Source organism: Sphaerodactylus townsendi, linkage group LG02 (genome assembly GCF_021028975.2).
Source record: "Sphaerodactylus townsendi isolate TG3544 linkage group LG02, MPM_Stown_v2.3, whole genome shotgun sequence".
In the NCBI taxonomy this organism is placed as follows: Eukaryota; Metazoa; Chordata; class Lepidosauria; order Squamata; family Sphaerodactylidae; genus Sphaerodactylus; species Sphaerodactylus townsendi.
In genome coordinates this window covers 155,563,201-155,685,096 of record NC_059426.1, presented here as the reverse complement: position 1 = coordinate 155,685,096, position 121,896 = coordinate 155,563,201, and the positions used below count along the sequence as shown (strand labels likewise).

The following is a 121,896-nucleotide window of genomic DNA, read 5'->3' as shown; positions in this document are numbered from 1 at the left end:
CAGGTTCAAGTCTGAGTGGATCAAGGTCACCCACCAATAGGGCTGCAGCAAAACAGAATTGATCAGAATGACATTAAAAAAAAAGGGTTGTCATAAAACGGAACTTTTTCACGTTAGGCCTTTTTATAAAGCATCTAAGGTTATTACTTTAGTGGCTGAAAGGTTTATGCAGTTCTTTACAAAATCTGCATGTACTCTCCTATTGTATGTATCATGTATTGTATACATTATGCTATTTATAGTGTAATTTGGGGCTGTGGGGCTGTATTGCTTGTACAATGTACTAAACTGTTTATATTGCTTTTATTGTATTGCTTGTCCTTCTGTAAGCCCCTTGAGTCTCAGTGAGAAAGGTTGCCATTTCTCACTAGATTGCCATTTCTCACTAGGGCTATGGTGTAAATACATTTCCAAAGAAAACTGGAAGTGACATCATGGCTCTCTAGGAACTGCCCCAAACACTATGGCTCATTCCGCACACGCAGAATAATGCACTTTCAAGCTGCTTTCAGGGCTCTTTGAAGCTGTGCGGAATGGCAAAAACAGTTGTGAAAGCAGCTTGAAAGTGCATTATTTTGCGTGTGCGGAATGAGCCTATGATTTAGAGTTTCTGGGGATTCCTAGAGGCATGACCACTTTTGGGTTTTCTCCAGAAGTGATGTCATACCGTTGCTGACAGCCACTATTCCAGGCCCTTTCCCTCCTGGTCTCCCACTAATTTCCAGGTTGGAACTGGCAATCCTATTCCTAATAAGCTCAAGGGTGGTCTAAAATCATTAGACATGACAGCCTTTCACAGTGTAATAAAAAGCTTTCTGTCCTGAACCAATGTGTCATTCTTGCTGCTGAATAGTTACAGTTAGATGTATATTGTACATAAGCATGCTTCTTAGCAGAGATGTATATAATGATGGATAAAATATTGCATTTGTTGGTGACCTGCTTGTGACATTAAGTTTTCAATGAAGTTCCATGTCATTTAAGATTTAATTGGATGAGATCCTGAAATTTTAGAGGCTGCAGAACAGCTGAAGAGAGGAAGCTCACGGTCAATTCATAAAGTAAAGAAAGAGTATTCTAAATACTCTGTATAGTATGGTAGCTGGAAGCAGCTGTTAAATCGTTTCTAGCTCCCACGAATAAATATATTTAGCTGACACATCTTTCACGTTGCCAGTGGCTGAAAAAGCACTCTTACAAATCAAAGGATTTATTCTGCACATTTGCCTGCAATCCTTTCATCACTAAATTCAGAATTTTTAAGATTTTTGTTTATTTGTTGTTTTCTGTCTCTGCCATGACAATAGTTTAATTCATTTCAACTTACTTGCTTCTGACTGAATGTCGAGATTACTCCTCAGTATGATTGCTTAATGGAACTTGTTTTCATAGAGAAACAGGTACCTTCTACCATCAGCGGTGGAACTGCGCAAAGGCAAAATAATTTTGGAAAGGGATTAATGACGACGTTTCTAAAATTTTGAAAAGAAATTTCAAATTTAAGCCTGGAGCACAATTAGAAGGTATTTTGGATCAATCAGTAGACAAAGAAGTGGGAACATTCTTTAGATACCTATCAATTGCAGCAAGAATCAAATGGGCTAAGATGTCTGAAGAAATTCCTACAATGTTAATGTTAATCTACCACATTTCTACTAAGATAATACTCCCTTTTTTACACTGTCAAGTCACACTGTCAAGTCAAGTTTACACTGTCAAGTCAAGTCACCCTGTAGGGTTTTCAAGATGTTTAGAGGTGGTTTGCCATTGCCTTCCTCCATGCCACAACCCTGGTGTCACTTGGAGGTTGTCCATCCAAATACTAACCAACAATACTAACCGACCCTGCTTAGGTTCTGAGATCTGAGGAGATCAGACTAGCCTAGAGCTATCCAAGTCAGGGGCCTACACTGGCTGTCTTCATTTTATCTTCACAAGAAATCTATGGCTGATTCCGCATGGGCCAAAAACAGCAGTGTGAAAACAGTGTGAAAATGGTGTAAAAGGGTTTAAAATGGTGTAAAAGGGTTTATACTGCTTTCACACCATTTTCACACCACCACACAGCCTATGTGATAGGTAAGGGTGAGAGGTGAAGATCAATTGTTTAGACATTTATACTCCACCTCTTTTTCTCCTCAGTGGGGACTCAAAGCAGCTTACATTACTCTCCCCTTGTTCATTTTATCCTCACAACACTCTGGCTGATTCCGCATGGGCCAAAAACAGCGGTGTGAAAATGGTGTGAACCCTTTTACACCATTTTAAACCCTTTTACACCATTTTAAACCCTTTTACACCATTTTCACACCATTTTCACACTGCTGTTTTTGGCCCATGCGGAATCAGCCTCTGTGAAGTTAATCTGAGAGATAATGGCTGGTCCAAGGTTGACCAGCAAGCTTCCACAGCAGAGTGAGGACTTTCCAGTTTGACTCCCTATTCTGACACTGTACCTTACAAAGGATGAATGTATTAGGATTTCTTTAAAATCTGTCTGATACATCAGTGGCACTTTTAATAAGTTAAGGAAATTGATTCATGACTGGAATCCTGAATACCCTTTACAGCCCAGTCTTTAAAAGGCAGGCTGAAGCCCATGGATTGCTTTGATGTTAAGAGTATTGTGGTACTTGCACAATTTTATTCGGGTGTAAAATCTTGTGCCTGGACCTCATTTCTTCAAATGCAAAGAGTGGATCCTCAATATGCTGCCATTCTGCTACAGACCTAAAAATCACTATAATCTGGTGGAAGACTGGCTCATGAAACTGCTAAATTGGAACTCATTAGGATGCCATTTTTCATTGCTGGACCCCACCTTGAAATTTTTGTCCTCACAAGTTAACCGACAGCAAAACCTGGGATTCTCCACCAAGCAGATGATAACTAATTTAGCATAGTGGTCTCTGTACCTGTCTTGATTTTACAGAACGACAGTATTTCAGAGGACAGTGGGGTCATGGTGGTGCCATGAAATGCTGGAATTCCATTCTACACCATGGTGAGAGGTGGGGTTGCTAATTCTAAATTGGGAAACTCCTGGAGATTTGGGAGTGAACCCAGGGATGACAGGGTTTGGGGAAGGGACATCAATCAGGAACACCATACAACCCCACCCTTCCAAATAGCCCTGTTTTCTAGGGGAACTGATATGGGCATCAGTTGGAATTCCAGATCTCCAGGCCTCACCTGGTGGCTGGCAATCCTAGCTGAGACTTCACTGAGTGCACGGATGAAGCAGGCTGTAGTCCATAAAGCTCCATAAAGTGTTTAAAGAGTGCCACAACACTCCCATTTATTTTCATTGCACTGAATAATACAGCGACCTTCCCAGGAGCCTTAATGTTGAAACAGCCTAATAACACATGAAAGTCTTGTTTGCACAGGGCTCCCTTAGCACGCCATAAGAATAATTCATAAAACAAGTCCCCCCGCCCACTTTCTTTCTGTATCTGTATGGGAAGGGAGGCTGCAAAATCTTATCACTGAAAACTCTGCTCTTTATGCTCTTATGTAAGTCTTATGCCATCTTGTTGGTAATTGGTTTCAATGTTTATATCTTTTATACTGCTTTTATATTGTTGTATTGTTTTACTGTATGTTCATACATAAGCCGCCTCCAGTCCCCTTGGGAGACTGGCGGGTAGAAATGAACGATATAAATAAATAAATAAATAACCCAGCGCACGAGACTCTCTTAGCAATGCAGCCCCACCTCCTCTACAGCGCTGCACTGTCTCCTGCCATCCGATTGGCTTGTACCTCCACCTTTAACCTCTCACCCGGTCCTCTCTCCAATCGGGCCAGCTCTTTCATTCAACAGAGCTGGGCGAAGGGAAAGAGACGCTGCGCCGAGCAGGCGAGTCTACAGCGCGCGCTCTTCGCCCCGGATTCTCAGAGTGCCGGTGCGCCAACGACGCTCAGCCGGGCAGTGTCGTCGCAAGCTGAGGGTGGAGCGCCCTTTGCGTAGGCCCGGGGCGGGGAGGAGGCGAGCCCAGGTGGATGGAGGAACCTGACAGTTGAGAGGCGCAATGGCGGCGGCGGCGGCGGCACAATGAGGCGACGCCTGTAGCCGGGGCAGCTCCAGGCTTCGGGCCGCCTGGCAGGTAGGAGGCGCCGCCAGCTTCCTTCTTCGCCTTGTTCTCTCTTCCTACCGCCCTTTTGTCTTCCCCTCGCTCCTCTGCCCGCAGGCTGCGCGGTCTGGGCCTCCCCTCGAGTTACCCGCCTTCTCCCAACGTGGCTGGAGGGAGCCTTCGCTGGCTCTTCTGCACGCTGGCTTGGGATCAGTTGCCGTGGTGAGGGTTACTTCTGAGTAAAACATGCTTGCACGTGCTCACGTCTTCCTGCGTCCGTGGTATTTCAAACTCCCCATGGGGGTCTCATTCATACTTTTTTGTGTGTGCCGTACTGAATACAAGGGAGATGCGGGAGGTTTACTTCTGAGGAAGCATGCGGGGAGGCGGATTAGAGGCTCCCCTTCCCACCAAGTCGCTCCCACGCTTTGTACCAATGTTGGTGGGATTTTCCCAGTTGGGTTGCATCCGCATATCTTTGAATATGAGGCTTTGGTTGTTTTCAAGTGGAAGGAAAAAGGTTTGGATTTATACCCTGCTTTTCTCTGGCCCCTTTTGCTCATGTAGAATAATGCACTTTCAGTCCACTTTCACAATTGTTTGCATGTGGATTTTGCTATACCGGCCTGTAAAATCCAGCTGCAAAGTGGATTGAAAGTGCATTATTCTGCATGTGCGGAAGGGGCCCCAGCGGTAAGGAGACTCAAAACGGTTTACAATCACCTTTCCCTTCTCACAACAGACACCTTGTGGGGTTCAGAAAACTGTGACTGGCCCAAAGTCACTCAGCAGGCTTCATGTGGAGGAGTGAGGAATCAAACCTGGTTCTCTAGATTAGAGTCCATTCCTTTTGACCACCACAACACGCTGGCTTTCAGTTGTGGATTTTTTCCTATGTGGGCAAGACAGTTCAGTTGTTCAGACCAAAGGTCTGGGTTGTAATGCTGGGAGAAAAAGGTTGCCACTGGTGTATGTATCTTACTTCATTTTCCTTCCCTTTTCTCTTTCTGCCTATCCGAGTCCCCTAGGTACAGTTTTGATGAATTGTGGGGTCTTGGCATAATGTCATGGATTCAGGGGAGTCTGAAATAGAGCAGCATCAATTGATCCATTCCCATGGGGCTAATAAAAGACTGTCTGGCAGCCTCAGTCTTGCTCATGCTGCCCCAGGTCGATTCCTTCTTTTCAGTTCTGACTCTTGTCGGGCTTGTAGTTAATGCTTTTCTCTCTATAGGGACACATCTGATTCAGCGATCGGGGGAATGCTCTCTAGTTGCTTATTCCTTGAGAGGTTGTTGCCCTGGTCATGGGAGCAAACGTGGCCCTTAACTATTCAGCAATATGAAGGAATAAGAATAATAGACAGTTATATCTTGTATAATGCTAGTCATCTGGTGCCCTCTTTCTTTTGGGTTAAGCTCTTGGGACAGTCCTGCGGAACATTCAAGCCAGGATGGGTGGTATGGGGGATGTGTTTTGCTGTATTGCCCAAGCCATGTAAGGCTAAGTAACATATGCTGAGGTTGTTATATTGGCAAATATATATTCCATTGTGGTAATTTAGTCTTTTAAGCCATAATGTTTGTATCATAGCAACACATTATGTTTTCGAAGAAAAAAATCTATCATCTCTTATATAATGGAGAATACTCCATCTCAGGAATGCCAACCAAAAATGCAGAGGTTGTAGGCTGTTCTGAACATAAGAACATAAGAACATAAGAACTAGCCTGCTGGATCAGACCAGAGTCCATCTAGTCCAGCACTCTGCTACTCGCAGTGGCCCACCAGGTGCCTTTGGGAGCTCACATGCAGGAGGTGAAAGCAATGGCCTTCTGCTGCTGCTGCTGCTCCCGAGCACCTGGTCTGCTAAGGCATTTGCAATCTCAGATCAAGGCGAATCAAGATTGGTAGCCATAGATCGACTTCTCCTCCATAAATCTGTCCAAGCCCTTTTTAAAGCTATCCAGGTTAGTGGCCATCACCACCTCCTGTGGCAGCATATTCCAAACACCAATCACACGTTGCGTGAAGAAGTGTTTCCTTTTATTAGTCCTAATTCTTCCCCCCAGCATTTTCAATGAATGCCCTCTGGTTCTAGTATTGTGAGAAAGAGAGAAAAATTTCTCTCTGTCAACATTTTCTACCCCATGCATAATTTTATAGACTTCAATCATATCCCCCCTCAGACGTCTTCTCTCCAAACTAAAGAGTCCCAAACGCTGAAGCCTCTCCTCATAAGGAAGGTGCTCCAGCCCCTCAATCATCCTCGTTGCCCTTCTCTGTACTTTTTTCTATCTCTTCAATATCCTTTTTGAGATGTGGCGACCAGAACTGAACACAGTACTCCAAGTGCGGTCGCACCACGGCTTTATATAAGGGCATGACAATCCTTGCAGTTTTATTATCAACTCCTTTCCTAATTATCCCCAGCATAGAGTTTGCCTTTTTCACAGCTGCCATGCATTGAGTTGACATTCCCATGGAACTATCAACTAAGGCGTAAATCCCTTTCCTGGTCTGTGACTGATAGCACTGACCCCTGTAGCATGTATGTGAAGTTTGGATTTTTTGCCCCTATGTGCATCACTTTACATTTTGCTACATTGAACTGCATTTGCCATTTCTGAGCCCACTCACCTAATTTATCAAGGTCCGCTTGGAGCTCTTCGCAATCCTTTGTGGTTCTCACCATCCTACATAATTTGGTATCATCTGCAAACTTGGCCACCACGCTACCCACCCCTACTTCCAGGTCATTTATGAATAGGTTAAAGAGCACTGGTCCCAATACAGATCCTTGGGGGACACCACTCCCTACATCTCTCCATTGTGAGAACTTCCCATTTATACCCACCCTTTGTTTCCTGTTCCTCAACCAGTTTTTTAATCCATAGGAGGACTTCCCCTCTTATTCCTTCATTGCTGAGTTTTCTCAACAGTCTCTGGTGAGGAACTTTGTCAAAAGCCTTTTGGAAATCCAAGTAGACAATGTCCACTGGTTCCCCCTTATCCACATGCCTGTTTACACCCTCAAAGAACTCTAGTAAGTTTGTAAGACAGGATTTGCCTCTGCAAAAGCCATGCTGACTCTTCCTCAGCAGGTCTTGCTTTTCTACATGTTTAATAATTTTATCTTTAATGATAGAAGTCACCTTTGACCAGTTTGAGTCCTGTTAAGCAGTAGGAGGCTAGTTGATCTCATGCTGTATGTGTGAGTCCACCTTCTGCCCTTCCATATGGAGCATTTGCAATACTTTATGAGTAGGTTGCTTTGGGTTTTCTGGGTTGTGTGGCCGTGTTTCAGTAGTATTTTCTCCTGATGTTTCATGCCAGCCACAGATGCAAACGGAACGTCAGGAAAAAATACTCCTGGAACATGACCATACAATCCGGAAAACCCACAACATCCTAGTGATTCCGGCTGTGAGAGCCTTCGACAATACTTTATGAGTTGAGTGCTTGCAGGAGAAAATGGCCTTTTTGCTATACACTTTGCAGTCTCATATAGGATGCACAATATGAAGCCCCCTGTATTGATCACCTTTTTCAGAAAGTATAGCTAAACCTTTCTGTCCATAGCTGAATTTTATAGTGCTTTTTTCCTTTCCTTAAAAGGACCAGTTGCTGGCCCCATGCTTGCTCCAGAGAGGTGAAAAGTCATTGTCCCAACCTCAGTTTCTGCCAGACACTTATAGAAATGGGTTCTTACCTTTTTCCTCCAGTGAGAAGTTCTCCCCTTGCTCTTCTGGCCACTATTTCAATAAAGTAAGTTCAAGAGATTGCCATGTCAAAAACAGCAATTCAGGATGGGTTTCTGGACCTTATCTTGGAGCTGTAGTTGCCCTGGTTTGAGAGTTAAGAAATCACTTAATTTCTTTTTGATTAAATTGCCTTGCTACCTTGTTTTTCATATGGATTCAGTGCTTTGGATCTAGAGCTGGCTTATCAGATATGTCTGAGGCTGTGGCTCAGTGGTCAAGAATTTGCCTGGCATGCAAGAAGTCTGAGGTTCAGTTGTCAGAATCTCTAGTTAAAAGGATCAGGTGATTCAAAAAACTTCTTTTGGACAACCTTCAGATCTGTGTATGTAATATTGACGTTGATGAATCAGTGGTCTGGTTCATATTGCGCAGCTTCATGTCTAAAGAGTGACCTGTAGGTGAGTGAATGTGAATGACAGTGTTGGGGAATTTGAAAGTGGAACTGGCAAAATCCTAGGCATTCTTTTTGCTGACATCTATCAATCTGAGAGAATCACCCATAGAAAAATATGTTTTTTAAAAACCAGATAAAAGATTTAAGCATGCTGTAGAAATGTGTTAAATGAGAACAGATCCTTCAACTTCCATAGACTCAAAAAGCCCTGGAGATCAGTTATGATACTACTTTGATGTTATATTGCAAAATGCATAATAGGTAAGTTGATGTGAGAAATAATTAGCGTTTTTGGTAACTTCCATTGGCAGTGGAGTTGAAGGGGATAGACCAGGGGTAGGGAACCTGCGGCTCGAGAGCCGCATGCGGCTCTTCTGCCCTTGCACTGTGGCTCTACGAGCCGAGCCGCTGGCCCCATCCTTGCCCGCCCTGCAGGCAGCAGGGCAGGCGCACCAACTGTCCACGGTCGGCTGGGCCGCGCTGCGCTGCAGGCTTTCCCTCTCGCCCACCCCATTGGAGCAGGGCGGGTGCTTTCCAGGCGGCCGGTGAGGCCGAGCCGCCGGCTTCATCCTTGCCCGTCCTGCAGGTAGCAGGGCGGGTGCATCCATGCGCTTCTCAAAATGAGCAGAGTAAAAGGTAAAAAAAAAACCCTATATATATAGTGTTATCTTTATTTTAAATGTCAAAAATTATTTGCGGCTCCAAGTGTTTCCTTTTCCCGTGGAAAATGGGTCCAAATGGCTCTTTGAGTGTTAAAGGTTCCCTACCCTTGGGATAGACGCTTGGCTGTTTTGGTATTCAGTTCTTAAGGCACTTCATACCAAAACACATCATTGTATGGATAGGGATAAGACCTGAAGAATAAAAACAGCATTTGTTGCATTTTTATCCTGCCCTTCTTCCAAGGAGATTAGGGCAGTTTGCATGGTTCTTCTGTTATTCATTCCTCATGACAAGCTTGTGAATTAAGGTAGTCTGAGTATGTGTGTAGCTGGCCCAAAGTCACCCAGTGAACTTCAGGATTAAATTGGGATTAGAATCCAGGTTTCCCTAGTCCCATTCTGGCACTGTACTGTACTATTTTGACTCTCATTAAAAGTAGAAAGATTATAAAGAACATATGCATTAATCAAATGTCCGGGGAAATGGTTGTGGCCTGGTACCTGAAACTTAACTCGGCAGGTGCCAGGCAAACAGCTGTGAGAGAGGATTGCTGCAATCAAGGCATCACTACAGAGAAGGCCCTATGAGGTTGCTGTTTGCCAAAGTGTATGCTGATCTTAGCCAATATGGGGAGTAGACTGACCTTCAGTTACTCTGATCCCAGGCTGTTTAACTCCTTGAAATGTGCCCAGAAACAATTTAGCAGTCCCGCTTTAGGACTGTCACAGTCTGCTGTCTGTAACCTTTTTTGAACCAGCTGTAGAGGTAATAACATTGCTAGAAATAAAGTTATATTTTAAGAGCTGCCTAATGAGATACAGACCCATCAGTTGGCATCAAAAAGGCAGGTGATATTATAATTATATCCCTTTCTTAACTGGGCATGTTGGAGCTTATTTTTGACCCTTCCCGCTCAAGGCACATATTGTTACCTCTGTTTCAGTTTTGGGACAGTATGTCTTTGTTGGGAATAAACTTGCATTTTAAAGCAAGAGATATGAAACAAGCTTTCATATTGCTATGCAGCTGGAGATTGCATTATGGTTTGAGGTTTTAGACTGTCTGCCTGTACAATCTCTTGTGGGTATATTGGCCTTGGTTAGATTGGGGTGCAGGATTTTGCTTAGGTTTTGTGCAGCTTTTCCATCCTTGCTGACATTTTTTTGTTGAAAAGGACACCTTTAAGGCACCCTACCTTAAAGACTACCGTAACAGTATTAGGATGTTGTGGGTTTTCCCGGTTGTGTGGCTGTGTCCCAGTGAGATACAGACCCATCTAACTGTGTCCAGTGGTATTTTCTCCTGAAGTTTTACCTTAATCTGTGGCTGGCATCTTCAGAGGGTCCTCTGATTTTCCAACCTGGCCATCAGAGTCATCATTCTAGGCCAAGGCGCTGTCGTTTCCTGCTGGCTTGGCGCTGGTCTCACTCTCAGATGTCTCCTTGGGGGAAGCGTCATCCAACTGCAGGGTTGCGCTCCAGCCTTTTCTTTCCCGGGACGGTTTTGCGTGGGAAAACACAATAGTGGGGTTGATTCCAGTCCAGTTGGCTTCTTCGGGCACGCCGGAGTCAGGTGGTCACTCTCTCTCCAAAAGAGAGAGTTTATGCTTATGCTTAGAAAAAAGAGAGACACAAACTCATGCGACTTAGCCACTCAAACACCGTCTCTTCCCGTTCTCTTGAGACTCGACCGGGGTTACCTTTCTTGGGCACTGGCTTTGGAGCTGTTGACAGAACATCAGCATGGCTTTAGCAAAGAAAGTCTTGGGGAATTATTTGAACAGTCTAGCAAGCAGTCTTTCTCCTGCAGAGTTTCAGGTGAAATTGACATTCCCTCTTAAACTTGATTAGTACTGGCTATTACTTCTCCTCTTGGAACTCTGTCTCCATGGGGCAGCATTAAACGGAGAGAGGAACAGCTATGTGATTAAGGTGGGGTTAAACACTACTGCTGAGCATAAACATACTTCTTACCCAGACTGATGGTGGATCTCATGGAGCTTTTCTGCTGGCTGAAGGTCTTCTGTCAACAGAGTGCTACTTATTCTCCTCCTGTTTTTCTACTGCAGTCCAAAATGGATTTTAGTGCTATTTTGGTCCCGTAGTTTGAATGCAGTTATTTGGGAGAAACATTCTTTGGATTCTACAAAATTACTATCTGGCCAAGAATCATCGATACTAAAGAACAAGTCTAGTTTGTTGGTATCCTTTGGTACAGTTTCTTGTGATAAGGTTTTTTATATATATATAAGAGCAGTGTTTGAAGTGTATTACCTGGCTACATTTTAAGAACGAACAAAGGACATAATGCCAATCTGATCAGGAGTCTTGTATCAATTTGCCGATCTTAAAACATTCTGTGTACAATTTAACACTTTCCTGGCTGCTGGGGCAAGAAGTGGATCTTCTACCAGCCTATATTGGCTCTCTTCTGATGTTTGCCCCAGGCAAGCATGTTGATAGCCTTTATGTATAATGTTTATATCATGAATTTCTAGCTGAAAAGCTTTTGAGCTGAAACACTACCCAAAACATACGAATATTTTAAAAAGAACAATAAATTCTTCATCATTAATTCAGCAGCACTGAGATGAAAACAGTTGTTTTTAAGTTCTAATGACTTTGAAAAAGGGTTGGTCTTATTTTAAGTACGATCCTTAATCCTACTTTATCATGAGAGCTCCTTTATCATCTCTGTTGGTACTGTTATCGATATGATATTGCTATACTTATACTAAGTGTTTTGAAAAAAGATTCTGGTCAAAACAGATGACAGAAAGGCCACCTCAGAAGCACAGTCGCACAAAGCTTCTTTTGAACTCACAAATTCTCCTTTCACATCAGGAGGAATTTGGATTTATACCCCGCTTTTCTCTCCTGTACAAACTCCTTTCCTTTACTTTTCCCACCACAGACACCTTGTGAGATAGGTGGGGCTGAAAGAGTTCCGGAAAACTAACTAATCCAAGATCACCCAGCTGGAATGTAGGAGTGGGGAAAGAAATCTGGTTCACCAGATAACAGTCCGCTGCTCATGTGGAGGAGTGGGGAATCAAACCTGGTTTTCTAGATTAGAGTCTACCTGCTGTTAACTACTACACTATTCTGACTAAGAGTTAGATGCCATCTTACTATAACACAGCTGAATATTCTGGTAAATCTGCCTTGGCTTTCTAAATCAGGCTTTCTAAATCAGGACCCAGGATATCTGAATGTCTCTGCATCAGCATCACTTTTTGCTTGCTTCAGAACAGCAGAGTTCAAATCATGTGTTGAACAGCAGAGTTCAAATCATGTGTTGAACAGCAGAGTTCAAATCATGTCCAAAACCTGTCCATGGGCTAGATTTCATTTTAGGTCTCTAAAGTAGTTTATGTTCTTCATATAGAAGAGGATGGTAACAATTTACATTGGTTGCCTTTGCTCCCAATGCAACCTGTTACCCACTTAAGCTAGCCAAGGAATTGCACCGAGGAGAGCTGTTCAAATATATGTTGGGAGAAACATAAACCTCTCTTGGTAGTCTGCTTGACAAAGAAATCACCAACTGTGGCAGTCACCATGAAGTCCGGGCAGTTCATGATGGAAGCTTTCCAATTGCAAATAGGGGGGTGGGGGGGTAAAGAAGAGAAGTATATCTTGAGAACATTTTTAAGAAGTCTTTGATGAGACAACTTGCGTTAACCACCCCTGTAAGTTGAAAGGATACGCTAGAAATATTATTGGTTGTAATATGGAGCAGCTTGTCTTGAGTAAAAGGAGTATACCGGTACATTTCAAAGTGAAGGGGCCTTTTAGGGAGAGCACACAAAACCCCTCACTGCTCCTTTGTATATGTAGGCAATTTGCCATTCTGTCTTAGCTGTGTAGGAAGGAGGAGCATGCGATTTACATTTATGCAAATCTTGTATTTGGAACCCCCCACACAAGCCCTTCAGTAGCAGCTGCTAAGGCATACCAAGGCAGGGGGAAAAAATGCAGAGGCTGTGAAAATGCCATCTTCTGACCACTTGCCTGGGGCTTTGTTTGAAAAAAACAACAACACAGCAAACACTTGGAAGGCTTATTTTGTGCTGATGGATTGACTGCACTCATCTGATTGCAAAATAGGTCTACTTTTTATGACTTATTCTTTTCCTTATGTGAATTATTTTAAAGGTGGGGAGTAATTGTGTGGAATATATTTCCCGGCTGCCACACCCAGCCGGCAGCCCTGACTATTTTGCACTGTAAAGCACAGCCATGGGCAATTTTAACTTTTCTTAAAAGTTTGTCTTACTGCATACTAAACGGGCATTTGATTTGCATCAACTTTGTGGTGTTTGCATTTTTAAGATGTAATTGGGATGGGTTTCATAACGCTTTACAGAAATCATCGCTTTTAAGGGGAGGAAATATTTGTACAAATGATGATATTTTATAGAATCAATCCCCCCCAAGTGTGGTGGAAGGAATAAAATGTAGTAATTTATATAATATTTTAAGGATATTGTTGTTATTGGGTAAGATGGCGATGATCAAGATAAAACTGACAAAATTAAAGTTACATCAAGATCATATTTCACTGCTGTCCCTTTGTCATATAGTGCAAACTTTCCTTCCCTTGTCATGTACAAGAACTACCGTGTTTCTCCTAAAATAAGACAGTGTCTTATATTAATTTTTGCTCCCAAAGATGCGCTATGTCTTATTTTCAGGGGATGTCTTATTTTTCCACTCCACAGCTGCATGCTCTGGTGTTCTGTTCGACGGGCATGCTTCCAAACAAAAACTTTGCTACATCTTACTTTCGGGGGGTGTTTTATATTTAGCACTTCAGCAAAACCTCTGCTACGTCTTATTCTCAAGGGATGTCTTATTTTTGGAGAAACAGGGTATACACTATAGAAGAAGCCAAATGATATGCAGTCCTCTCTTGATGCTAACTGTTCCTCCATATACTGTATAACAGTTCCAGGTATGCTGCATAAAGGGAATGCGCTGGTGACCGATTCTGTGAGAAAGCGATAGCTTATTTATTGCAGTTACTGGTGCCACTACTATATGGTGTCATTCTGGCAGGTTGTGTGTTCCTTTGGCTATTAGACAGGAAGGGATGGGTGAGTTCTGCAGCAGGCCTATTGTCCAGAGGAGAGCACTAAGACTGTTTACATGCTAATGTGCTGTAAGCTTGCTTTTTTGTACTAGAACTTGGCCCAGTCTTTGGCATGAAGTCTGACCAGCAATATGTTAGGGCCTGCTGTACAAATTAAACTTCTACTCCTTTGTGGTTAGGGGTATCATACAGTAGGTTGTAAATGGATTGGGGGGAGACAGATGGACTAGCGGTCTCTGTTTTAATGGTCTCCATTGTAATATTAAACGTTTTTGGTAGTTTTAGTAAGTAGAAAGGCATCAGCGGAGGTGGATCAGATTTTAAAACTTCCGTTCAGTGAAACTTTACTCAGTGGTGGTAGCATCTTCTACATGGCAAGAGTGCAGTTTGCTGAGGGCACACCTGTGCAAACTGATAAGAGAACTTCACACTACAAGTAGGAACGGAAATCTGGGAAGGAGAAGAATGAGCGGTATCAAAACCATCTTTCACTAACTTGGAACCTAGTGACAACCTGTAGCAGGAAATGGTATATTTAATCATATGATCATCATCATATATGTAATGGCTGGCTACACGGTGATCTGCAGATAAATTAAATCTCCAGGTCAAGGCCAGAGAGTGGAAGGGTTTGCAGAAAAATCTAAAAGCCTTGGATTTTTTACAAAGAGGAGATAACTTCCGTTTGATGGAGGATTTTGTTTCTCTGATCTTAGTTTATATTATCAGGCATGCTTGTTAATTGGTACTAATTATTGGGATGGTTCCTTGCAGTTAGACTATCCATCTTGGATTCTTTTGGAGGCCTCTTGTCTGACGCCCTCTTTAAGTGGAGTGCCTTAGGGTCTGTTTATGCCAGAGTAGATCCCATTTCTCTGGCTGGTTTTTGCAGCTAGAGAACAATGTTGCATAATGTCACAATGATATCACTTTGATCCATTTTAATTTGCTAAATTAACATTATGGCCAAGCCAGACCTAAAAATGGGGTGGGGCGGGGGAAGAAATTTTTTCTATAGATGGCTTGGACCAATAAGGGGATTTTTACATTGGACCAGGTGACAAACTGTGATTATGAGCTTTTGTGATTTTCTCAGTAGAGGTCTAGATGTGACTTTTCAACTTACGTTGAATGGAAGCGTTTAAAGTTGCAACATCTGTTGGTATCTAAAAATGACCCTATAGCATTAAATTTCTCAGAGCCCACTTTGTACCTGGAAACGCTAATTGAATCAGTGCAGAAAATGAAACTTACAATATTTGTCGATAATTATTTGATGTCATTTTTCACAGTCTCAGGAATGAGTGGAATAAGGAGCTAGAGAGCCCTATTTTTGTCAAAGCAATGGGATATAGCCTTAAAATTTATATTCTTTCCTCATGGATCTTAAGTTGCAATTTATTCAGCAAAAAAAAAATGTTTAGGATATATTGGACACCTGTGGAACTCTGTAGCAAAAGATTGAATAAGTGTCATTGCTGGCATTGTAACTCACAGAATGTATCCCTTAAACATATAATATGGTGGTGTCCAGTTATTTGGTTTTGCTGGGAAGAAGTTATTACTCATTAATTTTGTATTACTATGTTCATGGATTTTTGAGGATGTATATGTTAAACTATCTGCCTGTTGCTTGAAGTCTAACCAGTGGTCAATGAAAATTGACCCTTTATGTCGTCACTACAGCCAAAGGCTGGTATTACAAAGATAAATGTCCACCTCCAGTGAATCAGTGCAGCGAGAATCTTATAACTGTATCAGTATTTGAATGCATGGCATATAGATGAAAATTGCATATGGACTTATTTTTAGATATTTGGAAAGCTTACGTGCAGATCTGCCACCACTTCTTTCTTTCTTTCTTTCTTTCTTTCTTTCTTTCTTTCTTTCTTTCTTTCTTTCTTTCTTTCTTTCTTTCTTTCTTTCTTTCTTTCTTTCTTTCTTCCTTCCTTCCTTCCTTCCTTCCTTCCTTCCTTCCTTCCTTCCTTCCTTCCTTCCTTCCTTCCTTCCTTCCTTCCTTCCTTCCTTCCTTCCTTCCTTCCTTCCTTCCTTCCTTCCTTCCTTCCTTCCTTTCTTTCTTTCTTTCTTTCTTTCTTTCTTTCTTTCTTTCTTTCTTTCTTTCTTTCTTTCTTTCTTTCTTTCTTTCTTTCTTTCTTGCCTTTTAAAAATTCTATTTAGTTGTGGGATTTTAAATCCCAATATAGCTGTCACCACCACTGCAATGACTGGGAGCCAGCCTGCAGTTTAAAGCTAAACCCAGTCAGCTGAGGCCAGCAGCAAACAGGCTGTATTGTTCTGAACTGCATGTGGAGATCGAGGTGGGGTGCTGGCCCTGATGGCAGGCTGTGCCTGGCTGTAGGGGGAGGCCTGCAGCACCCAGGGTGCACCCTAGGTGCTGTTTTAGTAAGCTACTCCCCTGCACCCACAGACTTGAAACAAGTGGGGACCCCTGATACATTCCATAAAATGGATGCATGTCTCTGTCCTAAAGCAGCAAGTATTACTTTTACTCAAGGGTTTTTTTTACAGCAAAATAGAACCAATTGCAAATGGATCTCAGTTAACTACCAGATAAAATAGAAAATATGCAAAGACGTTTAGTCCTTAAAGCAGATCTTTCATACACTCACTGTGTCTATCCTTGGCCGAAAAGGAAATTTGATTAGATTTTGAGAGCCATGTGCTGTTGCTTTGGAGCTAAATATTAAAATTTAAAATACAGGAAAGCAGACTGGTATGTGACATGTTTGGGTTTTATTAGAATTTGTTAAAGTGTGCTTCCTTTGTTTTGCCTTCTAGGTTACCTAGGGTGAAACAAAATCATAGGCTTGGAATTTCTGGAAAACCTCTCTATCAAGATTCAAGGAAGAAAAATGCTCTGAAATAATTCTAAGGTACGTTCCTCAGTTTTGAGTGTTATTTGAGAAGCAGTTCTCATTTTAGACTCAGTTTGCTTTAAGTCATTTTAACCTTTTTTAAATGATTATCAAAATGGTTTGGAAGGTATTACTCAGAGATAGATACATTCATTTAGAAACCTATTTCCTTTTTTGAGCCCAGGGTAATTGTCTGTCTGTTCATTCTTATTTTTAAGGTTAGTGGAAGGATCATTTTACTGACTTGATAAAGATAATCTTTTAAAATATTGTTCTGTACATCATTTTGGTTTTAGGACAAAGATTCTATCTGTCTTGCAGAGTGACTGAAAGCTTTGTAATTTAGTAATCTTGATATGTCTTGATGTGAATGCTCTTATTTACCATGATGTCTTAATGAACCCTGTGTAAGTCACAGTTTGTAAGTTAAAGTTTGATCAGACTTTGGTTTTTTAGAGTGTCTGAACACAAACTGAACACGAAAGAATATATAAACTGCCAGATAAACTGTGCCTTACTGAGTGCTTAGTGGGGATTCTGAACCCTTGTTTGTACCGGCTCACTGTGCTTTGATGCGATGAGTGAATGTGAAAATCCAGATTTATTCTGTAGTCCATGCATGTTCAACTTCCTAACATATTTTGCCTCTCCGGCAGCTTTTGGCTTTCTCAGGGCACTCCTTTCCATCCCCTGCCCCACCGCCACCACATGGTGACTTGCCAAGCAGGACTGTATTTCACAAGATTCATCATCTTCCAATGGGATTTTTTTTTAAGAGTGGGACAAAAATTTCACGTTATTTGTTCAGTTTTATTTGTGTGTGTGTGTGTGTGTTGCCATCTAGTCACAGCTGACTTATGGTGCCCCCATAGGATTTTTAAGGCAAGAGATCTTCAGAGGTGGTTTGCCATTGCCTGTTTTTGCACCCTGACCCTGGTATTCCTTGGAGGTCTCCCATCCAGACTCCAACCAGGGCTGACCCTGCTTAGCTTCTGAGTTTTGTTTAGCTGATTGGATTTATATCTCACCCTTTCCTATCCAAGGATGGGCTCAGGAAATCTTAGTGTAATATAATATAAATACAAAAATATACCTTTCCATATAACTAAAGGCCATCAAATACTCAGCAGTTAAGTGATCCCTGATGCCTTGTTACATAGAATCATAGAGTTGAAAGAGACCCCAAGGGCCATAAAGTCCAACCCAGTACAATGCAGGAACACACAATCAAAGCAGTCTAATAAAACATTCCTGGCTGAATAACCAAGGAGGAGGGACGTGCACAGTAGCATGAACCAATCCAATGCAGCAATCCCATAAAGTAAAGTAAAGTTTCCCCTTCAGTCGTGTCCGACCGTGGGGTACCACTGCAAGCAGTGATTTTATAGGCAAGCCGTTTTTGTGGGGTAGTTTGCCATTGCTTTCCCCAGCTATTCTTTACCCCCCAGCTATGTGCTAGGTACTCATTTACCGACCAAGGAATGGATGGGTGGCTGAGTTGACCATGAGCCAGCTACCAGGATATCTGACTCACAGAGGGCTCGAACTCCTGACCGTGTGAGTGGCAGTGCAAGCACTTAACCACTATGCCACGCGGCTCCTAGCAATCCCATACTAATTGATAAAAACATATAATAGGAAAGGGTAGGGAGGGCAGCATTGATGGTTATGTTTGCTGCCTCAACCATAGACCTGGTGCAACATCTCCATCTTACAGGCCCTGTGGAACTGAGCTAGGTCCCACAGGGCTGGGTCTCAGTTGGCAGGGAGTCCCACCATACTGAATCTGAGAGTATAGACAAAAGAAATTGCCTCCTATAAAACTGCAACAGTGTTGAAAGGTGTTCACAGCTTGCTGTTCACAGTTTGCCTATCCTACTGCCATACCTTTCTACCCAGACCTTTCATACCTTTGTGTCGCAGGAGTGATGAAGCAGATGTGAAAGGGACCTGCCTGGGAGCATGTATTTATTCCGCAATTTCCTTTGACTTCTGATTATAAGCTAGGTTCGGAAAAGTGGGGAAACGACAAAAGACAAGGAGAGAGTGGAAAGGTTTTTTACACATTCTTTTGTTCTAGAGTACTATTTAGGAAATGCAGTAAAATAGCTGAACAGGAAGGGGAAGATGTCTGACCATTGGCAAGGGAGTGGTAATAGCTATAAACGGTCCATTTCATTTGAATAAAAAACATTCGGAATTCCGTGAACCAGCTAGACGGAAGGGGTGGGAGGCGGATGACCCTGCTTTTGCTATACTCTCTCACCACCTGAAAATGTTTGTCTCCTTTAAATCGGCCACTGTCCCACCACTTCCAAGGAGTCCATCCGCAGTGTTATCCCTCCCTCTGGCTTTTGGAAGTGCTTCACAGGGCAATCCAGAATAGAGTTTCTCCAGTCTGAGCCCACTGAAATCAGTGGACTTAGACTGGAGTAACTCTGTCCTAAATTTCACTGTTAGTCCGCGAGAGTGAAGTATCATGGTGCAGGATGCGCCATCAATTGCCTTCTTTAGTTAAAGTGACTGCAGTAGCAGCTTGAAAGGAGATTGTCTACAGTTTCAGCACGATCCCTTCCAAGCTCTTTGACATGCATTTTCCCCATGGACTGTGCAGTGAAGAATAATTGTGGGGGTAAAGAGTTGGCACTGGGGAAATGCTTCTCTTTGAAAGAACTTTGTATTCCTCAAAAGGGTACCTTCTGCATAATTAGTGTTGTTTAATTATTGTATATATAATTTTATAATATCATATCCACTTTTGTGTTTTGACTTCTTGAGTAAGAATGGAAAAGGTGTGTGTGTGTGTGTAGTCAGATTCCCCATTCAGACAATAAATCACTTGATTGGTTCAAGGCTTTTATTGAAGACACATCAGGAACATAGAAAGAGAGTTCTGGCGAAAACCGCGCCAAACTCTTGATAATTTGAGTGTAAGATCCCCACCCCCACATGAGAAGCAGATAGTTTGCATTGTCTGGCCTGGAGTCTCTTCCCAGCCGCAGAACTCCCAAGGCCACAGCTAGAAGGGATAAAACTGCACCTGCAAAAGCAGTCCCCCCCCCCCCCCACGGCACTATCATTACTTATATCCATTCTTACTCAAGAAGTCAAAGCACAAAAGTAGATATATATTTTAAATTTTCTAATGTTAAAATTCCATTTTTGTGAGGAGAAAAATCTTCATTCTTCCTATTTTAAGCTTGTGGCTCTAAGGATTCGTTGTTCTCTGTAATCACTAACTAATTAGTTTCCTTAAAAATTGAGGGGTCAGCACAGTCATATGATGTGTCCTTATCACTCCCGTGTTTACATTGACTATGTACCTTTGCCTTTACATACTATGGCCAGAGCTCTTTTCAAAGAATGGAACTTTCCCGTCTTCCCCCACTTAATGTAGCAAACTGTCCCATTTAAATTATGCACCTGAGCTTCGTGGGGCCTCCAGGAGCAGTGCTGGACACATTGTGGGGATTTGCAGCGGGGGAGGGGGGAGGGCTGCTAGGAGAAGTGATCTGCTATCAGCAAACCAATGTTTCATATAGCCTGTTGTAAATGAGTATCTTTAACAAAGTTTTCTTTATTTTTGCAGGAGTTCAGCGGAGATGTGATTAACTTACAAGCAGATATAATGGTGTCAAAATGCAGTTCAGAGAACATACACACAGAGGTCGCAGAAATTAATACAGTAAGTCTGTGGTTCTTAATGGGGCCCATAATGCATATCTTTATTCATCAGCACTCAACACAAGGGACGGAGGGAGAGGAAACTGTGCCTAAGCCACGACCTCCCCCACACACTCCCCCGCCCCGCCCGTGCCTCACCCACGCCCCTGGGAGAGGGACCTGGGGGTGATTTTCCACCCCCACGTGACAACAATGGCACACGCCTGGGGTTCGCCCCCTCCATCCCGTTGCAGCTTCACCCACTGCTTAACACTGGCCGTTTCCGCATGGGCCAAAAACGGCGGCCTGGGGGCGGTAATAAGCGCCGCCTCTACGACGCCGCCCGTTCGCACAGGCGGTGGGCGCTTTGCTGAAAGCAGCAGCAGCGCCGAGCTGGCCTGCCCTTCCCCTCCCCTCAGGGCGGCGTCAGGCCGCCCTAAAAAACAACCCTTTAGTTGGGTTGTTTTGAGGAACAGCACGCTCTTCCCGCGCAGTGCGCTTAACAGCTACCTCCCGGGGAAGACGCTGTGTTCCCTTCCCTTTCCCACTCCACCTTTAAGAGTCCCGTTGGCCGGCCCTACTGGCCTCCGAAGCTTCCCTCCCTCACTGTCCTCCGACCCCTGGAGGCCTGGAGGGCAGGCTGTGGGCGAGAGGCTTCCGAGGCGCCAGCAGGTCAACGACGGGGACAAGGTGAGCGGGAAATGAGAGAGGCAGAGGCGGCGTTTCCATCGCGGAGCCGCCTGTCGTCCGCCGGCCTCTCCTGAGGCCGCCCGCACGCTTGCGTGCAAACAGCCTCCGCCCCCACGCCGGCAGAATTCTTGCCGGCGTGGGGGCGCCTGGGGGCCGTGCGGAAATGGCCACTGCTATTTCTTTAAAACCAATACTTTAAAGAGAATTTTGGATCACATTCTGGGTCAAAGAATTTTCTTTTCTTGTGACTAAAAACATGATATTCTCTTGTGACTAAAAATTGGATGAGTTTTTTTAGTGCATCCATCTACTGGATTTATACCCTTACTAGAATGGCTAAGATTTGCCAGTTATACACAAAGAATATTGTTTTAAAAAGCTTTATTGTGTGACCTGAGCACTATAATTTTGCATCTTTACGTACCATAATGTGCTTATTAAAAAGATCATAACATTTTGTAGTGATATTCCATAATTTAAAAATCAAGTGCATTTTCAAATACATTTCTGCCTAAAATAATAAGACTTTTTCCACCGTAAGGAGTTTCAAGGCAACTTACAATCGTATTCCCCGCAACAGGCAACTTGTGAAGAAGGAGGGGCTGAGAGAGTTCTGAAAGAATTGTGACTGCGCATGTTTCCCAAGACATAGCACACTGTCCAATATTTTTTGTAACCCTTCCAAATTTCTCTGCTTGATCCCTTTTATCCCCAAATAAATACAAAATCAGTTTATTCTGCATGTCTCTAGTCTGATATATTTTTGAAGCTGGCAAGGTAGGCTCTTATTTCCCTCTTCCTCGCCAGCAGATAGGATCAGATGGTTTCACCTGGGGACAATGCATATTTTCAAGTTCCTTCATCAACTGAGCTGGGAAATAAAATTTCAGAATTTTGTGTTTTCTATTTCTTTTTCTTCATTACTGGTTGTCCGGACTGAGTAACGGCCCCAGCCCCGGACTGCTTGAGGCCTAACCAGCCTCCACCACCCACCTACCTTCCGACCGCCCTGACTCACCAGGGATGGGGCCTGGGAAGACTTGGGTGCGGGGCCGGGTGCAGGGGACAAGCCCTGGGGGTGGTGACAGCCCGGGGCGAGCGGCAATGGAGCCGGATGCCGCTGGACACCAGGGGGGCCAGGACGGGCCAGGGAGCTGTGGCGACAGCCTTCAGCTGGCACAGACTCCCAACGGAGCAACAGCCAAGGGTCTCTGCCCCTGCGTGGATGATGCGGCTGCCCTTAAGAGTCAGGGGATGGGCCAGGGTGGGCGCGGGATAAGACCCAGCTGGCTTGGCTGAGACAGGGGCAGGGGGAGGGGAAAAAGAGATATAAGGAAGAGGAAGATGAGGGGGGAGGTGGAAAGGAAACCAAAGGAGGGAAGAGGGGGAGGGACTGGAGGAGAGGGAGGACAGAGGAGGGAGAGGAGAGTGAAGATGGAGAAGAAGAGGAAGAGGGGAGACAGGAGGAGAGGAGAGAGTGGCTGAAAGAAGCCAGTGTAGCACGGCCAAAACGAGCAGGGCAACCCCCACCCCAGGAGAACAAAGGGCCAGGCTAGGCATAGTGGCTTGCGGAAGAGGAGGTGAGGAGTGGCCTGGTGGTAGGGACAGTTAGGGACCCTGCTATCCTGTGGCTTCAGCGTTTGGTAAAATTAAGCCAGCTCCCGGGCACCAGGGCTGACGACATGGTTAGGTGGGACGGACCTGGGGCCCCCACGGGACCCCGGTGAGGTGGAGCGCCGACACTGGTGATGCTGTTTTGATCTTCTAAAATCCTTAGGGACATCAGGACTTTAGAATACGTTTCAGATTGCTTAATGTTGCACTTAGGAGAGTTTTCCAAATTTGCAATTCTGTGTTATTAATAATGGGTTCGTTGAATAATGGATGGATCAAAATGGATATGTTGCTGGAAAAAGAATTATATCTCATTAACCCTAATGGTCGTGAATAGTATTGTGATGGGTCAGTTTCATAACGCAACTTGCTCTCAAAACGTGGTTATTTTGGAGATGGGGTCTGCTTGATCCCATGGTCCCTTTTCCTGTTTTTTTCCTCAACCATGAATTTTCCCCACTGGACTTAATTGTAGCGAAAGATCACGCTGCTCATTTGGGAAGGAGGAAGTTGGGGGAGGAGAGCTTGTGACCTCACACCCCTAACCAGTTTAAATATTTTTGATTCGCTCTACAGCTGTGAATGACCAACTTTTCAGTTTGTATATTATGCTAATTCTCTTTCCCCTTTCTTACAGTAAGCTGTGCTGGAACAAAAATGCAATGACAGAAACACTGGATGAATGAATGAATGAAAAGCCCTGCTTTGCAGTCCCTCAGCATGGCTGGACTACAGCTCATGACCCCTGCTTCCTCGTCAATGGGTCCTTTTTTTGGACTGCCGTGGCAACAAGAAGCAATTCATGATAACATATACACGCCAAGAAAATATCAGGTACTAGAGACAGTCCTAATTATGACACCAACAAATCAAAATTAATCCTAGCTGTTTATGGGAGACTGGCCACGGGATTAGCCTGCATATTTTAACCATGCATTTCTTTTGGAATATCTCTTGTCATGCCCTTATATCAAGCAGTGGTGCGACCGCACTTGGAGTACTGTGTTCAGTTCTGGTCACCACATCTCAAAAAGGATATCGAAGAGATAGAAAAAGTGCAGAGAAGGACAACGAGGATGATTGAAGGATTGGAGCACCTTCCTTATGAGGAGAGGCTGCAGTGTTTGGGACTCTTTAGTTTGGAGAGGAGACGTCTGAGGGGGGATATGATTGAAGTCTATAAAATTATGCATGGGGTAGAAAATGTTGACAGAGAAATTTTTCTTCTCTTTCTCACAGTACTAAAACCAGGGGTCAAACATTGAAAATGCTGGGTGGAAGAATTAGGATTAATAAAAGGAAACATTTCTTCACGCAACACGTGACTGGTGTTTGGAATATGTTGCCACAGGAGGTGGTGATGGCCACTAACCTGGATAGCCTTAAAAAGAGTTTGGATAGATTTATGGAGGAGAAGTCAATCTTTGGCTACCAATCTTGATCCTCCTTGATCTGAGATTGCAAATGCCTTAGCAGACCAGGTGCTCAGGAGCAACAGCAGCAGAAGGCCATTGCTTTCACATCCTGCATGTGAGCTCCCAAAAGCATCTGGTGGACCACTACAAGTAGCAGCGTGCTGGACTAGATGGACTCTGGTCTGATCCAGCAGTTCTTATGTTCTCTTCTAATTCCAGAGGCATTTATCACCAGCTGCTGCTGAAGTTAACCAAGTTGGTTTAGATTAGTAAAAATCTTACCAGAGCTGTGATGATTATTAACATTGCAAATATATCAGAAGGTTTTGACTGTCGTGCTCATAATCATAATGCTTGACCCCGTAGAGTGGTACTCCAAGCAAATACATTCAGTGGTTTGGGCAGATGAGAATGTAATTTAGGAAAACTGAAATTGCACAGTTTCTACATCCACAAACCTCTGATTAATAACTCTTGTAGGGATGATTGTGGCAGAGCAATTGCTGCTTCAAAACATAGATCTTGTGAGCTAATGAATGCAAAAAAGTTGTTTTGGAATAGTTTTTCTGGGGCCAGATATCCTGCTTGCTAAGTCGTCCCTTAGAAACTTCATGATAATCCACTGTAATAGTAGAACTGCATCAATGCTCAGAGAAATTATTCCAGTAAGTTGCTTTATGAGTTGATTGTGTTTCAAAACAAAAGAAGGCACTTTTGGGGGACCTTATTGGCCCAAGTGACATCTGTGGCTTTGACAGCATTTTATTGATTAATTTAAAGACTCTCTAGGTACATTTTTTAGGGTTTTTTTTAAAAAATAACCATTAGTTTTAACATACATTATTTGCCAATACAGGTTGAACTGCTGGAAGCAGCTCTGGATCATAACACAATAGTCTGTTTAAACACTGGCTCAGGGAAGACTTTTATTGCAGTACTACTCATTAAAGAACTGTCCTATCAGATCAGGGGAGACTTCAACAAAAATGGAAAGAGAACAGTATTTTTGGTCAACTCTGGTAAGCAAGTTACATAACCTTTTGTAAGGGGCATAACAAGTGCATGTCTCAGAAAATGTTCAGTTCTTTTTTAAAAGTTAGGGGAAATATTACCTTTCCCCGGAAAATTATAACTAAAGAGAAGAGAGAGTCCCCCGTGAAGATGACTTCAAGTTATGTATGGGGCTGTATCGTTTTTAAATTTAAGGGAAGCAAATGGTTGCCATTTGCCGTTATACCTGCTTAATGATGTACAAACTCAAGAAGCCAATCAAAACTGAAAAATTGCGTTATTGTTTTAGTTAAGATTATTATGTTCAGTATGTCAACCTGACAATACAAAAGTTGTTTTATTGCTGAAACTCCGTCTCTTCTTTAAAGCAAATCAAGTTGCTCAGCAAGTGTCAACTGTTAGAACTCATTCCGATCTCAAGGTGGGAGAGTATTCGAATTGGGAAATTACTGAATTGTGGTCAAAAGAGAAATGGAACCAAGAATTTGCTAAATACCAAGTAAGAAAAAACATGTCTCTTCATTATTGTTACCATAAATGTCTGTAAAAATAAACCAGTGCCAAAGTTGCTCTGACTTCCAGGAAATTGGTAATTCTGCAAATCCAGAAAAACACGTGGAACAACCAGTGTGCGCAAAAGAGCTTTTTATTTTGCTACGCATAGCAGCTTTCCTGTACTTAATGGTGCAGTAAGGCTAATGTATCCCCAACATTACGTCACATGCTGCTTCTAATTTCCCCGACTGTTTGATTGAAAATTAGCTGTTGTCAAGTTACACAGTTTTATTGCTCCTAAAGTAGTCTTTTCCCTGGGTTCCAGAACTAAAATCACTATGAAATATGTCTCCACCCCCAACCCCCGGTGGAATTGTTCAGTTACTTTGTTCTGTTTGCTGTTACCTTTTGCTAATTAGTAGTTCACGCTTCTTCAAGATCTTTTTTACTGGAGTGCATTTTTCTGGAGAAGGTTGAGAGTTGCTTGGTTAAGCTATTGATTTGTTCTGCAACTGAAAAACCTTGAAGCAACCATAACAGTCCCATTGAAATCTTGTTGCTTACTGCGGTGGAAATCCTGAGCGATATTGATCATTCATTGACGCATCAACAATGACGAATGAAACCTTGAGAAGGCACAGCAGTGATGTTTTTAGAAACAGCTCACGAGGTGTATTCTTTCAAAATTCTCCCCAGCAGCATGTTTGCTGCATTCTTCAGTACTTTTTCCTTGTGATTTAGATAATTATTTGATTTACTTTCACTTAGAGTTATAGGTGGCCACTAACCTAGGTAGCTTTAAAAGGGGCTTGGGCAGATTTATGGAGGAGAAGTCTATCTATGGCTACCAATCTTGATCCTCTTTGATCTGAGATTGCAAATGCCTTAGCAGACCAGGTGCTTGGGAGCAGCAGCAGCAGCAGCAGCAGCAGCAGGCCATTGCTTTCACATCCTGCATGTGAGCTCCCAAAGGCATCTGGTGGGCCACTGCGAGTAGCAGAGTGCTGGACTAGATGGACTCTGGTCTGATCCAGCAGGCTCTTATGTTCTTATATTTGTTTTAATTCACTTGTTTAGTGTTTGGGCAGGTCAACTCTGTAAACTGAATTGCTACGTCTTCCCTCAGATTCCTCAAAATTGTAATTTGATGAAGGTACTGAAAATTCTTAGTAGTTACTGGAAAGGAGTTACTGGAAAATCTCTGTACTGGGTAGAATAGACACTTCCTCTGTCAGTTCATTGTCAGAGATGTACAGCACATTAGACCAGGGGTAGGGAACCTGCGGCTCTCCAGATGTTCAGGAACTACAATTCCCATCAGCCCCTACCAGCATGGCCAATTGGCCATGCTGACAGAGGCTGATGGGAATTGTAGTTCCTGAACATCTGGAGAGCCGCAGGTTCCCTACCCCTGACATAGACCTTTTTATTTTTAATGAATTATTTTGTATGGATCAGAAAATGTTAAGCTACTACTTTGTACCCTCAGACATTTTCCCAATCTTATAAAATGTCTGGCTTCCATAACCATCACTGTTTAGACAGGTTTGTATGACAATAGGCTGTTTTGGAGGATATTGATTCATAGGGTCACCATCAGTCAAAAATGGCTCAACAGCACTTAACACAGCACTTAATTACTGTGCATTCCAGTGGCAAAAAAAGTACCATTTGTACAGTACAGTGTGAAAACCAGGCTCAAGGAATGCTGCATTATGGCAGCTTTGTGGTGTGTTACAGGAACAGATTGCTTGTGAAAAGCACTACAGAAATCAAAGCTGAGCAGAGAAGGGTTATGTCTGGGGATAGCATCAGATGCAGTCCTTCCCACATTAACTGAAGTGCAGCCCCAGCTTTGTTCTTCACCGTTGGATGCATTTCTGACTGCAACATTGCTGCCAAAACTGAGACATTTACTACGAAGTGCACTGTACATTCAAATTGGCAATACCTGGATGGGGGCAAGATAGCATGAAAATTTACGTGTGACTAAAAACAACCCCAGTATACATGGGAGGCAGTGGCTGGTGATTGGCAGGAGGCAAGGGGCAGGGACATGGAAGGCTACATTACTTCTTTCTGGGGGAAACTCAGAGATAATGTCACTCTTCTCTGGGAATCTCCAAAAACTCCACCTCCTTGGCTGGTAGGATCAGGGAATGCAAAATGGATGAAGTAACTTTTACTAGCCATTATTTGAAAAGTGGGCGGGTTAGGGAGCTAAGCAAACACTGCTGTTATTCTAATGACATCAGTTCGGCCCTTAGATTAGGGGAAATTGATGTAAGATTCTAATTTTATTAGAGGGGCCTATTGGCATATTGAGGTGTAATGTTCAAGGGAGATATCTTATATCATGAATTTGCATATGGGAGGGAAAATTAGACTTATTATTAATGCTGTTTTGCCATACAAATAACCTTTCTAAATGCTTCTGTTCATATTTCAGGTTCTGGTGATGACCTGTCATGTAGCTTTGAATGTTTTAAAAAATGAACATTTATCCCTGTCAAACATTAATCTTCTTATTTTTGATGAGTGCCATCTTGCAATCCAGAATCACCCTTACCGAGAAATTATGAAGGTAGGTTGTGTGACCCATCTGTGTCTCCTTTTTTTACTTTTGACATAAAAATCATAACATGTCAAAGTGAATGACTTGGATAATATGTAATAACACTCCAGTTACCCTGACATTTGTTGTTTCCATTCCGTTTGGGGGGGGGGGGTTGGCCCACAATGGTGGGCCTGCATATCCTCGAGCCCCCTTCTTCCCTTGTCACTGAGAGAAAAGGCAACACGCTAAAAGTCACTGCAGGGAGCCAGAACTGGACAGCAGGCTTTTATTATTATTTATTAATTTTATATACCGCCCACCCCTGGAGGGTTCTGGGTGGTGTACAACATAAAATGATATGATATAACAGGAAGAGCACAATTGTAATTAGACAATTGTAATCTCAAATATAAATATAAATATGGTTCTATAACATTAAAACAACTAAACCCATTTAAAATACAGCATACAATATACAGCGTCCCAACAGTTAAAAAAACCCCTTTCTTACACTATTGCCGTGCTCTCCCAGGCTAGTGCTAAAATTGTAGTTCGCTCATCTGGCGCAATGTTCACTTCTCTGAATTTCCTCCGAGGAAAGAGAGTCAGTCTTCCTTCTACTAAGGATTTGGTGTAAGATGGGAAATCTGCTCTGAGGGAAAACAAACACTGTTGGAACCAATGCCAAAAAAGGAATAGAGCCTGCACAAACATGAGTGGGCGGTGGTGGCATTAGTGGCTGGGAAACTCTTTTTATGATGAGTGCACGAAGCTTCTTGTAGAGAAGCACTTATGTCTGGAAATACTGTTCCATTGCCACTGCTTGTAGTGGCTGCTGGAAGCAGAATCTGCTAATGCTCTTTCCATTACGAGGGTCTGGCGTTAGGTGCTGCACTAAGTGTTGGCAGCTTCGTATGAAACTGTCAAATGGGTGAGTTGGCAGAGAAGTTATTGTGTCTCTGTTGCTGGCACCGTGTGTTAAAAAAATTAGGGAGCGATCGTTGCATGATTTCGCACAGTAAGACTAGGACTTCAGTTGAAACTGTGCTACCCTTTTATACAGCATTAAGTTACTTGCTTGGAAGTATACAGTGGGTGGATGAAGTCACCTTAAGCTATCCAGGTTGCCTGGCCTGACCTTCTACAAGGCAGCAAAATAACTGCATAAGACTTTTTACAAGACCAGGATCCCTTTTTATTGCTGAAAACAAAAATGCTCATTACTTTTATGTAGTATTACCAAAGCCTCAATACTTCCTATAAATCCAGCCCGTTCTCCTAATAACTTAACTTAGCAATCTCTATATCCAGTTCTCTGCACTCTGCCCAACCAATTTCCCCTCATTTTTTTGAAAAGAAACACCTCCATGTGGACTGTCTCCCCTTACCTGGTAACCTCGCCTTTGTATTTTGTTTCTGTGTCCCCCATCTCCTCAAACTGGGCTATCTGGCCAGTCTTGGAGGTGGGCAGCAGCAGTGGTGTAGTGGTTAAGAGCAGATGTACTCTAATCTGGAGGAACCGGGTTTGATCCCCCACTCTGCCGCCTGAGCTGTGGAGGCTTATCTGGGGATCTCAGATTAGCCTGTACTCTCCAACACACGCCAGCTGGGTGACCTTGGGCTACTCACAGCTCTTCTGGTCTCTCTCAGCCCCACTTACCTCACAGGGTGTTTGTTGTGAGGGGGAAGAGAAAGGAGTTTGTAAGCCCCTTTGAGTCTCCTATAGGACAGAAAGGGGACATATAAATCCAACTCTTCTTCTTCTTCAATGGGGTGGGGGAGCAGTCCCTCTCTGGAGTTGATACACTCTTGCACTGGTGTGCAAGGGGCAAATGCACCTGTAGAGGAGTTACTTTCCTTGGTGGCCAGACCCAATATAGCTTTGCAGTGCTCCATCCGGAAGTCGCCGCCATTGCCCAGGCCTGCCATCGCAAAACACGGCGCCGGAGAGTGAGGCCAACCTGAATCAACCTTCACTACCCAACCAGGTCCCATGCACTGGCAGAGCTGCCAGCAGAGATATGCCGCAATTTTCGTTTTGGGGCTTGTTTGTTCTTTTAGCTTTTGTGGAGGGGTGGGGCAGCATCGACGCAAAGGGCAAATGTGCTGGCAGAGGGGGTACTTACCCCAGTGACTAGACCAAATATGGCTCTGCGGCGTCCAATCTAAAAGTCATCGCCATTGCCCGGGTCTGATGTGCTGCACTGGTGGGGCGCAAAATACTGCATTGGTGGGGCGGCACCGAAGCAGATCTCCACTGTTAACTTATTTTCTTCACAGCATTGGATGGTGTCCTAATAGTGGAGCAAAATTAACATCCTTAAGAGTCATTTTGGTTTTATTTTTTTAGATCTGTGAGAGTTGTCCATCATGCCCTCGAATCTTGGGATTAACAGCCTCCATTTTGAATGGGAAATGTGATCCATCAGAGTTAGAAGAAAAGATTCAAAAACTGGAGAAAATTCTAAAGAGCAGTGCTGAAACAGCAACTGATCTAGTGGTCTTGGACAGGTATGTTTTTGGAAAGGAAATTTGTATTTGCTGAATGTCATTTATTTAAAAAATGGGCTATCTGGGCTGTCTGATCCAGAAGGGTTCAACTCGTTTGCAAAAAAATATGTGTCATCTTTCCATGCAGACCATGTTGCCAACCATTCAGCCTAATTCTGCTACTTTCTTATGCTTTAATGTAAGCATCAGCTGTTAAACTGATGCTGGAGAGCCAGTGTGGTGTAGTGGTTAAGAGCAGGTGGATTCTAATCTGGAGAACTGGGTTTGATTCCCACCTGAGTGACAGAGGCTTATCTGGTGAACCAGATGTGTTTCCTGCTGGGTGACCTTGGGCTAGTCACAGTTCTTTGGAACTCTCTCAGCCCCACCTACCTCTCAAGGTGTCTATTGTGGGGGGAGGAAGGGAAAGGAGCTTGTAAGCCACGTTGAGTTACCTTACAGGAGGGTAAGGTGGGGTATAAATATGAAACTCTTCTTCTAAACATGCAGTTGACAAATACATTTGTTTTTCCTGCTAAAGGTATACTTCTCAGCCATGTGAGATTGTGGTAGATTGTGGACCATACACTGACAAAAGTGGTCTTTACGAAAGGCTGTTAACTGAGCTGGACGATGCACTCAGCTTTTTGAATGATTGCAACATAGCTATTCATTGTAGAGAGAGAGATTCTACTTTAATTTCTAAACAGGTAAGGATACACATTGATCATTTTGCTTAATTGTAATTTACTTCTCCTTAAAAAGGTTAGATCCACCCCCCTTCTCTGTCAAGCCTATAGAAAGCCTGACTCCTTCCACTTAGAAATACCATAAGTTTTCCTTTCATACCACATGGTGGCTTGTGCCCATTAGTAGCTAGTCAGTTTGAAAAATCAAAGTAAAGTCTCCGACTTCGGTAGATGAGACTTGAAATAATTAAAAAATGTGGAAGTTGGGACTTGTTTGTCAGATCATGGAAGCTCCTGAGGCATTTCTAGAGTCAGTACAGCCAGACGTCTGTTTCCTCAGTTACACCCTCTGGACGAAGACTTTGTGCACCATGCAATCTGTTCTTTAGCTTGCTCAGTCTGAAATTTATTTTACAGTATCTAAGAGGTATTCTAAGACATGAGCAACAGTTTGCAGCCAAGACTGTAATACAGACATTATCAGCACTTTTCCTAGCCTAGCAAGCAAACTAGGAAAATGGTGATTAATTTAGCCCTCAAGCCCATGGAAGGGTATTCCTTCTGCATGTAATATTTATATTCTTTGGAATGAATATATGAATAATATTCTTACATTATTCTCTGAGCGTATTAATACTTTTGGCTGGTTCACTCAGTGATATTCTAACAAGATTACTACTTATTAAACTAAAAGGAATGGAAGTTCGTTAAAAGTCACAAGAAGAAGAAACAGGCTTTAAAGGGACAGATGTTGAACTAGATCAGCACTATCTAACGTGTGTGGTGTTTTCATGGGACTGCTATATTCTTATAAAAGGGTTGTATTTGGTGTGTCTGTGCCAAACGCATATCAAGCTTTGCCTTGTTTCAAGACTAGAATTTCAGCATTCAGAACTTTCCACATGCTCGGTTGTATGGCCATTTGGATTTCTTTAGCAATAATAAAAGTGTCGATGCAATTCCACTTGAAATTATCCCTTTATAACTGGGGAATGTCAGAGGAGACCTGTGGCTCAGTGGCACAGCATCTGCTTGGCATAGAGAAGGTTCCATGTTCCATCCCTTGCATTTCCAGTTTAATATGCAAAGGACCAGGAAATAGATGATGTGAAAGACCTCCAACTGGAACCCTGGAGAGCTGCTGCCAGTCTGAGAAGACAAAAAGGTTGTGGTGGGGTTTCAGGCTGTGTGTCCGTGTTCCAGTAGCATTTTCTCCTGACGTTTTGCCTGCATCTGTGGTGAAGTGTCAGGAGAAAATGCTACTGGAATCTGACTTCTTCCTGGAAGCTCCTAACTCAGATGATTCAACCCGTGAAGCCTTTGACAAAACTGACTTCGATGGACCCCAGGTCTGATTCAGTATAAGGCAGCTTCGTGTATTCACGTTGTTTATGATTGCTTCTAAAATGAAATGTGTGGAGAACAGTAAATGCTGTCTTAATCCTTAATTTTGTCTACAAATAAAGTCAGTACTTTGTGCTTTCAGAACCATTGTTTTCCTTATATACTGCTTAAGGGACCCTGTAGAACAGTGGTTCTCAACCTTCCTAATGCTGCAACCCTTTAATACAGTTCCTCATGTTGTGATGACCCACAACCCTAACATTTATCCATTTTACAGATGGAGAACACTGATGCAGAGTCTTAGGCGACCCCTCTGAAAAGGTCGTTTGACCCCCAAAGAGGTCCCGACCCACACATTGAGAACCTCTGCTGTAGAAGTTGTGTGCATTACCGTGCTGAGCTAAACTGACAAAACTGCCTTTCGTTTGCAGATACTGTCTGACTGCCGAGCAGTGTTGCTTGTTCTGGGACCTTGGTGTGCGGATAAAGTAGCTGGCATGATGGTGAGAGAGCTGCAGAAGTACATTAAACATGAGCAAGAGGAGCTGCACCGGAAATTTTTATTGTTTACAGACACTTTCCTAAGGAAAATCCATGCACTCTGCGAAGAGCACTTCTCGCCTGCCTCACTTGACCTGAAATTTGTAACCCCGAAGGTCATAAAACTGCTTGAAATCCTGTGTAAATATAAACCCTATGAACGGCAGCAGTTTGAAAGCGTTGAATGGTATAATAATAGGAATCAGGATAATTACGTGTCTTGGAGTGATTCTGAGGATGAGGATGAGGATGAAGAAATTGAGGAGAAAGAGAAAACAGAGACAAACTTCCCTTCTCCCTTTACCAATATCTTATGTGGAATAATTTTTGTGGAAAGAAGATACACAGCGGTTGTTCTGAACAGGTATAATTAAATTGGAATATTAATAAAAGAAATGTTGGTTGCAGAAAATGCTCATCTGAAGTTGAAGGATTATATCTGAATAGTCAGTGTCCTCTCTTTTTCTTTTGCGGATGTATATTAACATATTTGGGACAAGAAAAAAAATATCCATAATATAGGGAATAGGCATTATAGAATCAGTATCTGTTAATACAGTGGGGTGGATCCTACACCTACCCACCACTCTTCTGAGCAGAGTTTATTTATTAAAATAGTTATACTCTGTCTTTTCTTTTGGCTCAAGTGTGACGTTTTGCTCTATTGAATCCAAATGTTACTTTAATATATATCCTAAGGCAGGGGTAGGGAACCTGCGGCTCTCCAGATGTTCAGGAACTACAATTCCCATCAGCCCCTTTCAGCATGGCCAATTGGCCATGCTGAAAGGGGCTGATGGGAATTGTAGTTCCTGAACATCTGGAGAGCCGCAGGTTCCCTACCCCTGTCCTAAGGTAAAGCATACCTCTGTAAAGCATTGTATGATCAAGATTGAATGGTTCTAGTAGGAGCAGTATGAATGGTTTTGACTGCAAGAGAAAGGTACAGGACGAATAGGAAGGAAAAGTTAATAGATATTTATATGATTAATATGGTGGCACATAAATAAAAGCAATTTGCTACTGTGTTTTTAAAATTCCCCCGGGATGGAGGTGTTCAGGAAGTCGATGCCATCTTGCTTCGTACACTGAGAAACCCAAGCCTCATCCTGATATGAATTTCAGGAACAAAAATGAATTGAAATAATGAATGTGTTATAATTATGATTATTGTTTGTTATTGTTGTCATTGTTGGATAATTATTATTGGATAATATTGAATTGTTATTATTGGATAATTGCATTTCTATGAAAATGAACTCAGGTACTGAAGTAATTAGTTTCTACGTGATTATTCACTATAAAAACTTCATAAAATTTAGGGAGGAAAGGAGGCTATAGGATTATGTTCCTTATTCTGGAAGGGGAGTTACACCTCACTTTTTCTTGGATGGAGCTTTACCCTAGAAGTGGAGAATTCGATAGCAGATGAGGGGAAATCTTGCTGTTTAATATTTTCAATTCCAGTAAGTGTCTCTTGTAAAACAGAACGTGTGAATTAGCCATCTCATTGGCTATCCAGCAGCAAACCATGTGAGAATACATATTTTGGCAATGGCAGTTGAAATGGAAAATCAGCTGCCTGCAAAGAGTGGAAGGAAAGAAAACCATCAGTCCTGCAGTTTATGTGCTTTCACTGGCAAGTCAAAGAGGCTCATCAGGTGAACAGACAGTGGCTCTTTCCTTGCCAATAATGGGAGGCTGCTTGTAATGGCTGCTGGAACCATAGGGCACTAAGATGGACAAGAATGCCAGTATGCTTGATTTCTGGTCTGAGAAAAATAACTAGGCTGTCAGGATCAGGATCTTGTTTCAGTGCATGGTGGGTTATATAACCCCTACAGGTCTGTTAAGACCATTATTGTGTCAGTCCTTGTTGAAAACAAAACTTGCTATCGATTTGGTACTCAGTGTTTAAAACAGTGCCTTCTGTAGTGAAAAAAAATGTAAAGCTTTCATTGCCAGTATCAGTTATAGTACTACTATAGTGTGTGTGTGCATGAACATGCATATGTGTATGTATACCTTATCAGTTTTTTAAAAAGAGTGACAAGGCTGCATGTGTCTCTGTAAAAACATACATAAATATACACACAAAATGAGTCGCCATGCCTCCGTAGCCAAATGAACTATTAGCATTTAATGTTTTCTCCACTGCATGTGACTTCTCAAATGCCTCCACTGTGTTTAGATTGATAAAAGAAGCTGGCAAGCAAGACCCGGAGCTGGCTTACATCAGCAGCAATTTTATAACTGGACATGGCATTGGAAAGAATCAGCCACGCAGCAAGCAGATGGAAGTAGAGTTTCGAAAGCAGGAAGAGGTAACTTTAATGAAAATAATTGTCCAAAAACACTGTGTTCCTCTTGCATTTGAAACCTCTGCCAAGTCTACAAAATTTCCTGGTTTGAGGGTTTTGCATAGTTGGTGAAACATTTATGTATTGATCAGCCTTCACGGAAGGCATGTGTTTAACTTTCTAAATCTAAGTATGCTTGCATTTTAAAAAATAACCAATAAAGCATTGTTTCGGCCAGTTGTTTCATTTGTATTGTTTGTGAAGTTGGCTAAATCTTACATACTTTCTGTGATAATTGTAGCTTTACTGATTATTTACTTAGGTTTATATTGAACATACTTCAGGGTAAAAATCTGTCCCTTTACCTTTAAACTTCAGCCATTTGTCAAATTGCTGCTTAATAGCCTGCTTCCAGTCTCTGATAGTTCACTGTAAATTTCCTTTTTCTATTTTTTAAAGTTTGGTGTTTGTGGTATCTCATTAGTAAATTTGTGGTGTCTTATTAGTAAATAATGAAAAATACCAAAATGTCACCACATTATAAAAATATCATTCAAATTTATCTGTACATTATTAGCATTAGTGCATACTTGGGTAGGGGTGCCACTCTGCTTTCATAGTGGGAGCATACTTCCTTTTGTGGAGGGATGGGACAGTGAGAGTACAGTGTGGAATATTTGGGCTAGAAAATAGCATTTGATATGTAATCATAGCTATTCATTGGTCAAATTTCAGGCATTCATTACCTATGTCACACAAGGAGGTTGTAGCAGTGTTTTGTACATTTTTTTATTGCTTCAACATGTCATGTTAGGAAAGATTGCAAAAATCTTACAACTCTTTAGTTTGGCTACATCGGAATGCTGGCTTGGTTTCTATATTATAATCAGTAAAGGAATCCCCCTGTGTAACTATTGTGTAATTAACTGACCCGTGAACAAGCAAAAGATGGAAATAAGATGAAAGCTTTTAGAGTCCTTTGTTAGTCCTTTGTGATTATAATTTGGTTTTTTATTGAGCATTGGTTTTTTTACTGGTTTATTTCTCAAATTGTGGGTTGTTTTCTTGACTTTTGAAACTACTTTTTATACTGTTTCTGTCAAGCTGATGATTTTGTAACTGCACTTAGAAAAAACTTCTCGATTACTTTTTGTAGGTACTTAGAAAATTTCGAGCCCACGAGACCAACTTGCTAATTGCAACTAGTATTGTAGAAGAGGGCGTTGACATCCCAAAATGCAATTTGGTGGTTCGTTTTGATTTGCCCACAGAATACCGTTCGTATGTGCAGTCCAAAGGAAGAGCCAGGGCACCTATCTCAAACTACATCATGTTAGCAGACTCAGACAAAATTAAAGGTTTTGAAGAAGATCTTAAAACCTACAAAGCAATTGAGAAGGTACGTAGGGGGAAAAAATATGCTGGGCCATTCATGAAATGCTCTTGTAGGTCTGTTAAATGACGAGAGTAACAAGGAAGGAAGGAGGGGATTCACCTGCTTTGCCCCAAACAAGAAAATGTCTTTTTAAAAGAAGCATGATGGACTCAGGAAAGAGTAGGACTGTGTGCCAGAGAGCTGGTAAGAACCCAGACTTAATACAGAAGGAGGTTTTGACAAGCGATGGAAGAAAGAGGCTGAGTCCAAAGGCTGGGGAATCGGTTCATGAGACCTGGAGTGAGGAAGACAGGCCAAAGTTGGAGGAGGTACAGGCCTGTCCACTGTACTACCTGGCTTGTTATACAGATGAAGAGCTACCGTGTTTCCCCGAAAATAAGACAGGGTCTTATATTAATTTTTGCTCCAAAAGATGCGTTAGGGCTTATTTTCAGGGGATGTCTTATTTTTCTCCATGATTTTGCGCCCCCCACGTGGCCAGATCTGCTGTGCTGGGGAATCTGTAACTAGGGCTTATTTTTGGAGTAGGGCTTATATTTCAAGCATCCTCCAAAAATCCAAAACATCATGCTAGGGCTTATTTTCAGGATAGGTCTTATTTTTGGGAGAAACAGGGTAGTTGGTAGCCCAGAAAAAAAGGTGGCCACTCCAATCTTTGCAGTTCAGTCAGTATTTTTTTTAAGTGAATGTGGAAGGTGGTTCCTAGGAGGCCTGAGTGTGGCCAAAGCATGCCAGGTAGATTGGCCTCAGGTCTGCATGTTATAAATATTACCTTAACTCCTTGTTATATTTTTATAATCGTGCTGGCCGCCATAGTGGTCTCATCATTTTGTCTTCCCCCAAGATTTTAAGGAACAAATGCTCAAAGTCCGTAGATACCAGTGAAACAGAAAGTGAACCAATTGTAGATGATGATGATGTCTTTCCACCATATGTTTTGAGACCAGAAGATGGCGGTCCAAAAGTTACAATAAACACTGCTATTGGACACATTAATAGGTATGCTTTTGATATCTTCCCTGAATTTCCTTTAAAATCTATACATCATAAACCAGATTATTTCCCATTTCAGCACTGTTTAGCAGCAAAAGTTAACTGCTCTCTATTAATGTATTGATGCATAAATCATGTAATGTTAGCAGTGGCTGCTAGCAGTGAGTAGTGGTCCACACACATGCTTGGAGGAGGAAAAATTGGTACAGGGACATTGTAGCAGAAGTAAGACCTATTTCTTACTCTGCTCTTCCACCTTCCTTTCAAAGTGGCCTGATAGTATTAAGCATGCACTGAACAGTGTGCCTCTGATTCAGAGTGGGTTGCTTGCTTTTCTGTATCACTTCATAGTGCACAACTGTTTTTATCATTTTCTCAATTGCTAATGAAATGTGCTAAAGAATACTGCCTATTGCAGCAAAACCAGAAAGTAACATCTAGTCCAGAAATGCTTCTTCCCCAGTAACAGTATTGTTCTAAGAAGGTGTGTACCTGTTATTACCAATCCCTGTGGGGGCTGCATTGATTTAAAAACATTGCATAAATATTGAAAGAGAGAATCTTATTGATGGATCAACCTCTACCTAGTCTAATCATGTAAATCAGCTGTACGACACTATTCTTAGATTAATTTATTCCCTCCCCAAATTTTGCATCTAACAGGTACTGTGCTAGATTGCCCAGTGACCCATTCACTCACCTGGCTCCTAAGTGCAAGACTAGAGAACTGCCTGATAACACTTTTTACTCCACACTTTATCTGCCTATCAATTCTCCTCTTCGAGCATCAATTGTTGTAAGTACTTTGCATTGTAAGTGTTTTTCGTTTGCACGGTTGTATTTATAATCTGAAGATGAATTTTCCATTTGTGCTCACTTTTTACAGTATTAGACTTTGCTGTAGCACTGGGCCTTCTGGTCTTCTTTGAGGAAACCTGATCCCATGGATCTCCAGAGGCTTCCATGTCCTAGTAGTGATATGCCAGGGGTGTCCAACTCTGGCGCTTCAGATGTTCATGGACTACAATTCCCATCAGCCCCTGGTGGCATGGCCAATTGATGGGAATTGTAGTCCATGAACAACTGAAGCGCCAGAGTTGGACATGCTTGTGATATGCGTTGCCATAGCCAGAGTTTGATTTGTCAAGAGGAACACAGGCAACAGTGCTCCAAACACTGAAATCCCTAGGGCACCAGAGAAGTCACGCGAGACTTCTTCTTCTCCATCCCTGCCAGGCAGGCAGGAAGACTCTGCAGTATGCTTCATTCTAAGCATCGTTCGATTTATTTCTAGGGTCCTCCAATGAGTTGCACGAGATTAGCGGAAAGAGTCGTGGCTCTTATTTGCTGTGAAAAATTGCATAAAATTGGTAAGTATCTTCAAAAGTAAAAAAATTATTAATTTAACTGTGAAAATATGAAGGAACGGTTCCAGTAGTGTAAAATTATGCCAAATCATTTATCAGTCATTTAAAAATAATTTAGTAATTATTTCACATGTACTCTAATCTGTATGGTTTAACAGTCCTTGTTACAAATAGTTAAATATCAGCTCCCTGGAATATTTCAAGTGGTCATGGATATCACAGTGGGAATGCTGGTGCAGTTTAGAGGGTTTTTTAAATCCTCAGTATTTGAAATTTGCCTGGTAATGTAACTTCTTTGTCCAAGGGGGATTGTTGGATTTGTCAAAGGCTGAACTCCTGTGTGCACTTACTTGTGAGTAAGTTTCAGTGAACTCAGGGACGCTTGCCTCGTAGTAAACATACATAGGATTGTCAAAGGCTTTCACTTCCAGAATCACTGGGGTGTTGCAGGGTTTCCGGGCTGTATGGCCATGTTCCAGTAGCATTTTCTCCTGACGTTTTGCCTGCATCTGTGGCTGGCATTTTCGGGTATTGTTTTCAGATACTTAGGATTACAGTCTGATGTCTAAACAATAACTTTTCAGCAAAACGATGGAAAGTGTGGTGGCTGATAGCCATACTAAAGAAACCGAGATTTATAAGCTTATTGCTTGATACATTTTAGGTGAACTGGATGACCATTTGATGCCTGTCGGAAAAGAGACAGTAAAATATGAGGAGGAACTGGATTTGCACGATGAAGAAGAAACCAATGTTCCAGGAAGGCCAGGCTCCACAAAACGAAGGCAATGCTACCCTAAAGCTGTTAGTATAGTTCTGTGGTCTCACTGCATTTGATTGTTACTATGGTAGTATAACCGTGTGTGTGTGAAGAGAGAGAGAGAGAGAGAGAAAATTCTGACTTTTATGGCAAAGGATGACATTAACAAACATGTTACTTGCCGCATTGAAACACTGTTGTTCCACATTTACCAATGAATGCGAGCCATTTTTAAATGCAGTTGTGTGGAAGAGAGAGAAATAGAATCCAGTGCTGGCACCCCTGCAATTCAGAAGATGTACATTCAAAGCAGGGAACATGCAGCAGTCATTTTTTTTATTGAAAGGGTTCTGTTGCAGACTAATAGTAAATGAAAGCTACATGGAAAAACCACATGGGAGTGGGAGCTGTAGTTAAAGAGGGGAACTGGGTGAAATTGAATGGGAAAGCCAGTTGAATCCAACCCTGCAAGAACAATCTGCTAAGTTCGCCACTGTGTCTCTTTCACTTGGCCTTCCTTCAATGGAGAAAGGCTTCCTTTGTTGGAGGAAAATGTGGAAGGGAGTTATGGGTTCCAATCCAAAATATTCCTTATTTGAACGTTTGTATGGGGTGTTTTATTGCCAGTCAGGCAAGGGCATGATAAAAATCTAAACTAAGCTAAACCTATTCTGATTTTTCCTTTTTAATGATAATTTCATAGTAAATCTTTTCAAATTGGAGCCAAAATATATTTACAATTAAAACAAACTTGTTAAATAGTTCTGTGCTGTCTTTGTAGATTCCAGAATGTTTGAGGAATAGCTATCCCAAACCAGATCAACCATGTTACCTTTATGTAATCGGAATGGTATTAACGACACCTCTACCTGATGAGCTCAACTTCAGGCGGCGAAAGCTTTATCCTCCTGAGGATACAACAAGATGCTTTGGAATACTGACAGCCAAACCTATACCTCAGGTAGCAAAATACATGTTTGCATACTGTATTATACATCAGATGTCCTACAGTCCCATCCAAAGGGGGAAACAAATCTGCTCATGGGAGCAGCACGAGGCCTCACCAGCGGATTTGCCCTCCGTGGGGCACTTGCCTTGGCAGAGGGGCAGTTCCCAGTGTGCAGCCACTGTGGTCCTCCCTGGCACTGGGACATGGCTCTGGATGCCACACCAATGTCCCAGAGCCCCTGCTGCCGCTGGTGTAGCAGGGGCAGGGGGGTGGCCAGGGGAGGAGCTGACATTAGCATTTCGCTGACGGCCTGGACTTATGCCACCAAAAAGGCGGTGTAAGTTCATTCAGCCCAATGGGGGCTTCTCAGCGGCAGGGAAGCTTTTTTACTGTTCAGGCTTCCCCACACTGCTGGGAAGCCTCCATTGGATCAGGGGGGCGGCACCACATCGGCACCGCAGCCCACCACCACTGGATGGAGCTGCCAGATTTATAAATGGGTGGGAGTGTCACAGAAATTAACCGTACCGCCATAAGCTGAGTTGTTACATTTTTAAATCCACTGAAGTCAAGGTCTTGCAAGGATATAACTTTGTATAGGATTTCCCTGTAATTCATGTACATGGAACAACCTTGACTGTTCTGTGTTTTTATTTCACTTTTCTATTGCAGTCAAGACAATAAGTATATTTTTTAAGATGAGTGTATTTTTTAAAAAGATCTTGTGGAAATTAGTCTAGAGAAATTTCCTGGCCTTTTGTGACTGCCTTATCTCTGTGTCACAATGTAGATTATTGGAACTTTAAAAAACGGTTTATGATATACTGTGGATTTTTATGTCTTCTTTGGTATAATTGACATTGTATCATTCACCTATAGTAAGCTTTTTGGGTCATAGCCATGGTTTTCCATTTGGCATGCTGTGATTTTCCTCAAAGGAAATGAACTGTCATCTGTTGCAGTGACAAAACTAAATATTGTCGTTGAGTGTTTGCTTTCAAGGCAAGTCCTGGTTTCACTAACTGACCATAGTTAACATCAACTATGATCAGAAACTTACATCTGAACAGAACCATTGTATAACTTGTTTTCAGCTAGCTTTCAGCCTGAACTAACTCTTGACCCATTGTTCCTTTGAGTTTCTAATTAATTGGAATAAATGACAGTAAATTTTGGCTGTTTGTGAAAGCGCGTGCCATTTCTCTACACCTTTCAATAATTGTTTTGAATTACAGTTTAACCATAGTCTATACTTGTGTCAGTGCTTTGCTGAAAACACATCAACTTCCTTTGGTTTGCTTTCTGCACTTAGATTCCTCACTTTCCTGTATACACTCGCTCGGGAGAGGTGACCATATCTATTGAGCTAAAGAAATCAGGTTTTACTTTATCTTTACAACTGCTCGAGTTGATCACGCGGCTTCACCAGTACATTTTCTCTCACATTCTTCGGCTTGAGAAACCTGCACTAGAATTTAGACCTACAGATGCTGATTCAGCCTACTGTGTTCTACCTCTTAATGTTGGTAAGGAGAAACTTTTTCTTTTCACGTGTATGGTTCTATTTATATGGGGGTTAAAGTTTGAGGGAAGGATGTCACAGTGTATACAATCTGTACCAGAAATAAGTACCTTGGAAGGTATGGTTGGCTTTATGGCAACATACTTACATAGCAACCGTTGCGTTAAGAATCTTAAAGCGCATTAGGGAAAGAGCATTCAGTTTTGAAACGTAATCAAATAAGTAAGAAGATCTTTCTTTGTTTAAGTTGATGGTTCCAGCACTTTGGATATTGATTTTAAATTTATGGAAGATATTGAAAAATCTGAAGCTCGTACAGGCATTCCCAGCACACAGTATACAAAAGAAACACCTTTTATTTTCAAATTAGAAGATTACCAGGATGCAGTTATCATTCCAAGGTGAGTACTTTGGGATCTGCATGTGTGTGTTTCTAACAAATATTGTTTGTGCATTGTCAAAGGCTTTCATGGCCAGAATCAACTGGCTGCTGTGGATTTTCTGGATTGTGTGGCCCTGGTCTGGTAGTTTAATTCCTAATATTTCTCCTGCATCTGTGGCTGACATTTTCAAGGCACGTCATGGTAAGATGTGCTTCTCTGCATAGCACAGTGTGGACTCCACAATATATCATTGAGAGAAACACATCTTACTGTGACATGCCTCTGAAGATGCAAGCCACAGATCCGGGCAAAATGTTAAGAGCTAAAACCACCAGACCAAGGCCACACAGCCTGGAAAAATCACAAAAGCCAAATATTGTTTGCTTGCTAACATGTCACAGATGCAAACATCAGAGTATGTGATCATCTGGTTTAGAGCTTTCTGGCTGTCTGATAGGGTGTTGTTGTTTTTTTTGACAAACTAAAAAAGAACAGTTCTTTTTGTAACAAGATACGCTCCTTCCTAGTAATTGCTCAGAATGAAATTATCACTACTCAGTGGGATTTTGTAGTGCAGTTTCCTTGCCTTTAAAATAGGTAACAAGAAGGCATGGAAGTTATAAGCAGTATTGTTTGCACAGATGTCAAAAACTAAGGAATCAATACGTAAACCTTGAATGTTTAAGCAACTTCAGGCATATATTGAAAGAAAGAAACGTGATAGATTCTGCGTTGATGTCGGACAAAAGCCTAAAATCTGATGCATTCTACTCGTGTTCTTAAAACATATGGTTGGATCCCACCTGGAGGAAGGAGTCCCTTTGATCACCTCAAAGCCTATGATATGGCCCATGGACCTTGCATGGATAAAGGTGCTGTGAGTTAGGGGTTGTAATAAAGTGGAAGGTTAGGCAAGATAGAGCAAAAAAGCTGGCTCGATCCAACCCGTACGGTAAATCCTTTTTTTTCTTTTAAATGGTCTTGACTTCCCTATTGAAACACAGGGCTCAGGATCCCAAGCAACCAATCGTGTGTCCCTCTAATACTTAATATAAGTATTTTGAACCCTTCATTAGTACCCCATGGACAGATTTTGACAAAAGGATGAGTTTCAGCACTAGAAGAATTTCAAACTCAAAATGTGTTAGGAAACTTCCCGGTTTAGCACTTGACATTATAATCTCAGACATTTACTTCTTTCCAGGTATCGAAATTTTGATCAGCCTCATCGATTCTATGTTGCTGATGTCTACACAGATCTTACTCCACTGAGCAAATTTCCTTCCCCAGAATATGAAACTTTCGCTGAGTATTATAAAACCAAGTATAATCTTGACTTGACCAATCTCAACCAGCCATTGCTGGATGTGGACCATACATCTTCAAGGTAACAAGCATGCTCAGATCTTTTAAAAAAATGTTTATTTGAATGTGGGGCTGCTTATTAATTGTGTAGTAGTTTACAGTCATTTTTGTGTAGGTGATCAGCAGTGCAATATTGAGCAGAGTTAAAAGGGAGTAGCTCTGCTTGGGATTGCAGTATTATAATATATACCATACTTTCCCCCGCTATTTGGGTACCCATTTTTGGAAAACAGTATTAACTAGAATTGCCACTGGGGTTTCTTCAAAGTGAAAATTCAAGGTGAATTTGGTGGTTTTGTTTGGATGAAGCTTCCACATAATTTCATGGAAGAGAGAAAAGGTTTCTGTAAGGCTCACCAGATGTCTCTTAATATACCCTCAACATCTTCCTGTAAATCAAGCCCTTTTTTGTGGGGTTACTTTCTCTCCCCCCTCCCGCCACTTACCTAAGTGAGTACTGTTCTGTCTCTAATATCAACTGTTGCAAACTGTGTCAATCTATTGTAGCAAAATAACACAGAGGTCCAGGGGCACCTTCAAGATTAGAAATATTTATTTCTGAATAAGCTTTCGTGAGGCCCCTTCCACACACGCAGAATAATTCTGAAAGTGGATTGACAGTACATTATTCTGCATGTGCGGAAGGGGCCTGAATCATGCTGACTTCTAACTTCGAATGCAACCCTAAGTAGAGCTGCCATTTTTCAAATTTCAGTGGACTTAGAAGGGTGTGTGACTACATAGGACTGCCCTGTAAGTCATTTAAACCTAAAAATGTCATAATATCACTTTTTAGGCTTAATCTTCTGACTCCTCGTCATTTGAACCAGAAAGGAAAAGCTCTTCCGTTAAGCAGTGCTGAGAAGAGAAAGGCTAAATGGGAAAGTTTGCAGAATAAGCAGGTAATGGTGTATTTTCCTTGTTTAAAAAATGATAGATTTTAAACTTTTATACAAAAAGACACAGTATACAAGAAAAATGAATTTAAAAAAATAAGATAACATGGCAAGATAACATGACCTAGCTAAAACTGGACTCCAGAGCAACTCTGTCTGTGGAACATTCTTCCCATTCCTCCATATAATGTGATCAGCTGATATTTCTCTAAACCTTTTTATGTCCATCTGTGAGTAACTGGCACTATAGTTTGTTTTCAATGCCTTGTAAGTATAATTCTAGCAGCTGTAATGTAACAAAATAGAATCCAGGTTACTAGACACCTGTGGAATATAATTAAGCCCAAATCCCTCAGTTGTTAGAGATAATTTAGAAGCAAACCCAGCTTACATTATATCGACAAGATTGCTAATAATTTTTAGTTCAAATACACGTCCACCGCATCTGATAAAAATCAACTCTAGAAAGATTATGGTACTAACTTTTATCAGGTAAATTCTTATAGATTTTCACTGATTTATACAGCAATAGATATTATTGATGTAAAATTTTCAAAAAAATTTCTTTGAATTTCAAAGACACCATAAACTTAGAGTCTGGCCATTAGTATTTTCCATTTTATGATGGTTAGTTGATCAATATCATGACAGGGTAATTGTGGACTTCGAAAGAGTAATTTTCCCCCCTTTATTATAGATTCTTGTTCCAGAACTTTGTGCTATACATCCTATTCCAGCATCACTGTGGAGAAAAGCTGTTTGTCTCCCAAGCATTCTTTATCGTCTACACTGCCTTTTGACAGCTGAGGAACTCAGATCCCAAACCGCCATTGATGCTGGTGTAGGAGTCAAGTCACTTCCTGCAGACTTCAGGTATTGTACTTGCTATGTTTTAACTCCCTTATAGTAATGTTGAACATTAGCTTGTGCTGAATTCTCGCCTTTTCAGTGGGCAATATACAATTGGATCCAAAGGTGCTCTTCTGCGATGTAGCAAGTGATTTACACTTGCGGAAACCATTTAAGGCACTAGGTCTGGGGTCTGCAACCTGTGGCTCTCCAGATGTTCATGGACTACATGTCCCATCAGTCCCTGTCAGCATGCCCAATGGCTGATGGGATTTGTAGTCCATGAACATCCGGAGAGCCACAGGTTGCAGACCCCTGCACTAGGTTGTTGACCAGGAACAGTGAAACAAGCAACCCCATCCAAACCTGGAGGAGGCGGGCTGCAGCGCTGATGTGGTGCCGCCCTGCCACCACCAAAAGGGGTTTTCGGAGGTGTGGGGAGTAGGGAAAAGCCCAGTAACTTCCCGCTGCTGAAAAACCCCATAGGGCTGACAGGACATGTGCCACCAAAAGGCAGGCATAAATCCAAGGGCCAGTGCACCATGCTACCGACCCTCAATCCCTGGAGGAAGCTGACTAAAGTCGGCTCCACCCCCAGGAATACCTCACCTGCCCTCTGTCACGCTGGCATCTGGGATACCAATGTAGCCCAACCACAGCCTGGACTTCTGGGTACTGCAGCAGCGGAGTGTGACGAGCGGCTGCTGGCACATCTCCCCCTCCGCTAGGGTAATTTTGCTCTGGAGAGAGCAAGCATGCTGACGTAAGGGCGTGCCACTCCCTCAAGCCCTTTTGCCTACCTCTCCCCCCCCTTTGGATGGGGCTCTAAATTTAGAGATGATTTTCTGTTTATGCAAGAAGGAGAAGAGCTATAAAATTTACCTATTGCAGCACTGTGCAGGCCGTTCTTCTGGCACTTTCAAAAACATATGTAAAATTGTACAAGTGTGCATTAATATGCATTTATCTATTTCCCACTTTTCTCCCTTGTCAGCACTTAAAGTTGCTTCTAAAACATTCTTCCGTTCGTTCTCTCAGAACAACAACCATGTGAAATAGGCCACCTTAAGATTTCGTGACAGTCCTGAGGTCTCCCAACAAGCTTCCATGATAAGAGGTGGGAAATCAAACCCAGGTTGCCTAGAGTCCTAGTCCTCTACCCTAAACTTCTACAACACAATGACTCTTAGCAGTTCTTACAAGCAGTTACTATTTTGTTCAGCTTGTGGTGTTTGGATCCAACCCATTGAGTGATAAATCTCTCAGGTGCTAAAGTAAGTTGATAGCTTCAACCGAACTGTAGGACCACAACGACTGTCGTATTAGCTGCACGTGGACATCCAGACTTCATCTTTTAAAAATATTGTTAGCAGTTCCTCCGTCCCCATTCACCAACTGATCCACATAATTTATTTTGCTTCAAAAGCAATTTTAATGCATTGCAGTAGGATCACTGTGAGTGGAAAGAGTAAACACTTCAAAAATGCTACATATTTAATAGCAAACAGCAACACTACATCTTGCCCTACTTAAATCCTCGCTTATCCAGAGCAAACACAAAATCTGGCAATAGGTTGCAGACAGGTGTTTCCAGAATTGGTCTCACCTGTTTTGCAAATCTTTGTCAAAGCATTCTTCCAAACAGACAAGTGTGCCAGAGTTTCAGATTCTGGTAAAGTGCAGGTTCTTTGGTTTAAACACTGTGTGTTCCAATCTTTGTCAGTACTCCAAACCAAAGCACTTAATTATTTAGCAGCCGAAGTTGTCCCAAAGTTTCCAAATATTGGCTGTAAGCTCTGACTTTTGCTGCTAGCGTTTCCTTTTTGAATCGTGGACTTTTTCAAGGCTGTACATGATGTGTATGTGGTGCTTTGCTAATATGGTATTTCCAATTCTGTGAATGCTTACTTTAGTGGTATTATGATTTTTTTATATTGATGTTTAATTTGAGTGGCATAGTTTTAAAAGAGAATTTGACATGATAATATAATATGATGTCTTATTGTTTAGGTGCACTTCACAAATTTTAGCCTTATTGTGGGATGTTTTGGTTTGTTTTTGACGTGGTTTATACTCTGCAGCGTTTTGGTGGATTCCGCATGGGCCAAAAACAGTGGTGTGAAACCTGTGTAAAATGGTTTAAAACGGTGTAAAAGGGTTTACACCGTTTTCACAATGCTGTTTTTGGCCCATGTGGAATCTGCCTTTGTTTGTGGTAGAAACCAGCAGCATGGATATATACATGATTTCTTGGCTAACTGGGTAATTTTCTCTCCCAGATACCCTAATCTGGATTTTGGATGGAAGAAATCTATTGACAGCAAATCCTTCATCTCTGCCGCCTGCTCCTCTTTGGCAGAGAATGAAAATCACTGTAAGCACAGCGCAATTGTAGTCCCTGAAAATGCTGCACATCAAGGTGCTAACAGAACCTCCTCTTCAGAAAAGCATGACCAAATGTCTGTGAACCGCAGAACATTGATCGACGAGTCACCCAGTAAGCTCCAGAGTGACGTCTCAGTAGAACTGGCAACAATGAATGGTGTTTCTTACAATAAAAACCTTGCCAACGGCAATTGTGACTTCGCTAACAGAGGCTTCTGCCAAGGAAATCAGCTAAATTACTGCAAACAAGAAATACCTGTACAACCAACTACCTCGTATCCTATTCAGAATTTATACAGCAGTGAGAACCAGCTCAAGCCCAGCAATGAATGTACTCTACTGAGTAATAAATATCTTGATGGAAATGCTAACCAATCTACCTCAGATGGATGCCCGAAAACGGCAATGACCAGCAGTGCTTCAGATGCTTGTAATCTTGCAAAAGACAGAACGGATTCTGTTGTAAGCCCTTGCAATGGATACTCCTCAAAAACCCTTGGCCCAAACCCTGGTCTCATTCTTCAGGCTTTGACTCTTTCAAACGCAAGCGATGGATTTAATCTGGAGCGGCTTGAAATGCTCGGCGATTCATTTCTGAAACACGCCATCACTACTTACTTGTTTTGCACTTACCCCGATGCTCATGAAGGACGCTTGTCATATATGAGAAGCAAAAAAGTGAGTAGGGTTTCCACGTTCTAAATATTTTGTGAAAGACGAACAAGTTACTTTATGGAGTGTCGGGTGTACCAACAGCATTATCACGCTCTGCCTTGAGAATTTCAGCCATTGGATATGTGTTAGTCTATGATTCTACTATACTAGTGCTACTGCAAATTAATTATTTAACAGCTGTTGGGAATTTGTAGAGGCAGAATATAAGATCCTTAATGGATCAGACCAGTGGTGTCCTGTCTCCCCCCCCCCCCCCCCCCCCCCCCCCCACGGTCCAACATTCTGCTTCACACACTGGTCAGCAATTTGCCATGGAGGGCCAACAAACAGGGCATGGAGGTTGAGGCTGTCCCCTGATGTTGCCTCCTGGCAGTGGTATTCAGAGGTTTCCTGCTTTTGAACATGGAGATCTTTTTAGTTGCCATAGTTAGTAGCCATATATAGACCTCTCCTCCATTAATCTTTCTAATGCCCTTTTAAAACAATCTGCTTCATCACTATATCCATTTGTCATGAATTCTGCAACTAAATAATGTTAAGACCCCGTATTTTAGAACTTGAGAGAGGGAGGAAAAGTTCTCTCTATGCATGCAGTGGATAACTTTATTAAGTTTTGTCAAATCTGTCGTCCCTCCGTCCCCCCCCCCCCCCATTATCTTTTTTATGAACTTAAAAGTCACAAATGGTTTAGCCTTTTCTCCAAAGAAAGGTTTTTTCAGCTACTGTTAAAGAATGCCATTTGGGGGGGTGGGGCTGGGGCTGGGTCAGAAGGTATTTTTCAGCTTTTTTTAAATTTGGCAAATCTGAGTGCACACCCTAGTCCCAATTCTGTTTCCTGTGTGGTCTTGATCATCTCTAAGCTTGATCATGATATCTGCATAGGTTACAGAGTAAATATTAATGTATTATATTCTTCAACCCCTCCTTAAGTCTGAAGACGGATGCTCAACTGAGGAATTTAGTGACTTTCCAATGAAGATTTCTGCAAAATGTTATGCAAATGTTGTGATTACATATTGCCTCAGACTGCCAGAATCCATTTGCTGTGGTTCCGTGTTTCTCATAGAATTAGAAGTGCCAACTCCAAGTTGGGAAATGTCTGGAATTTTGGGGTGGTGGAGCTGGGGGAAGACAGTGCTTGATGAGGGACAAACACAGTGGGGGTGTTTGTTAGTCCATAGAGTCCACCCTCCAAAGCAGCCGTTTGCTCCAGGAGAGCTAACTTCTGTAGCATGGTGATCAGTTGTAATTCTGAGACATCTCCAGGCGTCACATTGAACTTGGCAACTCTATATAGGGCTGGGGAATAGAGTAGGCTACATGTGTTTAATTAAGTGAAAGTTGAAATAAGTAGGGGCAAAGAAGGAAAGAGAGGGGAAAGTATTGACTTTGTCCTAAAAACTGTACCAAGAAAAAGCATAGATCAAAAATGGCAACCTTTCGAAAATTGCAGAGATAGAGTAAAATCCTTAATTTATTTGAAAGCTGCTGCAAAATGTTTAGGTGCTCTAAGAGATTTATGGAATTCTTTTATTAAGGCACAGCATCAGAAAGCAATATTTTATTCCACCTTGTATATCCGCCTTGGGAATCCTTTGCTGTATGTTATTATCCCACCCTTCCAATAAAGAGCGTTTATTCTCTGTGAAGCCTTGTATATTTATAGGACATCCTGTAAATATAAAGTAGGATACACTTACACTGACTTGCCCAAAGTTGCTCACTGATCTTTATAGCTAAGCAGGAATTTGAACCAGTCTCCCACAGCCAAGCTCCAGTTTACTAGTCATTGTACTAGGCTTGCCATGTGAACTTCCTAACTTAATAGCAATGAGTTGTTTCTTATTGTGGAAGTGGATTTTCCTCCAACATTCCCATTTGAACCCTGAAAAATCTGATGCAGGAAGTTGCAGGAAGGCATTCACACCAGAGTACTGCAATGAAAAGGGAGAATTGGGCAAAATCTCACTTTCTCTTTTGCTCATGGAAGTCTAACCTTAATTTTGTACTCCTGAAGAAAAATACAAGACTGAAATATGATCTGCTTCTGTGAGTTATTGTGGATTCATTCTTCAGGCCATTTGTGTCTTTCCTTTGCTTATACTTTCCTGAAACAATAAAGTAACTGTGTTTTGTCCATAAATCTGTGACATGGTTCACATGAACATGCTTCATGTGTTTTTGTCAAAAAGTGATGGGTACAAGGTTGTAAACCAAATGAACAATTTAGCTATTAAATGTTGAATATGTTTTGTCTCTGCTGGTTGAAATATAAAAGGGGATGGCATGAGACATATAAATAGATATGCATGTATCGCCTAAACATGGTTTGTTTGTGTTCCGTTGTATAACTGTGTATAGATTATAATAAACATACTTCTTCTTTAAAGGTCAGCAATTGTAATTTGTATCGTCTTGGGAAAAAGAAAGGGCTCCCCAGCCGCATGGTGGTATCTATTTTTGATCCCCCTGTCAACTGGCTCCCACCTGGTTACATAGTGAACCAAGACAAGAGTAACACTGACAAATGGGGAAAAGATGAAATGGTAAGCTGCTGCTTGAATGCATTTACAGTTAAATGTTTCCATTTATGAGCATGTCATTGCAAATGAAAGAAGAAAGTGTGTGGGGCCTCTGCTTGTTATTCATTAGCAACAATATAGGCTACTACATCTCTATTCTTAACTCCTCTTACAGCAACTCTGTAGTGAAAAGCATAGAGAAAAGCCAAATGAGAGGCACTTTGCGTAATATATTAGCAAAATGGAAGAGAACGAAAATCTGCTTTTCTTGACATGATATTGTAAAAGCTCACATTCAGAAAGTTCCACAGTTTTGGTGCCGCTACTAAGAAGGCCCTTTCCTGGATTGCCTCTCACCTAATTTTGGAAGGAAGAGGCATCTAAAGCAGGGCCTCTGGAGGTGACTGTAATGGCTGGGCAGGTTCGTAAGGGATTAGACAGTCCTTCAAGTATGTTGGTCCCGAATCATAGAGGGCTTTGAAGGTCAGCACCAGCAGCTTGAATTGTGCCTGGAAACAAATTGGGAGCCAGTGCAGGTGGGTCAAGACTGCAGTGACGTGGTCCTTACAGCCCACTCCAACCTCTTCTGTTCTGCACCAGCTGAGATTTCCAAACACTTTTTAAGACCAGCCCCTCAAAAGAGCGTATTTCAGTAATCTCATTTAGATGTAATCGGGGTATGCACCACAGTGGCCAGATCTTTTCCATCCTCGAAAGGCCACAGCTGGCTAACTAGTCAAAGCTTGTAAAAGGCACTCCTGGCCACAGCTGCCATTTACTTCTCCAGCTGGAGGCCTGGGTCAAAGAGAACCCCAAGACTACAGACCTGTTCCTTTAAGGTGAGTGGGTCAGACCTTCTAGTCTTCCATCTTGTCTAGGTTAAGCTTCAGTTTATTGGCCCACATGCCCTCCAGAGCCGCTCTCCATGTACTGGTCCAGGTTTTCTATAGCTTCGCTGGGGTCAGCATGAGATGGAGCTGAGTTGTCTACATGTTAGTCCAGGCCAGATCTCCAGATGGTGTTTAGTGATGCTTTCGTCAGGGGTTTGCTTCTCAAATGGGTTTTAATCTTAAAAACATTTAGCATCATAACTGATAGCTCACTGCTGTTATCTGTTGCATCTTTGTACAGGACTGAAAGTTTTGAAATCTTGATCTGTTAGCTACTCTTTGGCCTGTTTTGCTAGCATTTATTGTTGTTGGCGGCAAAAGACTGAGATTCTGAAGCCCTTATTCAGTATAAACCATTATCTTACATAAATCATTGGCACAGGTGGTATTGGACCAAGTCCTCTCACATTGCACTTTCTCATCAAGAATGCCAGTTGTCAGAAAGATTCACGTGTCCACTGTTAGAAAATTGTGTAAGTCTTGCACTGTTCTGTAATCACACAAAACTGACAATGCAGTCCTATGCAGAATTACTCCTGCCTACTCAGCAGAGGGGAAGAGGCATAGCAGTGAACTGTTAGTGTAAGTGCTTTTCCTTGCTTTGAAATCAAGACTTTATAAAAGTCAGAATCAAGTTCGGAAATGGCACATAGGTGAATATCATTTTTTAAAGTTCGTACTTGGATAAAAAAACCACCAGGGGCATGCCAAAATATTTAAAAAAATCTATTGGAATGTTTATTCCATCGTAAAACATTCTAAGTATTGTATTAATGTGTACCAACAACATTTCAAAGACAGTAATTAATTAGTTTGCTAAAAGTAAATGGATTTAACAGTGTAACATGCAGGTGAACACGGTGGGAGGGAGGAAAGAATGGGAGGCCGTTCTTGATCCCCAGGCAAAAAACAGAAGTTGCACCCCCTTCAGTAAATAAAAAAGTAAAATGTATATTAAGAAGGTATTATTTAGCACTGTAGATATGCAGTAAATTCCTTTTGTGAAAGAAGATTCCAGTATGTTCTAACTGCAAACAAAAGCCCGGTTAGAAACATAATTGGAGGATTTCAGGGCCGCTTTGCCTAGACAATCTACCATGCAGTCCTCCTGGAATTCTAGAGTTGTCTTCATTTTTCATCACCCTAGTTTATATGATAGCTATCAACTTGGCTGTGTCACTGCTCACCTCTGACTTCAGATAATTTGGCATTGGTCTCAGTACAGATCTGGGGGTGGGGGGGGGTGGGCACAGCTTTCTTTCTTCTGTTAGAACTGTGTGTTTAATCCCACCTTCTGGTTTTATTTATTTAACCACCTATTGTCTTTTCCCCTTGTCTCATGACTGCTAGACTTACCTAGACGCCTTTGATCTTGGTAAAAAGCTCTAAGTAGATAATGGCTCAGGTCAGTCCAAGTTGATAATGGCTCAGATCAGAAGTTGGGAGCAAGCCTCAGGCTCTTGTGCATTCACTCCCTTTTCCCCTGGTAACCTTTCAAACTTCCCGTTTGTCAGCGAATCAGTGTTTGGCATTTGTTCTGAACCAGCAAACTGTGCCTTGTCAATTACTGGTGAGTGCCCTAGCACAAGAGTTGCATGAACCCTGAGGCTTGCTGTAGTTTGGCTGTCCATCTGAACTGCCTCCAAGCCTTTTCTTGCTTCCATTTAAGAACAAGAGCGAGCTCTGAGAAGGACCCATTTTGATTACCGATGTTGCTTATTTCTACTGAACAGTGTTTCATTGTTAGCTTAGTTTGCTTCATATATTAGTCCCAAACTGTAACGGAAAAATATATTGGCAAACACCCTGAGAAACATTATCTGCGCTAAGTCTAAATTGTTCCTATTTTGCTATAGTCTTTTTTCCCCAGATACAATTTGTGTTTGAAAACCAAAACATTCATTGAAGCCGTAGTATTTACCAAGTTCTCAAATTCCCAACTTAGTGTTTCAGTATTATCCAAGCAGTTGTTTACATGAATGTCAAACTTTGATTAAACTATTTGGTCTAGAGCTCTTGCCTGTGTATGTGGCTATGCTTAGACATTGTCTAAACTGGTTTCATTCATGGTAACCAAATGGCTTTGTGGCTGTTCTGCAACTAGTTCTATTTACTAATGTGAAAAAATGCCATTTTTCTTCTTAAGCACAATACAATTATAGTAGCCCAGAAAAAAAATAAGGATTTCTGTTTTCTCACTGTAGGTGCTTATTTATCACAAGGCCAATTTTAATGCTAGAATGTTGACATGAGAATATGCCCCGGATTTTAAATAGACCTTGGAGAATCTTGTAAACTCTATCCTTGTAAACTATACTTTTGTAAACTACTACACAGAAGGCTGATTTTGCATGTATCGGGGAAGGAACACTCTTGGGAAACAATTTTTGTAGTAAGTTTAACATAGAGCCTCTTTCAACTTACAGCCAAACGAACCTGCTCCCCTACTCAATTCTTAATTACATTCGAGCATGGCCCATTATCTCTATGTTCTAACGAACCTAGAAAAATCTGCAAGGTTATGCAGCTGCAAATCCAATGTGGTTGAACCCTGGCCCACCAACTTTTGCACTGCACCAGATTTGTTAAAATCAGATCCAAATATATTAATTTATATCCTTTTTTCCAATATGGGCTGCCAGATCTGATCAGGTTATCTTTATTGCTGAATAACTCTGACCCTGGTTTTTGTGAAGAGGTTGCCAATTTTATTATGGAGATAGCTGAGAGTATCTAATAGTATGTATCTGTTATGGTTCTTTGGGGGATTTTTTGCTTTTATTACTGATGTATTTATTTTGTTTTCTGATTATGCCAATAAAGGCTAAAGTATAAATGAAACTTTCATTTTACACCTTTTTTCCAGACAAAAGAGGGCTTGCTATCCAATGGGAAACTTGATGACGAGTATAATGATGACGACGACGACGACCTGATGTGGCAGGTCCCCAAGGAGGAAGCCGACTTGGAGGATGACTTCTTAGAGTATGATCAGGAGCATATCAAGTTCATTGACAATATGCTGATGGGCTCTGGAGCGTTTGTGAAGAAAATTTCCCTCTCCTCCTTTTCGCCCGCTGACAACAGCTACGAGTGGAAAGCACCCAAGAAGTCGCCCTTGACTCATGTCCAGTTTTCATCAGATTTTGACGATTTTGACTACAGTTCTTGGGACGCGATGTGCTACCTAGACCCTAGCAAAGCGGTGGAAGAAGACGATTTTGTGGTCGGTTTCTGGAATCCATCGGAGGAGAATTGCGGCATCGATGCTGGGAAACAGTCCATCTCCTATGACTTGCATACAGAGCAGTGCATAGCTGACAAGAGCATTGCAGACTGTGTGGAAGCCCTTTTGGGCTGCTATCTGACCAGCTGTGGCGAGAGAGCTGCCCAGCTTTTCCTGTGTTCACTGGGCCTGAAAGTGCTTCCGATAATTAAGAAAACTGACGGGGACAGTGTTCTGCCTTGTTGCCGAGACCATTTGAGCAGCCAGCAGAAGCATCCTTCGGCAAACTGTATTTCTGCCTCTCTAGCCAATCAGGAGTCTTCTTTGTATAAAGACTTGGTCTATGGCTGTTTAAAGATTCCGCCAAGGTGCATGTTTGATCATCCAGATGCTGAGAGAACCTTAAATCACCTTATATCTGGCTTTGAAAACTTCGAGAAGAAAATTAACTACAGTTTTAAGAACAAGGCTTACCTACTTCAGGCATTTACTCATGCCTCTTATCATTACAACACCATTACTGGTAAGTCATTTGAAAAAAAAATCTCTTTTTGCATTAAATGTGAAGGAATGCAGATTGCTTTGAAAGGAATGTTAACTGCATCGCTGCATATTTCCTTCCTTCCCTCAACCCTTGTGTGTTTAAGATTGTTACCAGCGGTTGGAATTCCTGGGGGATGCAATTTTGGACTACCTCATAACCAAGCACCTTTACGAAGACCCACGACAGCACTCTCCCGGAGTTCTAACAGACCTGCGATCTGCTCTAGTTAACAACACCATCTTTGCCTCTTTGGCTGTAAAGTATGACTACCATAAATACTTCAAAGCTGTCTCTCCTGAACTGTTCCATGTTATCGATGACTTTGTACAGTTTCAGATGGAAAAAAATGAAATGCAAGGAATGGATTCAGAGGTTAGTGCTGTGAGAATGTAGTTTGAATCCCACTTGTTATGCTGCTTCATTTCCAAGAATCTGAGCCTTTTTGTGGGTTTGGGATTCCTGTTTTTTGATATAACACGATAAAAGTAACTCGTTATGGGTGTCTTACTACAGCTGTCCTGAACTATCAGCCGCTCTTAACCACTACACCATCTTCTGTGAATCATATTGGGCCCCCTTTCTTGCTTCAGATATCTCATGTAGTATTGGCCTATACCCATTTTCAACTTGTAGGTTTGTGGGTAAGGGCTAAAAGCCATCTGTTCCAAAGATGAAAGCCGAGGTGTTTCAGAATGCTAAGTGCCATACACAGAGCTATATTCTGAACTGTAACTACTGCAGAATTTTATTTTATTTTGTTGGATTTATATCCTGCCCTATCCCCGCAGGGCTCAGAATCGCAGCATATCCACAGCCTTGCCTGTGAATTGGCCACATTGGCACAGATTTGTGCTTCTAATCCTTCTTTGCGTGAAGATATAGCACCTGTACATGGAAAGATCCTTGGAGCCCTGTTTCTTTTCCCTCCACCACCTTCATACAAACAAAGATCTGGAAGGCGCTTCAAGGGCCATCTGGCCTAACCCCCTGCACAACACACAAAATTCCCAACTTCCTCCCTTCCCACCCCACTCCCTCAGTGATCTCTGTTTCTGTGCCCAGGGGAAGGGAAGAAACCTCCAGGATCCCTGGCCTGGGAGAAAATTCCTTCCTGACTCCACAGTGGCAATTGGGGTGTAAGAAAGGGTCACGTGAGCCAAACGCTGACTCATCTCTTCTCTTCCTGTCTTCCCTCTAACAATCTGCCTAAGGTCAAAGAATCAGCATTGCTGTCAGATGGCTATGTACCCTCTGCTTGAAACCTCCAGAGTAGGAGTACGTGCACTGAAGCTGCAGGCTAGGAAAACACATGGGATGGGAGTTTTGTGTGTCAAATCCAAGTCAGTGCATCCTCTGCTCTGCAGGTTGGGAGTACCCTGCATTTTAGACCCTGAATAACTTGAGCCTTGTGAGGAATCTCTCCACTTGTGGGCACTGTTGCCCTCGCACAGGGAGAAGATCGCACCATTTTTTGCTTAACCAGAGATAGTAGCTAATGATACCTTAGTGAAATCAAATTGATTGGGCCGTTCAGGTGGATATCTGTGTTTGTATAGATACATGCTTACATTTGAATCTAATTAAGCACAGTCCAAACTTCAAGCGGCTGGGCCTTTCCTGCTTAACCAAAATTCAAATGATTTTTTTTTTAAATGAGAAGGAACAGGGTAATCCTAGTGAATGCATTTTTTGTGTGTGTGTTTAAAAATGATGGATCCTTTGCAAGGATGTTTGTAAAGCAAGACTATATTTAAATTTTTAGCTCCGAAGATCTGAAGAAGATGAAGAAAAAGAGGAAGATATAGAAGTACCAAAGGCCATGGGGGATATATTTGAATCTCTTGCTGGTGCCATTTATATGGATACTGGAATGTCTCTGGAAATGGTTTGGCAAGTGTACTATCCAATGATGAGGCCGTTAATAGGTAACGTAAGATCTCTCAGAAGAAAATTTCAGAAGTTCATGGTTTCTATTAGTAGGGTTAAAATATAATTTTTTTTTCATCACAGAAAAATTCTCTGCAAATGTTCCCCGTTCCCCAGTACGAGAGCTACTGGAGATGGAGCCAGAAACAGCTAAATTTAGGTAAGAATCCTTTTTGGGCGACCTCTCTTGAAATCATGCACAATGCATTGAATTACAGCAGCATTTGCCATTTGGTGGTTTAAAAAGTGAACTGTTGTGGATAAAGAATGCAAAGATAAGCAAAACAGCACGTGATGCCATTGAAAACACATTTTGCATCCATTTGGAAAATACCAACCGCCTCGATGCTTTCAATTTCTTTGTGTTTATCTGCACACTCGGGTGTGTGTGTGTGCATCTGGTGAAGTAAGCAGTTACCCCTATGGAAGTTCACGCAGTAAATTAATTTGTGGTTCACAGGGTGGTTTGTGCTGTGGATTAACATAGTTCTGTAAAAGGGAATTAATTCCCTTCTGGTTATGCTGGCTGTAATTTATATGTTTGTTTCTGTATTTCTTTGCGCTCTCTCTCCCCCCCCCCCCAATTGGTGCAGTCCTGCTGAGAGAACCTACGATGGAAAAGTCAGAGTAACCGTGGAAGTGGTAGGGAAGGGAAAGTTTAAAGGTGTTGGAAGAAGCTATCGGATCGCCAAATCTGCAGCAGCGCGAAGAGCTCTACGAAGCCTCAAAGCAAATCAACCTCAGGTTCCAAATAGCTGAGACACCTCTGGGAAGAAAAATAAAACCCCGAGAGATTTTAAAGTTGATGTTGAGAGGAACAAATTGAAGACATCGTTTAAAGTTTGATAACGAAATAGCTAACAGCATTTAACATATATACATAATTTTGGAACTAATCGTAGTTATAAGGTTTTTTTTTTCCTTTTTGCGCAAACACAATCTTGTCTTCTTTCCTCACGTCTGCTTTGTTTAATCACAAGAGTGCTTTAACGATGACGTTTAGCAAGTGTTCAAAATCGTTGTCAGGTAACATTTGATTTACTCTGTCAGTACAGCTTTGCTTAGAGTTAAAGGCCAGGGAGCTTACGCTGAACACAGTTACTAGATTTTTATATATATATATATGTATGTATGTATATAAAAATCTTGAAATGTCTCAAATCTGTGCGTTAGTGCCAGTCACAAAGCAGTTTATAACCTGTGCTGGATGATTTGGTGTAAGGATAAGTGTGCCAGTATTGTCCTCATTTTGTTTTTTTCCTGTGCCATCTTGGCATTAAGATGGCATTCCCAATCATTATTGCACTTATTTGTTAGGGGCAGGTTTTTAATTGAAATGTCCGGCATCTGGGAGAAATTAACAGATGCCCATGTAGTCTTTGCATTTGAAAGGTTCTTGCCTTAAAAGTATATAAAGCCCTCATTATTTCAACCTTTAATTTCTGGTCTCTTTGGAGCCAAACTGTTTTACATTCCCTTTGTTTTTAGGACACGTTTTATGATGATACAGCTCCGTATTTGCAGTACAACATGGTAGCTTAGCTGTGACTTAACTTATTACAGGACTGTAATAGAATTCGTATTCATATATATGTAGTGAGGTTATTTTTAACAATTCGGAGGAAATTGTTAGTATAGATTTTTGTTTTGTTTTTGATATTGAAAACAACAAAAAAAAGTCTCTTGCAAATTTCCATTGAGCTAGACTGGGCACGATCCATCGCTCTTGTGGAAAGCTCTGTCACCTCAAGGGGCCGTGCAGGAGGATGTCCTTAATGGATTGAACATGTTTGTTTCCAGTATCGAAACATTGTAACAGTAGCTAATTGCACAGTGCAAACTGTTGCTTTGGGGGGGGGGGAGAAGAGAAAAAGATCCTTCAACATATCGCACCTAAAATATGCTGCAGATTTTACATTGGATACATATTTAACCAACGGAGCACCTTTACACCTTTAAGAGCAATTTCCACATAAATTTCTTACTGTACGTTTTCAGAATTGCATGCATATATCATCTACCAAAGTTGTGCTGTTTAAAAATGCCATGGAAGTTGTTGTGAGAGAAACTGCCATACTTTTTTTTTTGATACATCTGTGATTTAGGTCCTTTAACGTAAAGTAAAGTAGCTCATTATTATTGTTTCAGTTGATATGGAAGCATACTTTTTTTAAAGGCTATGCCTAAATTTCTTTAGATACCTGTAGGCACCCTTCACTTAAATACCTCAGTTCTTCTTGGTTCCTTTGTCTTTCTCCCCCCTCCCCTTTTTTTGCATGCGTTGTTTTTTTTCTGTTTTGGTGCTATGTGTATGTATTATGCTTGAAATTTTAATTTTTTGCACTGTTGACTATAATACCTCTTAATTTACCTTTTTAAAAAAAGAGAAAAAAAGTTGTGGGCTGTCTTGCACTCCCACCAATATCAAGAGAGGTTTGCTGCAATTTTGCCCCATTAATTATGCTTGAAGTTTCAGAAAGCTCAGCAAGATTTTTTTGTTAATGGTTTCCTGGGCAGTGGTCAGCTCTTGATGCTGTTTTAATGTCTCCTTTTACAATTAAATACTGTATTCTCTGCTTTTAAAGACACACACCCACACACACACCCTCCGGCCTCCCAAACCCCATGCATTCAAGATTTGAGGGCAGGGGAAACCTGGTGTATCTGTTTAAATGAGAGCAAACATACCTGAAAGGCTGGGAATGTTACAGTTGTCTGAAAAATGGAAATTAGTTTTGAATCACAATGTTTTGTTTTGCTTAGATTTTTTTTCTCCAGTAACATCAGTGAAATAAAATGTTTGTGGTGGGATCTCAGTCCCACTGACAGAGTAGCATATTATAGAAAAGGCGAAGGATGCGGTCCCCCAAATTGAATGAGCTCCGCACGCATCTCGGGATTTGTTTGTTTCCATCCAAGGGTTCTCACCTACTGTAGAGGCTAGCTGCTTTTCAGCTTGAGTCTTCAACAATGTGTATAGCTGCCTTGAAAAACTGAAAGAATCCTCTCGCTACGTGTGCAGCGTTGTCCCACTCATGCACGTCATTTTGGCTTGGTGAAACATCTGTTACAACTTTTAGGTTCCGCTGACCAAGTATTTTTCGCAGCAGTTTCAGTGGGACTTTTCACTGGTAACTGGATTGAGAATTTCCATTGAAGTTCACTGTGTGAGAATAAAGCTCTATAGGAAGTTCATTAATGAAAACTTTCTTAAATGCGCAACTGTAATCCCGAGTGAAGGTTTTGCAGCTCTGGGAAATAATGGTTATTAATGCTGGTAGTTCTTCTCTGCAGACCCATATATCACTCACGAAAACTCACAACCTCCGTGTATTCAAAACGGCCTGTGTTATCCCAGTCCGCTGTGTGCTCATTTTTTTTGTGAAATGCTAAAAAAAAAAAATTGAGATTGAAAAATTCAGTGAACATATTTCCTGAGATTACAGTGTAGCCTGGTGGCAGCAGGAGGAGACTTTGGTTGCATTTTGTAACAGAAGAATTCTGTATCCTCCTTGAATGTGCAAGGAGCTGATTAGAAAGGCTGATGTGACTGAGTCAGGGGTCTGCTGTAATGTTGGCCCTCTTGCGAACTGTGTTTTATGAATGACACCACACCTTTTGGCTGCACGATGTCATTCAGATATTCCTAAGGCTCTTTGAATGCAGAAATCACAGTGGTTTCCGTGATGTGCAACTACTTTCCCCTTTAAAAAAAATACAATTATGGTATTAGACTATGCCTAATCCTAATCATTTTTTGAAGGTTGGGGTTGAAATCCCATGATCTTCTACAAGCAAGGAAACGGACGGCGGAAAGCCTGTCTTCAAAATCAACCACACACTCCTCAGGCAGGTAGAGGAGGCACAAAGCTAGTTTTGGAATCCCCCCTCCTCTTTCTTTTTGTTCTGTTATACTGTACTTTTTTTTTAACAATCCTCCTAACTATGCTGCATTTTTAATGGCTTTGTTTTGTGCTGTTCTGTTCATAGAGCACAAATAAGCATTGCACTTGTTACCATGCTTTACCTCATTTCAAGGAGAAATGTACTTAATAGAGGGAAAATGGGGTCTGGGCCTTGCTGCTGATTTGATTGACAGAATTTGAAAAGAGAGAGAGAGAAAAAATCACAAGACTGCCTGCAACGTGTCACTTAATTTGCACAACTGAAATAATACCATTTGTTAACGTCTGTGGCGTTTTACGGTGTTTTTTAAAGGATTAAAAACTTTTGTCGTTTTAATTACACCATATTTTATTATTCTGTGAATCTGTTGGAAATTTTAGAATGCCTTTTCACTTTCCCCACGTCGTAAAGTTATCACTGGACAAGCATACATTAATGGTCTGTTGAATTCTCCCTTTAAGTGAGGAGGGCAGAGAAGGGAATTAAGCAAAGACTTTTGTCGATATGAATGCAGGCTCGGTTCAGCTCTGAGCAGTCCCATAAAGTGTAGGATCACACCTACAGGTGGCATAAACCAGCTGTTCTACGTAGTCCTCAATGAATGTAATGAAATGTGTTGCATATGTAAACAGAATGGGAACCTAGGGCAGTGATACATCCTTGATGAAAATGAGCGAAGGTCCACTGATACTCCTCCATTTGTGTCTTTAAACCCCCTTGTACAACTGTAAAATGTATTTAAAATCAAACTGCTTTCACCAGCAGAAGTCACATCAGTTATGTGCAACTTTCCAAGAGTAATTCTTTTACTACAAGCATGTTGTCTCCAAGCCCTTTAGGAAAGGGTTCCCCCCCTTCTGCTTTGCATTTAATTTGGCTAACAACCACAGACTGTCTAAACTGATGCGTTAGATGCCCTCAGTTTACTGTAGCAGCAGCTGATCTAGAGAGAAACAAGTTGAGCAGGCATTTCAAAATTGCAGGCTTTTTATTGTAAATAGTTTGACTTTAAAGGTGGTTGAAATCAAGTAGAATGAATAACATAATTTGATGGACAATAAAAATATTTCCCATCACATGCTGCAGCTGTCTAAGGGACATAAAATGTAATTCATTCATACTGTAATCATGCTGCAGAAATGTGCAGTCTGCACCTTATGGATCACAATTACCTTTAATAGATTTTTGTAATAATTGTAGCTGAATATATCTCCAATAAAGTTATGGTCTGTTCACTTGCGTGCTTGCTTTTTATTGTCGAGAATTTGTACAGAATGTTTCTCGGTCATTTTTCCAATTGAAGCAAAACTGCCCATTAGTATAATAAACCAACAGATATGTTAGTAAATGTCTGAAATTTGGCAGGAACACCAATACTGACAGTTCAGTCAAAAGCAGTAAGCAGAAATGTAAATGGATTCAGCACAGTTCTGCTTGTGTGATATGCTGTGCAAGATCTAGCATTTTTAAACCCTTTATATTATAATGGCCAAAAATGGGTTACATAAAATCTTGTGACACGTGGAGGTACAATAAGTGTGACTTGGCACAAGTAGCTGTTGTGTTCTGTGTCTTGTCCTTCTCCCTGCACAAATCTTGCACTAGATCCAAACTAAATGTTCTGAATCCGGAGCCCCTCGGGGACAGGGCGGTATAAAAATCGAAATAATAAATAAATAAATAAATAAATAAATAAATAAATAAAATCTCTAAACACTCACATAATATATCCTGAAGCATCTCAGTTGAATTCTTAGTGTTCACGTGTGTGTCTGAAAAGGGAAGTTGAAAAGATACCTGTTTCCAGACATTTGCAAAATGTATTTGGGATTATCATTGATGTCACAGACACTTGCTGGAGGTCAGGAGGGCATAGCCATCACAAAATGTCTGCCATGGGTCCCTGAGTCAGTCACAAAATGTGGGAGAATTCAATTGTTTTATGGTGCCAATTTGGCTGCTCGTTTGATTGGCCCCTTTCTCTTTAGCTGCATTTCTTAATATCCAATTCTGCATGTATCTCTTAATGCTGGGAGTTTCAGCTGTTCTATTCCTTGTCAGAGTCAGGTCCATTTCAGTACAGAATGAAGCAATTTTTGTCCAGGAGTGAGTTCATCTCTATACTAATGTTTTGGCATTGGAGGTCTTATTGCATATGAAATATATATAGTGCTGTATCCTATCACTCCATTTAGGCCCCTTCCACACATACAGAATCCATTTTCAGTGCACTTTACAGCTGGAATTTGCTGTGCGAAATAGCAAAATCCACTTGCAAACAGTTGTGAAAATGGATTGAAAGTGCATTATTCTCCATGTGCGGAAGGGGCCGTGGTTAAGTGTGAAGCCTTCCTTTGTCCCAAGGAGTCTTCCTCCAACAGACTCTGAGCAGAGTAATAAACCTCTATAGAATAAATGCAACTTTGTACCACAGATGATGATGATGATAATAATAATAATAATAATACAATGACTCATGATGAATGAATAATGAATTCTGACTATATGTTTCGGCTACAGTTGTGAAGTTACTGCAGGAATTGATCATGAAACATGTTTATGAATTACTTATAGAGCTGAATTATTGTGTGGAATGCCCAGTTTTACGATGGCTTATAGCAAGAATGCCCAGTTTTATGTTGGCTTATAGCAAGAATGGATACTGGATGTGAACAGCTTGATTAGACCTCAAAATGTTTTCATTAGGATTTGTTCTGTAAGCTTACATAATTGAGCCTTAACAATATAATGAGTTTTAAAGGCTGTAAAGAGAAATTCTGCAGAAGTCAATTTTCTTCCAAACATTTTACTTATTATTTTAAAGCAACAAATGTCAGATCAGCATTTTTAAAACACTGATTGGGAAAATCCTCTTGCACAGCTAAAATGTGTGTGCATACTGCTAAACAAAGAACTGCAGTTTTGACCATTTCTGTCAAAACGGCCGTTGTTTCTCTACTGTAGAATAGGGATCTGTGGGAATTCCATCCCATGTATCTCAACCAGGTGATTAGAGCTGCCACAGTTCGTTTGGGTACTAAATCTGAGATTTCCCCCCTCCCCAATAGTACACTTTTGCTCACTTGAACTATGTCTGAGGGTCTAATTGTGCATGCATGCCTTGCTAAACCAGTGTGATCCCAAGTTTATGTCTCTTTCCTTTCAAGAACCATCTAAGCACAGACTATTAGAATTATTCGTTCACTCCTGACTAGACACCTTCCCCCACACCCACATCCTTTTGCTTCTCTTTTTATGGGAATCAGCCTTTGTTTCCACCGCAAATTCTTGATGTGGACATTTTCTTGATGGGGTGAGCAGTATATAATAAACTTAATATTTAATTTGTGAACTAAAGCGAAAAATAACGTGCCATGGCTCTTCTACTGTCTTTTAGCTGAACAATTTAAGACTTCATAAAGATGTCCGGTGAACTAATCTCACTTTAAAAAGGCAACTGGTTACTTTTCGGCCAAGAGCTGTGGAAATTCTTAAAAGCAGGATGCATGAAGACTGTACTTGTGCAAGACAATTTTCCTGGTCATTTTATTCAGCACCGATCTGAGATTTATTGCTTTAAAATAATATGGCGCTGGCTGCGACCATAAGCAGGGTTGAAGCTTTCAAAATCCATTGAAGCCTTTGAAGAGGTTTTGAAGGGTGTGACACTTCCTAGGATTGCACTGTGAATAATGTAAGATTAACCAGTTGTCTGATTGAAAAAAAGACTTAATTGTTGAACAATCAGGGGTTTTCAGACACTGGCCCAAAAGCAACGAATGTGTTCTTGTTGCTCTAAGTTAATCGTCAGAGGTTTAATGTTAACCACAAAAAAGTGTTTTGCATTCAAAACTGAGATTTATTGAAAATATTTCTCAGCTGTTTTCCTCCCTACAGAAAACTTAAAATTGCAGAGATCAAATCCACACTCAAAATTACTCTGGAAGAAGGGGTGGGAGGCTGAAGAGAGAAAAAGCCGGCAAACGTCGCCTTCCTTCAGGTTTTTGTTATTGTATTCTTGGTGCGCTTTACTCTGAGCTGCCTGGAGCAGGCCAAGGCAGATTGTGCTTGTCTAGGCCCAAAGACAGGAAGAGCAGTTGAGAAGACAGAAGGTGCTGTACAGGCTCCTTCAAGTATGTAGATCCCAGACTGCAAAGGACTTTGAAGGGAATAAACAGTGCCTTGAATTGAACCCAAAAACATGCCAGCACCGTGGTCTCAAGAATTATTTGTGCAAAGCAGCCAGCTCTAGATCAGCAGTTTTCAACACCAACAGTGGGTGTAGAAATAGTCTAGGTGGAATGCATGATTTTCATAACAATTACTAAGAATTTTTTCTCCCTCAGTTCCCACATCCACCTGCAAATGTGTCGTGTCATCTTCTGCTGACCTTCTGTGGCCACAGAAGCGGCCGTCTGGCATGCTACTAATAAGTCTGCCTATAAACATACACATCTCTCTATGGTGGGATCCAGATTCTTTGATAAGAGTGATTTGGTGGGACATAATGATATATGTTCTGAACCAACTGCTCTTTCAGAGTTGTCTTCAAGGATAGTCCAATATAAAGTGCATTACAAAAATCTGGCCTTGAGGTTCTTAGAGCTAAGTGCCTTTCTAAGAAGAGTTACACATTCTGAGATTGTCCTGTTTGTGTAATTTGGCCAGATCTTGAAAAAACAGATAATTTTCATTCTAATGATTGAAAGAAATCTGTTCCATCTGCCATTGTACCAGCCCTTATATCCAGATTAGGGATTGGGAGGGACATTTTAAAGAAGTATCAGCTGGAGTCAGGATGCAGAGGTTCAGTGCAAAATGCAACTGATTATATTTTTCTGATTACTTTGTATCATGACTCCCAAGTAGTCCTACTTTTTAACACGCCTCCAACCTTTTAAAAAAAAATTTCTCACACAAAAAGACAAACCAACAAAACGCACTAGGATCAATTCCACACAGGGCAAATATAACGGATGCTATATAAACCAGTTTTGGGGGGTCCTGTCCCCAAAACAAGTCTGCCCCGTTTTATTTCCCTCAACACAAGTTATTGAAAATCGCTAAACCAGAGATCCTTTTGAAAAAATCCGGGTTGGAGCTGCTCCAGCACAAACAGCCAGACAAGAGGCGCTTTATTATTTATTAGATTCATATATAAAATTAAAACATTAATTCAATTTATTTTTGTTAAATGCCTTCTGGTAATTACACTCCATTGTTTCCTTTAGGTTTCAAACCTTGCCACCACTTCCTTATTTGAATAGTTTTTCAAAAGGTATTCTGTAATGGATCTCCAATTTTCTGAAAAATTGCCCAAACTTTTATCTCTAGTGTCATCTTCGCCATTTCCACAAATTCTGTAACTTTCAGAATTCAGTCCTCTTTTGTTTGTGTCTTATTGTCTCTCCATTTTTGTGCATAAAAAATCTTTGCTTCAGTTGTCATACACATAAACAGAGTTCTAAACTGCTTAGGAAATCCCACTCCCATAATTCCCAACAAAAAGTGCTCAGGTTTTTTCAAAATTGTTATTTTCAGAATCTTTTATATTTCCTAAAGTATCATATCCCAAAAAGTTTTGACCTCTTTACACATTCGCTACATATGAAAAAAGGCCCCTCTTGCTGTTGACACTTCCAACATCTATTTTGACACACAATTATACATCTTTGCCAAAAATTTGGTGTTCAATACTATTTAAATATTTTATAACAATTTTCTTTCAAAATGTAAAATGCTGTAAAGTTTAGACTGTTCTCCTACACCCTTTGCCACTGTTCCATCAGAATATCATGACCAAAATTTGTATACCATTTAATCATTACCAATCTAACCACCTCATCTTCTGTATCCCTTTTAATAGCATCTTATACATTTTGGTGATCAATTTGTCATCGTTAGTACATAGACTGCATTCAAAATCTCATTTGTGGACTAAAACCATCATTTTTATAGTCACCTTTAAATGTTTCTGACAGTTAATAATAATGGAATTAATTTTTGGTTATATCTTCTAAATCATTCATAGGTTTAAGTTCACATTTATCATCTTGAAAATTCAACAACTCTCTCTATAGGCCATTTTTCTTGCATATTCAGAGGATCATCTGAAGATGCCAGCCACAGATGCAGGCGAAACGTCAGGAGAAAATGCTACTGGATCACGGCCATACAGCCTGGAAGCCCCACACACGTGAATGACAATACAAGTCAATTGACTATTCTGTAGAGTGCCAACCCTTAAATTACAATGTTATTAATGACCTTTTCACAAAACCTACACTGTCTTACAAAGGCATGAGAAAAGCAAATATAACAAAGCTAAAGCAAACCTTATAAGACATCAATTGTTCTAAGCAATTAGTAAAAACAGCACAGAAATTGATAAATTATCTCGGCCAATAGTTTGAAATACATATGACTTGAGATTACCCATTACCAGAAGGATTCCACCATAATGAGCGAAAGGGGCTGGATTGTTATGTATTTCTATACTTTTATGCATTTTCATTTAAATTGTAAAGAAACATAAGTAAAAAAGTATGTTGCAATTTCACTCCAGTTGGAGGCTTATTTTGCCCTGTGGTACAATTTTTTTTAATTGCCAGAAGGAAGCTGCCACTGAGCATTGCATTCCGTGAAATAGGCCCTCCCTGAGCTCTCCTTAATAAATGGGACACAAAGGAAGGCCCCACCTGTAAATGTCAAACACAAGGATGGGGACCATAGAGCAGTCCACCTGTTTACAGGTTAGCAGGTATGCACAAAACCAATATAAGCCCCCATTCTGGGCTCAACCAGGTCTGACTTGCCCTGTATCCACACATCACTGGATATTGCTTTATCATTGCACAATGGCAGGGGTCCCCAACTTTGTTGAATTCATGGGCACTTTTTAAAATTTTGAGATCTATTAATGAGTGCTTCAACAAAGTGGTTGCCAATGGGGAATTACCATTGTAATGGCCAATTACGAAACACTGGAAGAGTCTGTAAAATGTTCCCTGGTTCAAAGCCAAGCGTCCTCCTACAGTGGGTGGAGACAGATGTTTTCCAAATGGGAGATCCAAAGATGATACCACCTGGGATTTTCTGGAGTTCTCTGACTCCAGTGAAGTTGAGGAAGGCCAGATCCCGACAGAGCAATATCCTACAATATATGACTACATTCTTGGGCTGAGTAGCCCAACTGAATACAGCCAAACTTGCTTCTGTACTAATATGCACAAAATCAGACTATTGTGATAATATGAAAAAAAGCAACTACTGAACATTTCAAATCAGCATTTAATAAACAGCTGTAGGTCACCTGTGATTTTCTTGCAGGGGCAGTGGGTTAGGTCATGTAAGTCCCTGACTGGATGCTCTGCTTTTCCCATTGTGTATGGAAAAGGGTACTTGCAGCTCAGGCATAATTACAAACCCAGGGAAGCAACAGAAGGGAAATTCATCTTATTTAATGATGCTTTATTGTCACCACACAGCCACAAGGTGATGTCCGTTAAGACACCTCTCTAGCCTGAGGGGGTGTGTGTGTTTTTTTTTTTTAATTTGGAACCCTTCATTCTTCTAAACAGAATGGAGGTTTACTTAAAGCCAGAGAATGACATGAAAAGTTTTTAACTTAAGCAGCAAAATAGAAAGGCTAATCTTATTTAAAAGTAATATGTGTTTCTTGATTGAGTGCCCAGATACATTCAACTGGGACATTTTAGTGGAATCGGTTCTAAGCTGTTACACTGAGTTATACAGAGTAAGGTTTCCTGAACTCACGTTGCCAGACCTGAAATACTCTTGTGGCTGCATTTAATAAAGAAACGAAAGTCCTGGGGTAAGGGGATATGATTTTTTATGACAGAAGGAATGCAAATAACTTTTAGTCTCATTGCCTAGACCGGGTTGGGTCTGATTTGATGGTGTTTAATAATGACTTATAACCTGCGCTGACAGTGTGCAGGCCCCCGCAACGTCATTTAACTCATTTATTCTGCTTGCTGTAAAAACAAAGAGATGGCAAATAAATATATGGAAAGTTCATTGTTTGTCAGAGGGCCCAAGCCAAGAGTTTTCAGTGACCTTTTAAAATATGGTCCCCTGCTAGTACTAAAATGTCTGTCACTCAACGCACACACTTGCTCGGCTTGGCCTTTTAACCCATGCATCTTGTTTTTCTCTCTTTCAACTGGTTGTATGAATTTCGAATCAGCTGCAGCTCTTTAAGTCCCCCCTCCTTTCCCCTCCTTTCTGTCTTTCTTGCTTTTCTTTTCTTTCTTTCTTTCTTTTTTTTTGCATCGGAGGATTACTGTAAATTGCAGCCTGACAATTACAATGTACAGCGCACTGGAGAGTTATTAATGGCTGGGCCTACTGATGGCCTTTCAGCACAGGCTTGGGCCTGGTATTCCTCACTCCTAATTGGATCCAGGGCTTGAGACCTAGGTGGATGAGGCAAGGGAGAGCACGGGGGAGTGGGTGTTGTCCACGGAGCCCCACTTTATCAGAGGAAGGGATCAATTGATCATAGATAGCTCCTATTGGCAATGTCAAAATCTCTAATTCACCTTCTTCCTAATGACTTGTATTGGCTTAAGCAGCTCCATTTATTTGACAGCGTTCGCCTTGGCTGACAGAGGCCTACAGGTGGTTTTAATAGAAGGTTGCAATGGCTAGAGATTGTACGAAAGGCGGAGCAGCCCGACTCAACAGACACAATAGAGGCTAGTAAAGGAGGGAAGGGGTAAAATGAACGCTAACTTTGTTTTACAGTCCTCCCAGAGACTACTAATAAGACTAGAGCTGAAGTTAACCACAGCTTCCATATTTTGTTTGACTTCAGGAGAGTGGAAAAAAAGACTTTACAAATCCTGCACAGAACTTTTCTCTTGGGTTTCAGTATTTATTTTCAGCAATGAATTGTATAAGGGCATAAATTACGGTTGACAAATGAAAGCGCGGGAGGGAGGTGAAGAGAGAGAAAATGATCCCCCTTCCCCCTTTTTAACTGTGTCCTGAAAATGTTTTTAAGAGCTTGGGCTAATCTTAGGGGGGTGGCGGGAGAAGCAAACTGTTAAGCAAACTGTTCAAGGTACAAACATAAAAAAGACAGAGAAGTAAGGGTTCCACCAAATCTGGACTCATCCTGGGATTTGATATTAAGAAAGGTTGCCAGCTTCAGGATGGGAATCACTATGGAGGCCATTTTCTTCACCCATTCCTTAGTTTCTCAAGGGCAGGATTTTCCCACCATGAGTTGGCAAATGTCCAGCCTACAGACTCAGAATCAATGATGCTCTTTCCCCAGGCTCTGCCACTCTTTGGGTACACTTTGGGTACACTTGGGACTTCATGTTTTGTTACCATGAAGCATCAGCCCATCATAGTGCTACGTAACTTGATGTGGGATATTCAAAGAAGTAATGTGAACGTCAAGCAGTCGCTTAGGCAGAGATCTACCCTCTACTGGCTAAGCAACCTCAGGAAAGACAAGATACAAAGAAAGAACAAAACGAACAATTCAGAGTGCTCAGGCAGAAAATGATTTCAGCAAGCATTCTTCAGGCACACTCCTCACTGATTTAAGCACAGGAAAGCTTGTCAGTCTGTAGTTTTATGTGAAGTTTGGAACACTTGATGGTTACCTTGGCTTTCGTTTGCTTATTTTGCCCTTTATGACATTTGCTGAATGCAAGGCCCTGCTAATCTGGGCCCAATTTTCGCTGGTGGGAAATTAGTCCGGCTTTGAGAAGTAGCCTTGCTGCAGCATAGAGTGTCAGTATGCAGTACTTGTTGCTTGAGCATAAACACCACCCACCAATCCTGTATAGTTATCCTTATATATAATTTGCTAAGGATTGGAACATACGACAACAAACCCTCAGCTAATGGGCATGTAGGGCTCACAAAGTGAGTCCTGTGTGCCCATTGGTTGGAAGTGTGTCCCTCACATTCCAACACTGACCCTGGCTCCCACCTCCCTTCCCAAGAGGCCCTGGGAAGTGAGGTGGGGGGGAGAAGCAGCCCCGATCCTCCCTGCTGGTCTCAGCATGCTGAGTGCAGCATGCAGAATCAGCCCCCCATCTCCCTTTGCAAGACTTGAAGCCTCAGGAAGCAAGGTGGGGGAAGGATCAGTCCCCCACCTCCCTCCCCAAAATTTGCTACTGTGCCCGCCATCAACAGCTGTCTAGCACCTGCTGGATTTTGTCAGCACAACAGGCTTTACTGCTAGTTTTATATAAAGCAGTTGCTCCACTGAAGTGAATGGGAAATCTTGGTGCATGTATGATGCTCTGGCTTAGAGGCAGAATTTAGATGTCTCCCTAAGAAGTCCATTCATTGTCAACCTAAGAAAGATCAAGGTAAGTATTGTCCACTCAGACTGGCAGCCGCTCTCCAGGGTCTTAGATAGAGGTCTTTCACATCACCTGCTACCTGATCCTTTCCACCAGAGATTTCCTGCTTACCAAACAGATGCTCCATCACTGAGCCACAGCCCCTCCCCAAATGGGCAGGTAGAGGAGGCAGAAGGGGGGAAACAATGGCTGTGTGGTGAAATAATATCATGCATGTATGTTCTACTGCCATATGGCATTTTGAGTGGTGGCAGGGTTTAAAGTGACATGATTATACTGTCCAATCCATATTTTCTCCAGAAACTTACTTAAGTTACTTACTTACAGAAATAAGGTAACTGAGGTAACTTGAGTTAGCTGATTAATGCCAGAATGTCCACAGAAAATACTTCTGCTCCATATTTATCTAGAGTGAACAGCAGGAAGCAACTGATCCTGTGCATGTTTATCTGGAAATAAACCCCACTGAATTCAGTGGGATTTACTTACAAGAAAGAGAGCATACAAATGCAGCCTTAATTTCACCTCTGCCTTGGAATGGTTGTATCCTTTCCTTGCCCTTCCTTCATTTGCTGCTTCTTTTTCGTATGAGCAAAGGAATGCGTGGGAACCATGAAGCCTTTTTTCTTGTTCCTAGAAGAAAGATCAGAACCAAGAGTAATTCGGTTAGGAGTGTTCTGAATGCAATTATGGAGGGTTTTAGCCATTACGAAAAGAAAGAGATGCCAACCCTACCTGGATCAGCAGGGCAGGACAGAGAAGCAGAACTGAGAACAAATCTGTAAGCACACTATACCCTTTTTAAAAAATACTGGATTTTATTCATCCAGGACAAATATTTTCCTGCAGATAATTATTATACTTTCCAGGTCAGACCTGGACATCTGGCACTTTACTTTTAATTCATTCAATGACTGTAGAGAATCCATTTGACTGTACAAAATTCCACAGCTTGCAGGTTTTCTAAGTACTGACCCGGAGACTATAGGGAATTCCAAGAAATGTTACATGATATTATGGAGAGGAAACAGCATCGGACTCTGTAATAAAGGCATGACATGTAAAATGCTGCTTAGTGAGTGGCATTTATGGTCTAGTTCAGGTCACGTGACACAGTCCAGACTTCCACAGAGGTTCAAGCCCTGTCATGTGACAGAATCCACTTTTAATGGCAGCTATTAGAATACTGACAGATTAGAAGGCCGCACATCCTGGAGGATTCACTTCAGTTCTCAGGCCCCTTGAAATCTGCCAGTGATAAGTTCCTGTTGAACTCTGTTGAAAGAGCACAGGCTGGATAATGGTTCCATCCTGAATTGTGCTCATATATGCACACTTACACACACACAAAAATTGTTCTGACTGTGCCTCATATTACTGTCACTTTGCCCTCTTAGAAAGAACACCATGTGAGAAAATATGATGAATAGGCCCATAGCATGATCTGGAAAGAACATGATGCTGATCAGTCCCAGAGAGCACAAGCAAGTGCATAAGACTCTTTTGGCATCGGTAGCCTTTCAGAGAGGATAAAACACCTGAGAAATATTGAGTTAGGATTAATGTCCCTCAAAACTCGGTCTTGTCAGAAATAATAACATCCATGTCAGCAGAACATCTGGAGGAGAGAAGCAGGCACATGTTCCTTCAGTGAATCTCCAAGTTATGTTGCAGATGAACCAAGTTACCATACTACTATTTGTTTTCAAATCTCTCCTTTATCACAAGAAGCCACCTCTATGGTTAATCCATAGCCAACAGGGATTGTGATTGTGATTTTTTTCCTTCCGGGCTCTGCCTGTCCTAGAAATTCAGGACTTGAATGTGTTGGCCTGGCACGGGATGTCGGAAGTGAAGGACTTTGTGTTGTCTCTTGTCTCAATGACGGGAGGGGGGGGGGGGATCTGATCAGAGAGTCAGATAGCTAGAGGGGATCAAGACATTGGGCATTTTTTATCTACTGCTCTAACTATCCCTTTGGTGTGTAGATTGCTACTCTCAGGGAATTTCCTTCCTTCCTGCTTCTCCTCCACTGTCCACCATTCCTACACACACTCCTCCATCTTGTACCATGCATGCACAGAGATGTAGACAGCATCCCTCATCATCTGTATCTTTTCTGCTTACTTGCAAGAATATCATGGGGCACCCTGTCAAAGGCCTTACTAAAATCAAGGTATGCTTGCTATGTCCACAGCATTCCCTTCATCTACCAAGTTTGTCACTCTATCAAAAAAAAAGACATAAAATTAGTCTGGCATGACTTGTTTTTGAGAAACCCATGTTGATTTTCAGTGATTACATTATTCCCTTCCAAGTGCTTACAGACTGTCTCCTCAATGATCTGCTCTAGAATCTTTCCTGGTATTGATGTCAGGCTGATTGAACAGTAGTTGTTTGGTAGTTGTTATTCTTTGTGCGTCATACAGATAATGCTTTTGCACAAAATGGAACAACTTGAAAGATTATAATATGGCAAATAATTTCATTTATTATTTAAAATATTTCTATGCCAGCTTTCACCAAAATAGGATCTCCTAATTCCAAAAATTCCAGCCCACTGCTTTTCTTTATTACAAACATGTTGTTTAAAATACAGAGAAATATGATCTTTGGATTTAAAATAGTTTTTAGGGTTACTAAAGTTTAACCTGAGCCAATTTTCCCTGTGATTTTGTCCATTTGCCTGATTCATCTTTACTGGGTTGTTTTTGTTGTTGTTGTTGAATGTGTGACTCATATTCTGTCTCAGATTTGCTCTGGAAATGGTGTTGTTTTTGCTTCTGGCTGGACTTCAAACTGATTTATACCTGATTCCACCAAACATCTACCCAACTTCTATTTTGTTTCATATATTGCAAATATAACTCCTAGGTAAGCTAGCAGAGCTCCCACCCTCCCCCCAAAAAACACAAAGAGCAGCTATGAGCAGCTCAGTAAAGTGGTGTTGAAGGAAAAGATGTCCTCTTGTCTTCCAAGTATAATACCAATCCCCTCCCTCTCTCCCTCCCTCCCTCCCTCCCTCTCTCTCACACACACTCACACACACACAAGCAGCTGCTATTAGTATTTTCAATTGCTTCAAGAGATGTGATCACAGATTTCCAACCACTGTATCTTGCTTGGCCGTTTAGGATGTGAATGTTCCCCTGAGCCTATTTTGTGGTCTCAGTTTGCATATCCTCTTTCTTACATATCCTCCAATGAGTTGGGGTTTCCCAGTCTCCCCCTTTGGGCTCTTAAAGCCATGCACAGCTTCTACTTCCATTAGTTTCCTGTGGCTGGCCCCCAAACCTGCCCGTAGTGTATGGCTCATTTTGTCCCTGCTACCCCCTCTGTAATCAAATCCCATGCACCAGGAGATTAACAATACTGCATGTGGTATAAACAGAATCTGAATTTGTTTTTTTTAAAAAACACCCTCAAATAGGATATTGCGTCTTAAATAAGGCTTGACAGCTGTGGAAAATATTATGCCCCAATTCTTCCTTTCCAGGCCGTAGAATGAAGATTCAGATAGACTCTCAACCTGTTCTAAGGATAGTTTGTAAAGGATTTTTTTTTTGGTACTATGGTTTGGACATGTTGAAGTAATACTATAATCTCATTGTGCTCTGCGCTGTGTTGTTACGGCTCTATATAAACAGCGGTTACCATACGAGACAGAGAACTGTTTACAGAACAAAGAAATAAAAACAAGTGGATTTACTGTTTTGTAGAAATTGGAAACAGGGCCCAAAGACGCTCTGTATGTTTCGTGCTCAGGAGGCTTTTTGCTGATGGAAGCAGACAGCTCAGACATGACAGAAACAGCGGCCACCTCTCACTCTTGTGCAGAGAAAATGTTGCCCCACAATTCCTGAAAATAACCCTGCATACTAGGAAGGGGGTAACAACACTTCTGTATTGGCCAGATTTTTAGCGGAAGTTGTCATTAACATGGGAAGCTTTCTTATACCGAGTCACACCAGTGGTCCCACTACCTCAGTGTCGCCCATTCCTGCTGGCACTAGCTTTCAAGCTCAAACTAGATGTTACATCTTAACATGGGTTGGGACATGGGTGCCTGCCCCAACTTGGTGCTGCACAGAAGAGCAGGGCATCTTATCTTAAGAGTGCTCTGTTTCTCCATTCAGCTCCAAGGCTTTGCCATACTGTTTCTGGCTCATTCTTTACATTGAGCTATCCACAACTTCCCCAAGATCTCATTTAGTCTTGGGCTCATCCAATTCATCAGTATGTATTTATCATAAGGATTTTTGTGTGTGTTCCAGGGCGCATTACCTTGCACTTAACCTGCACTGAACTTTATTTGCCACCCTGTTGCCCGATCACCTGAGTCAGAGAGTTCCTCCTGCAGCTCCTCACAATCGGCTTGAATAATTTGGCATCAGTGGAGCAGCAGTGGCGTAGGAGGTTAAGAGCTTGTGTATCTAATCTGGAGGAACCGGGTTTGATTCTCTGCTCTGCCGCCTGAGCTGTGGAGGCTTATCTGGGGAATTCAGATTAGCCTATACACTCCCACACACGCCAGCTGGGTGACCTTGGGAGCTCTCTCAGCCCCGCTTACCTCACAGGGTGTTTGTTGTGAGGGGGGGAAGGGCAAGGAGATTGTCAGCCCCTTTGAGTCTCCTGCAGGAGAGAAAGGGGGGATATAAATCCAAACTCTTCTTCTTCTTCCTCCCTCTCTGCCACATCCCTGGTATTCCTCAGAAGATTCCCAATCAAATATTTGTGAGTGTCAAGGCTGAGAGTGTGACTGATCCAAGGTTTCCATGGCAGAGTGGGGACTCGAACCTGGTATTCCCACGTGCTAGTCCAGCGCCTGAACCACTACACTAAACTGGCTCTCACTGTTCACGCCCAATCCATATCATTTATGAACAAATTAAATAATACTGGTTTCTGCTGTCAAAGATTAACCCTTTTAACAATTTTGCATATGTAATTGCTGAACCACCCAAAATCACAACCCATAAAATCAAAAATAGCAACACGTCATCTAACGTTTCATGCTTGATGTAATCTTTCATGTGCATACACACTTCTGCAGATACACTGAATCTATCATCAGCTTAATACCTAGAAAAAAAACCCATAACGCCATAAAAACCAACAAACCATGTCCCACCCCTCTTTGTTCTGATTAAAGGCCCTCCATAGAATTTTTAAAAATGTGTCGTGTGTATGAATGTGTGTACCATGAAGTGACAGCTGACTTAGGGCAACCCCGCAGGGTTTTCAGAGAAGAGATGTTCAGATGCCATTGTCTGCCCCACCCAGAAATCCTAGCCAATCAAAGCTCATCTAAGGCTGGCTCCAACAGGAAAGAACCTTGTGGTGGCCTCAACTGAAGAACTTCCTAGCAAACGCTGATGGATTCACACTGGAGTAAACTGTAGGTCAAGCAATTATGGTTTTGCCCCCACCCACATATTCCTTACACTTTTGCTTGCCATGTATATTTGCAGAAAGCCTGCATCCTATTCAGTTATGACTTCCTTAATAGCTGTGATTCTTTTGCTAACCTGTGTGGCTGAGAGAGTTCTGAGAGGACGGTGATTGGCCCAAGGTCAGTCAGCATGGTCAAAAGATATAAAAGTTATAACATTCAGAGCAATGAGAATACAGGAGTGAATGACTAAAACAAGATAAAAGGATGAAACGACTAAACAATAACTGGGTTACTTCCCACCAAACTTGACCCGGAAGGTCAATTATAATAATAGACGAGTCTAAGAGGGAGAAGCAATAATTTGAACTAACAACTAAGAAGCTTAAATGTTGGTGTAATTGAACCTTTTAAGAAAGGAATATATATCGGTTGATTGTTTATCGGTGACAATGTTTATTAAATATAATGGTCTGGCCAATACGACCGGCTGAGAAAGGATGAAGTTATGCTATGTTTGCGACAAAAAAAAAACAGATAATGTTGACTCGCTATTATTTCATGTAAATTAGTTTCGGAAACTTAATTATTTAAAAAAAAAAAAAAAAAAGATATAAAATGGGTACAAAAATTATTTGCATCTGAAGAAGTTCTGACTCATGACAGTTCATGCTGGAATAAATGGCACTAGTCATTAAGGTAGGGTTGCCAATCTCCAGGTTGGATCTGGAGATCTTCCCGAAGTACAACTAGTCTCCAGACTACAGAGATGAGTTCCATTGGAGAAATAGCTGCTGTGGAGGGTAAAGTCTGTGGAATCACATCCTTCCTAAGCTGCCTTCTCTTGCCAAACCCCATTTTCCCTAGGATGGATTCCCAAATCTCCAGGAACTGTTCAATCCAGAGCTGGCAAACCTACAAAGTTTAGAATAGAATAGAATCTTTATTGGCCAAGTGTGATTGGACACACAAGGAATTTGTCTCCGGTGCATATGCTCTCAGTGTACATAAAAGAAAAATACATTTGTCAAGAATCATAAGGTACAGCACTTAATGATTGTCATATTTGTCAAAGTTTAAGGTGCCGCTGGGCTTCTTGTTTAGATTTGCTACAACAGACTAACACAGCTACTTTGGAACAAAAAGCAATAACCAGCCCAGCTGAGAAAACCTGAATAAAGAGTTTCTAGAATAAATGGTACCACTTTCAGGGAGGACAATCCATAGTTTGGGGGGGCGCAGGTCAAAATCCTCCCAGAAAATCCTAGCCAATCAAAGGACAGCTATGTCACTTCCTAGCAAATGCTGATGGATTCGCACTGGAGTAAACTGTGGGTCAAGCAATTATGGTTTTGCCCCCACCCACATATTCCTTACTCTTTTGCTTGCCGTGTATATTTGCAGAAAGCCTGCGCCCTATTCAGTTATGACTTCCTTAATAGCTGTGATTCTTTTGCTAACCTTTCCATGCTGTTAACAAAATGTGATTTCTTTATAATGAATGCTTGCCAAATTGATTTTTGGCATCTTAGTAATGTGGGTGGACGAGTTAAGCAATTTGTGTTAACAGGCATATGTCATGATGATTTACAAATTATAGAGGAGCCAATAAATTCCTAGTTTCTTCTGAGTAAACAGGTATGTGTTTACTGTTTCACTCAAAAAAAGAGAATCACTTGAAGACTGAGGTGTAAGCTACAGAATTACATTCTTTTGAAAAAGGGTTTTTACCGCTGTACGCTTATTTTAATAGCTAATGATTAAATTCTTTGGATTGTCCACAGTTCTAGGAAACGCTTGCAGATAATTGGGCAGGGGTGGGGAGGAATTCTGTCACAAGTCTCGCTTTTAAGCTTTGGTAATTGTGAAACTGTGCTCACAGTTTTTTCAATATCTTGTGAGCTGCTATATGTATACAGGACCGTGCTGAAAAGGATGACAGTAGCAAAAAAGAAGGAAACGATACTAAAGAAAATTACCCTTGGGTGGTGGGGAAGAAAACAAAAACAGACCAGTCCACCAGCACCAGTTAATCTACTCCCATTTTAAAGTTTCCTGAACCAGTGGATGTCAGCTGTTAGAGTGCTTTAGTCAATAAATTAACAATGCAGCATGTGTGATGTTGTACTTTCTTTTGGTTGTACCAAACCTGCTGCTAATCAAGTTCACTGTGAATGTACCATAGCAGTAAAGCAGAAAATAATAATAATGCAATTTTCTTTGCATATTTATTTATTTATTTATTTATTTATTTATTTATTTATTTATTTATTTATTTGTTCTCTTTTTATACCGCCCTCCCCCAAAGGAGCTTATCAGCTTATCAGTCTCCTGATGATTCACACTCCATCATATACTCAGTTCGCACAACGGGTGCCTCTCAGAATTTCTTTATATAACCATGTGTCTAATTTTGTAATTTTATATGCACATACATATAATTTTGTAATTTTGTAATTTTATATGCATATATGCTAGAGTATTGGACCAGGATCTAAGAGACCCCGGTTCAAATCCTTACTCTGCCATGGAAGCTTACTGGGTGAACTTGGGCCATTCACACATACTTTAGCCTAACCTACTTCATGGAGTTGCTATGAGGATAAAATGGAGAATGACATAAGTTGTTTAGGGTCCTCTTCAGGGAGAAAGGCAGAGAAGAAGAAGAAGAAGAAGAAGAAGAAGAAGAAGAAGAAGAAGAAGAAGAAGAAGAAGGAGAAGGAGCAGGAGCAGGAGCAGGAGCAGGAGCAGGAGCAGGAGCAGGAGCAGGAGCAGGAGCAGGAGCAGGAGCAGGAGCAGGAGCAGGAGTTGTTTGGATTTCTATCCCCCACAGTGGTGGGATTCAAATAATTTAACAACTGATTGTTTACAGGCACCATTTTAACAACCGGTTCTGCCAAAGTGGTGCGAACCTGCTGAATCCCATCACTGCCCCCTTTCTCTCCTGTAAGGAGACTCAAAGGGGCTTACAATCTCCTTTCCCTTCCCCCCTCACAACAAACACCCTGTGAGGTACGTGGGGCTGAGAGAGCTCAGAAGAACTGACTTGCCCAAGGTCACCCAGCTGGCGTGAGTGCGCAAGCTAATCTAGCTCACCAGATAAGTCTCCATCGCTCAAGTGGCAGAGCAGGGAATCAAATCCACTTCTACAGATTAGAGTGCACCTGCTCTTAACCACTACATCACACTTACTCTCATCTACACAGTATGTATGCATCCCAATAGAGGAATCAAATCCACTTCTACAGATTAGAGTGCACCTGCTCTTAACCACTACATCACACTGACTCTCATACATACACAGTATGTATGCATCCCAATAGAGGATACACTTCTTAGATCTGATAAAGTGGGCCATGCTTCACAAAAACTTCATGTCACAATAATCTTTAGTCAGTAAATCAGTAAGGCCGTATCTGCACGGCCCTTTTACGACGGCCACGTCAAAAAAGGCGCGCCTGTGCCAGCCGTTCGCAGATGAGCCGCTGCTGCAACGCAGCAGCTGCTAATTGACGCCTCTTCCTTCCCCCCAGGGCGGCCGTCAAGCCTCTCTAAAACAACAACCTCCTTTAAAGGGTTGTTGTTGGGGAGGGATCGCTCTTCCCTGGCGATGCTGTGCGAATCAAGCCGCTGGGAAGATGACCATGGTCGCCTGCCGGGTGCCAGAAAGCCCTCGCCCACACTGTCCTCCGACCTCCAGGGGTCGGAGGGCAGCATGGGCAATTTCCACGCCCCGCAGGCTAATTTGCGGGGACGCCGTAAGTGGGGCGGGGGAGGGAGGTGATACGGCTCCGCGGTGAGCCGCTTGCCTTCTGTCAAGCCTCCCCGTTGCCTGCTCGCTCGCATTAAGTGCGAGCATCTTCACTTCCACGCCGACAGAACTCCTGCCGGCGTGGGGGTGCGAGGGGGCTGTGCAGAAACGGCCTAAGAAATCTATCTCAGTTTATCCTTTTGTATAACCCCAGGGGCAAAATAGGATGCTGTTTCTACAGTGATACTGGATGAAAACTCCTTGGATCCTTGGGAGTGATTTTAACATGAAGCTTAATGCCCGCAGTAACAAAGTTGCTTTTAAAAAAAGGCCAAGTGTTATGTGTTTCACCAGTACAATAATAAAAAAACCCTGATTGCTTGAATAGTGTTTAAAGTGTAATTAAATCACTGTGAATTATTGAGGGGTGGGTGTGTTTAACTACTACTCTCAGATTTCATTTATTTTTGAACTGAACCAGAAACTAGATCTATGAAAAAGCACCAACACATATTATGACCACATACTTAAGCTACAGTATTTTTGTTTGTGCCGTTTAACCCAGAATGTCATTCAGTTTGACATTTATAACCACTAATACAGATGAATACAGATCACCATACATGTAAAGGGTGGCGGAAAGGGAAAAGAGACATCCCCCCTCCCCCATTCAGTACTTTGACAGATTGTTGGGAAATATTATCTTGATGGTTCATATTATTTACAGAGGTTTACTGTTCTGTTATTAAGTATGTTTCACGTTCCTGGCGAGGGTATGGAATTAGACCAAAACTTGAAAATAAAGGAGGGATGTGCGTGCATGCAGGGATGGGAGTGTTAGGTCTTGAAGCAACAAACGGACTCTGTATTGTTGATCAGCAGCGCACTGATCAGGCATCGAAGTTGCCTAGCTTTGACAAAGCCAGGGTTCTAGCGACCAATCTGGTCAATTTTGCTTACTCCCTTTTATTCAGATAACTCACTTCCCCCCTCCCATTTTCCCAAGAAATGTGAGAAAGAGTTAGTTGGGAGCTAAGGCACCCCAAGATCAGCGATTGACAGAGATGGCGCTACCTGGCGTCCTGCCCCCTCCCCATAGGATAACGGAAACAATCCTGGTTCCCATGAGACCAAAGTGTCAGGGGAAAGCATAGTTATCTACTCAGCATGTGAAGCCATAAAGCAAAGATCAAGGAAAGAATGTCCCAGAATGGCAGTGAAAACATATAGCAGGGTTGGTTACATATGATGCTTGGGTAAATGTCACAATTACAGTTTGAGCTGCGGGAAATTGCATCTCATCCTACCTAGATACAATTCCCCCTGACAGGGAGGTAGCCTGCTCCAGACTGGAAAATACCTGGAGATTCTGGGGGTGGAATCTGAGGGGGTCAGAGTTTGGGGAGTGGAGGGACCTCAAGGAGGTGTAATGCCATACAGTCCACCTTCCAAAGTGGGCATTTTCTCCAGGTAAACTGATATCTTTGGCCTGGAGATAGTGGGAGATCTCCAGCTTCCACCTGGAGCTTGGCAAACAAGGTAGGAGGTCATGCCATTGCTGGGCTTGGCAGCATCTCAGAATAGGCAAGTTTTTGCCTTAGCCTTACTGTAGCGAAGTGCCGACCTCTGATGACTTTGACGTGGGTTACCTCTCGCCTTGATTTTAATGCTTGTTGAAGAATATTTTTCCCTGCTTCCCCACAGACATTTTCCAGGGTTTCTCTGGCCTTTCCCCACTTTTTCTCAAATCTGCTTTGCTCAAAAGTCTTAGGAGTGATCATAGCGAAGCATGGGAGCCTGTTGTATGGGTAGGAAAATTAAGATTTTCCCCATGCACATTGCAACCAGTTTCCTCATGTCTGTCCCTGCAGCAGCCATTTTCTCCCCCAACACAGAAGTTTTAAAATTGGCACTAAAATATCAATATTATAATAAATAGGTTTATCAGCTTCTTTGAATTCTCAGTTTTCATTTTTCAAAGTAAGTCTCTAGCCTTTTTTGCATTGAAGGAAAGGCATAACTTTGCAATGACAGACAGTGTGGTACCGTGGTTTAGAGTGGTGGATTCTAAGTGGAGAACCTACTCCATCACACGAAGTCTGCCGGGTGACCTTGGGCTAGTCACAGTTATCTCCAAGCTCTCTCAGACCCACCTACCTCACAAGGTGACTGCTGTGGGGAGAGGAAGGGAAGTAAGCCTCTCTGAGACTCCTTACAAGAGAGAAAGCTGAGGTATATATCCAAATTATTATTCTTCTCTTCAATGGAAAGGGCTTTTTTAAAAAGCTGGGATTCAGAAAACCAGACACACATGGGCTCCTGATTTTTTTCTGCTTTCCTCTCTCTCTCTTGGTAGCCCTAATGTAAGGTGACCAGACGTCCCGCTTTTGGCGGGACAGTCCCGCCTTACACCAATCTGTCCCATGTCCTGTGGGGTTTTGTACCTGTCCCGATTTTGCCTTCTGGGGCTCTCCCGGTTCCCGCCTTGTCACAGGGCGGGAAACAGGGTAGCGCCCCAGAAGGCAGTGCGGCAGCCTCTCCGCTCTGTCGCGACTGCTCTTCTGGGACGCCCTCCTGTTTCCTGCCAACTTTGTCACAGGAGCAGGAAATCTGGGGAGTACGCCCTAAAGCGCAGTGCGCTCCATAGGCGTCGCCGCCAAGATAAGTGCAGTGCATCCACCCCATTCCGTCTCCCGGTTTTAAAAGGTGACAATCTGGTCACCTTATCCTAATGGCATGAATGGCTGCCCAACAAATGCCCGGAATCCCTGGGAGACGGGGGTGGAGGGAGGATAGGGAAAAATAGGTCATTAATGGTTTGATGTCACTTCTCAAAACCTGGAAATGATATCACCAATGATCTAGGATCTCACAGATCTATCTGCAAAATCTTAAAGCACTGGTAACATCTCTTCCAAGTTTTAGCCAGAAGTGATGTTGACATATCAAAAACTTCCCTGATTCCTTCCCTGTCACTCATTTGAAAAGAAGGTGGGGAGCAATTGCTTAGTCCTAAGTTATCGTTTTCTTCCTACTTGCACTGGCAGGTGGGCCCACTGGGAGTGATGGGGTTGGGTGAATAGGAATTAAGGAAGGCTAAGATCTTCATGATTATATTACTTTTTCTTGCAAGCCAGGAATAGGAGTATGTACTCATGTTCTGATCATCGCAGCAGGGACAGCTGTGTTCAAACAACATCCATTTATTAGCAAGGAAGTCCAGGGATGGGGGCAACCGGTTTCAGGATAGGACATTTATTTATTTAAAACATTTATGACCAACTTTTCTTTCTTTTGAACTCAAGGCAACTTACATGCACTCTATAATTACAACTAACAAACCAAAATGAGGCGTGACTCAACCCTATGAAACGAAACCAGCTGATACCAATATCTGCGGGGAAAGCAAGCTGTTCTATTGTAATACATTTGATAAACACATCCTAGGATGATCGTACCTTCTTCATCTGCTGTTATAGCTTGTGAGCTCAGTCTCAGATATGCACATTTTGACTTCACTTGAGCACGCAACAGTGCATGACGGAAACAAACCCCAACAGTCCTTGCTTATGAGGCAATAGGTTGCTGTGGAAACACCAGAAGTTGTTTACGATGGGGTTGTTTGGCAGTTTTACACTTAACTTGTCATTGGGCCTTTCCCCACTTACCTTAAGCCCCGCGCTACTCTCCTCAAGTAGCGCGGGGTCCCCAGGCACTCCCCACGACAGGGGCGGCGACAGCATAGACACCCCGACGCTGACGCTGTCGCGCCCCCCTCCGCGCGCTGGCGATCTCCTGGCGCTTGGAGAGAAAACGGGCGCTTCTCTTTTGATGACCCTGCGCAGAGTGCAGGGTCGTGGGGACACCTGGGCGCGCGGTATAGGGGGGATAGGGGAGAGTGGGGAAACGCGCATTGGCTTAGGGTGGCCAGTGCTGGGTTGGGACATATCGTGAGAGTTTAGAGGTGGACCCTGAAGAGGGGAGGGTTTGGGAAGGGGAGGGGAGGGATTTCAATGGAGTATAATGCCACAGAATTCACTTTCCAAAGCTGCCATTTTCTCCAAGAGAATTGATCTCTGCAGCCTGGAGCACAAACGGCAATAGCAGGAGATTTTTCCAGCTACCACCTTACATTTACTGCTTCACATACAAGGCATCCTTTTGTTATTTTTTAATTTAAAATGTTTTCTTTCAATGATTTGAGGAATGGGAAATGAATTTTTATTCCCATAAGGCTGTGTCAGAATGTACGAGTACAGCCATTGGCTAGCAACCATTCATGTCGCCTAAGACAGCCTTCCTAGACAATCATCAAAGGATAAAACTGTGCCTTTTCTGAACGTGTTTTGATGTCAGTGTGATTAGACTGGCTGGATTTTATTTATTTGTTTATTTAGCAAGTTTTTATTTGCTCCCGGGACCTGCCAAAGGCGTCTTAAAAAATAAAACATAATAAAAACGAAACATTAAAAGTCATTAACTAAATCCACTATTACAGACCCAGGCACAGCATAAAAACATACATCACCGAGCTGCTTAAAAGAACCATTTCAGACTAAAAGAACACTCAAATGGTGCTAAAAAGACCTCTTAGTAAAAAGCCTGGAGGAACAGAAACAGTTTTAATGGATCCTTCAAAGGCAACCAAGGCTTAATCTCTACTGCTCATGCTTTATAATAAGCAACTATGGGCAGTGGTGGGATCCAAAAATTTCAGTAACAGGTTCCCATGGTGGTGGGATTCAAACTGTGGCGTAGTGCCAATGGGGCTGGATGGGGCACGACGGGGGTGTGGCCGGGCATTCTGGGGGCGGGGCATTGCTGGGCAGGGCTGTGGCAAAGACGCAGCCGCTGCGCCGGTCCTTGGGCGGGAAACGAATGCACGCAGGCGCAGGCTGCCACGCACGCCGGTGCACCTCCTGCTAGACTGCTTCAAGTTCTGCGCGCTACTGCTGAGGGGAGGGGCGTAACTAAGGCAAAAATCACGTGGCAAAATCACCAATTAGTAACCCCCTCTCGGCACACACAAATAATTAGTAACCTACTCGAACTCCAGAGAACCTGGTGGATCCCACCTCTGACTATGGGGGAAAAAACTCCTCCCTTCGTGCTCTGACCCCAGAAGCTGCAATTTCATTTCCTTACTAAACAGATACAGCTTTTGGTTCTGGTGGGTTTTCCGTGAAAGCCTTTGAAGATACAGCTTTTGTTGCAGTTCCCTCTATTGGTCAAGATAACTGTTCTCACAGAAATGTTTCGATTTGATGCCTAAAAGAGAGCAGCGTCGGTGCCACTAGGCCAACACGAAGGTGAAGTCCGTTTCATAAGCAAGGAGCCGCTACTGAAAAAGCCCTGTCTCTCACTGCGGCCTGCTTCACCTTTGAAGGCGAGGCACAGAGCCAAACTAGGTGTTATGGTGGACGAGAGTCAAACCCAAGGTTGCTAATGCTATTTTACAGGAAAATCAAGCCATTTAAGAATTGCTGTGAGAGCCTACCCTGACTTGGGCTCATGGCACAGCAGCTAGCAATCTTGTTTTTCTCTTTGCGTCTTTGAGGTATTGAGACAATCATTTTTAAATGGCTAAATTCTCCTCAAAAGTTGCATTGGCGACCACAGGTTGGACATGGAGTTTGGCCCACAGGCAGCAGGGCTTGTGAGGCTGATCTTAAATGATGGGCAGGGAGGAGATGATCCTTCAGGAACCCTGGCCTCAAGCCATTTAGGACTTTGGAGGTATGAACCAGAACTTTGAATTTTACTCAAAAACAAATATTTGTGCTTCAGGCAACTGATAGCATGTGGCGGCAGCCAGGTGGGAGGAAACATTTCACACAGATGCCCCTTGAAAACTTGCATGATGAACAGGGTGGGTAGGAGCAGCAGTGGCGTAGGAGGTTAAGAGCTCGTGTATTTAATCTGGAGGAACCGGGTTTGATTCTCCGCTCTGCTGCCTGAGCTGTGGAGGCTTATCTGGGGAATTCAGATTAGCCTGTACACTCCCACACACGCCAGCTGGGTGACCTTGGACTAGTCACAACTTCTTGGAGCTCTCTACAGGGTGTTTGTTGTGAGGGGGGAAGGGCAAGGAGATTGTCAGCCCCTTTGAGTCTCCTACAGGAGAGAAAGGGGGGATATAAAGGTCACCCAGCTGGCGTGTGTGGGAGTGCACAGGCTAATCTGAATTCCCCAGATAAGCCTCCACAGCTCAGGCGGCAGAGCTGGGAATCAAACTCGGTTCCTCCAGATTAGATACACGAGCTCTTAACCTCCTACGCCGCTGCTGCTCCTTACAGGTAAACCCAAACTCTTCATCTTCTAATTAAAAGCACATGCAAGCGCTATCATACTTGTGATATTGTAGCAATGGCCAATTATGACACAAGGTTAAAACTTAAACACTGTAAACTTTATCCACTTTTTAAAAAAAGTCACAATCTCTCATGCATACTTTTTTTGTAATGAATTTGATTTTTTTCAAGCTGATGGATATGCGTGTTCCGACAACTTTAGGCTAAGTATACATTTCCACAGGCACTATTGTACATAAGTTTCATGAAAACGGAGAAAAATAACATGGTGTGTGTAATTTCATCAAATCGGTAGGATCAGTCTCAGATTCACATCTGAAGATTAAATGGTGCAATTTCCGCAGCTGTCCATCTTTCTGGAATCTCTTCAGTCCAAAGACCCAGCAACCATAATTGAGGATTCCAGTGGAATACTGATGTAACAAGGGGAAAAAAACCCTTCTTCACCACTGTGATGACATCATCTTTATTTCAAAAGATCCCACATTTTCACTCCCAAAACCAGAGACACCACAGCTTGCTTTTAATGTCATAGAGATCAGTGACATTGTACAGATGAACAAAAAAACCCCAAACAAAATACAATTAAAGCTTATGGGGATTAGCATGTATATACATATGTGCTTAGTTGCGCACCCAGAGGGAGAAAGGAAAGACTTAGTGGTCTAAACGTCAGTTTAGTCTTGAGCTCTGCTGATTCAAGTAGCGGTATAGAGGATTCAGCCAATCTTTCTTCTAAGGTAAGTAAAAGTAAGAAGTTGAGCAAGGTTTCTGCAACGTACACGTGCCTGTTCTGAGACACAGCGGCTGTAGAAACAGGTGACTCCATGGTTTTCACAATAGACAGGATTGCAACCCTGTTGTTTTCTGCAACAGACTTATAAAAGCCCTGTGCAGATATTATACTTGAATCTGTAACCATGGTTAAGAGACTAGGAACAGGTCTGCCTCTCATGTCGAATCCCCACTACCGTCTTAGCCAGGTTTCAGAACACAAACTAATGGTCATTTGTGTTCTGAAACCTGGCTAAGACGGTAGTGGGGATTCGACCAGGGAGGTCGTCCCTCAAACCTGGTTAGTTTGTGTTCTGAAACCTGGCTAAGACGGTAGTGGGGATTCGACCTACGTCCCTTTACTCTAGCACACAATTGCCTCAACTGGATTAAGGTTCTGCTTGCACATTTACATCTTTGTATTTGATGAGGCTTAGACAGTGGTGTATCTATGGGGGCTAGAGGGGCAGATACCCTAGGCACCGCTTTTAAAAAGTAATGGGGGTGCATTTAGCTGGTTTTCCCCACCCTCCCACCTAGGAGCAAGTAGAACCCGGCATGGCAGCAAAGTGTCCTCCCTCTCAGCCTGGCAGCCGTTTACCCAGCCTTCCCTCCAGAAGCAAGCAGGACCCGGCGAGGCAGCAGAGGAAAGAAGCAGGCGCCTGCATTGCTTCCTGTCCTGTGCACCGAACTGCCCTGGCCCACTCGCCCTCCTGGCCCACCCTGCTTGCCTACCCCACTCACCCAGCCTCACTTTCTTTTTTGCTCCCCTGGTGCAGCTGGATGCTCAGAAAAGCACGGTGGATCTCTGGTGGTGGGCAGGAGAGCAGCTGGGAGAGGGAGGGAGGGGGGGGCCATGGTGTCTGGGTTAGCCCCTGGTACCGTTTTAAGTAGGTATGCCCCTGGGGCTTAGGGGTGGAGTCTCACATGGGGCTATGAAGGAGGACTTGAGTGGGCAGAGGCCAGAAGTTTCAGGTAGCTCTGGGGGCAGAATCCACTGATTTCTATCAGAAAGAGACATAGCTGTTTCTGCTCTGGGAGAATCTCACCTCCCTTTTTGACTCATTGGCAACTGTAGGTTGCACTGATCTCAACCATGGTTCACACGAACCTGAGCTTGCATCCTCGAAAATCTGATGTCACATGAGAAGCCTCTGTTATGAGCAATCTTGGTTGTTGTAAGCCAGGGGCGTAACGAGGCAGCCCTGGGCAAACTGTAGCCCTGGGCAAAACCTGAGTTGGATGCCCCGCCCCCCAATGGGCGGCCACTCCACCACGACCAAAATTTTTTTTGCACCAGGACATTGGTGCCAGAAGGGGGTGCATTTTTAGACATATCAGCACCAAAGTTTCAGCATATCATCAGGAGACTGTCCTTATGCTACTCCCCAAGTTTGGTGAGGTTTGGTTTAAGGAGTCCAAAATTATGGACTCCCAAAGGGGGTACCCCATCCCCCATTGTTTCCAATGGGAGCTAATAGGAGATGGGGGCTACAGTTTTGAGGGTCCATAACTTTGACCCCCCTGAACCAAACTGCACCAAACTTGGGGGGTGCCATCATCTCAAGATGGTACCCTGAAATTTTGTTGCCGATACATCCAAAAATGCACCCCCTGCAGGAACATCCTAGAAATTTGCCCAAGAATCATTGTTCTGCATTGAGTTTTCTGCATTGCTGTCAATGGGGGTTGCAGGCTGTGGGGGGCACATTTCTGAAGGCATAGTCTCACACCTTTCAGGGTCTCATCAGGATACTGCCCTAATGATACCCCCCAAGTTTGGTGCAGTTTGGTTCAGGGGGGCCAAAGTTATGGACCCTCAAAACTGTAGCCCCCATCTCCTATTAGCTCCCATTGGAAACAATGGGGGATAGGGGTACCCCCTTTGGGAGTCTATAACTTTGGACTCCCTAAACCAAACCTCACCAAACCTGGGGGGTAGCATAAGAACAGTCTCCTGATGATACGCTGAAATTTTGGTGCTGCTAGCCTAAAAACTGCGCCCCCTGCAGGCCAAAAATGGAAAACCACTAAAATACCCAGAAACGAACCCAGCATTTTGATGCCCCCCAAAAGGTAATGCCCTGGGCAGCTGCCCACCTTGCCCAATGTGCATTACGCCACTGTTGTAAGCCGTGGTTAAAACCGGTGGAGATCTTTCTAGTGACTAACCATGTGAACAGAAGAGTGGCTGCCCATGAGAAGAGAGGCAATGTGATAGGGAGTATGTAGGCTGGTATCACATTTCAGGTCCCTTAGTTATAGTTAGAGACTGAGGCTGATATGGAGATGAGGTATGTGTATTAGAAATTCAAATCAGGTGGCAGCAGCACTTCCTGCAATTACTTTGAATGGGTAAGCTTTTATCCCCATTTTATCCCCATTTAAACTGGAGAAAACAGGGAACCTGTCAAAATTATGTCTCTGTGTTTTAGAGGGAGGGGTGATTTTTTTTAAAAAAATGTTTTTTAGTGTTTTAGTCTCTTTTTTAGTGTTTTTTGATGCAGAAAGTCTTGGGTTCAATTCCTGACATTCTCTAGTTAAAAAGAACCAGGTAGTAGGTTTTCTGAAAGACCTCTACCTGAGACCCTGGAGAATCTAAGTAGATAATACTGACCTTGATGGATCAAGGATCTGATGCAGTATAGGATAGCTTCATGTGTTCAAAATGAAAATAATTCAGTTACTGAACAAATCTATTTACTCCATGACAGTGGTACTATAATTGAAAAGACCTTTTCATAACACCAAGGAATACTGGTCTGTTGCCCCTAAACACATGCCCTTTCTTTCTTTCTTTCTTTCTTTCTTTCTTTCTTTCTTTCTTTCTTTCTTTCTTTCTTTCTTTCTTTCTTTCTTTCTTTCTTTCTTTCTTTCTTTCTTTCTTTCTTTCTTTCTTTCTTTCTTTCTTATTTATACATACATACATACATACATACATACATACATACATACTTTAGATTTATTAGCCTCAGGGCAGTGTACAACACAATAATTACACAATAACAATTAATAATACGATTTTTAAAACCAACAACAATACAATACAACATATACTTTTGTGGAGTATCCATTCACTTTCTACTTTGTATGCCTTCACTTACTTTCTAACATTCATTTATTTTATCTATTTAACATATTTATATTTTGCCTGGGGAGAACCAAAGTGACTAATAGTCAGAAAAAAAAACTCCAACCAAAGAAGAGAGGCAGGGAAAGCCTCCAGCTGTCTCTCTCTTCTGGCTGATGTTTTGCACTGCTCTGAGCTTGACCCTCGGGCTAAGAGCCAAAAGACTCTTTGGCTGGAGCCTCTTGGCACATTTAGGTCTTATATACCTGTCTACAGGGAGTAGAACAAACCCAATGAGATGTTATTCAGATGCTGCTTCTAGGGTCTTTCCCAGTTCTCCTGATACTCTTGCATCTTGTCAATGCAATCCTGTGCAGTTATTCCAGACTAAACCCATTGAAATAAAAGGGCTTCGATTCAAGTAACTTTCTTTAGGATTGCACTATCAGCTTCCTAGCTCCATGTTGCAATAGCTGATGCCGAAGAGCAGTGTGGTACCCAATATTTTTGGTATGGTGACTCACAAGTCTAAGTTTGCTTGGTATGGCAATCCCTCCAGGGCCGACCCAAGGATTTTTGGTACACTAGGCCAATATTTCCCAAACTCTGGTTTGCACTTCTCTCTTTCTTTTGCTTTCCCCGCACTAAACAGTTCCTACCAGCTCTTCATCCTTTCCAGCTACTACAGTAAAGTTATTAGTTGTCAGGGAAGTGGAAGGTAAGAATAGGAGAAGTTGACAAGGAGAATGAGGAGAGAAAGGAATGATGCAAAGTATAGGTGCAGCCATTAGAGAGGGCTGGCCTGCAAGCCACTTTCAGAGAGTTTGTGACACACTTTTGGGTCCCAACAACCTGTTGGAAAACAGTGTTGTAGAGCAGTTATGAGGAAATGTACATCATGATGACATCAAGACAAAGGGTTAATTGTCCATATATAATATGGAGAGAAACATGATACACAGTCACCATTGAAGATGAGTGGATTTTCCCATGACATTCATTTGTTGTTCCACGGATAAACTCTGCCTGTATATTGCTTCTCCTGAGCTTTGGTATGGTGAGGAGAGTTTCCATATTTCAAGACTGAAGCAGGCTCAGTTTGCCGCCCCTATTGGTTCTTTCAGTTCATGTGCATCTCTTCCTCCCTTCTTGGTGATTTAAACGATCCTATATATACAATTTCACCAGAATCCTTTTTGGCCTGGTTTTTACACAGGCGTGCATGTGTTTGGCCGTTTAAGAAAGGGAAAGTGCATGTCCAAATGGAAGAAATTAGCTGTCCTTATTGCAGTGAAAAAAAATTCAAAAATTCCAAGAATGGAAGATTCTTAATTGGATCTACTTCAGAAGCCACGCTAGATAATCCAGAACTCCAAAAACTGGAGAGATTTTGGATGAATTTTTAAAGCATCACTATAAAATTCCCAAGACATGAAGTTAAAATGCCTGTAGATTCAATTACAAGTTCTCTGAGGAAGTGGCTCTTCATTCACTATTGCTCTAGACGGACATGTCTTGGAGCAGTGGTGGGATTCAGCAGGTTTGCACCACTTTGGCAAAACCGGTTGGTAAAACGGTGCTTGTAAACAACCAGTTGTTAAATTATTTGAATCCCACCACCAGAACCAGTTGTTAAATTATTTGAATCCCACCACTGTCTTGGAGCCAAGATTGCTCAGCTAGCATAGGATTTTGCTCAACTGCCCTATTCTCACTAAAGCCTTTTCCCTATGCCACCTGCCATTTCATTCAGGAAGGTTCCTTGATCCTTAGCAAAGGGATTTCACAATGCACAGAAAGTTACTGAGGGAAGAGGAAACTCGGGAAGATTCCCTTCCATGAACAACTTCTGTTTGAATATGGTGGCTTCCAATCCTACGTTTCATGGTTTGTGTTACGTAGATGGTAAATAGTCATTCCTTCTTCAGCTTTGTCATTATTTGGATATGGAGTCTTTCCTTACCCGTGAAGAAATTAACAGGACAAATGGGTTGGCTGGATATACAGGACCATGACCTTCCCCCTCAAAATGCCAGGTTTCCACTGAACTCCCCTGGGAATTGGATATGAAGGGCATATCCTGTCTCCTAGTCATAATAGAGTGACATAAGGCGCTGTATCTGGTGCCATGCCCCGTCCATGCCGAATCCATTCTGCCATGCAAGGGAAAAAAAGTTGTCGCCATTATGTATTCCCACCCTTTTGAATGTTACTGGCGATCACCTTTGTAATTTCTCCCACCCCTTTGAAGCTTAATAGCTTTAAAACCTTGCAAGTTGTAAAAACAATCATAGCAGGAATATTAAAAACAACAAGCAGAAAGGAACCTTCAAAAGAATGCGAACTTTAGCACTTCGCAGGCAACCAAAGGGCCCCCTTACCGTAGTCATTTGAAGGCCAGCTCTGAGAAAACGCAGAAGTATCCTGCGAATTTGTTGATGCCAGCTCAGACAGACTGTTTATTTTCATGATTTCATGGAAGAATTTTAATTTAATGAGTGTTTTATACACGAATGCAAAGCATAGTTTCAGCCCTATAATTATTATGTCAAAATATTTCTGCTTAAGCAGCAGCAGCTGACTACAGCGATGTGATTTACATCTGAGTTGTATCAGGGGGACACTGCGAAAGGTAATCAGCATGTGCTTCTTAATTGAATAAAAAAATTAACAAAGAATAGCATTGCCTCTCTGAGCCTGACCCCCCCCCCTCCCCAGTGCCTTGCGATGAAACTTTACACTTATTTAGTGCAGAGCCCTGAGGACTGAAACTTTCAAAAGGTTTTAGGCAGTCGCAAGTGTGTGCCAATTTGCCGCCTGTGGTTATTATGCATGTGGCTGGATGAATTGTGTGAGCAAATCACTCCTTGTAATTGTGGGCCTGCCAAAACTTTTAAAAATCTGGCCTTCTGGTTCATTCCTTTTTTTAAAAAATGGAGGTCAAAACTCATGGGGAAAACTCACTTCTGCAATGCAAACTTGCCATGAGAGTGATGCATGCAGGGTGGTGGGGTGGTGGTGGTTGGTGGGGGGGTGTGACCCCACAGAATGGTCAGAGCATAATGGATGGCTCTGGAGCTCTTGGCAGCCACTTCAATGTAGCTCTCTCCTGCACTTTACAAGAAGTTTGACAATCTGATGTCAAATGGGAAAAGCCTATGCCTCAGCCCTGCCTCTTTGTGGTCCCGTCCCCAAAACTGAAGCAACATTGTCATTGAAAAGAACCACACTATAGAACCACATTTAAATGCAGGGCTGCCCGGTCTCCCACTTCCTTCCAGCACCCCCTGCCTCCTGCTGCTTGGTAGTGAAGCAGGGAGGAAAACGTAGGGAAAATCAGCATTTCTCCAATGGCTCAGTGTCATCTCCAGAGGTGGGATCCAGCAGGTTCTCACAGGTTCCCGAGAGTAGGTTACTAATTATTTGTGTGTGCCGAGAGGGGGTTAATAATTGGTGATTTTGCCTCGTGATTTTTGCCTTAGTTACGCCCCTCCTCCTCCTCAGCAGTAGCACGCAGAACTTGAAGCAGTCTAGCAGGAGGTGCACCGGCGTGCGTGGCAGCCTGCGCCTGCGTGCATTCGTTTCCCGCCCAAGGACCGGCACAGCGGCTGCGTCCTTGCCACAGCCCCGCCCAGGAATCCCCCATCCCCAGTCCCATTGGTGCTACGCCACTGTTTGAATCCCACCACCATGGGAACCTGTTACTAAAATGTTTGGATCCCACCACTGGTCATCTCCAGTACAAACCTGAAGTGACCTGATTGCATTAGAGTCACACTCTAGGTTTCCACTGAAAGGCGATGTTTTTTACCATGGTTATCTTCCTCTGTGTTTTTACCACAGGCATTCAATAGAATCCTAAACTGCCACTCTACTGCATTGAAGTAATCTCAGATTCATGGTTGAAGAGATGTTTCTCTGACAGAGTGACATTTCCCCACCCCTTGAGCCTTCTGCTGACTGGCTACTGAAGTAATGGCTACTTCAGAGGATCTTGGAAGGGGCAGGCTTGAAAATTATTGGACAACTAAGCGATGTAGACTTTGTTAATTTGCTGTCAAGTCATGGCGGACTTATGGTGACCTCCGGTGCAGTTTTCAAGTCAAGAAACATTTGGAGATGGTTTGGCATTGCTTGCCTCCACCTCACAACCTTGGTATTCCTTGGAAGTCTTGCATCTAAATATTTGCCAGGGCTGAGCTTTGACAAGATCAGACTAGTTTAGGCTATCCAGATCAGAGCCGGACTTTATTGAAGTCTGTTAACTCACTGACTGCCCATCTACTTCTGGGCACTAATTCACAGTGCTGGTTCTTCCCTTTAAGATCTTAAATGGCTTGGGGCCAGGGTACTTGGCACATTATTGCCTGCTACCATATTGTTCAGCTTTTTAGCTAAGAACTTCCTTACAACTGTTCCTGCTTTCAGAAGTAAGGCAGGTGATGGCCTGAGACTGTGGTTTTTCAGCAAGGGCACCTCACTTATTTTCAGTTGCATTCAAAGGATGTCTTTCACCTTGGCCCCTTCCACACATGCAGAATAATGTACATTCAATCCACTTTCACAATTGTTTGCAAGTGGATTTTGCTATTTCGCACAGTAAAATCCAGCTGCAAAGTGGACTGAAAGTGGATTAAAAGTGGATTAAAAGTGCATTATTCTGCATGAGCCCTTGAAACTTATCTAGCACCTACCTTTCTTTTTCTCAAGTGCCAGATGAAAACATTTCATTTTGATTGATTGATGGCTGTAACCCAAGAAGCTGCAGGTTTCAGATTGATAGCTGAGTTGGGTTGCTGTGGTGAATTGTGGTGCATTGTTTATAAAATGTTGATGTTATAACCATGTTCAGCAAACTGACTGTCTCATCCAACCGGGGGGGGGGGGGCGTGAATCTACTTGTGGAAGCAGTGCGCAGCCACACCAGTTGATTTGCCCTTCCTGGGGCACTTGCCCAGATGGAGGGGCAGAACCGCAGATGCATGGCCACCATGACCCTCCCCGGTGCTCGGGCACAGTGCTGAATGCAGCGCCAGCATCCCTGCTCCTCCACCTCTGCCAGTATAGCAAGGGAAGTTCGGGGGTGTAACTGGGGAAGAAGCCAATTTTAGTTGGTTCTCTCCTGGCTGTTTGCTCCATTGCACTAGCAGATGAGACAGCTGACTTATGCCACCCAAAATATGGTGTAAGTCTATTCTGCCCAATATGAGGTTCCTGGTGACGAGATTTTTTGGCAAGCCTCCCCATGTTGCTTGGAAGCCTCTATGGAAGCAGCAGGGTGGGGCCAGAGCGGTACCACAGGTTGCCACCCCTGAGTTTGGATGGGGCTGCCCAGCTTGCCTTGACTGAGGAAAATGGCTTGTACCAAAGGAAAGGGAGCACAGAGAACAACATCTTGTAAAGAAAGATAACACGGGAGTTTTGACTTAATGGTAGGATTTCCAACTTTTGGTCAACTGAAAGATTGACTTGAGCTGTACTAAACAAAGTTGCCTGTCTGCTGTCCCCCAGTGGGGGGGTCCCCTACCCTCAGCTCAGAGAAGTGGTGGGAGAATTTTTTTAAAAGAACAGTAATTGGACTGACAGCATGATATCACTTTTGAGGAAAACTGGGTTTTACCACAGAGTTTTACCATAGAGTTTCTGGCAGTTCTTAGAGAGTCATGATATTATTGCTGAATTTTTCAGGAAATGATGTAATGGAATCACCAATGACCCCTTCCCCTCATTTCCCACTGTCTCCTGCTCATTGCTGTTATTCTGCTGGCTGTGCCTGGCACCCCTAGTATTGAAATTAGTCCAGGTTTGAGCAATCGATATAGGAAAGATGACATCCTATTGCTGCTTGGGCTTTCTGTTTAGGCTGAGGTATTTAATGTCTATATCTCTGATTTGGATTCTGGTACTGGTGAAAGGGTGGTATCTTGCATATCCTCCAACCTTCGGGCCCTTCGGGGAAGAGGCGGCCTAGAAATCTAAAATATAAATAAATAAATAAAACCTAAAGTATTTTATTCAAACCATTTTCCATTTGGAACTTTAATTTGTTAATCTTATTTATATCCCAATTCACTAGCCTTCATGGGCCAATCTGATAAATGAGAAAAGCAACAAATTCACATTCTTAGAGAAATGGTGCCATAAAAACCGGAGTACAAATAACAAATAAAATCTGAGTGATAGCTATTTACATATTCTCACAAGTCTGCCGAAAAGAATTATGTCTGTGTTTAAATCTGGATTAAAATGGGCTTCCCGGAGCCAAGTAGACAGTGAATTTTTTATTCCAGTGGCTGCAGTATACAAGAGAGTGATGACATTCTACTACCTGGAATTCTGTATGTCTTCTGAATCAGAAAGATCTCAAAAGGGGCTCCAAAAGGCAATTGCGTTGAACCATAGCTTTCACGTTGTGTTTTGGAGAGCTATAAACCTGGATTTTGTAATGTAATTTACCAGGTGATGACATGATATCCGGCAAAAATGCTTGCCACATGTGGTGATTGTTGCAAATGTTAATCTGCATTAAGTGGTGTAAAGAATTTTGTTTTACAAATCCTGTTGTGATACATTCCCCTGCTTGCCCTCTTTTGAACCTTCAGAGGTTTCATATCTCATAAGTCACTGTAAGATTCCTAAAGGAATCTGTAGAAGCCAGTACTTTGAAAAGAGAACCATAGACACAAGGTGGCAAGAAATGAAGTTCTAGACCTGTTGGGGAAATTACAAACCAGTAAGTACCCAGGTCAAATTGTTGATCTACAAACTATATATTTAATTTAACATTAAATTCAGTCAGTATACCAGAAGACTGGAGAATAGCAAATGTTACAGTGATTTTTTTAAAAAAGGGGGGGCCCTTCCGCACACGCAAAATAATGCGTTTTCAAACCACTTTCACAACTGTTTGCAAGTGGATTTTGCCATTCCGCACAGCTTCAAAGAGCACTGAAAGCAGTTTGAAAGTGCATTATTCTGCATGTGCAGAATGAGCCGGGGTGTGGAGAAGAACCAGGAAATTAAAGGCCAGTCAGCCTAACAGCTGTCCTAGGCAAATTAGTAAACTGCTATCAAAAATAGAATTACTAGGCACATCCCCAGTGCCACATTCTGAACTAGCTGGAGATCCTGAAGCATTGTAAAAGGCAGCCCAGTATAGAGCATGTGACAGTGTTCTAATGTGGATGTTATCAAGGCATGAGTGATGGTGGGTAGATCAGCTTTATGGCCGTAGCTCCTAATTTTTGGAAGCCGCTGTCTAAAGAGGTTCAGAGCCAGAGGTCCAAATTTTTACCAGGGTTCCAGAAAATATGTAAGGAGGATTCTATCAAATGCTTGACCAAACTTATAAAGCTGCTTCACATTGAGCTGAAATATGGGCCCCTTCCGCACCCGCAAAATAATGCGTTTTCAAACCACTTTCACAACTGTTTGCAAGTGGATTTTGCTATTCCGCACAGCTTCAAAGAGCACTGAAAGCAGTTTGAAAGTGCATTATTTTGCATGTGCGGAATGAGCTATGGATTCATGTTGCTCCAGTATTGGCTACTAGCGGGTCTCTTGGGTTTCACATAAACCAAGATCATTCCTAACTTTGGCTATCCTACAGCATTTACACCAGAGAAGGGAAGATAGGACTACTTATTTTTATTTTTATTTTTTTATTGTTAAATTTATATACCGCCCTTCCCCAAGGGGCTCTGGGCGGTGAACAACAAAGTAAACAGACAAATAGAGCACAAATAGAATAAAATTATAAATAAATAATAGGCTCCATGAGTCCTAACATCACTAAAACCCCAATAAATACAACATTACATACAACTTCCCGGCGTCCAACATTAAAATTTCAATAAAAACCCTCCCCAGAGGGGCTCTGATACTCTGCGACCATCACTCAACTATACTGTCAGTGGTCCATTCCGAACAACACAAATAAAACATTTTCAGGTCACAAAATGGGTAGAATTCTGCAGCCCCCCCCCCTAAAATTATCACAAAACATTTTGTTTTCCCTGAAACATTTTATTTTAAAAAACGCTAAAATCAAGACTTTCCCCCTGAAGTTGTTTTGAAACATTTCCTGCTTGCTGTGCGGAGAGCAGGAAACGTTTTATTTCCCCCCATACACTGTTAGAGCTCTCACCTCCATTTTGTTGAGCAGCTCACGCCTGCTGTTTTCTGCTGCGTCAGGATTCTCTGTGCTGGCTGCCATTTGCAGAAGTTCCCCACAGATGTTTCCTCTGCTTGCAGCTCATCTGCCTGCAATTTCCGTGTAAAAAGTACATGAATAAAGTTAGTTGTCGCTGCCAATTGGGCGCACATATTCTTTTTCCTTTTGTTTTGAGGGAGGTGTCTTCAGAACTACAACACAAAATATCAACAGTGTTGTCACAGCTTTGAAAAAAACCTCCCTCAAAAGAAAAATTTTAAAAAGGAAAACAACACTTGCGCCGAATCAGTAATGAAAACTAACTTTATTCATGTACTTTTTACACAGAAACTTTGGGCGGATGAGTTGCAAGCAGAGGAAACATCTGTAGGGGGTATGGAGAATCCTGAAGCAGCAGAAAATAGTGGGCACAAGCTGCTCACAAAACAGAAGTTAGAGCTTTAAATAACAGCATTAGATTCAACTAGGCTGTAATTGCGACAGGGGGCAGGGCACATGGTGAGCTCCGGAGCAGTGAGCATGCGTGCTCTGGGCTGGCCGGGCGGCTGAGCCACACCCGGCCTGATCACATTGACGCACGAGCGCAAGGAGGGTGGAGCACACTCCCTATATATTAGGCAGCACATGGTTGCTTCGGCCTTCTTCGACGCCTGGAGCAAACTGACCCACCCACCCTCCCTGTTATTAAAGGGTTGGGTTGGCTGCTTGACTTGTCGCAGCCCTGTTGGTTTGGGCAGAGGAGCGCATCCTTATGGGGAGGCCGAGCTTGCATGCCAGACCTCCCAGCGGTTGGGGGCCTCCATAAGAGGCTTGGGGTGGGGTGGGCTCATGGCGCATGCCATGGAGGCCTCTGCAATCGAGCCCGACACCCAAGCAGGAAGGGGGCCACAGTGGGCAGGTGCCCAGGTGGCCCAGTACCTTCTCTGTCCATCCCAATATGGATTGGGGTTGTGCCGGGGTTCAGCCATGGGTGCTGTCCAGCTGCTTAGATATGCTCCTCTTGCTCGCCCAGCTTCTGCCTCAATAAAAAGGGCTGGGGCCCATTTTAATTCCAAGACGTGTCCTGTGGTTATTTACCAGAAACCTCTGCACATCTGGGCACAGTAGTGGCTGAGGGGGAAGGCAGGTAAATGAACCGTTTTCAGGTGAAACACTTTATTTGCCCAAGTTAAGCACACACAAAAAAGGTCAAAACAGTTCTCTTTAAAACGTTTGCAAGAGTGTTAACTTTGTTGCGCAGAATGGACCATGTTCTGGATTTATTACTTGTATCATTTGTTTCAGTGTTTAGTATGGTGAATTGTTGATCCCCTTGAGCTGTTGGAAAGCAGGACTATGAATGTTTCCACAAATTAAATGAAATTAACCAGGACTGAGGAATCAAGTGAGCCATATTGCTAGACATATCTGACATCCCACATATTGGTCTGTGAGCAGGTGCTGCTCTGAACCTCAAACACTAGAGATACAAACCAGCCCAATCTCTTTTCTTGAACCAACTTGATAGGTGTTTGAAAATTCTGCAACTGTTTGAACTGCTCACTCTTGCCCTATTGATTGTCGCTGAAGCTCTATCACCCATCCCGATGAACGTTGCTCTTTGTTATGGGAAGTTATGGCCCGTTTCGCACACGCAAACTAATGCGTTTTCAAACCACTTTCACAACTGTTTGCAAGTGGATTTTGCTATTCTGCACAGCTTCAAAGAGCACTGAAAGCAGTTTGAAAGTGCATTATTTTGCATGTGCAGAATGAGCCCATGACTCCATTGAACCAATGCAAAGTCTTCTATTTTGAGATTCCTCTAGAATTTCTTATGGATTTATTTTCAGAAAGGGGAGAGGGGGAAAAAAAGAAGAAGCAAAGATTGCTCTCCGCATAGTTCAGTTGCTTTTTAAACTCAATTACATCTTGACAATTCAGTATGAAACTTTGGAGTATGTCTTTGTTTAAGCTGTGTAGGAACAGTTGGTTAAACGGGCATGGGTAGTGTCAGGCTTAACTTGCTCTGACAAGGGCATTTAGCGGCTGTAATTCAAATCTAATTCAGAACATCTTAGCTCCGGACCTGTCAAGCACTTGAAATGCACTGGAGCTGCAAACCTGAAGGGTCTGAACCCAGTCTGGTTCTGTGTGGCATCAAGTTGGTGTGTCAACAAGAGGAGAAACAATTACAGGGTCTTTCAAGCATACTAAACTCATTTACAGTGCTTTCAAATGTGCGTGTATGTGGGGGAACAGCTGCGTTTTTGGAAGAGATTTTGCAAAAAAATGTCACAAATAAAAGAGCAATTGCACTAAGGAACTGATTATTGCCCTGTTTCATTACCACTTCAGCAACTAGCAGCCGAAGAGTCTTTCTAATATACCCCCTCCCTATATTCTGCCCAAGACTTAATTTGAGGTAGGGATCACTACGGCTCAGCCCTGGATCAGACCTGTAATATGTGATAACTGTGGAATGTGTGAGTATACACAGAGTACCTCAGCGAGTAACCACAGCTCTTTGGGGCCTTGCTAGGGAAGATAGTTGAGTGAGCTGTTCCAACAGAGTTTCAGGCATACATAGCGACAACAAAATGGATACATTTCTTCTTTCAAGCAGCCTTTCTTGACCCTAGGGGGCCTTCCCTCCACTGAAGTGGCTCATTAATTGGAAGAAGAGGCATGTAAGGTGGAGAAAGTCTGCTTAGGTTGGAGGAAGGCTTCCGTTTTTGTTCACTGGAGTTGTAGGAAAGTAGGTAAAAGCCACTTCTACATATCTTTCACTAAACATGGTACGAAGGCAGCACTTGGAGTTTCATCTATGATCTTCATCGCATGGCTGTTGAGGCAATTGAAACCCACTGATTTTTGCAGATTTTCCCATAGTCTTTGACAAGATTGAATTGAAGACATTCATAGAGTTTTTATGTTGGCTCTATTGAATGTTCTGCCCTCAAAGGTACTGACTGGAAGATACCAGAGGATTCCACTGCAGGAGAGAACATGTTCTCCAAGCTCTCTGGACACAATCCATTATATCATCATGGATTGCCAGTTACATGCAATACCACACAATCAGGGGTGTAACGAGGCAGCCCTGGGCAAACTGTAGCCCTGGGCAAAACCTGAGTTGGATGCCCCCCCCCCCCCAATGGGCGGCTACTCCACCACGACCAAATTTTTTTGCACCAGGACATTGGTGCCTGCAGGGGGTGCATTTTTAAACATGTCAGCACCAAAATTTCAGCATATCATCAGGTAACTGTCCTTATGCTAATCCCCCAGTTTGGTGAGGTTTGGTTCAAGGAGTCCAAAGTTATGGACTCCCAAAGGGGGTGCCCCATCCCCCATTGTTTCCAATGGGAGCTAATAGGAGATGGGGGCTACAGTTTTGAGGGTCCATAACTTTGCCCCCCCCTGAACCAAACTTCACCAAACATGGGGGGTATCATCAGGGCAGTCTCCTGATGAGACCTTGAAAGTTTTGAAGACTGTTGTCGCTTCAGAAATGTTGCCCCCTCAGCCTGTAACGTTATTGACGGCAGCAATACAGAAGAAAACTCAATCGCAGAACAAAAGATTCTTGGCAAATTTCTGGGATGTTCCTGAAGGGGCGGGGCATTTTGGATGTTATCGGCACCAAAATTTCAGGTTATCATTCTGAGAGACAACTTTGTCCTGATGGGACCCCCTCATAGTTTGGTTGCAGATTTTGAGTTTAGGGGGTCCAAAGTTTATGGCTCCTGGCAAGGGGGGTACCCCATCTCCTACATTCTTTGTAAGGAGAAGGGGGATACCCTTTTGAGGGTCCATAACTTTGGACCCCTGAACCAAACTTGCACCAAACCTTGGGGGTGCCCATCACTGACAGTCTCCAGATGATACCCTAGAAATTACAGTTTGGTGATGATATACATCCAAGAATGCCCTCCCTGCAAGAACATCCCGAAATTTGCCCTAAGAATCTTTGTTCTGCATTGAGTTTTCTGCATTGCATGATCAATGGGGGGTTGCAGGCTGGGGGGGCACATATCTGAATGCACAGTCTCAAAACTTTCAGGGTCTCATCAGGAGACTGCCCTAATGATACCCCCCAAGTTTGGTGCAGTTTGGTTCTGGGGACCAAAGGATTACTCGAACCCCTCAAAACTGTAGCCCTCATCTTCTATTAGCTCCCATTGGAAACAATGGGGGATGGGGCACCCCCTTTGGGAGTCTATAACTTTGGACTCCCTGAACCAAACCTCACCAAACTTGGGGGGTAGCATAAGGACAGTCTCCTGATGATACACTGAAATGTTGGTGCCGCTAGCCTAAAAACTGCGCCCCCTGCAGGCCACAAATGGAAAACCACTAAAAATACCCAAAAACGAACCCAGCATTTTGATGCCCCCTGCAAGGTGATGCCCTGGGCAGCTGCCCACCTTGCCCAATGGGCATTACGCCAGTGCACACAATAACTTTCTCCTTCCCTTACTTCATTCTAAAGATCTCACAAATAAGGATAATCTTATCCAATTTTTGTTAAATGAACATACTCTCAAGATTACTGTTATGGTTGCTAAGTTCTTTGCAGAAGTTGTGAATGTTTTTATTTTGATCTTGTTTATTGTGTATTATTTAAATGCCAATAAAGGATGAGGAAGGTAAGGAGTAGAAGATACTTGTGATGGGACAGGTACCACAAATGAAAACCCGAAAGGACAACACTCAAATGGTTGAGCTCAGCAAGCAGGTCCCAGATGACACTAACTAGTAATTGTTCAACATCTCACTAAGACTTTTTTTTTCCAGGATGTCATTTTGTCCCCCACTGCCAACCACTGAGCAAATGGACACGGCTTATGAAATTAGGCTTTTGATCTGTCTTGCTCAGTATGGTCTACTCTGACAGAAGAAAGTTTTCTGATGTTCCAATAAGACAGAGGTCTCTCCCAGCATTTGCTGCCCGGGATCCTTGAAGTGGTGATGCCAGGTTTTGATCTGGCATCTTCTGTATCCAAAGCACGTGCTCTGTTAATTCAGTCCCCTTAAGCTGGTGACCTCTGTCCCCATAGGTTCTAATCACCCCACTGGGTATGTGACTGCAATAGGAAGACAAGATTCCACAGTTTTAGAAGAAGAGTTTGGATTTATATCCCCCTTTTCTCTCCTGCAGGAGACTCAAAGGGGCTTACAATCTCCTTGCCCTTCCCTCCTCACAACAAACACCCTGTGAGGTAGGTGGGGCTGAGAGAGCTCTGAGAAGCTGTGACTAGCCCAAGGTCACCCAGCTGGCGTGTGTGGGAGTGTACAGGCTAATCTGAATTCCCCAGATAAACCTCCACAGCTCAGGTGGCAGAGCTGGGAATCAAACCCGGTTCCTCCAGATTAAATACACAAGCACTTAACTTCCTACACCACTGCTGCTTTTTGGGAAAGTTGACTGTTCTGGGCTGTGTGGCTGTTTTTGCTCCTAACATTTTGTCCACGTTTACAACTGGCATCTTCAGAGGAATGTCACGGTAAGATGTGTTTCTCTCTGTTGAACAATGTGGTGAAGTATATGTCTTGTAACTGAGAATGCAACTGAAAATAAACTCCACCTGGACACATGCAAATGTACCTCATATGAGGTAGACAAAAGTCACAAAACATGCCCCACCACATAATCACTCCACACTGTGCCATGGAGAGAAACACATCTCACTGTGACATGCGTTAGAAAATGCCAGCCATAGATGCGGACAAAACATTAAAAGCAAAATCTTCCAGACCACGGTCACACAGCCCAGAAAAGCCCATTGATTCCAGCTGTGAAAGCCTTTGATAATGCACTGTCAGTGATAAGAGTTAAGTGGTTTATTAGAAGGTGCTACTGAACAATATATTTCAAAAGCAAATTGCAAACTAAATCAGATGCATAATATTGGGGGAGGCAAATTAAGGGGAGCAAATTAACATACTGTACTGCTGAGCCATGGCCCTCCTTCATCCTACTTTTATTTATTTGTTTGTTTGTTTGTTCGATTTTAGTATACCGCCCCATCCCCAAGGGGCTCTGTACAACATAGTCATTATACAGTACATCATGTATATGATGTTGCCGGGGAAAACTGTACTGAGATAAAAGGTTAGATATTATTTTTATGCTGATATTGACACTGAGAGCCAATGTGGTACAGTGGTTAAGAATGTTGGATTAACATCTGGAGCATCTGGGTCTGACTCCCCGTTTATGCCATGGAAGCATGCTGACTGACCGTGGGCCAGTCACACTCTGTCATTCTAACCTACCTCATGTTGAGAAGATAAAATGGAGGAGAGGAGAATGATGAAAGCCGCCTTGGGAGTCATTGGGGAGAAAGGCAGAGTACAAATGAAGTAAATAAATATTACACTGATGCATTTATCTTTTTCATCCGACTTAGGTGCTTTGAGATGTTCTTTGTGTAGAGAAGAGGGCTTGCAGGGTCATATTCCTTGACTGATTCCCAGCTTCCACAAGTTTATTTGAAGGCTGGCACAGAAATTATGTGCACGCAATTGTATACATGCTGGGCTTTCTCCATGTGTTCAGGAACCCTGCTTCTCAACTGGGCAGAAAAAGGCCTACATTGTACGTGCTTGGTTGTATTTTGAACTTTAAATAAGTGTGGGGCAGTTGGGGGCAGTACACAAAATCTTGAAGAAGACGAAGAGTTGGTTTTTATGCCCTGTTTTTCTTTATCATTAAGGAGCCTCAAAGTACCTTACAATCACCTTCTCTCCCCCTCCCCACAACAGACACCTTGTGAGACAGGTGAGGCTGAGAGAGTTCTGAGAGGACTAGCCCAAGGTCACCCAGCAGACTTTCTGTGCAGGAGTGGAGAAAACAAACCTGGTTCATCAGATTAGAGTCCGCCGCTTATGTGGAAGAGTGGGGTATCAAACACATTTCCCCAGATAGAGTCTGCCGCTCTTAAGCATTATACGATGCTGGCAATAGAATTCTGAACTGTGCTATTTCAACCAGTAGGACAGTGGTTCTCAACCTTCCTAATGCCACGACCTTTAATACAGTTCCTCATGTTGTGGTGACTCCCAACCATACAATTGGTATATGTAAAATATAAAAAGACCATTTTCCGATGGTCTTAGGTGACCCCTGTGAAAGGGTCGATCGACCCCCAAAGGGGTTGCGACCCACAGGTTGAGAAGCGCTGCAGTAGGAAGATAATTTTGTTAGATTTCAGCATTTCATATTTGAAGTAGGGATACTACAGTCTTTTATGCAAACATGATGGACAACTGAACACAGCTTAGCTGCACTCGGGGCTTAGGGGACAGTTAAGTCCCTTCCCTAGATATCCAACTCTGGGCAGCCCTTGCTAAACCATTCCATGAACAAACACATACACAAAAGGCTCCAGAATAAAAAGGAATGAGTCTTTGCACCCTTAGAGCTGATACTTATGAGAGTATGGGGTTTGTACAGAGAAGTGTAGTGCAGGAACAGAGGCCTATATTAGGAAAAAAAACATTTGGGGAAGGACCAGAGGTGGGATCCAGCAGGTTCTCACAGGTTCCCGAGAGTAGGTTACTAATTATTTGTGTGTGCCGACAGGGTTACTAATTGGTGATTTTGCCACGTGATTTTTGCCTTAGTTACACCCCTCCTCTCAGCAGTAGCGCGCAGAACTTGAAGCAGTCTAGCAGGAAGTGCACTGGCGTGCATGGCAGCCTGCGCCTGCGGCTGCATCCTTGCCACAGCCTCGCCCAGGAACGCCCCATCCCCAGAATGCCCGACCATGCCCCCGTCGTGCCCCGCCCAGCCCCATTGGCACTACACCACAGTTTGAATCCCACCACCATGGGAACCTGTTACTAAAATTTTTGGATCCCACCACTGGGAAGGACCACCACTCAATAGTAAAATGCATGCTTTCCATTTGGCGTGAGAGTTGTGGCTCAGTGGTAGAGCATCTGTTTTGTATGCAAAAAGTCCCAGGTTCACTCCTCAGCATCTCAAGTTGGAAACGGATCAAGTAGTGGATGATGTGACATTTCTGAGAGCCTTGAAAACAGCTGCCGTTCAGAGTAGACAATACAGACCTTGAAAGACCAATGGTGTCCATACACTGGACCCCAGATCTGTTAAAGTCAGACAGTAGGCTGATAGTGAGCTGTAAGCCTGTGTTTCTGTTCCAGACCTCCAGTTCCTGTTGAAATTCTCAAGGACCTGAGGACACTACTCCTGGACCTCAAGGACCTGAGGACACTACTCCTAAGGAGACCTTACTGGACATGCCTGCAGAGTATGGGCCATCATCTCCATACATTGTAAATTTGGCTTTTAGAAAACCTAGTCCCTCTGTTCCTCCTTTTAGCAATCAAATACTGGTTTTATCAGCCCCTTCTAGGACGATTGGGGTGTAACATGGGTGCTTAATCTTTTATGTAAAAAAAACATTTATTTACTCAGCCAAAGTTGCTTCCTAATTATCTCTGCACTGATTGTGTTCCTTTAGTTGTTTGCAGTTACATAATCAACACTTTCAGATTAGTTGTAGAATGCACAAAAGCCTGAAGCGTTTGTGTCCATTTTAAGAATGTTTGATTTAAGAGCCTTCTCTCTTGGAAATCTTTTCCAAAAGGATAGCCTACAGAGAGGAAGACAGGATTACTAGAGCTGACATGTAATGTTAGTGTCAAGATATAGAAATACTTGATTTTTAAAATGCACTGGTGGTTTAAGGCAGCTGCACACATTCAGAAAAGGAAAGCATTATTTAATAATGTCTTGTGCAAAAAAGGCTAAAAGAGGCCTTTACCAAATGAATTAATTAATTGGACTTTTATGATTTATCTATTTTTTAAGGCCCAACAATATTGACCTTCTACTCAAGGGACCCGTAAACATGAATTTTACTTCCCATATTACAATTATCTAGGAATGAGTCATTCGTTCAAAAGTGTCTATAATGGGATGGGTTACCCATCACGACATTTCCCATTAACAGGATTTATATACACCAGAGAGTCTTCTTTTCCTTCTGTCCCTCGTTTTCTTCCAGTACCAGCCAACCAAGTCATTTTCAGGTGATATTATACCTGTTCAGAAATCAAACAGAAGCCTATTGGCACCTTAAAGTCAAAGAACATTTATTTCACCTTTTGTGATTCCGCTCACTTCATGAGATGTATATTCACAGGAAATATATTTATGCTTGCTTTGAGACAGCACAGAGATGGAAGTGGAAAGATGCTACTTAGAAACAACAACCAAAGAGAAGTCACTCCATTCAGAGTGTATGAGGACCGCTCCCAACTGTAGACCAAATCAGGAAGTTTCAGTGTGAGACATGATAAGTGAATTAGTAACATCCATAAAAGGTGGATAATGCTAAACTATTAGCACCAATCGAGTAGGATCCCAAAAGAGATTCTTTCCTTCTGCCCTTCAGATTCCACTCTTTGTTTCAGGAGATGTTTTGAGGTGCATTGGGGGGGAGGGGCAGGGAGAAGTTGAGCTTCTGTGCACAGAATTTAGACAGGATCCAAACCCATAGTGAAACCTAGTTCCTTGTTGAAACCTGGGGAACAGATAGGCTACAGTCCTAAGGATGTTTCCTTTGGAGAAAACCCTGTTGAAAAAAAAAGATCTTATTTCTACTTAGCATTATTCTCATAGCGTTCATAATCGTGACGAATCCTAAATCAGTACTTCAATATTGGATTCTCCCTTTGAAGTTCTTTTGCAAAAGAACAGTATTAAAATATTTATTAGAATTTGTCAGTAGTTATTATTTTATTGTTTTTGGAACTAATAGTCTTGTGATAAATGTTGTACTTGTTGGAAATAGTCCCAAGCCCAAATAGAAACCAAATAAATAAAAATATAAAAAATATAAAAATAAACCAACTGTTCTGAAAGATAACATTGTTCATATAATCTATAATCTGCAAACCAGGACCACATCTTGAAATGTCTTTTTCTCCTACCCCATTTCCATACCACCACTGAATATCTAGCCTGATGAAGAGTTCTATGGAAAAGTTTGCTGTTTGATGATATTCTGCTGCATTTAATAAACAGATATTTTACCGTTACTTGTTTTTTGCAGGACCAACATGGCTCTTGGAAATCATTGGCTTGGGTCTTGAGTTAAATCTCCTCTGATGAAAGGGATGTCCATCAAGGGAGTGGGTTTTCGTCACCCACCACTCCTGCTGTGGCTCAAAATGCCCCGTGAAATTCTGCTGCTAGGGAATTGGGAGGGGGGGCAGGAAAAGAGTCAGAAGTTTGAAAGGGAGTCAGCAAAAATCATCCCACCCCCACCATTTTCCTGCATGATCCATCCATTTGTCATAATTTAACTGATCTGCCAGATTGTACAGTTGCCCTTTGCATTTGGAAGGTTTTTTTTTTTTTAAAAATCAATTTATTATTGCTCTCTCTCTCTCTCTCTCTCTCTCTCTCTGTGTGTGTGTGTGTGTGTGTGTGTGTGTGTGTGTCTGTGTCTGTGTCTGTGTGTGTGTGTGTGTTGATCCCCCTGCAAGTCTTGAATCCTTGGAAGTCATTACTGAAAAGTGGTGGGCAAATACTGAAAATAAATAACACGGCCTTCATTAGCAGCTAAACGATCTGGCCAGCAAACAAAATCCAAGAATGGAATTAGAGAAAAGAAAAGCTCTAATCTTCTTCTGGAGTTTGGCTGCTTAAGTCCACGATCCATCAAAAGTGCTCAGACTGAAGGCGATTTAGCCCCTGCTGGCTTCACAAATCCGAGCCCTACAATTGAAATTAGCTGTAGATTGAGTTATAGTTTCTCACAATCTGGTTTCCTATTTATCCCAATGATGAGACTTCCAGCTCCTTTGGAGACAATTTAAAACGGAGCCTCCAATGTAACATAATTAACCTGTCTCAAATCTCTCCAGAATTGGCCCTGATATACAATTCTTATTTTCCTGTGCTCAGGTTTTTTTTGATGTTCTTTTGGCCCTGATTACATTTTTTCAGTGGCCTTTTATCTTTCCTGCTGCGAGACTCTTTCTGCTTAAATGAGGGGAGGAGGAAGGGGAGCAAGATATATGAGGTTTTAGAGAGATGAACGCTGACACTGCTTTGTGCTCCTGCTTGTGGATGGAATCATATATTATGGCTCTTGCAAGCGGACTTTTTCCTAATTCCCAAGTGCCTCGGCTAATGCTGAAGCTTCTCTGCAAGGACCTTATGTAATCTAATTCAATTGTTCAGACAAGCAACTCCATAAATCCCAGACCACCTTTAATCTCAATTTTTAAAATGTCTTTAAAAGGTCGGTGTCCAGAATTTTTTAATGTGTGTCATCTTCTGAAGGTTTTTTTTAAAGTATCAACTCTGCGTAAGCATCTTTTCAGGACTCTAAACTCAAATGCATTTCCAACTCAAATACATTTTACACATTTTAATGTAAATGGAATGTGCCTTTAGCAGTGATCAGGAATATTAAATTCAGGAGATTTTAACTGCCTGTATTTTTTTTTATACAACAAAACATAGGTGGAGAAGTGTAAATATCTCTGTCTCTTCTGGCCTTCTAGCATAGCTGAACAATTTGGGGTTGTCTAGGGTTGTGAGCTCCAGATTGCGAAATGCCTGGAGATGTTGTGGGTGAAGCCTGAGGGGGGCAAGTTTGGGGGGAGGAGTGACTTCAGTGAGGTATAATGCCTTTGGCCACCATTTGGGGGGGGGGCTTTGCACAGACGCCACAGCCAAATTGATTTGGCGGTGGCACTCTCTCCCCCCAAAACGTAGTTTTTAAACCTCATCCAGGGTGTGAGGTTTTTGGAAAATGCTGGCTTCCATTCAGTGCCAAGCAAACAGCACCAGGTGGAAGCTGATGTATTTCCTGTGGCCCTCCTGGACTGCTCCTACCTCCTGTCAGCTTCCATCATGTTGTGGAGGCCAGGGGACACACCTCCTGGCCTTTGACTCCAGAGCCATTGCTCGTGTCCCCTGGCCTCCACAACGTGATGGAAGGTGGCAGGAAGTAGGAGCCGTCCAGGAGCAGCACAACCTGTGCAAAGGCTGCACTGTCAGCTGCGCAGTAAGTGAGACCATTCATGTGAATGGTCCTGGGGGGGGGTGCATCGGCATAAACTATGCCGATTCACCCCCTCTCAGCTGGCCATGCAGAAACGGTGTCCACCTTTCAAAATGGCCATTTTCTCCTGGTGAACTGATATCTGTCTCCTGGATATCAGTTGTAATTCCCTGCTGTTACGACTGATCTCCAAGCTACACAGATAAGTCCTCTGGGAGAAAATGGCAGGATCATAGAGTCGGGGACTGCTGCTTTGCCCTTCAAGGGTTCAGCTTGTTGCCCATGCTGTCTAACATGTCTGTGAAACTTCCAGAAACTTGTCTGAGGACATGGAATGAGTGGCCACCAATACACAGATTTACTTTCCTTTTTATCACCATCCCCCAATCCATTTCCAAACCATAGATGGGGCTTGTTATAATGGGAACTTAGGCTCCACAAAGTTCTGATCCCACCTGCTTGTCCAGGAACTCGACAGGTTTTATTTCTTTATAATATAAAGCTTCGGTCTAAAGTCAGAGGTGTAGCAAGGGGGGGAAGTGCCCAGTGCACTGGTGCGTCTTCCATCCCCATCCTGTCCTGAAACACCTCCGCCCCGGAATGCCCCCGCCACACCCACACAGGGGTGCACACCCGGTGCGTCACGCACCCCTGTCCCCTTGGAGCTACGCCTCTGCCTAAAGTTCCTAAGTGCTACAACTCAAGAACCATTTTAACAACTACAACACAGCTTCTTTTCCCCAGACACGCCAGGAGGCAGATGCTCTTTCTTCCAAATATTATCTCTTTGCATTGAGGCTCACAGTCTGTTAAGCACCTGTGGCTCATTTTCCCCGCTAAAAAAAGCATGTTTTGGGAGATGTATACTTTTAAAATTAATCTAAACACATCCAAGAGTGTAGAAAAGAATATTATTTACAATGAAAATTGAAGCAACTTCTTTTTTTAAACTTGACACACATGCCAGGAATCTAATGGAGGATCTGAACCGCAACCGCTGGAAAATGAAGGTGAGGTAAAAAAAACCCTATTCCCTTTGTCATCGTCCTTCCCTTTGCGAGGATATGCGCTTTTGTTATTAAGCAGACCCAATCAAAACAAAAGGGATACTGTTTCTTTTATGAGTAATGCACTACCTCACCCCCCCCCCCAAAAAAAAAGAGGGTGGGGAAGAAAGTTCATGCAGGACATATGAATTCGGACAGCATAAGATTTATTACAATGGCTGCAGAAATTATTCCTCCTTAACAGCACTTAAATTGTCTAATTATTCCCAGCTGTTTTCAATTTGTTTCAGGTTGTTAATTAGGGGGGCAGCTTTCTCTTGTGCCCACGCAGTGGACCAGCTCAGCAATAAGCAAAGAATTGCCTCCTGTCAAGCCCGACAGAAATTTCTGGATGAGAATTTTGTGATTGTCTCTTCTCCCTCCCTCCGGGTTGAGAGAAAAGTTTTGCAACGCATCATTTCATTCCTCCTTGTCTGAAGAATTAATTGCACCCACCAAGGCTGAAGAAATGAAGGGAAATTATATTTATTCCTTTTTTTTCCAAAAGGAAGATTACAAAATAAACAGATCAATTGGGGGTTTAGCACGTTATAATCTTAATCTCTGAATGAGGAAAGTTGGAGAGTCTTTGTTGCAGTTTTAGCATGAAGACATAAGAAGGGGGACTCAGGGAAGCTAACAGTTGGGACGGTTCGGCAGAACCTTCAGCCTTGTGATTGGGTCTGAAGGAGACTTTTGCTAAAGATATTGAAGAGCATGGAGAGGAAACAAGTGAAGAAGGGATTTGACTTTGATAAGCAGATTGGTGTTTTGCATTTAGTAGCGTGTGGATTGTGTAAGGCTCATATAAATTATCAAGTGCCATGTCTTGAAAGTACAAGGTGGCTAATACTTTAACACTCTGCTAATGGAAGTACCTTCCTCAGAGGCAAGAGGCCTTCCTCCAATGGAGAATCAGTATATTGTAGGGGAGAAAGTCACCACCGTAAGCTAAGTATTGCTTATTTAGATATTTTCATGTTGCTTTTCTCCACAATGGAGGATCCAAAGTGGCTCTCTACCTTGTTCTCCTGTCCTCCATTTTATCTTCACACGAACACCCTTGTAATGTAAATTGGAATGAAAATGTGTGATTGGCTCGAGGTCACCCAGTGAACTTCCATGCCAAGTGGAGATCTGAACTTAGTCTTCTAGCTCCTATCGTGTTTCCCCGAAAATAAGACCTACCCTGAAAATAAGCCCTATCAAGATTTTTCAGGATTTCTGGAGGAGGCATAAAATATAAACCCTACTCCAAAAATAAGCCCTACCGGTAGTTACAGATCAGGATGGTGTGATCCAGCAGGGTGCTCCCTGCCAATGAGGATGCAGCTCGCATCACACGTGACGGGGAAGCAACGGGGCTGTCGAAAGTCCGCCTTAATGAATTGTGAAGGTACTGTAGTTCCCCTAAAATAAGCCCTACCCTGAAAATAAGCCCGAATGCATCTTTTTTTGTGCAAAAATTAATATAAGACCCTGTCTTATTTTCAGGGAAACATGGTAGTCCAGTAAACAACGTAACAGGATCTCTTCATTGGTTGTGTATATCCTTCTGGGCAGATCAGTTAACCCACCTGTCATAATAATAAAATTTCCACTACTAGGGCAAGGTTGTACTGGTGATCAGCAAAGACTTGGGTTAGGTAACTAGATACAAAGAAGTGAGCTCCAGGTGAGCCTCTAATAGTTGAGAAGAAGAGGAATTTTGAAAACAGGTACGAAAGCTGATTCTGCTGAAAACTTTCTTCTTTTTGAGAATTACAGGCTCAGGGGCCTTCCACACTTTCTCTCGTCACTGAGCAACCTACTCTATCCTTGCTGGAGTTCAAGACTGTGGATGAATTGGATCCACTGGGTAACTAGTGGAATATGTGAAGGAAACTGGAACATCCTGGCCAAGACTGTCTCCATAACATCCTCTTGATGGAGGTAGGACAGACAGGGAGAGTGGAAAATATTTCCTTCTTTACAAAACCAAGTACTTAAGTTCTAAGAATTATGCTTCAAAAACTACTCTTTTCTCTGTGATTCTGTGATTCCTACTGTAACTAACGGTTGCCCTAGTAACCTCTGAACGTCTTCTAGGCTTCAGTTTTTATAGACTTCTGATCGAAGGTTCCTACAAGCTGAAGAGAAATTTCAGCTACAGCTTCATAAACGGAGAAGAAGCATGGTTGTTTGAATGGTTGGTGAAGAAAACAAAGTACAAGTGCCCAAGGCATTCACATTTTCCTTTGGCTGCAGCTATCTGAAGATCTGCGAACTGAGAAAGTGTACCATTAATAGCACCAGTTTTAATTTTTAAAACCGATTTTCTAATCTTAAGTCTGCGTCAACGACAATGGTCCAGTCTAACATTGTAGTCCATGCAGTGAGAAATTCTCTCATAGCGTAATGCCAAGTAGAGTTACACCCTTCAAATCCTACTGAAGCCAATGAGCTTAGAAGGGTGCCGCTCTGCTTAGGACTGATTGTTGATCTGGCAGTGGTATACATTTGGCCACAAGTATGTTTTGAAAGGGGGAAATGGGCACCAGCAACATTGAATTAGATGACTTCATGGTACAGAGCTGGTTGACTCCAGCTTAGGGTGCTTAAGATTACTATTTGAAACCCAGCCAACAAATCCAAACCATTTTGGAGAACCTTCAGATAAAAAACTTAGACCAATATAATTTTATGGTTGTATGAATCATCCCACTGTTTTGCTAAGTCTTAACTTAGTTTACTTTGCTAAGGTTCGCTATGACACCAATAGGAAAGAAATAGCCATGAAGGAGTTACAGCTGGTGATCTGGAGTCAAATGCAGCTCATATTTTTTTCCCTTCAATAAAGCTCAGGATAATTCATGTGAAGGCAAAGTCTAAACTATAGAATGAATTTAAATCTGTCTAAGCAATGTCTGGGAAACTGATGATTACATAAAGAGGACCAAGTGGTACTGTGTTAAGGGGATGCTTTAGGCTAAACACAGGTTTGCCATTTGATCGAGTTTGTTTCGCTTTCAAGTTGGTTAACTGTGTTGTGTCTAATTTAAAAAGGTTTAGCTAGCCAATTAAAGTAAACGTGAGAGTGTTTTAATGCCTATGAAACCTCAAAGAAAGTCACAGAATCATAGGCCTCGGCATGGTCAACAGGTTAATTGTCTTATGTATTGTCGAAGGCTCTTACGGCCGGATTCAACTGGTTGTGGCGGATTTTCTGGGCTGTGTGGCCGTGGTCTGGTGGATCTTGTTCCTAACGCTTTGCCTGCATCTGTGGCTGGCATCTTCAGTTTTCGCGATAACAAGTCCACTTTCAAGGATACACCTCTGAAGATGCCAGCCACAGATGCAGGTGAAATGTTAGGAACAAGATCCACCAGACCACGGCCACACAGCCCGGAAAACCCACCACAACCAGTTAATTGTCTTGCTTCATGACAGCCTTCCACAAGTCAGTCCATCTTGTTGTTCCGCCACAAAGTAAAAAAAACACCAAACCCGGGAGTGGCAAGTACAAATGAAATATGCAATTCACTCGCTGCTGCTTACAAAAAAGACAGCCAGTAAATATTTATGACAATATTTATAACAATGACAACATTTATGACAACATTTATAACAAAAGTGTCACAGTGCAATTAAAAACAATAATCTCCTGTTATATAAAGCATTCAAATTACAATAGAACTCAGAACACAGGAAGAAAAGCGCATCTCAGTTCAAGACAACTTCTCTTAACATTCTAATCTCATTCTAAACAAGATGCTGAGAATCAAGTATAATTAGTCCAATAGTAAACACGACTCTGGAAGCCAAGCACAAGCAGTTTTTGCGATAAAAAGTCCACTTTCAAGGATTTTTCGTCAAGGTGCAAAGCCTCCTTAACACAAAGCTCAAGGTAATGTCCCTAGTAGTATTTCCTCCTTCCGTTTTACCCTCACATCTCTTTTGTGAAGTAAATTAGGCTGAGAAAGGCTGACTGGCCCAAGGACACCCTGTGGGGCTGAGGGTGGTTGATTTCAGACCTCTCTGGCAGAAAAGAACACACTAGCCATTTCCCCATAACAATTCTCACATCTTCTAAGCCACAAGGGACCAATAAAAGAGTATCGGGAAGACCCAGGTTCAAATCTATGCTGTTCCATGGCAGTTTGCTGGGCTCAAGTCACCTTAGAGCAGTGTTTCCCAACCTTTTCGACGTTGCGGTACCCTTGACCTCGCTCTTCATATCTCAGGGTACCCTTGAGGTTCATTTGATTTTTTTTTGGCATTTTGTAAGGGTTTTTTTCGTTTCTGGCCTTTAGGTGGGGGGAGTGGCAAGCAGCGGGAGTGGAGGGAAAGCAGCATTGACAGCTGCGTTGTTTGCCTAAATTTGGCATGGATTGGGGGGATTTAAAGGGAGTGTTTCCTTTAAATCTACCCCCCCCCATCCACACCGAATTTAGGCAAATAAAACAATGCTGTTTTTCAATATTGTTTAAAGGGAGCCCATGAGACTTCCAACCCCCCCTTCAAAATCCATTTGATTTTGGTGGGGGTGGGGAGGCGGTAGCATTGTCATGGTACCCCTGGGACGTGCTCAGGGTACCCCAGGGTACCATGGAACCCTGGTTGGGAATCACTGCCTTAGAGGGCTGTTGAGAGAATGAAATGAAAGAGAGGGCAGCAATGCAATCCATGCTGAGTTTCAATTGGAGTGAAAGGTGGGAGATAAATGAAATAATTAGATAAATAATTCAGAGTCAGTTGTATTGCAGTAAAAGAGCTTGATTCAGAATCCAGTAGCACTTTGCTTCAGTCAAGACAACATTTATATGCATTGACTGAAAAATTAGGAGCTTCCTGTCCTATGAAATGGGGCCGGGGGGGGGGGGGGCTACCAGGAAATCTGTATATGGAATAGTTTCTTTGTGTTACGTGGACTTCCACTGAGTCCTTGCTTTGTGTATTTCTAAAAACATTATTTGAAGATTCTTTATTCTTATATCTATTGGATTCTTATATGTGATGTTATGTTTGTTAGCTGCACATTATACTAAATATTTGCACAGGTTATATATAGCCATCAAGTCACAACTGACTTATGGCAGCACCATAGGATTTTCATGGAAAGAGCCGTTCGGAAGTGGTTTGCCACTGCCTGCCTCTGTGAGTTGGATTTACATCCCCCCTTTCTCTCCTGTAAGGAGACTCAAAGGGGCTTTCAATCTCCTTTCCCTCCCCCTCCCACAACAAACACCCTGTGTGGTGGGTGGGGCTGAGAGAGCTCCGAAGAACTGTGACTAGCTCAAGGTCACCCAGCTGGCATGTGTTCGAGTGCACAAGCTTATCTGGTTCACAGCTCAAGTGGCAGAGTTGGGAATCAAACCGGGTTCTCCAGATTAGAGTGCACCTGCTCTTAACCACTACACCACACTGTACTCACTTGGACAAGGTTTTCAGAGTTATCACGCTGCTGCATCCTGAACCAGTGGTGGTTTCCAGGGTGTCTATAGGCCCTAGCAGTGGCATAGGAGGTTAAGAGCTCGTGTATCTAATCTGGAGGAACCGGGTTTGATTCCCCGCTCGGCCACCTGAGCTGTGGAGGCTTATCTGGGGAATTCAGATTAGCTTGTGCACTCCCACACCCACCAGCTGGGTGACCTTGGGCTAGTCACAGCTTTTCGGAGCTCCCTCAGCCCCACCTACCTCACAGGGTGTTTGTTGTGAGGGGGGAAGGGCAAGGAGATTGTAAGCCCCTTTGAGTCTCCTACAGGAGAGAAAGGGGGGATATAAATCCAAACTCCTCCTCCTCCTCCTCCTCCTCCTCCTCCTCCTCCTCCTCCTCCTCCTCTTCTTCTTCTTCTTCTTCTTCTTCTTCTTCTTCTTCTTCTTCTTCTTCTTCTTCTTCTTCTTCTTCTTCTTCTTCTTCTTCTTCTTCTTCAGCAACCCAATGCAGAACACATTACAGTTGATCAAACAGGGCCTGGACCCAGTCCCCCCCCCCCCCCAGTCCTACTTGCTTGCCTGTCAACAATCCTTCTGCCTCTAGTTCTGTGCTGCCTTCACCACTTCTACTGCTTTCAAGAGGTTCATCACCAATGAATGACTGGGCCTTTCAGTGTATGAGGGTCCCCTACACAATAGGAGGACTGTAAGGGTGGCACAATCAAAATAACAGAAGCCACTTAAGTGTGTTTTTATTGCCATTATAAAGTTTTGGATATAGTGAACATTTTCCACTGCCCAAATTCCCACAGGAAGAAACAAAAAATGCATATTTTATATAGGATTAAAAAACACAAATAAGTTTGGTTAAAGCTAGAACTCTATTAGCTGATAGAGGTCTTCCCCTCTAGAGGTTAGCTAGAAACATTAATGCGGAAATTGAGCCACTGATTCGCCAAGCGGTTCAGATTTCTCCAAGGCCAAAAGCCAGCCAAGCTGCCAGATTCATGAGGTAATTTCACAATGAGAAAATTATCTGAACCTCATTTGGAACATGAGTTTTGTTTCTGGTATGTATGTTTAGTTCCTCCATTTACTTTACAATTGATTTCTAAATTTGCTAGTTTACCAAGTGTGTCCACTTTGGGGAAAAAACCCCACCAAAATCAAAGGTTTTAGCTGCGTCAGCTTATTAGAATTCTTCCAGATCATAGGAAAAAGAGGAAAAAAAAACTGGAAAGGCATCAGCTGAACCAGCAACTACTCCAGAAGTTCTTTATAGAAGAATGTACTGTAAAGCATAAAAGAACCATTATGACGCTTAAGTTAAATCAAGACCGCACTGTATTGGAATGCTGGCTGTTTAGGTAATGAAGCTCAGCTTTCAGATGCTCCATCTTCTTTGTAGCACATTAGTGGCCAATACATGCTTCTCAAATGCCCCTCAAAGCTGAGGACATTTCTGATTTCATCCTCACTGATGAGGTCTCTGTGGTTACTCCCGATTTTCACCATGTGCACCTAGTCTTCATAATATTGCTATAAGTGACTAATGATAGTAGACCAGTATGATGCCCCTCAGGCATGTATGAAGAAGTCTTTGCTTGCTTGTGTAACCTCAGCTTGTGGGTTCTGTGGGGCAGTACTTGGAATGAGTTGCAACAACAATTTTTAAACAACAATATGGTTTACTTTTCTTTACAATTAACACTTTTAAAACATCAACATTTAACGTTACAATTCAAGGTCCTGTTCAGGTTGCATTTCAAGTCCTTCTATTTACAGTCTACTGATATTGCCAAGTCCAAATTCTTCTTTGCAAGTTGGCTGGCTCCTGAAGACTCCAAGGGCTTGATGAACAGGTTGCAACATGATGAAGGTCTCCAGGAGAACTCTCACCCATTACAACCACAAAAGAAAACCCTGAAACAATAAACTCCAACATTTACAACATAGCAAAAACAACAACTACCTTCCCAGTAGTTTCCAACAATATTGCAATTACCTTAACAAGGTGTTAAGGGCTTATAGAAATCAAGGTCCGAGTCTGGTAGCCTTGTTCTTCTGCAAAAGAGCTCTTTCAGCCTCTCTGCTGCTCCGAGTCTCCACCCCCTTACTGGGTCAACCCATTCTGGGCCAACCCATTCTGGGCATGGGGGTTACACTTGCTTCTCCCAATGAGATCTGAGGGAGTTTCATACCGGGACAAGCAGCACTTATCTGACACAATGGCTGCATTAGCATGCTGTGGACAGTCAAAGAAATTCTATACTGGGTCCTTGTTGAATGGTTGTCAGAACTTCAGTCCACAGTGGATCTTGAAGATGGCAATCCTAAGGACACTTTCCCACCAAGTAGGTCTGAGAAGACTTCTTTAGGATTGCGCCTGAAGTGGTGACTAGATTGTTACAAGGTTGGGATTCAGCTTGTGTAACACCATGAATACCATCCATTGTGTATGACTGCCAGCCAAAAAGGGAAACTGAGGGGATACCAGCCACACCAGACAAGGAAGTGTCTTGCTTCAATCCACCAGAGGGGTTTGTCAAGTGACTCTTCCTGCGTGCTCTAATACTTCAATTTCAACTAGGCAGAACCAGATTTAGTCAGGATCCCCTGCCTTTCTACTGAGCTGAACATACTATAAAAACATTTACAGATCCAAGGCTGCCTATCCATCCTAAGGAGTCCTTGAATGTTAGGAATGTACCTTATTTCTGAACATCTCTATTCCATAACATAGGCACTCCAAAGCCACGTGGACATTCTTAATTCCAAAAAACGTGCTCTTGCAACTTGTTTACCAACCCACAATTCTCCATAAAACATTTGCTTTATACACCTTCTGCCAGAAGTGGTAGGAAATTCATGGTACTCTTTAAAGGGTTTGTTTCCGTTGGAAAAAGAAGCACTGATGACTAGAGTTGCCAGGCCTGGCAACCACCGGCAGACTGTGGGGGGGTGGGGGGGTGGGGAGAGAGATGGGGGATGGCCAGCAGTGACAGCACATCACTTCCAGAAGTACCCCATTCCTGAGAGCTCTTTCCGTCTCAAAGCATTCTCAGAAACACCATCTTCACTTGCACTGTCTCTTGTAAAATCTTCTTCCAGACACTGATCAAAATGGCAGCTGAAATACCTGACTGAAATCAGAGCTTAGTTTTTAAATACATTTTATTGCAATTAAAAATACAGCTGTTTACAAGTTCCTTACAGTAATATAGTACATGCACTTTCATCAAAATAAGTAAGTAAATGAAAATAGTAGTAGCCACATCACAAGGTATCTAATATACCTTTCGTATTATCCTCAACAAGGAAAAAATTAATCATCAAAACATAATAGCA

At 42.5% G+C, this 121,896-nt stretch overlaps 1 protein-coding gene across 1 annotated transcript; it reads left to right on the top strand.

Annotated features, from left to right (window-relative positions):
- Positions 1–3,824: 3,824 nt before the first annotated feature.
- On the top strand, positions 3,825–63,462 carry DICER1 (dicer 1, ribonuclease III). The gene is made up of 29 exons (XM_048485297.1): positions 3,825–4,109; positions 16,791–16,885; positions 20,457–20,552; positions 23,472–23,668; positions 25,106–25,268; positions 25,629–25,759; positions 28,205–28,339; positions 30,663–30,823; positions 31,344–31,512; positions 33,267–33,739; positions 35,567–35,699; positions 36,832–37,074; positions 37,916–38,070; positions 38,728–38,860; positions 39,359–39,434; positions 40,096–40,235; positions 40,973–41,152; positions 42,453–42,666; positions 42,910–43,063; positions 44,250–44,432; positions 45,207–45,312; positions 46,004–46,179; positions 48,435–49,218; positions 51,606–51,761; positions 55,494–56,376; positions 56,501–56,769; positions 58,160–58,322; positions 58,408–58,483; positions 58,917–63,462. Exons 4-29 carry the CDS (start codon positions 23,525–23,527, stop codon positions 59,080–59,082), a joined length of 5,766 nt encoding a protein of 1,921 aa, XP_048341254.1. The 5' UTR covers positions 3,825–4,109; positions 16,791–16,885; positions 20,457–20,552; positions 23,472–23,524; the 3' UTR covers positions 59,083–63,462.
- The last annotated feature ends 58,434 nt before the right edge of the window (positions 63,463–121,896 follow it).

Coding starts and splice junctions, on each gene's coding strand:
- DICER1 (XM_048485297.1), top strand. CDS start 23,525: ATGAAAAGCCCTGCTTTGCAGTCCCTCAGCATGGCTGGACTACAGCTC. Junction 28,340..30,662: donor CTTACCGAGAAATTATGAAG/GTAGGTTGTGTG, acceptor TTATTTTTTTAG/ATCTGTGAGAGTTGTCCATC. Junction 46,180..48,434: donor TCACTTCCTGCAGACTTCAG/GTATTGTACTTG, acceptor TTTCTCTCCCAG/ATACCCTAATCTGGATTTTG.